The sequence below is a fragment of the Myotis daubentonii genome, chromosome 1, assembly GCF_963259705.1.
Source record: "Myotis daubentonii chromosome 1, mMyoDau2.1, whole genome shotgun sequence".
Taxonomy (NCBI): Eukaryota; Metazoa; Chordata; class Mammalia; order Chiroptera; family Vespertilionidae; genus Myotis; species Myotis daubentonii.
This window is the reverse complement of record NC_081840.1, coordinates 149,431,871-149,545,404: the sequence shown is the minus strand read 5'-3', so window position 1 is coordinate 149,545,404 and position 113,534 is coordinate 149,431,871. Positions and strand designations below refer to the sequence as shown.

The window sequence follows — 113,534 nt, the reverse complement described above, 5'->3', positions numbered from 1 at the left end:
CCATGAGATTATGAATGACAGGATCTAAGGCTATTCAGTCTGGAAAAAATGCAAATCAAATATCTTAGATGAAAATGTTCTTTCCAAAACTAAATGGTAAAAGGAGGATATTTCTTTAAACACAAGAAGGAAGCTACAACTCCATGGTGATTAGTCGACTAAAGAATAGAAAACCGTTTGTTTACTCTGATCCGGGATAGAGCTGGGGTTCGAACCTGGTCAAGGATTTGCCAGGACCCCGGTGTATGAAGTATCACATTCATTGAAAAGCTCAAAAGAAACAGGGATTTTCTGGTTCAAATATAACACTATGTTATGAGCGATTGTGGTCGTATATCATCTCTTTAGTTATCTTTGAAATCCCAAAAGAATGAGGTACTAAAATTTAAAAAAAAGTAATCTAAACCCTTAAAGCTCCAAAAATGCTCATTTTTGAAAGAAAAAATATTCACACTTAGGAATATAATTTTCCCATAACTGGGGAAATTATGACTATTGTTCTTCTGAGGTCAGTTTACTCAGAAATAAGACAGGTTTTCTCATCCAAACTACCAACTAAAGCAAAACTGAATAGAGAAAAATCTAAATTAAGTGGGGAAAGGGTCATACTGAATATGTAGCTAACATAAGTTATCCTCCCCACCACCAATCTTTAGCAAAGTTTCTAAGGGCTATACACTTGAAAAGATGTACATAAATTCATTTTTATGCTGACTTCTTGTACAACCAAAGTCCAAGGAATTGAAGAAAAAAAAAGAAACAAAGAAAGAAAGAAACAAGGAGAACAAAGACTAGTTAATGTAGGAACTAAACAATCCAAAGCCCTGAACAACATCCATTTCCTGTGTTAGGTTGTGTCAATTGTACTAACGATGCCTGGACTGCAAGAATGGTACTTATTTAGAACACCTTGTGAAAATTTACTTTATAAAGTTAAAGAAATTTTAGTTTTTCTAAAGGCGTAACAATAGCAAGCTTAGCGAATCACTTTGATTCAACTCTAACATGCCCACAGACTGTAACTTATTTAACCAGGCATACAATACAGTGTTTATGTTTTACAGTGATTTTATTTAAATAATTAGAAGAAATCAATTGCTGTTCATAATGAAAATAAATCTGGCAATTTGCTTACAATCTCACATTTGAAAATAAGTAAAATTATGTGCAAACACATACAGGGCAAATTTATCATTTTCATTAGAAAAAACTTGTGAGGGGGAGAGGACAGCAATGCCTAAGAAACACTGAGGTCTGTTGGGTAACATTTTCATTTGAAGATTTTTAGATAGAAAAATAAGTCATCTAATTCTGAGGAAATCAGATTCTAAATGAGCACACCTTTCATTAATTTATCATAATTCGTTCTCAAAATTACCAGCATGGGTAAGTTAAATAGTGATAAATTAAATGCCTGCAGTGTATCATAACAGTAATTTTAATATTCTAACCATTTCATGAGATTGCGCTGAATGTTCTGTCCAATTACATTATAACTGGCCAAACCTGTGTGATTGCCTGCTTCAACCCCAGATTTCTTCTGGGGCTGCAGGGGGAAAAAGAATGTATCTGTATTGATTATTGAAGACCACACAATTTATAAAGCAACACTGTCCCCGTTTGGTTTCTAATGAGTTATCTAGTGGTTCTCCCAGTTACTCTGATGTGAAAATCCGGAGCAGGGCTACTTGAAGGAAGAAGCAAAAACACAATTCATATTTGCTTCCAGGATGCGGAGCCGGTGATTAGTTGTAGAGATTGAGGAGTCAGACGTGTATTTTCTTTCCCTCTTCTTTTGAAACGAAGTATTACCGTCCACACATACAGTGTTCTTCTTCAACTTCCAGTTTTCACTGAGTCAGCTCCACTTGGTTTGGTGGGTCCGGGGCCCTTTGTTGCCAGGATGGGTTAGCCGACCAGAGAGAACGGGGCTTCTGCACCCCCACAGCCTTGGGCTGCGCCCCGGAGGAGGGGAGAGGAAAGCTTCCCTCCATCCTCTGGGGGCCAGAGCCATTATCACTGGGTGGTGGAACGCAGCCGCCGTACCCTGTGCCCACACACATCTGGGGCTCCTTCCTCCACAATATCGGCTGCACTGACCCTATACAATAAAAAAAGAAAGAAATTTTAGAATTCACATCATGCACAATCTCCAGCAAGAGATATCTTAATAGCACTGGCTGGAGAACAGACCTGAAATGTGGCACAAAATGAGCCCATTCCTGAACCATTCAAGACCCAATGCTTTAAACATGAAAATACTTTTGGTTGGTTGAGATGATTCAAAGGACTATGCTACCCGACATTGCTCTTTCACTTTCCCTGTGTATTTCCTCTCTCCCCATCTGGACCATAAGTGACTTGAGGCCGGAGCTCAGGCTGTGAATGCACTTGCATTCCTATCCCCTCGCATGGTGCTCTGACCTTCTCGTGGTGCTTCCCACTGGGCCTGCACCCGCTGATGTTGGCTGAGGTCAATGAATATGGTTCTGTGGGTCCGCCCCTGGCACAGCCTGTGTTTTTAATAGGTTTTCCAGGAGCAGAGGAGGGATTAGCAAATGATTTATGAGACAGCTGGACATGATATTAGGAGGCGGTTGTGTGAGTGGCATGTAGAGAATGGCTCAAGCTGTTTGCAATAGAGCAGTGATGGCGAACCTTTTGAGCTCGGTGTGTCAGCATTTTGAAAAACCCTAACTTAACTCTGGTGCCATGTCACATATAGAAATTTTTTGATCTTTGCAACCATAGTAAGACAAAGATTTATATTTTTGATATTTATTTTGTATATTTAAATGCCATTTAACAAAGAAAAATCAACCAAAAAAATGAGTTCGCGTGTCACCTCTGACATGCATGTCATAGGTTCGCCATCACTGCAATCGAGTGACCCAAAAGAGAAATATTCTAACCTATTCCTGAGTACTCAGCCGAGTCCTTAGCTCTTTCCTGAGTTTAACCATGTTATGGTCAAATCGTTGTGCTATTGGTTAACTTACAAAATCATAATATATGTGCCTCTAGAGTGGATTACCTTTGTAACAAAGAATTATGTATTTTTAGCTCTTCAAGAAAAAGTAGAATGTAACTATAAGATATTCTATTACTTTCTACTAATGCTACGAATAACAACAAAATCAAAGCAACTTTTGAAAATGGTGAATGTTTTCATTATCCAGGCAACAACACTGGGAACAGTACATACAGCACGATCATATTTACCATAATTTTAATTGTCACTTCCTAAGTGTACCTTAATATCCAGGGTGTTCCTCTGGATATTATGAAGTAAAGTTCAACTGAATTGGGTTCCATGGCAACATATGTATGAGAGGTAAGTTTAGAGTAAGTTTTTAAAAATAAGAAGCCTATGTACTCTCTACAAAGAAATCTGAGGAGGAGAGTATGGTAATAAGCATATTTGTGAAGGGCAAATATCAGAAAATGTAAGTGCAGCTGAAACGCTAGCAGAGGAACTGTTTTTGTTCGCTCAAAGTTTCTCTGAACCTTTCTCAAAGCTTATGATACAAAGTATATTCAGCCTTGTTCTCTGAGATACGAAACAGAACTTTGATATCTGAGACTGAAACCCCAGAAGTTGATCAAAATACAACTCTTGTCAAAGGCATTATGTCAACGTGTATCTAACTCCATCTCTACCTGAGGCGGGTTGAGTTCCAGAGCAGCCTGAGGACCTGGATTGATCTGTGGCCCCTCTCCCAGTGGCTTGGATGAACTTCCTAGACGTCCAGGCTTGCAGCTGAAGGCTAGCCCTGATAAGACTTGAATACTCCCCGTTCCCTGGGAGAACCCCCTCATCAACCTAACTATACAGGAACCTTTCCCATGGAACGCATTTTCTTAGATCCATTGGCAATGTCCCTGGAACTATGCCGACAACTACCACTATACACCCAAACCCCAAGAATGACCACAAAACCCAACCTAACTCAAAATGAGTCAACTCATCGTGCGCTCGCTCAACGTGACCTAGCAGACTGCTATGTGACCAGGGATTTGAGACCATGGTAACCTCACATCTAAGGCAGGAATCCAGTCCAAATATCTTTCTCTGAAGCTCGGGGGCATTCCAATACAGCCAGCGGCTCACATAGCTTATCCAATTTAACTCTTGCTTCTGGGCTTAAATGACACTTTTCACATTCAGAAAAACATTCAGGAGGAAGGTAAAGATAACCATTCACCAGACTCCAGGGAGGTAAACAGGCCAACACCTGCTGCCTGGCCGTCCAGGGGGGCCACAGGTCGATTCCCAGCCCCGAGATTCTGGTGTTCCTTTAGAACCACAAACTGCAGAGAATAAAAGGGAGGGAGAGAGAGGACATCGTTATAGTTCATACATTATCTCAGCGTGCATGAAATCAGAGGCTACGGCTTCTCATGTTCATACTATGGAAGTGGAAAGCTGAAGGAAAGGTCCTGTCAAATTTATTTCCCTGGCTAATGAATGAGAAGTTTAGTTCAATTTGAAACTTGATGTTACTCTCTATTAAAGCAACCAGGCCCTATCAATATCTTTACTGAACGATCTATCCTAATTCCAGAATCCCAAGTTTTGGGTCATGCTTTACTTTAATCAACCCAAGAATCCCTAAGTGTTCTAAGCATTGCCAATAGGCCAGAAAAAATAATATCTCCTATAAGATGTGCTCCAACTTTTCAAACGTGTTGTGTGCATAATAAAATTCATTTAACTATGCTACCAAGTTCTGAGTAATTGGAGTCATGCATGGGTAGTAATAACTAAGAGTGCAAATACTATTTGCAGGAATCCACCAAATGCTTTTTCATGGTTGAACAGTGTGGGAACCAGAATTCTAAAAGGCAGGCACAGAAAGTAACATTTCTTTTTGGGCAACAAAATTATTATCTCTGTTATTATTTGTATTATCCACAATTGGTGTGGCACTTGCAATGGGGGCTGATCAGAGGTCACTGGCTCACATTCACACCTCATATATTGAATATTAAAATAGATCAATGATAAAAGGAAAGAAAAGAAGTGACTTTAGGCCCCAGAATAAAGGATGCAGTTTGGCAAAGTCCTTCCTTATGGATCAGTGATTCAAAGGAGGGACTGCCCAAGGTTTTGGCTAATCAAGCTCCATTGGTTCAGAAATGAGCCCTACACAAGAAGAAGCCCATAACTCGGAAATACAAGGAGGAAAAGGGAATGGAAAAACCTTGCTCAGGTTTTGAGAAAAGTATAGAAAGGAATGATGAGTGGAGTTGATTCGGGAGAGAAATGTTGATCATGGAAGAGTATATCCCCTGAACACGTGTTTCTATTCTATTACTAGAAGCCTGGCTTGCACCCTCTCCAATCTGGAACCCCACAGGGATCAGCCCTAAACCGGCAGTCGGACATCCCTCTCACAATCCAGGACCGCTGGCTCCTAACTGCTCGCCTGCCGGCCTGATCACCCCCAACTGCCCTCCCCTGCCAGCCTGATCTCGCCCCTAACCGCCTCTGCCTCGGCCCCCGCCACCTTGGCTTTTCCGGAAGGAAGTCGGACATCTGGAAGATGTCTGGTCGATCTGGTCTAATAGCATATTACCTTTTTATTAGTATAGATTTCCCACAACACTAATCCCTCTCCTTGTCATGAATGGACTCCCTGAAACAACATTTTGCAAAATCAATCTGTGACCCACTGTTATGGGGGTATGCCCATTATTTCCAGCTCCAGTCAAAACTCAGCCTTCTGCACTGCAAAATTTCCAACCACATGTCTCCCTGTGAGCAGAACACAGGTCTCTGAATCCTGGGCTGAGACATGGATGGCAGCTGACAGAACCAGATTTGTTTCTGCAGCTGCTCCTCCTCGTTTGTGTGCTCAGCTCTGTCCCGCTCTCACTGACATCTGGTGATGGCGACTGAGTTTGGGAGCCCCCGTCCCCCACCCCCACACCCCCGTCCACCAACCAACAAGCTGCTCATGACAACAGGCTGCTCCTGGCAACGGCAAGTGTTTTTGATTTCTTAAAAAGATACGATTGTGTCTCCTCTCCCTGAGTTAAGTCAGGTGAATTAAACTTGCTACTCAAAACCTGAATGAAAAACCATATAGACTGACAAGCGCAACCTGTGGACTTAGAAGTCACAAGGCCTCGAAGAACTGAGGACATTCTATAGCGAAGTGCACCCAGAATCACACACTTACGGAATCTCTAGAGACAGGAATCTTAGAGCTCGTCGAACCCAAACCCCTTGGAGTCCTGAAGAGGAGGCAGGGGGTACGTGACCTGCTGAAAGTTAGACCTCCATTTGCTGTGAGGGTCAGTCAGGCTAGAACCCACATTTCTAATTGTATTTCTATACTCCGGTTCAACCACAAAATCAGTATACGCTGGATGATAGTATAGTCAGGGCAGATGACCACTTAGCGGTGAAAAGTGTAACTGCAGGAAAGCTATCCTCCGGGAACGCACATGAGGTGGAGGCAGGGAAACAGGCAAAGTGATATGGGAAGGGCTCCAAAATGTGCCTTTGCCTCTCATAAGCTCTCCCAATTAACGTTTCCCTGTTTGCCCACAGGTTTCAATCCCCCATGGACTGCCATATATTCCAGCCTCTTCCACAATCTATCCCACCAATAATACCAACAGCACACAGTGAACCAGTCAAGTCATCTCTGAGGTTTCTGGGAACAAAAATACCAAGTTTCAAACGTTTAGCTTGTCTCAAGGCTGCCCTCTAGTGTTCGAAGATCAATTACTGAAGTGGGTCATCCGGGAAGCATTTTGAACTTGAATCCATAGGGTTGCCAGATAAAAAATAGGACAACCGGTTAAATTTGAATTTAAATTTGAACTTTCAGTATTAGTATGAATGGAACTAGGTGGACCGTATTTTTTATTTGCTAAGCCTGGCAACTATTTTGCTGCTGCAGTTCAGGGATTTAAAATGTTTGTGAGGAAAGAAATAGGCAGAAAATTAGGAGAATACCCTTGGGTTTTTAAGACATCCATCTGAAGAGGATCACCTACAATTGGGAAAGACTTTTCATACACACATCAAAATCCAGGTTATAGGAAAAAACTGCATGATCAAAAGAAACGTTCTGTAAGTTTCTTGTGCAATTAAAGTATGGCACTACTGTAGCCTGTTGGATTACTTTACTTTAGGGCAGAATCCCCCCAGCCCAACCAGGACCCCCCCAACCCCCCCCTCCCCCCCCCCCCGCCCAGGTATTGTGGTGTCGGCTATCACATTAACACCCGCTGGAAGCTAGATCAGAAGAATTAGAAAGACTGAGCTGGGATTAGTATAAAGCCAATTTCTTGCTTCATGCACTTTGGTCACATTACCCAAGGTTGGGGGCCAGAGGACATCCCAGCCTCTCCATCTGCAGGCCTGGCGCTCACATCTCTGTTCGAGTCTTCATAAGGGTTTTTTGGATTTTTCGATAGCAGCTTCTGAGTCCTGCAATCAAACCAAAATGTGAGACCATCTCAATACAACACAAAACAGTAGCCCACTCAGGGACGGTCAGGGATGACTACGTTTGCTACTGCAATTTAGGTACTTAAAATGCATGGGGGAGATGAAACATTAAAAAACTAGAAAGACAACTTGGGGTTTTTAAGCCCTTACTTTCTGCAGAACTTTCCAGATGATGTTTCACTTTTTCCAAGGTGCTGTGAGATGGGGGTGGGGGTGGGGTGTGGGGGGGGAGGCGTAAAATGGAAATGGGGAGGGAGCCATGAATTTATTGAATACTAACTACATCCTAGGCACCGTCCTAGGACTGGAGATATAGCAACCCCCCAAAACAACAACAAAACATCTCTACCTTAACGGATCTACACCTTGGTGGGGAGGAGGGCAATCTATGGAAATAGTTTCACAGCAATCGCGTGACACACTATATCAGCTCCATTTCATAAGTGAAGCCAGTGGGGCCGGAAGACAGCGTGACCACCCAAGGCACCCCGCTAACTAGGGCAGCCCAGGGGCTGGTCACAGTCACACGACGCCTGGCTCCCTCCACTGGCTCACTGCAGCCTTCTGCTCACAGGCATTACAGGCAAGAACACGGGGAGTGGAGGCCCAAGAGCACATCGTATCATAGTTGCCAAGCCAGGAACTAGACTAGGCCTCCTACCTCCAAATTCAGTTTTATAAATATGTATTTGGCTGAAAAAAATTTAGCGCTGAGTCTATACAGTGCATGGTGTCATGCTCTAGTGCAGTGGTTCTCCACCTTCTGGCCCTTTAAATACAGTTCCTCATGTTGTGACCCAACCATAAAATTGTTTTCGTTGCTACTTCATAACTGTAATGCTGATGCTGTTATGAATCGTAATGTAAATATCTGATATGCAGGATGGTCTTAGGCGACCCCTATGAAAGGGTCGTTTGACCGCCCAAGGGGTCGCGACCCACAGGTTGAGAACCGCTGCTCTAGGGGGAAAGGGAGTCTGTACAATGCATGGTGTCATGCACTAGGGGGAAAGAAAGTCTCTATAATGCATGATGCCATGCACTGGAGGGAGGGGGAGGAAGGGAGATCTAGAACTAAGGTGAGATCCCTGTCCTCAAAGCAGTGCCTCCCAAGGGGGAGAGAGGGGTGTATGATATACGGAGCAGCCGTAGAGTGAAGGGGGAGGGGGCGGTGCGGGTGAGGAAATGCAGTGGTGCAGACCACCAGCCAGCCCCGGGAGTCCAAAGCAGCACGCCGTCTTGGGCCTGCCGCAGCCTAATTCCGTGTAGTAGGGCACCCTGTGCCCGATAGGTCTGCCTGGGCGTCTGAGCAAGGGCAGCAGGAAGGTAGGCGCTGCTGTGAAAGCCCCGTCTCAGGAGCTGCGAATTCGCTGTAACCGAGGCTTCCATCCAGGAAAGGGTGTGGGCTTATTATTTTTAATCAAAGGCATTAAGCAAAGGCATGAAGCAAGTGGCTAATGTAATCAATTCCAACGTGACAGAGCTACAGTTTGTCACAGAATACTTCCTGTTGTTATAAAGTAATAATCCAATACTTCAGAAACTAGTTAGTTTCACAAACCATCTTTTGAGAGATATACAAGACCAATAGTATCAAACAATCTAGACAAGACAGGCAAGGACTGGTACAAAGTAAGGAATAACTGAATCTTTAAAGAAAGGCACTTAGTGTGTCTATTGTAAAATCTCAAAGCTAAGAGCCCTGGCTGGGTAGCTTGGTTGGTTCAGTTAGTTAGAGCATCATCCCAATACACCAAGGTTATGGGTTTGATCCCTGGTCAGGGCACATACAAGAATCAACCACCGAATGCATAAATAAGTGGAACAACAAATCTCTCTCTTTCTCTCTTTCTAAATAAATAAGTAAATAACTCAAAGCCAGAGCTGTATTTATTGGCATATTTTAGTGACATGGCAATATTTAGACTGACAGTTCTAATTTGATCTTCTCAGAATCGATATAGCTGCTATACAAATGCAGTCAAGAACATAGCTGAAAATTTGTGGTGCGGTAAGCAGTTCCACAGGCCAGAACTGCTCGGTAAGTAACCATACCTTTGTTCAGGAAAAAACTTCACAACTTCGGATGCATTTCAGCAATAAGGAAAGAAAAAAAAAAAAAGACTTCTGATAAGTTTTCTTTTTGAAGGAGTAGTCCTTATCCGTTTTTTGGTTTTAGGTACACAGGGGTCAGAGGCCAAAGACATTCTTAAAGTCTCCAGTCATCTTTCAGCTGAGCTGGTCTTTGAATCCTAAGTAAGAAAAGCCAGCCATCTGCCCCTGGCTTTCAATCCAGAGCTCTGAAGCACATCAGTGGGACATAAAACATATTACTATGCCATAGCGCATAGAATAAGAAAAATTATTTGATAATCATGGCTCACATAACCTTAAGTTTCTCGCTCCCAATTTTGTCTACACTATTATTTGCCAAGCATCTATCTTTCTTCTGGCATTCTGTCCAATGGGGCGAAGCACTGCTTATTCAATATTCTTCCCACAGACATCTGGAATCATGTTTGAATACCGGAAAACAGTGGTTACTGATGGGCCACTGGTTAAAAATTCAAGTCGTGCCTGAGAATCTTGTGTCTTGCAATAGAAAAGGGTTTGGAACATGTGACCCTCTGGGGGAAGATTACAGTTCATGGAAAAACGTAATAATAACAACAGATAGGTCCTAAATGCCAGACCTACACTAAATGCTTTACTTAGATTAACTCAATCCCACAGTAACTCTCACGTACTATTCTTGTTCCCATGTATAGCAAAGGAAATTAATGAATATAAAGATTAGATAACATGTCTGGTGTTAGTTAAAGATTTTTGAAATTGATTTTTAGAGAGAGAGGAAAGGAGAGAGAGAGAAAGAGAGACAAACATTGATGTGAGAGTGAAACATCAATTGGCTGCCTCCAAAACCCAGGCACATGGCCCAACAAAGAATCGAACTGGCAGCCCTTCGGTGCATGGGACGACGGCCACCCAACTGAGCCACACCGGCTCCCAATGTTAATTAAACGTGAACTAGGAATTGAACCCGTGCAGTATGATTCTAGAGCCCATGCCCTTAACCTCTACACTGGGATATAGCAGGATCTCAGACAAGCATCTCTTGAATATGTTGAGTTCTCCATAATACAAGACAGTTGATACCCGAGGGGTTGTAGTACCAGTGAGTGTGGTTGGAGTTTTATTGGCAGAGGGTGGTAGGTATTCCATGTGTTCCCAGAAGCTGGGACCTATTAGTTAAGTGGGTGTTAGGTTTTGGGCCATAAAAAGATGCGATCGAATTCGATGACTCAGTAACGTTCCCTTCAGCCCAAAGTGTTACAGCTCAGTGACCGGGTGCAGCACAAACTATAACAGAACGTAAAACGTTTCTCAGTGTTGACGGTCATGGAGGATGACGTCCTACTTTTTAAGAAAATGGAACATCAGCAGTGTGATGCCGACACCTTCATCCCAATGTAGTGTCGATTTTTAAAAATAAAATGTACAAACATTGTTTCACCGTTTTTAACTTTTAACTTGACGTGACTGGAAACACAACACCCAAGGACCAACATCTCCCTTCCGACTTGGGGAGGATACTGACCTGCTGGAACAAGAGTGAGTGCTTCGTGGGACATCAGCTCAAGGGAAGACAGGCATGAAAGTACAGCTGTGCGGGCAGAGGGGAAAGCAGGTACCGGGGGAAAATAGAGGATAGGAAACTGCCTCATTAAACACTAGCAGCAGCCCCATGCACCACCCCGGCGTGTGGACAAGGGCTGCAGTGGAGGCAGGAAAAGGGAAACGGCTGCCGTCTCGGAGCTGGGATCCTGCACCCCGTGTCACTGTCCTTCGCTGTGACCCCCGCTGGAAGTGCAGAGGGGTGCAGACGCCCCTCTCGGGGAGGCAGGTGTTCCCCTGGGAGGGGCTGGGGGCTGAAAGTGAGGCTGGACGGAAGGCCTCACCTGTAGTAGTGGGCGCCCCACAGCCCCAGCAGCAGCAGCAGGACCAGCACCACCACGCAGACGGCCACCACCGTGATGCTCCGCTGCCGCCCGCGGCCCGCGTGGCGCAGCTCCCACCATTTCAGGTCCCGGTGCTGACAGCGCTCCCCGACGTAGCCCACGACGCAGCTGTGACAACACACACACACACACAGAGCGGTCAGCCGGAGCCCCGGGCAGAACCGCTTCTCTTCTTCAGGCCCGATATCCAGGATATCCAGCTGCCTCTGCATTTCCAGGCTCAGCTTTTCGGACGCACGTGGGAAATCCATGGGGGTCAGCCTCCGCTCCACACGTCCATGCCGCGTGGCCTTCCCCTTTCGTCCCTTTGCCCTGGGGTCGATGGGGGATTTCGCACACGGCCTCTCCCAGGCGCCGCAGGGCATTGATTAAAGGTCAGTTACTCTTAGGCGGAAATTCTGAGGCGCTGCCTTTAAGGCCAACACAAAGCACCTTTGCCCCAAGAGCCAAGCGAGTTTTCGAGCAAATGTTTGGCCAGATCGCAATGCAATCTACATTCGGAGGCGGTGGCATGGGAAAGCAGAGCCCTTCGTTGGAGCCCAGGCCACACAAGAATGGGAGCCAGCAAGCACAGCCCCGTCTGTGGAGGAAACACCTTCCTTTTCCATCACCACAGGCCCAGAAGGAGCGCTCTCGGGGGCGTTTGCCCACTGTCTTCAAAGGGGAGAAACTAAATGGAGGGGCTGAATCAAACATTCAACCCTTCCCTGCCAGTTCGCCAGTGAAACTTACTAGAATTAACCACCAGCGACTGGCTCGCTGAACCTCCGGAGGGAAGTACGTGAAACAATGCTGCCATCTACTGGGACTGAGCGCTTCCACAAACTGTGCGGATCCTGCGAAGAATGGCAGTTCTATTTTTTGTTTTGCTTTGTTTTATTATTCTTCACGGGGGGGGGGGGGGGGGGGGGGCGAAAACTTAAAAAATAAACTTAAAAAATATTTTGTGATGCTCACTTGGTAGGAATGTCCTCCCTTGAGCCTGGGCCCGCTATCTATCTATTCATGCAGCCGCCTTATTCCAAAAGGACTCCACGGAATGAAAACAGAGAGAACTGATACCAGACCCCATGGTAGAAAGGGGCCGCATGGAAGAAACATTAGACAAAGCCCCAGAATATCTTGATGCTGCCCTAGTTCTACCTGGAGTTGGTCACTTTCAGAGATGGGAGGGAAAGGATCTAACATTTGTTAAGCGCCTTATGTGTTTGACACTGTGCTGGACACTGTTGCTTATTTTTGATGGCCTGTTCCCATTTTACAGATGAGGAAAGTGAGGCTCAAAATGGGGTTAAGTAATTTGGGCCAGGTCACTCAGCTAGTGAATGGCAGGTTCCATGCAAATGATGGATTTCAAAGCCTACGTTCTTCCTACTATACAAGCCACATGCACCTCTGAAAGCTACTCTAGAACTGGCCAGGCAAGAGACAGCAGGGCTATGAAGTGATTCCAGGCTGTCCTGGCATCTGTTTTCGTTCTAGCTATCTTTGGTTATAGACATTAACTATCAAAGCCTAGCACACACTTTTAAACTGTTGGATATTAATGGGCCACAGCTCAAGTTCTCTCAGAGATTTTTTTAAAAAAATATTTGTATTGATTTTTTACAGAGAGGAAGGGAGAGGGATAGAGAGTTAGAAACGTCGATGAGAGAGAAACATCGATCAGCTGCCTCCTGCACACCCCCTATTGGGGATGTGCCCGCAACCAAGGTACATGCCCTTGACCGGAATCGAACCTGGGACCCTTCAGTCCACAGGCCGTCGCTCCATCCACTGAGCCAAACCAGTCAGGGCCTCTCAGAGATTTTAAGGTCTCAAGGAATATACCAAGGATTATACATTTCACCATATGGAGGCCATGACGGGCTGCAATATCCGAGCCTCTATGAGCCTAATAGCAACCAGAGCAGTGAGTCAGCATTTCACAAGTTCACCAGCGTGGGCTGCACACGGCTGGTTCTTTGGGTTATTGAATTCTTCTCTTAAACCAAACAAAAGAGTCCCTGGCCAACTAAGTTTCCATTTCTATGGTCAAATAATGTCAAGAAATTCTAGACTAAGTAAAGGCCAACCAAGCTTTTTCACACGTTGTGCGGGTGGATCTCGGTCTGAAGAAGACCTTCCTGGAAGGGTGTGGGTTGGTTCAAAGCCTAACCAGAATAAGGGAGGACCGTTTCTGAGCTCAGGAAGTTTGGAGTCTTCTGAGGATCTCCAGTCCCGGGATCCTATGGGGAAGCTCCTGGCATGGAGACTTCAGTCCTCACATCCCTGCACCCTGGGCAGTCGGGGGTCCCTGTCGTCCACGCAAGGAAAGAGCACCCTTTATAAACCTGCTCCCAGCGCTGGGAACACTGTGTGGAATGCTGCCCATGAAGTGTATCTAATAAAAGTTGGACTAGAGCCCTAAGCGGTTTGGCTCAGTGGATAGAGCGTCAGCCTACGGACTGAGGGTCCCAGGTTCGATTCCGGTCAAGGGCATGTACCTTGGTTGTGGGCACATCCCCAGTGGGGGGTATGCAGGAGGCAGTGCATCGATGTTTCTCTCTCATTGATGTTTCTAACTCTCTATCCCTCTCCCTTCTTCTCTGTAAAAAAAAAAATCAATAAAATATATTAAAAAAAAGTTGGACTAGAGGGCTCTCAAGAGATGTGTATTATGGAATTTAAAACCTACAAGGTGATGTCACCAGGCAGGAAGAGGGAAGGGTTGAATGTTTGATTAAACCACAGTTTAATTAAATATAGAATTCAAAAACAAAGTTATGATCCAAATTAATGGGAACTCTTGTCATAGTTTCAATATTGATTTTGATGAAAGGCCCTCAAATATGAGTCTGATCTCCAGTTGGTCCTTTTGTAACAGCACATTTTAAAACATTATCAGAGGAATGTGATATTTTCATCAAGATTTAATGGTAGGAAGAAAAGCAATGTGTTAGAGTTTATAAGCCATTTAATTAATTGACACTACCAGGTCCAGATGAACATAACATATTAATTGCAATGCCTAACTCTTTAGTACAGTTCGTATTATCATAAAGTCTTTTATAAAAACAAAAAAAAAAGGACCTAATAAACTAGAACATTTGTTTTCATAATTTCATTATTTGGGATGATAAGAAACCACGAACAAGTAAAACAACTTGATTTTATTGTCAAAATCAAGAATAACTAACACTAGATTTATCTTAGGTTAGAAAATTATAGCATGCAAATATGAATATGGAAACAGATTTTTATTAGAATTGAGCCATTTTTGCTAATATTCATGAGCATTCTTATTATTTTTGTCAGGCTGAAATGACTTATAATGCAAGGCATCCACTTTGTCACAGAATGAATATAACTTAATCCTTCTAATAATTTAGACTATGTTTCTGCTGATTACCACTGATAAATAATAAAAGCCTTGCCTGGCCAGTGTTGCTCAGTGGTTGAGCATTGACCTATAAACCAGGAGGTCATGGTTCAATTCCCAGTCAGGGCACATGCCCGGGGTTTCGGGTTCGATCCCCAGAAGGGGGCGTGCAGGAAGCAGCCTATCAATAATTCTCTCTCATTGATGTTTCTATCTCTATCTCTCTCTCCCTCTCCCTTCCTCTCTGAAATCAATTTAAAAAAATTGTAAATAATAAAAGCCTTTAAACTTACAGCATCTATTCATGAGAATCAGAATATTTTATCACTCCTTCCTCAGGCACAGAGAAAATTATCAGTGAGTCAAAAGTCTAGCATTAGGAGGCCTACTTATTTTTCAGAATCCATGGATTCCCTCATATTGCCTTCAAAACATGGAAATAACAAAGAGTAAAACTGAGGTGGAACTAGTCATTGTGAGTGTTGCTTTATGAAAGGCCCCACGGGAAGGTGTTCTGGGTGAGTGGGCAGGAGGGCCGCAGGGTTACAGGGCTGCAGGTGACACTGCCCACTGCGAAACCATCCTGGGGACAGAGAGGCAAGCAGCCATCGTGACTCCATCCAGCAGTTGCCATGAAGCAACAACAGCGCAAACATCAACTATTAGGAAATTAAGTAGAAAAATGCATATATTTCAGTTTTGAGAATGGAAGGCAAGAAGTCCAGCGTGAATATATACAACACTTGTGTAACTTCAAAAACACACCATGGACGCTCTCCATATATGTGGCCGAAAAGAAATCAACGCTGTAAGCCATTCTCTCACAAACCTAAGCTTTTCAACCAAAACGAGAAGTTTAATTCCCAGACTGTCCCCGTAGTAATATCAAGTTATTTAAGGAAAAGGGAAAATCACCCAATTCCTTAAATGTATATTTAGCACAGGCAGCTGTGGGGGTGGACGGGGTGATATGCAGGGAGAATGCAACACACACACGATGTATAGAGGCAGGTTTATCTATGTTTCCCTGCGGAAAACCTAATTATAGAAAATGCTCCTCACTACAAAGGTTGTAAGTCAGCTGGAAGCTATGGGTTGCAGGGGCACCTCTCTGGGCCACCAGAAAGGCAGCTGCACTTACTTGCATGCATAGCGGTCCACGGCTTCAATGTACATACACAGGCCGCCGTGGAGGCAGTACCCGGCGTGGGACGGGGGGCATTCCGAGTAACCATTTCTCACAGAATGGCGCCCATCCTCCTTGAGATGAGAGGGTGGAGTTGAGTCTAGAAGAATCAAAGATTCTACTTTTATTTTCTGAAGCTAGCAGCATCCTTCAGGTACAAGTATCCACTTCCCATTATGAAAGACCTACATCCATCAGTGCCCGCTTTCGCTAACCAACAGAAACCCAAAGAGGATTTTCACTTTGAGGAAGAAAAGATGAAAAGCAAAAATAGCGCTCAGTGTTTTGCACGAGCCCTTAGCGAGCCAGAGGCACCCCAGCAGCGAGAGTGGCCACGCTCCTTCCCCAGGAACCACACTGAGCACCTCAGCATCAAGCTCCATAGCCTTGAACTGTCTGTGAGCATCAGTGCTTCGTCTCCCTTTATTCTGTGCACCTGTTAGCAAGGTGTGTTCTAAGGTATCAGAAAAGCCTACAAGCTCCTGAGGATGTGACTGGATATAATTAAGTGCAGTAGGTATGATTTGGTAGGTTGTTGTTGTTACTATTATTTTTTTTCAAATATATTTTATTGATATTTTACAGAGAAGAAGGGAGAGGAATAGAGAGTCAGAAACATTGATGAGAGAGAAACATCGATCAGCTGCCTCCTGCACACTCCCCACTAGGGATGTGCCCGCAACCGAGGTACATGCCCTTGACCGGAATTGAACCTGGGACCCCTCAGTCCGTAGGCCAACGCTCTATCCACTGAACGAAACTGGTTAGGGCTATTATTATTATTATTAATATTATTATTATTGGTCTTGGAATGCTCAAAACGTTTTCTATATAAAATGAATGGTAGCAATTGCTCTTTCACTTTGCTTCACTTTAGCATTTGAATGTCAGGGGAAACCTGGATCAGTGTCAGGAACTAGTTTCTGTGAACAATTTGTGAAACAGTGCCTTTTAGTGCCAGTGGAACTACCAAAGCAACAACAGTTTCACTTTCCTAACGAGACTTTCTGCTGTTCGCCACGAAGAGGCCCATTCTTTCTTTAGGTGCAGTATTTTTTGACATAAAGCATATTGGAGGCAAATAAGAGAATGGTCTATCCTAAGACACCGAATGAATGCAGAGTCACTGATCTCATTATAAAAGCGCATCTGTCATCCACAAACACACACATGTGAAATGACGACTAGCTCTAAGAGGGTCTCGCTGAACCACAGTATCTATTTATGGCTTATAAACCACCCACCCATACACAGTCCATTACCCCTGCTGTCCTGGGAGTCTCAAAAATTTCTCCCATGCAATGATTTCTTCTAAAAACTATTTCACTTTTGGGGGGAACCTCAGAGACAAGACTAGTCCCGTTGAGAGGAGAGAAATGCTACCACACATAGGAAATGCCAACGTGGTAAAGTCCTTTCCCTGAATGGTTCACTGCTCTTCAAAAGGAAGACATGAGGGTGTGCAGCTGACTCTGTAACTATTAGCAATCTTCCAATACCTTTAAGGAGAGCAAACTATTTGAGAAAATAGTTTGTTAGAAAAAACAGACACCCAAGCAAGCCAGGACTTTCCTTTCTTAGGATGCATTCTGCTTGCAGCATGGAGCTGGATAAATAGCTGTCGGGGTAACTAGTAAAGGGGACGAGTCTGATCTCGCCTCCCCCCCGCCCCCAGCTCTGAGGCCAGCCCTGTGCTGGAGTGTGAAGGTGAGAAGAGGCTGGGTTATGGGGAGAGGGTTCAGGAAGCAGGAGTTGACTATTATGAACGTTTTTTTAAAAAAAAATGAGAAAAAAAGAGCTGAAATTCTAATCAGATCAAGAAATACTAACTTTTTAAAGTAAAAATTTAAAATCCTTGAAAGTGACTCAAAATGCGAAAGGTCCAGACATCCTCCACAACCTGCCCAGCCCTGCGGTTCCCCAGCAGCCCGAGGAACTGACACCACAAACCGGGGCATTCACTGCAGTTAAAGAGAGCCACCTGTGTTGCCTCCTTCACTGAACTGTGAGTAATGAAGATGGATTTATCCCCGATGCTATCAAAATTCAAAAACAGACCATTGCACATTCTCAAGGCCAGCGTCAACCTAATCGGGAAAGCAAACCGGACAGCCTGGTGGGACCAAATGCTTTCTGGAATCTCAAATGCAAACACACTGGGGTACGGAATTTTCCTAATCGAGCTCCTCCCCTTGGATCTAGATAACCCACCAACCTACCGGGGCAAATCCGCTGGGGTTCAGACAGGCTGCTGGCACACAGGCAGGTGTAGTTTCCCTCTGTGTTTGTACAGGTGGAATTTTCCCCACAGGTGTGCACGCCCAGTTCGCACTCGTCAATATCTGCCGGGAAAGGGGGAGTAGGGATAATGGGGTGTGGAGGAGAAAAGCAGGTCAGACAATGAGAAAACCCAACATTCAAGAGAGTATCTTCGAGTTTGATCGTGCGGCACGATCTCAGAGCTCTGCACGTTGTTAGATCCAAAATGTTTCATCATGAACGCTGGCGAGAGAGATGAGCAGGGTCGCTGGGCTGCAAGCGGTTCAGGGGAACTTCTACACAAGGCCGGCGTTTTCCTACTGCTTGGAGGGAAAGGGAACTTCCCAACACAGGTAGCTCAGTGGGAAAGCTGCAGGTTGGGAAGTGATCCCTAGACAAGCATTTAGAAGGTCAGCTCACACCAAAGAAAACATTGCTGCCTTTTTAACATAAACGTAAACTAAGTCATCACTTTCTGTGCCAGCTACCCACCTTCTTTCTCGGTTACCACCCTATCACGCAGGTCCCTCCTCTCTATAAGAGCCAACTACATCCCCTGCATCCTGCCCTCTCTGCTCCACCCGCAAGCACCAGTGCCAGGCTAATCTTCCCGAACCACGTCTCCCATCCCTGCACCACGTGATTCCAGTGCTGCCCGGGACCCTGCTGCCTAGAGCTGTGCTGCCCAATATGGTAGCCATTGCCGTAGGGGAGTGCTGGGCACCCGGACCACAGCCAGTCCATGTGCATGTAAAACACACGCCATGTTCTGAAGACTTAATACCCAAATGAGAAAGAATGTAAAATTACCTTAATAATTTTTGTATTGATTATATATTAAAATGTTAATATAATTGCTTCTCAGCCTTTTGGCTAAGGTCAAGTGTAGCATCTGTTCTTATCAGTTTAAAATGTTAATATTTTGGGTATGTTGGAATAAATAAAATATATTTTAAATTAATCTCACCTGTTTATTTTTACTTTTCCTAATGTGGCTACTAGAAAAAAATTTTTTTAAAATATATTTTACAGAGAGGAAGGGAGCGAGATAGTTAGAAACATCGATGACAGAGAAACATCGATCAGCTGCCCCCTGCACATCTCCTACTGGGGAATGTGCCCGCAACCAAGGCACATGCCCCCGACCGGAATCGAACCCGGGACCCCTCAGTCTGCAGGCCAACGCTCTATCCACTGAGCCAAACCGGTTTTGGCAAGAAAATTTTAAATTATATATGTAACTGACATTATATTTCTATTGACAGTGCTGGTCTAGAGAAATAAAACCCCAATGACTAACCCTCAGATTCTCATCTTCCACAAATGTAACCCAATGCACCAGTTATCAACTGAATTGTATCCCCCAAAATTCACATGTTGAATCCCTAACTCCCATGGTGACTTTATTTGGAAAAAGGGCCTAAGGGAAGTAATTAAGGTTAAATGAGGTCGTAAGAATGGGGCCCTGATCCAGTAGGATTGGTGTCATTATAAGAGGAAGAGACATCAGCTCTCTCTCTCTCTCTCTCTCTCTCTCCCCCTCCTCCCTTGCTCCCCCTCTCTCTGCATGAGCCACAGAGAAGTGTGTGTGTGTGTGTGTGTGTGTGTGTGTGTGTGTGTGTGTGCGTGCTGCAAGAAGGCAGCTTCTGTAAGCCAGGGAGAGTCCTCACCAAGAACCGAATGGGCTGGCACCTTGATCTGGGACATCTAGCCTCCAGAACTGTGAGAAAATAAATGTCTTGTTTAGGCCACCCATTCTGCACAGCAGACAAGGACACTACCTTAACCAGCCTCGATTTCTGCTTTCTTTCACATACAACCTATAGGCAATGCTCAATGAGGCTACCTTCTACCCCTTCACGTTTCTGCCTAGTAAAAATTCACGCCTGCAAAATAATTCTTCCTCTATGAAGTCTTCCCCCAAACCTGCAACAGGTATTTCTCCCAGTTCTGAGCTTCCACTGCAGTTTTCACTTCTCTTATGATGCTTGCCTTTCTTCACCACTCATCACAGCTGTGTTTCTCTTAGATCATTCTCCTTGCAAGCAAGGACTGCCTTTATCACCTTGGTATTCCCTCCAGTTCCTAGTGCTGTGCCGCTGTACTAATAGAGGCCCATTAAATATCTGTCCCATAGAATCACGATCCTGAATGGCTCAAATTGAGCCTATATATATATATATATATATATATATATATATATATATATATATATATTGTATTGATTTTTTACAGAGAGGAAGGGAGAAGGATAGAGAGTTAAGAAATATCCATGAGAGAGAAACATCGATCAGCTGCCTCCTGCACAGCCCCTACTGGGGATGTGCCCACAACCAAGGTACATGCCCTTGACCAGAATTGAACTTGGGACCCTTCAGTCTGCAGGCCGACACTCTATCCACTGAGCCAAACCAGTTAGGGCTCAAATTGAATCTTTTTAAAAACTGACTTCCTGTTACTATTTCTATGAGCTATCACCCTGAGATTGAAAGAGCTTTGGCAAGAAGCAAAGACAAAGATAGACTTTTGGCCAAGAAGCACAGCTACTCTTTACAATAAGAATAACAACTCTTGAAAAAAAACCAAGATGGCGGCATAGGTAAACACCGGAGTTTGCTGCCTCAAACAACCACTTCAAAAATACAACTAAAAGACGGAACGGACATCATCCAGAACCACAGGAAGGCTGGCTGAGTGGAAATTCTACAACTATAAGGAAAGAGAAAAGCATACTGAGACTCAGAGGAGGTGCAGTGCGGAAGTAAAATACTAAGGTACAGAGGCGCTCACAGAGCGGGCTGGCGGCTGAGGGTGCGGTTGTTGTTTTCAATCAGGAGGGAGTCTCAGGCTCTGAGCTCCAGTTCCAGGTGAGTCTCTGGGGACCCACACTCATACGGGAGAAGCGGGACTGTCTGGCATCGGTCGGAACTCGAGGGCAGCTTTCTCTCGGAGGGGCTTGCAGCGATTGCCGAGACACTGAGAACCTGGGCCTCTGAGAGCAGCCATAACTGCTTGCTCTGCCCTGTTGATCCCGTGGGACCCGACCCGCCCACCCCCTGCAGGGAGGCTTTTGCTGGATAGCCTCAGGCAGAGGCTAGATTAGCACCTCCCTAGAGATCCAGGAGCCAGTGTACCCAGAGGTCAGAGTGGAACCATCCAGTTTACAGCTCCATGGAAACATAAAGGACACACTCAGGGGGCAGACTCAGTGAGCACCAAAGCCCCATTGAAGCAAGTCTTGCCCCGGAGGGGTGTCTCCAGCACAGAAGTTCTCCCACTGCAGACACAGCTGATTCTCACAGCCAATTGGCCTGGAGGTCAATTCCTCCCAGTGATACCTACAATAATCAAGGCTTAACTACAACAAGACTGTGCACAAAGACCACAAGGGGGTGCACCAAGAGTGTCCTCCTCAGGTAATTGGGGAGGCTGAACCACTGGGCCCTAGAGGACACTTAGCACAGAAAACCACTTTATCAACACAGGGAAGCATAAAAAGTGCGGAGACAAAGAAAAAAAACACAAATGACAAAAATGGAGGAAAGCAAACTGCTGGATAGAGAGTTCAAAACCACACTTTTAAGGTTTTTCAAGAATTTTCTAGAAACTGCCGATAAACTTAATGAGACCTACAAGAAATCTAATGGGACCCTCGAGGTTGTGCTAAAGGACCAACTAGAAATTAAGCATACACTGGCTGAAATAAAGAATATTATACAGACTCCCAACAGCAGACTAGAGGATCGCAAGAATCAAGTCAACAATTTGAAATACGAAGAAGCAAAAAACACCCAACCGGAAAAGCAAAATGAAAAAAGAATCCAAAAATACGAAGATAGTGTAAGGAGCCTCTGGGACAGCTTCAAGCGTACCAACATCAGAATTATACGGGTGCCAGAAGAAGAGAGAGAGCAAGATATTGAAAACCTATTTGAAGAAATAATGACAGAAAACTTCCCCTACCTGGTGAAAGAAATAGACTTACAAGTCCAGTAAGCGCAGAGAACCCCAAACAAAAGGAATCCAAAAAGGACCACACCAAGACACATCATAATTAAAATGCCAAGAGCAAAAGACAAAGAGAGAATCTTAAAAGCAGCAAGAGAAAGAAAGTCAGTTACCTACAAGGGAGTACCCATACGACTGTCAGCTGACTTCTCAATAGAAACTTTGCAGGCCAGAAGGGAGTGGCAAGAAATATTCAAAGTGATGAATGCCAAGAACTTACAACCAAGATTACTTTATCCAGCAAAGCTATCATTCAGAATTGAAGGTCAGATAAAGAGCTTCACAGATAAAATAAAAAAAAAAAAAAGCTAAAGGAGTTCATCACCACCAAACCAGTATTATATGAAATGCTGAAAGGTATCCTTTAAGAAGAGGAAGAAGAAGAAAAAGGTAAAGATACAAATTATGAACAACAAATACACATCTATCAACAAGTGAATCTGAAAATCAAGTGAATAATCTGATGAACAGAATGAACTGGTGATTATAATAGAATCAGGGGCATAGAAAGGGAGTGAACTGACTATTCTTGGGGGGGGGAGAGGTGAGGGGGATGAGGGAAGAGACTGGACAAAAATCGTGCACCTATGGATGAGTACAGTGGGTGGGGAGTGAGGGAGGAGGATCAGGTGGGAACTGGGTGGAGGGGAGTTACGGGGGAAAAAAGAGGAACAAATGTAATAATCTGAACAATAAGATTTAATTAATAAAAAAGAATAACAACTTTTATATAGCACTGTATCTATATCTATATCTATATCTATATCTATATCTATATCTATATCTATATCTATATCTATATCTCTCTATATCTGGAGAGGAAGGGAAGGAGGAGATGGAAGATGAGAGGGAGAGGGAAAGGGTAGGAGCCAGCTCACTGCTTCTATGGGGCAGGCTGAGCCCTTCCTTTCTCTTCAAAGTAAATTAAATATACAGCCTGTTTGTCTAAATTATCTATGAGCCAGCTTAATTAGAGCAGTGACATTTTCCTGACTGACAGCCAAATATGTGCTCAAAATAGCACTTACAGATGTCTGTGAACTCCACAAAACTAATCTGCTAAAGGCCTGATTTAAATCAGCCAGATCCTGGAAGCTGAATGATATTTCATCTTTAATCTCAACATATAGGAGAAAGCAGGACCATTTTAGTTTCTTACCAGGTATCTGCCCCTCGCTGTAAAAGATTTTTATGTTTTCAGCAGGAAAATAAAACACTCAGAGACATTTTGAAGCCCTGTACAACCTTAGACACCCATTTCACTGGGTGCGAGGGCTGCAGGCAGGCCTTCACTTGCACGGTGATGCTTCGCTTCTGACACTTGGCATGGGACAAGGCAGCCACTGTGTGAACTCCCCTCCAACAAGCCACACCCAGATGTTGGCAGAGGATGGTGGTTATGAAAGAGGTTTAATCGTTCATTATTTGTGTCTAAATGCCAGTGGCTTGAGTCTTTCATCTATTATCAAGAGCCACCGAAGAGCCCTTTTCACAGAACCACACCTCTTTTCCTACACACACACACACACACACACACACACACACACACACACACACACACGAAAACCTATATCTGCAGTTTACAGCTGTTCCATTGCCAAATTTGGTGACAACGAAAATGTTCAATTCCACCCAGGATGGCTCAAGGAATGGAGTATTATTATTTTTTTTATAATATTTTGATTGCTTTTTTTTTCTTTAGAGAGAGAGAGGAAGGGAGAGGGAGAGAGAAAGAAAAACATTGATGTGAGAATGGAACATCGATCATCTGCCTCCTGCATGCCCCATACTGAGATTGAACCCACAATCTGAGCACATGCACCCTCTACCAGAATTGAACCAGCAACCCCTCAGGGCACTGGATGACACCGGACCAAGCCACACTGGCCAGGGATCAAGGTATGCAGTATTGAAGAGGCCCTGTCGTCACTCAAAACCAGACAAAAGAACTAGAAAGGCAGAGGGGTAAATTCCTCTGCCGGGTGCTGTCGCTGACTAGTGCAAGAACAGTACACGGGCACAAGCTTGACTATGCACCAAGAACTGAAAGATGTCCGTTTGAACAGGCCACACAACTCCTTTTAGTCTTAACATGTACATCACCCAGTTATATCCTGCCTTTTCTTGGCCCACCACACCCAGAGCATTCCATGATTCTCCAAGGCCTGCCTCCGCCCACCCACCTGAGCACACAAACTCTTACCAAGACAGTGAGTCCCATTTCCTCGGTAGCCTTCTGAGCACGTGCAAACATAGCTGCCTTCTGTGTTGATGCACTTGGAGGAAGGATGCGGGCAAGCCGTGATACCCATCTCACATTCATCCAGATCTGTGGGCAAATGATGAACTAATGAAACAAATAGGCCTTTCTAGGTTAAATGAGGATACGAGGAAAGAGTAAGTATAATCTTAAATATGATCATTCAGCTGTTTACAGAGACTGCAAATGCAATGCAAACCCAGAAAGCTCATGTCTCAGTCGATTTTTACAGATCCCTCACATGTCTGATTAGCTACATATGTGTAAGTAAGTCACTTTGTGCCAGAGTTTCAGGCCATAAGGACTGAAACTTTTTACAGTAATCGCTAACTTAATAATTTTGAGGCAATCAATGTAAAATAGAAGCCGATTCATCACAGTCTATTTATTAAATTAAAACGTATGACCTAAGCTTTTGGAGGAAAAAAGGCTGTGTTTTTATTGCAATTGTTGGTTTTATAAATTTGACTTGAACTCAAATTCATACTTCTGAGCTAATTATAAATTCTTCTCCTTAATGTCAACTCCATATATAATGTAATTTTAACATAAACTCAATGTAATATAACATACTATGTTTCATAATACTATACATGCCACCCATTATCTTTTTTGTTGTTGTTGTTGGTTAAACTATTACATATGTCTCCCCCCCCCACTCCCACCCCCGAGGGCAAGCCCATTATCTTTTTAGCTAATACCAAATAATTTATTCAATCCTGCTGATTACATAAGTCCTTCAGGAGATTTTTGAACCCGTTTGATCTGAAAGAATGTTTCTGGTTCACTATTTTCCGCAGGTATGTACATTGACCTTCACTCTTACCAGAACATACTTTTCCATCCCCAGCAAATCCTCTCAGACACTGGCACGTGGCAACCTCTCCCTCTGAGACGCACCGAGAGTGTGGACCACATCTCACGGGACTACAGTCATCTTCATCTGCAAAGAGCAAGAACCTCATCAGATTATTTCCATACCTCAGAGGTGACAATGGGCTTTTGTGTTCTGGGTTCTACTGAACACTCCAGTGTGTCCTTTTCCAAGTTCTGGGACAGGTTATTCTCCAAATAGAAACACTGCTGACCTGGAAGTTATATCCATCTTAAAGGGCTCACACGCCATATGTTCTCATTTACATGCTCTCAACAAATCTTAAGTCCTAAAGAACTGTTTGGTGTTCAAGCAGCCCTGCATGAACTTATTTACAGTTTTTAAAAGCATTTAAAATTTGAATTATAACATTTCTAGGAGTAAATGGACTCAAGTTTCAGAAGGTTTATAGCTTATTTGAGAATTCCCAACCATAATGACATACAAAAGAGGTCAATATGTTCTTATCCCTCAAAGACACACAGTGTAATATATAGCAAGTAGCTCTGTGTACTAACATGGCAAAGAGATTCAATCATAAAGATTTAGTGTTGATTTACTAAAATTACATTTCATATATAATAGAATATGTATGTTTATTATCAAGATTTATGCAGAGACTTGCAAACCTCAAGGCACTTTTACAAAGTCATGAACCATATAAACTAAATGCTGTAAATGGATCATTTCATTTCATACTCCATTAAATGTAAACGCCCCAGGGGACAGAGTTGCATGCTGAGCCATAAACATGAGCAAGTCCCCCCCGACCCCCCTGCCCTTTAACTCCCATATAATCACTCTCCAAATGCCTCCTCCCTTTATGAGTTGGGGGGATCTGACATACCACAGTAGGATATAAATTGTCATCTGTCTATTCACTAGTAAGTTTGCTCATCTGAGTATAGAAGAGGTCAAACATGCCCATAAATTTAAAGAAAGTTAAATGATCAAAGTAGGATTTGACGCCATGTGAACGCAGACTTGGGTAATTGTGTTTGATTTGCTTAGCTATTTCAGTAAGATTTCTCTTGTGGGAAAACATACCTTTCAGGCTTGCCTGGTAATGTGTCACTTCTGACTCTTAAAGATGGATAACTTCAGACTAAATCAATTACCCATTTGATTTGGCATTTATCTGGAGGACTAGCTTCCAAATCACAAGGCTGTTCAGAGTGTGTGGTGGACAGTATTCAATTACTCAAGACATTTTAAATCACTTGCACAATTATCTTAAATTAGAATCTGATTCAGGATTTATTTCGTAACTTGCAAACCCTAAGGTTGCTTTGCAAAATAAAAAGCAATGGATGTGCAATTGTGGGAGGGATGGGCTATAGCCAAAGTTCTTTCTACCATAAACTAGCTCTGGAAAGAAGGAATGCCTGGGCTTTGAAATCCTCTTCTCTAAAATACAAGTGACAATTTCTGTCCAGTCTACTTTACATGATTGTTGAATGTACTTGGAGAAAAAGTGATCTTTAAAACTCCTTTGAAAATTATAAAATATTATGCATATCTAAATAAGGATAAGGAAGAAGCATGCTGTGACAGCCTGAATCACAATTTGCCTTATCACACTAGAGAAGATTCTGGGGCCTGTTGGTAAAATTAATAATTTCATTCAAAAGTACCTAATGCACACCGGATCCTAATGAGAGCCAAAAATACAGTGGTGGGGAATATAGACAAGGACTCTGCTTTCTTATATAATTAACTAGAGGCCCAGTGCACAAAATCGCAATCCAGAACCACTGGCTCCTAACCACGTACCTGCCTGCCTGCCTGAGGCCCCTAACTGCTCTCCCCTGCCAGCCTGATCCCCCTAACTGCTCTCCCCTCTGGCCTATTCTCCCTAGCTGCCTAACTGCTCTCCCCTGCCAACTTGATTCCCCTAACTGCTCTCCCCCGCTGCCCTGATTACCCTAACTGCCTATCTTCTCTCCTCTCCTAGCCTGATCCCCCTAATGCCGATCTGCACTCCCTTCCTCTCCACACCCTGCAGACCCCAGCGCAGGCGTGCGAAGAGGTCTCCGCCGCAGCCCTGACCCTGCCCTGATTGGTCGTTATGTGATGGCATCCCAACCAATTTGCATATTCCTCTATTATTAGTATAGATTATTTAAGTACAGGTATGGTAAGCACTCTTCATAAAATAATCCCTAGAACTGAAGTGGCTCACCTGGATCAGGAGACTAGGAAAGACTTCCTGAGCAAGGGCATATAAAGCTGAGGTCTGGCTGGGCCAGCATGACTCAGTGGTTGAGCCAAGAGGTCCCAGTTCAACTCCCAGTTAGGGCACATGCCTGGGTTTGCAGGCTTGATTACCAGTGTGGGGCATGCAGGAGGCAGCCAATCAATGATTCTCTCTCATCACTGATGTTTCTATCTCTCTCTCCCTCTCCTTTCCTCTCTGAAATCAATTAAAAAATTAAAAATTCATACATTTTTTAAAAAAGCTGAGGTCTGAAGGATTTGCCGGACTTGGAAGGATTAGAAAGAGCACTGTGGGCCAAGAACACAGCACCTGCATGCTACCCGTAAGACCAGGGTAACTGAAGCAGGTCACAGAAAGCGGAGGACAGAAGGGCACACATCTTGGTTGGTGAAGCATGTAAGGATTAGTTTATCTAAGGGCCCAACAGGCCACATTATGAATTTTAAATTTTATTCACGAACTAGAATCATTCATAATTTTAGTAGATTTGACAATGAAATTTTTATGATTGAGTTTCTTTGTCATATTATACACAGATCAACTGGCTACAAATCAATGCATGTCTTTGGGGAATAAAAATATATTGACCTAAAATCCAACATAGAGTTTTCAAGCTCTTTTTAGTAGAGACACTTTTTCAAAATGAAATCTCACTCATAAATAAGACCCCTTAGCCTAACATAGGTAGAACTACAATTTTATAAGCAAAGACAAAATAGAACACAATCCAAGTATGAAAAGATTAGGTCATTTTAACCAAGACAATCAATTCCATCTATTCTACACAAGGCACAGTATGTCTCCAGATGAGAGCCAAACACAGCCTATGATATATACATTCCAAATATTTGGCCATTTCATCACTCTTCCATTTCAACCCATGTGCCTAAATTACTGTCATTTATCTTGATCTTTAAGTCCCCCAAGCATTAGTCTTTCAAAATATACCCTATGAACCTCTAGGGATCCCAAGTGACTTTGAAAGTTTCTCTATACTGTTCATAGTTATATTGTTTTATTCCATCACATTGTTTGTCTCCACATCAGACCATGATCTTGGAGACTGGGGCTATATTTATCTCATCATGGCAACCAGCACTTAGCATGATGTGTGACAAATAAATAGTTATTAAATGAATAATATTCCTAATGCGACAATGTTTTCCAGTTCTCACTTTCTTGACATGAATTAATTATTTGGTCATAATTTTTTAAAATCTTTGGTCAAGTCACTAACTTCGTATTTCTTAGTCTCAGTTTTTATATCTGTAAGATGATGTGCTGTGGTAAGTATCAAATTGGAGGATAAAGTGCCTGGTAAACTCTAAAGCTCCATATAAATTATCATTGCTAAAAATATCCCCCTCTTTGTATTCTATTAAAAAATCACACTGATAAGTTCTTAGGAGGAGGGATAAGACTTATACATTAACAAATTAGTCTGTATATCATAAAAGTTGGACGAGCACTTTGTTAAGTGTAATGTCCTACTGTGGAGTTCCCAAACAGATTTTAAGTCACAGACACTGTTAAAATCTTACTCAGCTGCACTGATTGAAGGGCAGAGACCTAGACTGAGAAGGTGTGGGGTTTGCAGAAGACCTAGGGCTGAGCTAAATCCAATTTGAAAACCACCGGTCTCATGAGTGAATACAGAATATAAAAGAATTATGTTCCCTAAAGTTGTTAAATACTGAACAAATAACTTAGCAATTTGGTGATAAATGTGCCATATGGAAGGAAAATTCTAACAGTTGCTATTTGTGGACTTCCTGGAGCAGCTGAAGCAAATGACCTATATTTTCTTATCAATTACTATCTACTTTCACACTAATGGAAGTACGGATAGATGGGCCAAATATCAAAAATACAAGGTGTGGGGGATACACTCAAATCTGTTCTGTCTTATTTTTCACCCTTGTTTCCAAGTTAGGTTTCTTCCAAGAAGGTTCAGTGCAGAGTCTCAATGAATAAAGTTCATGTCCAGTCTAATACGGGACCATCTTCCTCCAGCACATGGTTCAGAAGAGAAGTTCCAAAGCTGGAGTCCAAAGTTGGGCTTCACTAGTTTTGTGTAGATTTAGCCAACATTAAGTTAGAGGATAATTCAGAATTTTAATTGGTAGGATAGAAATTGTTGGGACCAAAGCTGTACTGGAGGATTTATTATTCATACCTGACACCATGATTTCAGCCACCAGCATATGCTGAGTTTCTGTAATGTTATCTTCAAATCCTCGACTGCTGGATAAGATGCCCGATGGCATTACTTGATTACTTAGATCTGCGTTGCTACCTATTGAAAGTCAACAGATATAATTAATTTATCTTTTATGATTCAAAAAATGTTGTATTTAATTTATATTTATGGCTCTTTTTTGGGTGTGAATTCAGATTTATTCTTACAGTAAGAGCATTCAAGGAAACTATCAGGGTCTTGGTGACTTAGAAAACCTCATCTGCTATACCACACCATCCCAGCTTTCATGCAACTGATGGTTGAGGAAAAGGAGGCAGTGGGGGTGAAAGACAGGACATTTTTAGGTATTGGCAAAAAAACAATAAGAGTGAAATACTACAATCCTTATAAATATACTCAGCCCATAATCATAGACTGTCATTACAAGGGAAAATTAGCTGTCTGATCTCCCCAACCTGACTTCCATATGCACTCCTCCTTTAGGCTGTTTCAAGACTTATTTTTGCCTGATTTTTTATTTAAAAATGTGGAGGAGCATAAATAAGCCATAATTTAATATACGCATAGGACCTATACAACCTCTAAGACATGGAAAAATTGGATTCCCTAAAATACCAAATACTCTCTCTAAGTATGGTGCATGGATCCCTGAGGTTCCATTGCATGGAGTCTATAAGGTCAAGCTATTTTTATAAAAGGCAAATAACATTGATTTTTTTTGTCTTTTTTCACTGCATCTACATTGATACTGATGGGCAAAAGTAATGATGGGTGGAATTCAGTACCTTAGCATGAATCAAGGCCATGGCATCAAACTCTACTAGTGCTCATGTTCTTCACTGCCACATACACTCACACACACACACACACACACATGCGCGCGCGTGTGCACATACATTTCACTTTCACTTAAGAAGATCCATGATAAAGAGTAAGAATGATTAATTTTTAAACATCTCGACCATGGAATATTTGGCTCTTTGATATTCTGTATAATAATATGGAAAGTACACATAAAACACTCTGTTATCTGTGAAAATACTGAATTATGATGGTTGTCTGAAGGAAAATCACTTGTATGTTCTTTGAGTTGCAAGTTGAAACTAGCCTCTTTTTTCACTGAGCATAACTTTCACTCAAAAGAATGACTGATAAACTATGTTATTAACACTTAAAGGTTTGGCAAGCGTTTTTTGAGAAATGAATGAAGTGAGCCTGCCACTTCAAGGGAAACAACTCACAGTACTTGTTGCCAATAATAAAATTTGAGCTTTCAAGTGAAAAGTAGAATTATAGAAAATGTTTTCATCTACCATGAGCTTGACAAAAATCTCGATACTCAAAGACTTTTCTGATGAGTTTGAAGATAATAATAAATTAATGTGATTTCTGTATATTAATGTGACAATTGGAAGACCTGCATAACTCAACCATATTTTCAAATGACCAAAACATGATGCTAATAAACCATGCAAGGTAAAATAGAGCCACTCAAAGCACAAAATAAACCCCTGGATTTTAATGTGTCAGAAGGCAAAAAAGTTCATTGATATGGTTTCAGATTCCACATTGCAACTAAACTCTAAGAAACTACCAACTGTATAGTTCTGACATAGTATCAAATAAAAAATACAAAAAAGGGCATCTGAGAAAGCTAAGTATTCCCCCTTTTCTAACTCTATGTCTCTGTAAGACCAAATTTTCTTCATGTGCTTTAACCAAAACAACACAGTAACAAATTTAACCTACAAGCAGATATGAGAATCCAGCTGCCCTCCACTAAATTAGATATTAAAGATATAAAGGAAAACCAATGCCATTCTTTTTACTGCATATTTTTGTTTGGAAAAATATAATTATTTCAGCTCAGCTGGTGTGGATCAGTGGTTGAGTGCTGACTTATGAACCAGGAAGTCACAGTTTGATTCCCGATCAGGGCACATGCCTGGATTGCAGGCTCAATCTCCAGTTGGGGGCATGCAGGAGGTAGCCAATCAATGATTCTCTCTCATCATTGATATCTCTATCTCTCTCTCCCTCTCCCTTCCTCTATATATTAATTTTATATAATTATAAAAAGTATATAATTATTTCATTTATTTCCTTAAATTATGTTATGTTCATATATAATGGAGTATTAGCATAATTTTAATATAAATATTTTTAGAATATTTTAGTTTTAATTTCTAATATAAATATGGATAGATAGAACTTACATAAACAAAAACTCTTTGCAGTTCTCAGTTATTTTTAAGAATGTAAAGGACACTTGAAACTAAAAATATTGAGAACTGTTGTCCTAAGACAACAATGAATAGAAAGTTCTGAAAATCCAAAATATCTAATTCTAGTTCATGGATAGATTGATCCATTTATTTGCTGTCAATCTGTCATCTACCTTACACCATGCCCATTAGATGAATACAAATTTTTTAAAAAAATATTTTAAATAAAAGGTAAATTCTCTTTGGTACAAAGATATCAAGAGATATATCCAAATATACCAAAATTGCTTAGATGTACAGTCAAGAAAAGGAAGTCAGGACTACTGACACATCACACTGGGCCTGCTTTTCCTCTTCCTCACAGTCATAGTTAGTTTTTAAAAACGTGATCACAGCTTTCTCAAGTTGGATTCCTCATACTTGCTTGAGGAAATATTATTTATTAGAAAAGACTTTGACTTCTATCTTAACACCAATCACGTGGCAGGGGGGTTGTATATGACCACCTCCAACAGTGAGGCCATAAAACTTCTAAACAAAATATCTCTGAACATTAATTGAGGTGGTAAAATACTGGCATTTATTTCTAAACTTGGGCTACTCCACCATAAAGAGGGGGTTGGAGGATTGGGCTTTGAATATTTTCTTTTGTTCACTAAGTTTACAACAAGAGGAGATCAATTCAATTTAGTCTTTAATAAGAAGCCCAGACTCATCAGAGGAAGAAAAACAAAAAAACACGTGGCCTCCCTGAAAGCAGAGGGGCTTTTAATTATACAACATATTAAACCTCAGCAAAAGCATAGGGTTTTCTTCATGTGCTGTATGAAGAAACTGTATAGAACTGTATCCCTGAGCCACGGGAGGATGATTTAGCACATAATTTATTACATTACCTGCCGATATCTGATGCACATTTAGAGCCAGACACTTCTTCCCACCTGGGGCTTTCACAAAACCTTCACGACATGAACACTGAGCAATTCCAAACTTCGCTTTGCAAATATGTTCACAGCCTCCATTTTGGAATAAGCAGGGATCCGCTCCTAGCGGGGGAAAGAGCTGCATTCACAGATGGGCTTGGGGATCAAAAGGGCACATTGACACAAATCACAGTGTACAGTTCAGCGGGAGAGAAACTCGGTGTCTCTAAATGGAGCCTGTAGCAAGGGCTATTTCAGAAGCGCTCCTATAAGCAGCTCAGTTTAGCTCAACATGTTATTACCTTCTGAGTTACTTATGGAGGATAACCAGTACCGTTGTCTGAGAAGCTCTTTAGAAAGAGGATATTCCTATTTCCTACCCCATGACCCAGGCAAACGGACACAGGGCAGCTCAGAAAGAAGAGCTGCTGTAGGACACTAGGTGCCTTTTCTACCTGCTCACTCCCTGGCACGCTCAGGGCGTGGGGAAAGGCCCCAATGTAGACAGAAGCTTCCCCTGCAGGTGGTTGAACTGTCCCTCTCCCACCCTCATCCTCAGTGCCTTTAACCCAAGAATCTTTTAAAAAGACGGGATAGATAAAAGCTGTCTAGTAGGGGGGGAAATGGGATTGAAAGAATAAAGCCCAAGTTCACTACCAGGCTGTCTTAGTTTAAACAAAATCCAAATCTCGGGAAATCTTAACCTCAACCTGGACTAGTGAGAATTGCAACATCCCCCCTCCTCCCCTGCCATCGAACAATTAAAATAGTTGCAGATTCCAGCCAAAGAAAGACTGTGTAACATGTCCAGTGTACCTGGTTTTGCCAATGGATGAACTACAACCAGTGATGAGGGCTTCAGCATGCTGCCTCGGAGACGTACCCTGTTTTTGCCAGTCCTCTTGTGCACCCTTATTACCGATGGCATGGTCCAGTCAGAGAGCCACACGTGATCCTCAAACACAGCCACAGCAAACGGGTGACCTGGAAGCAGTCCCAGTGCATTACATACGTCTTGTCTGTGCCATGAATATTTTTAAAAGAATAAGGCTTGAAACACACACACGATCCCTACACTTATCCCTACCTCGTCTTCGAATGGGAGCCTGGCGGTAGGAAGTCCTAGCAAAGCCCGTGTCACCCAGCATTGGGAGGACTGGAGCATGAGGGCTCATTGGCATGCAGGATGGCGCAAACGTAGGTTTACAGGTATGAGTATGCAAAACACAGAGTTCATTCTTGTATTATCATTTACTAACTAGAGGCCCGATGCACAAAATTCGTGCAAGGGGCTCGCCCTCACAGCCCCTGCTGCTTCAGCCCTCGCAGCCCCAGCTTTGTCCAGAAGGTCGTCATGACGGTCGTTCTGCTGTTCGGTCTAATTAGCTTATTAGCTCTTTATTATATAGGATTGTTGTATTATTTTCCGTATGAACAACTTTAGGCCTACTTTTGCCCCACCCTGTAATTTCACCAAGAGGAAGGAGGCCAGGTGGGAACTTTGTGTTCAGTGAACTGTCAGTAATTAGAAAACCGAATAAGTTATCTTACCCTTCTTTGCCGTCAGTCCCTTGTCTTTTGAATGACAGTAATAAGTAGTACACTGATTCACAGGTTGTTGTAAGGATATTTAAAAATTTAAGGTAACTGAATAACAGGCTCTTCAAATTTCCTTCTCCGTCAACACATTTCCCTGCCTTGGACTCCCACCTCCTTTCCTATCTCACCTCTTATCTAATACTAGAGGCCCGGTGCACAAAAATTTGTGCACTCGGGGTTGGGAGAGGAGGTCCCTCAGCCTGGCCTGTGCCCTCTCACAGTCTGGGACCCATCAGGAGATAAGGACCTGCTGGTTTAGGCCTGCTCCCGGGTGGCAGAGGGCAAGCCTAATCCTAGGTGTAACCCCTGGTGGGGCTCAGAGCAGGGCCCATTGGGGAGTTGGGGCCCCGCCTCCTGTCATGCACAGAGCAGGGCGGATTGGGAGGTTGCCATGCCACCCTCAGTCATGCTCAGGGTAGGGCCGATTGGGGGGTTGGGGCACCACCCCCTGGCACACTCAAGGCAGGGTCCATAGGGAGGTTGCAGCGCCACTCCTGTCATGCACAGAGCAGGGCCGATCAGAGGGTTGGAGCTCTGCACCCTGTCACACTGATCCCGGTGCTGGGAAGCCTCCCTGCTCTGCTGATCCCAGGGCCAGGACGCCTCTCGGCTCCCCTGATCCCTGGCCCGGAGGCCTCTCGGCTCCGCTGATCACCGGGGCCGGGAGGCCTCTCGACTCTGCTGATCCCAGGCCCTGAGGCCTCTCTGCCCTGCTGCTTCAGGGCTGTTTGGCTTCGCTCTGCTTGGAGCCTGAGTATGCAAATTAACCGCCATCTTTTAGCTTCTATAATTGAAACATTGTATCTTTTGGAGTTGTTGCTTCAGGAGCTCAGAGCCCCGCAGCTGCGGGGATCCTTGACTTTCTCCATCGCTGGGGCAACCAAGCCTCCTATTCTCAGCTGCCTGGCTGCCAGCCGCCATCTTGGCTGACAGTTAATTTGCATATCTCGCTGATTAGCCAATGAAAAAGGTATGGGTTGTACGCCAATTACCATTTTTCTCTTTTATTAGTATAGGATTAATCCACTGCCCTGTGCCCTTGGTGTCATCCTCTGTTAAGCTGTCTCTAGAGCAGCGGTTCTCAACCTGTGGGTCGCCAACCCCTTTGGGGGTCGAACGACCCTTTCACAGGGGTCGCCTAAGACCATCGGAAAACACATATATAATTACATATTGTTTTTGTGATTAATCACTATGTTTTAATTATGTTCAATTTGGAACAATGAAAACACATCCTGCATATCAGATATTTACATTACAATTCATAACAGTAGCAAAATTACAGTTATGAAGTAGCAACGAAAATAATTTTATGGTTGGGTCACAACATGAGGAACTGCATTAAAGGGTCGCGGCATTAGGAAGGTGGAGAACCACTGCTCTAGGTCCTTGTTTAGTCAATTACCCATGTTGTTTACATCTTTTATTTATTATTTATTTATTTTTGTTTACATCTTCATTCTCTTCACTCTACTAGCTTCTTTCCTGTAACTAATGAATATCTTCAGGTCTCTTCCATTTTAATTTCTTCGTCCCCTAGACCTCGCCCCCCCCCCCAGCTTCTTTTTGTCTCTTTCCCTCCATTTTTAGTTAAGTTTTTTTTAAAGTCATTTATTGTCTGCTGCCTTGATTTTCATGGCTATCAACCCTAGGGGAGCCCTTCCAACACCATCTCAACTAAACCCATCTCTCTCTGCTGCTGAAATTGCTCTGATGAGATTTTCCAGGATTGAGGAAGGGGGAAATGTTGCAATAAGCCCTCTCAAGTAATCAGAGAGTGAAGCCAAGGAGCCCAAGTTTGGAAGCTTTATCACATCCACGCACATTCCCCAGCCCAGTCTTTGCAGACGGGCGGTGGACTTGGTGGTTAGAATGAATGTCTCCCTCTTCTGGCAGCAAATGCAAATGACTTGTCCTGGTGGCAATGAGTCTTTAAGATTCATTTTAGTCTTTAGCCCATTGTCCTACATTAAAGCCATATATGCAGCAAGGGAGTTTTTTATATAGCTGTCAGGTTTCTTATTTGGGTAAAAGAACACATGACACGCTATTTACCATCCTAACCTGTGCATAGTTCAGTAGTGTTAAATGCAGTATATTCACATTGTTGGGCAACCAAATTCCAGAAACTTTTTACCTTGTGAAACTAAAACTCTATATCTATTAATCAACAACTTCTCATTTTTCCCTCCCTCTAGTCCCTGACAAAGACCATTCTACCTTCTGTTTCTATGAATATTCTAGATACTTCAAATAAGTGGAATCATACAATATTGATCTTTTATGACTGGCTTATTTCACTTAGCTTAATGACCTCTGGGTTGTTCTATGTTGTAGCATGTGTCAGAATTAACTATAGTTTTTCAACAAATACCCCATACCAGACAAAACACTTTTTTTATTTTTTGGTTATGGGAGAGCCACTGTTGCATTTAAAATTAAGAATAAATTCTTTCAATCTTTACATGAAAAATCCAGTGTGGTGTTAGCCAGAGGGAAGGAGGCTGGGGTGGAGGGTAGGTGGAACTGGGCCAAGGTGGGGCATGATGACTGGAAGAGACTTCGCTTGTGGCGATGGGCGCACAATGCATCGTGCTGAGGATGTTTTGTTGAGTTGTACACCTGAAATCTGTATGGTTTTGTGAATCAATGTCACCCCAATAAATTCAATTAAAGAAAAAAAAATCCTGAACTGACCGTTGAGAAGCCACGACTTACATACCTGTAGATGGCACTGTAGTGATGGGAACAGTTACTTAGACATTTAATGTCCAGTTATTTGATAATGGCCTTTACTAGGAAGTGGCATTAGTCACAGATTAAAAATACAAATTATTTTTTAAAAATTTCTGCTATGATTTTTGGTTTAGAACCTTGATTCTTTATAGTCTGGTTAGAAATTTTCAAATCCCTTAATACCCTCATATATCAAAGCTAAAATTTCACATTCATTTGGGAGATGCATTTTTTAAATAAGTCTTCACCTCTAGACCCATGACTTCACAGGAACAATGTTTGTTTAAATCTCCACTGTATATCTGTTTCAATAAATATCTGTTAAGTGCATGGATGAATAAAGTCTATAATTGTGCACAAGCTTATCATTTATGTGAAGCATCTCTAATTTTTAAAGAAACATAGAAGGATGTAACATTTACAGTTTTATTTATCTTGATCTATGTAACATATAATACTAATCTAGAAATTCATGACCTCTAAAACTAAAGAGAATGGGCAAAATAAATAACTTATACAGATTATTAGTTTGTTAGCTTATTCCTAAAAAATAAACCATGTGTTTTCATCTTCCAACCAACCATTTTGTAAACCTCTGAAGCATCTTTAATATCCCTCTGACCCTCATTTCTATATCCAATCTGTTAGTAAATCTCAATTTTTTTCTTTACAGTGATTTTTCAATGGTCCTCCATTTTCCTGTTATTATGGCAATACTCTAGCTCAGGGCTTCCTTAGCTGTTTTTTGGACAACTTTTGTAGTCTCCTGACTGATTTCCTTCTCTCCAAATTTCCAACTCTTATTCTGTTACTTAAGTGGTTATCCTGAAATACCAATCTCATATTCAAATACCAATGCTCAAGAACATGCAATGGCTCCCTAGTACATTCAGAATTAAGTTCATCAACATATCTTGGCAATACTGACATACAAAAAACAATTCTGCCGCTTTATTTCAAATGATCAAGTTTTATCATCATCTATTTCCCACATGGCCTGCTTCAAATGCTGTCTCCCTGAGTCTACTAGTAAATGAATCTCTCTAGGAAACTCATAGCCATTTGTACTTCTCCTCTAACAGTTATCATACCTACAATGTTTTAAGGATGTTTAAGAAAATACATGATAACCCATGTAAGGTCTGAAACTATAATAAGGGGCAAAGCTATATTAGCCTTTGCACAGGTTATCAATAGATATTCATTAATCTCTGAAGAGGATATTATCTCGGTGCTGAAAATGACATTTTCTAAAACAAAAGAAATGATAACAGCTGAATCAAGTTCTTATTCTTAAAAATGTTTTAAATTTTTTAAAGTTTTCCTTCTGACTTTTGGAAATCTTGGCAAAGAGAAATGACTGCACATCACTTTTTATTCAATATTCCAATGTTCAGGTAATCCCCAGAGAAGTCTGTCAGCCTGTCTCTTATTTCTTTCTCATCAGATGGTTTAAAATGTGGTGTATGCACGTGCATGTTAAATACAAAATACACATTTTGTATTTAACACTCATCAGTTCTCAGTCAAGATGAAGAAATCACCCATCCCAAAGCCTCACCTACATTGTTCTGGGCAAGTCTTTGGCGGTTTGAACCATCCAGATTGGCCATTTCAATCACAGACCGCTTGGCATCGCACCAATACAACGTGTCAGTTAAGAAATCAATCGTTATTCCACTGGGCCAGACCAGCTCAGAGCTAGCAATAACCAGCCGGCCGTTGCCTTGAAGGGAAGAACTCTCAATTCGTGGATTAATCCCCATATCAGTCCAGAATAATCTCCTTTAATCAAGAAAGCATACAATAAATAAAATTTGCACAAAAAATTCTCCTATTCTTTCATCATTGGGAACATCAAGTAAATTTCTTTAGAATAAACTAAGGACTATAGAAGAAGCAAGTACAGCACTATGTTGGATGAATCATTTTTTCGAAAGCAAAAACTTATCTTTTCTATGTAGAGCATCTTGGACAGGAAAGGCTGAATTAAGGCTCAGGCCATTAGATAAAAAAGGAATTATTAATTTTAAACAATTGCAGAATATTACTAATTGAAAGTGTGCTCAAGTGCATATTTTTAAATTAGCATTTCATGCTACAAATGGCACTGAAATCTTGCTAGCCTGTCCTTCTGCTATGCAGATACAAACTCACTGTACATGTAAAATTACAGCATGAAGAGAAGAGCATATTTATCTACTATCCAGTTTTACACAGTGTACTCAGTTAACCTTGGTAATTTAAGTTCTGTATATCACAGTCTATAACTGCTGAGGGACATTTTTTGAGGTCCATATCTTTTCTCTGGCCTGTTTAGAGATGGATATATTGTCACTCTTTTATTCATGTGGCTGGCTCCAAATCAATGATCAATTAGTACCATTATTATCTTTCCCATAGACCATCATAAATAAAAGAGCTGTTTTTTATCCTTGTTTTTGAAAATCTAGGGAGGAATTGGTGATTCTCCTTATTTCTCTGAACCGAAACCAATATTTGTCACTAATTCATAATTAACAACATAGAATCTTCTAATCTTTCATGATTTCTATTTCCTTTTGTCTAAATCTAGGAATGACCCATCATTTGAACTCTTATGATTTTTCTAAATAGAATTAGTAAGTCATACAATCTAAATATCACCCTCTGTTCAAGAAAACAATAATGTAACCTTTTAAAGAAAGCAGTTTAATGGGCTTATCTCTGATTGATTACTAAATTACAGCCCATTTCTTTTAAAAAGAAATTGAATTTCATTAAAATGAAAGGATATCTAGAGAATAAAATATTTATATAAAAATAGAAAATGAAAAGACTTAAAAATGAGGATATCATGGTAGCCACATCATATCTGAAGATGTGGCCAAATCTAGAGGATTTTCTTGGTTTTCAATTCCCCTGACCCACTGAGGTTTGAAGAAAGATTTTGGACCTTAGCATTTCATTTCAAACATGACCTCTCAGAAAGGCACCCGAATTTCACAAGGACTTACTTGGCCATGGGATGAACAGCGATTCCTCGAGGCTGAGAGACGTCCTCCTTAATGAGTATTTCACGATGTTTTCCACTTAAATCACTGCCTTCAATGACAGCTTTCCTAAAATGCATGTCACATTAAGGGGCTGTTACATTACATTTACTTTTTCAACAAAAATGCTCCTTTTCACTGTTGCTTACTAAATGCAAAGACCGACATTCTAAGCTACTCCCACTGAGCATGTGCTCACATGCACACACACGTACACACACACACACACACACACACACACATCAGGACCAAATGCCCACAAATTCTATTTTTGAAGTCTTTTCATTAGCATGCCAATATTTATCCCAGGCAGTTAAATTGCACAGTGAAAGGATAAGGTAAGAGGGAATCGTGTCAGTGGCCTGGCAGGGACACAGCCTGTAGTGCAAATCCCACTGTCCCTTTCTCTTCACAGCCTCCCCTCACCCCAGGAACCAAGGGAAGCCAGTAGAAGGGGTAGCTCGTGGTCACAGGTCCCGGGAAGGAGGAGAGGAAAGCTCCGAGGGCCCTGAGACAGCCGCACAAGACAGCAAGGGAGATTTATGTTGACTTTTATTTTCTTCCACATGATATTTAGACAAATGAGAGCATTAAACGACTATTATTTGCTAAACTTTATACTTAATAAATAGCTCTCTGGAATCTGGCAGAGAAGAAATTGTTTGTTTCCTAGTGTTTCCATTTATTTGTCAAACAAACCTTGGTTATCAAACAGACAGTTACTGAGCAAGCACCTACTGTACATGTCAGGAATTGGCGTAAACACTGGAGACACAACAGCCTGTCTCTGTCCTAACAGAGTGTAGAGTTCAGCGGGAGAGCCAGGGCTGGGAGGGAGAGGGGAGGGGAGTGGACAGGCAAACAACACCCTGCCCTGGCAGGCGTGGCTCAGTGGTTGAGCCATGACCTATGGAACCAGGAGGTCATAGTTCAATTCCCGGTCAGGGCATCCTGGATTCTGGGCTCCATCCCGGTAGTGGGGGTGTAGGAGGCAGCCGATCAGTGGTTCTCTCTCATCATGGATGTTTCCAACTCTCTCTCCCTCTCCCTTCCTCTCTGAAATCAATTAAAAAAATTTTTTTAAAAGATCACCCTAAGCAGAAGCGAGTGCCAAGTCTGGGAGGCCTGATGAGCAGGAAACAGTCCTCATGCTGTGGCTTTAGTATGGAGAGGACAAGGTGGACAAGAGGGAATGGTGACGGAGCTGGGGCAGTGGCAGCAGGATGGAGAAAGGGGGATGGAATCAAATGCTAAAACCTACTCAGTAAAACCCCCCACCCTGTCACTGGCCGGGGGTAACCTGGGCTTCTGAGCAGCTTCTGGAGCTGACAGACCACAGGCAGAGGGGGGAAGAGGAGCACCCCTTTCCCATCAGGGGCACCTGTCCTGTTTCCCTACCAAAACCGGGGAGTATATCTTCTTTTTTTTAATTGATTTTTTACAGAGAGGAAGGGAGAGGGATAGAGAGTTAGAAACATCGATGAGAGAGAAACATCGATCAGCTGCCTCCTGCACACTCCCCACTGGGTATGTGCCTGCAACCAGGTACATGCCCTTGACCAGAATCGAACCTGGGACCCTTGAGTCCACAGGCCGACGCTGTATCCATTGAGCCAAACCAGTCAGGGCAGAATAACTATCTTTTAACACACTCAGCAAACATCTGTAAGGACCTACCACCTTATTCAGGTGTGTTGCCTGCCGGCCCTGTTTCCCTACTGTAAATCAGAAAGTATGTTTGATAATCTATAGCTGTTGCCGGGGATCGAGCCCACATGTGCCGGTTGTGGGCTTGATCCCCAGTGTAGGGTGTGCAGGAGGCAGCTGATCAATGATTCTCTCTCATCGTTGATGTTTCTATCCCTCTCTCTTCCTCCCCCTTCCTCTCTGAAATCAGTTTTTTAAAAGATAATTTTACTCCCAGATGAAGGGGACTGCAGGGCGGCAGGTATTTTCTAACTCCATGTGTCCAAGTCACTCAGCCACAGTCACTGTGCTGTCCCCTGGCTGGGAAGGAAAGAATTCTAAAGACGCTGTGACTGTCAGTTCTGCTCTCATTGTTGCATCACCTCTAGATTCTGACTGTTTTGAGCAGGAGTGAGGGGAGAATCGAGACCATCAGAAACCCTGACTCCGGAGCCATCTCAGGCAGGAGAGCTGGAATTTCTCTCAAAGCTTCCTGAGGGGTGCACTCAATAATACACGACTACTTGATTAGGCCAGAAAGCCAATCCCCAACTCCAGCGTGGGCAACAAGAAAGCTGAACGAGCATGGACACTGGGCTCACCTGAGCTCAGGCATAACCCTGAATCTAGTGGAACATCTTTCCCTTTGTATCCACTACAAAACCAGTCCCATTGTCACTGGGGTCCCTTAAGATCCACACTCCTTCCACGGCAAGAGTTGTTCATCTAGAACAGTGATGGCGAAACTTCTGAGCATTTTGAAAAACCCTAACTTAACTCTGGTGCCGTGTCACATGTAGAAATTTTTTGATATTTGCAACCATAGTAAAACAGAGACTTATATTTTTGATATTTATTTTATATATTTAAGTGTCATTTAACAAAGAAAAATCAACCAAAAAAATGAGTTCACGTGTCACCTCTGACACGTGTGTCATAGGTTCGCCATCACTGGTCTAGAACGTTAGAAAAGTGAGTCTTTTTTTTTTTTTTTGCCTCATGGTAGTTTTGATCTCAAAAGAATGAGCAAAGGATGTATATTTTCACCCTCTTGATTCTTCTTTACTGGGCGATTGACTTTAGGACGCAGGGTTCCTTAGTACCAAATAACAGCACTGTTAGTGAAATTATCAATTAGCTTCCTTCCTACTGTTAGATGTTCATCTGAATTGTCTTTTCGTAAGCCAACGTAAACTAGAGGCACCCACCCTGGTTCTTTTATTGGTTCAGAGTTACCATATAATCTAATATCACAAGCGTGGAATCTCAGCTATTTAAATCCAATTTCTAGCTAATATCAAGGTTTTCAAACGATAAACCTTTCATTTCCAGACAAATTAAAGGTTTTCTTTTAGCAGCTGCCTTTAGAGGAAAGAGGGCTTAAGAAGGGCTTGTTATTACCGAAGCCAGCGAACTAGGGAATCTGAGGCCTGCGTCTCAGGCTACGGTGCCTGTCTGTGTCTGAAGGCATCGCTTCCGCCGTGGGTCTCCTGCTGCTATTAATCAAACACGGTTCAAATTAGAGGGGCCGGGCAAAGGCGGGAAAGATGAGGAGACCTGGCAGCCTCGCAGGGGTCGACAGCGCTGACATCTGCTGTCCTGATCAACGTTTACTCTTCTGAGAAGAGCCGTGTACAAGCTCTGTCATTAGGCACAGCTGACATTTTAAATGTCCTTTTAAGTAGGTTCACCACAGAGGAGGCCGTTATGATGATTTTTATCATGATGACAACTGAAGTTGATTTCCGTGTGTTCTGTGACTCTGGCTTGAGCACATTTTAATCAGCGCTGATTGGGGAAGGCAGTACATATCTGTGATCATTAAAAGCATACGCTTTGGGAGTCGCTGTCCTTGAGTTCAAATTCCAGCTCCGCTACTCACGGGCTGTTTGACTTTGGTAAAGTTATTTTACCTCGTTGATTCTCACTTTTCTCCTCTTTAAGTTGGGGATCAGAAAACCGATCTTTGGGGGATTCGATGGTATCATGGATATGAAGTTCTTAGTGCAGTATCTGGAACCTTTCAGTTAATAAATACCCCAAAGAATAAAAGAATGAAGGTCTGGTTAAATGCGCGAATGAATGAATGAAAATATGCCCACTCTGGATATGTGCCGCATCACATCAGCATCTGCCTCATTTTTAAAAATGCCTTTGTCTCCCATGGGCTACCCAGACCAAAGAGCTGTACTGGGGCATAGAAAGCCTCCCCCAAGCATACAAACCTGTTCCCTGGGACTTCACCCATTATGCCAGGACTGCTGATTTCATAGATGGGAAACCCTAATTAATTCTCCTCTCTTTTAATGTAATACGATGCATAGGTACCAGGTGTTCAGGCTGGCCACCATTTCACTCTATGGCTTTAAGTGGCTCTGGGAAAGCTTCATTCTAGCTCAGAGCATCTCTGATACCATCCTGTGAGGTGCTTCCTCCTCTCCCAAGCAGGGTAATGGGCTCTCACAGCACGAATGGGGGATGCAGGCACTTCCTCACCCTCCTCCCACCCCCACCATTCCTGGGCTCACACAGGCCACACACACACACACACACACACACACACACACACACACACACAGCAGTCCTTTCTGTAGCCCCAAGAGCAGTCGGCTAGAAACACCACAGCTTCTCTCTGGCTCTATTGCTTTCCACCAAAGGGAAAGCAGGCCATTTCTCTGATCTCACGAGGACTTTCCTCACAGCTCCTCTCTCCCTCCTTCACGTCACTTAGAGAGCCAGCATGTGGATTCTTGTCCAAGAGTTGTCACTTGTGTGCTGTGTAACCCTGAATAAATCACTTAGCCTTTCTGAGCCTTAGTGTCCCCATCTGCAAAATGAGGGGTTGGGCCAGTTGGTCCCTGAAGCCCCTCCCGGCACTCCCTCTGGGAGTGTACACCCCTCACTTGGCAATTGTTTATGCACAGCCTTAGGACATTTCCTGGGCTGAAATGTAGGCCAAGCATTTGTATTGGTTTTCCCTGTGTGCATGGGCCTTACCTCCTGGCTAAACTGTGACCTGACTGAAAAGATGAAGCACTCCTCATGCTCCTTTGTATCTCCCGTGTCGCGTGGGAGAGCGCCCCATCGACAGCGATGCTCAAGGAATGCGTGTTGACTATATTCACACAGGTTTTGCTTTTCTAGCCTGAAGTGCAAAAACACACGCTACTTTCTTTGCCCTCAAAATTCTCCTACAGGTACAGAGCCAATCTTGATGAAAAGAGGAACATTTGCCTGGGGGGGTAAGGGTGGAGGGAATATGGACAGCACTGGGGACATCTTTTCCAATCCCAGCCGTATTTTCCCATGTTCAAAGTGGAGGATGAAGCCAGCTATCCTACCTACCCCATGACTCCTACCTCGCGTGGCTAAAAGGGAACATACCCTCTGTCTGTCCAATAGAGTTTACGGTTAATCCAGTCTACAGCAAGACCTTCGGGGGCATCTATTGCTTCCTTGATGAGCCTTTCTCGCTGGGAGCCATCCATATTGGCTCTCTCTATCCACTTCAGGACTGTATGGGCAAAGTATACCTACAAAAGAGAACGCAAACAGTGTTTATTCGTTTTAAAAAATAAATGTGGAATATATACAAATGGGTTGAGTATCATACACTGGAATTGTTGAGAGCTTCTCTTTGGACATAGACACACCTGCACCTGAACTTCAACCGAGCTGTTTCCCAGGTGCTTGTAAACTTCAGCAAGTTAGTCAAGGTCACGGTCCCAGTCTCCCCATTGGTAAAATGGGGATTATAAGAGCAAGTACATTGGTTTTATATAGAAAACTCCTTAGCCCTGCACCTGGCACATAGTTCGTATTATAACTGGTAATTTATTCATCTTTGATCATTGGTCAATAACAAACTGTACTTGAACCCTAGGCTTCTACAGACTGAAAGGGAGCAACGATTTTCAGTTTAATGGGGACTGCACGCTGGGCTGTGTCTTCTGCACGGTCCACAGCCCTCCACTGACTGCAGGTCGGGAGACACAGGTTGCTCCCAGTTTTGCCACTTGTTTGTTTGATAACCTTGGCCAAGTCACTGAACCTCAGTTTTCTCAACTGTAAAAATGAGGAAGTTACACTAAATATTTGCTAAAGTTTTTTCATCTCTTACCTAATATAATTGCATTTTAATTGTCCAACAGACCATACCTTGCAGGTAAAAAGTTCTTTTTCAGTCTAGTACGTACTCTGTCAAGTAGGTACAAGTAGTTCATGAGAATGTGAAAAACTGGGATGGGTCAGCTTACAATTGAATGATAGCATTTGTGGGATTTTAACCTGAGTACACACATAGACATAAATCTATAATCAACAGTGAGAGTATTCAAAAACTGGTAATTCATTAGGTTACCATCTTTCTAGATCAGCGGTTCTCAACCTGTGGGTCGCGAACAATGAAAATACATCCTGCATATCAGATATTTACATTATGATACATAACAGTAGCAAAATTGCAGTTATGAAGTAGCAACAAAAATAACTTTATGGTTGGGGGTCACCACAACTGTATTAAAGGGTTGAGGCATTAGGAAGGTTGAGAACCACTGTTCTAGATAAGATAGAAAAGGTTCTATCCCATAATACAAAATGGGTACTTCTCATATTCAAAAACACTCTCCTAGAACTGCTTCTCAAATTCAAATTGACACACAAACCCCCTGGGTATCTTGATTAAATGCAAACTGTGATTCGGTGGTCACAGGTGGAGCCCAAGAATGTGCAGGTCTAACAAGTTCAAGGTGATGTCAATTCTGATGGTTCAAATACCACCATTTGAGAAGCAAGAAAATGAGGACATTGACCAGAAAAATAAGAGAGCCACATAACAAAATTCATCTAGTCTCCGTAATCATCTAGTTGTAAAAAAAAATACTATCTGTGCAGAAAAAAAAAAAAAAAAAGACTAGTGTGGTAATAAATGAATCTTGAACTGATTTTTTCTATTAATTTTTTTCTGTTAATATAACTTCCATGGAGTCATATAGATTCCACTCAGGGAAAAGAAAGAACTGTTTGCTAGTGTTTAATTACTAAACTTTTACTTGCAAAAGTAGTTATATTTGGCCATCAATCCATACCAATTAAACATGGAATTAATTTGCCTCTCTCTCTCTCTTTTTTGTGTGGCCATTTACCAGACTGCTTCAAATCAGGAAAAAAATAAAAGCACAAAGTTTAAAATTCTATAAATTAACATATTAATAGCTAAATAATTATGGAGGGAGAGTAATAACTATATAAACTTTTAAGTATGGGTGATAATCCCCAAAGACACTGTAACATATTTCAAGCACATTCTAACTTAGCACAAAGACAACTAACAAAGATCAAATGATCAAATGATTAGATTGATAACATAGAAATTCTAAGTTATATACAAAAACTTCATGTAAAAATTGATTATTATGTAAATCATTTCATGAGTTAGACTGCCATTCCCACATGAACCATAAACTTCCATTTCCTGATTTCCATGGTTGATAGGTCTTTAAATTCCTTCTCTCAATGACATACATTAAGTGCAAATTACTAACCCATCCCTTCTAAGTACAACCCCAACCTCTCACTTCTCCCACTACCAGCAAATGATCACAAACCTACTTATGGGTTTTTCCTATGTGTATGGCACTGTGGTAGGCTCCAGAAACAAAACTAAACTTAAGATCTTGCTCAATCATCTCTAATAAAATAGCTGAATCACATCAAGAACCAGGGTTGATAATAGAAAATCCTTAACACTTCTCAAATGATGCTTCAATGTATATATTTACATTTTTCTGTGCCTAATGATTCTAAACTTGGAAGAGGATTGTCAAGTAGCCCAGGTCATCTATTAGGATCAAATTCTCTACTCTGTCCTTAAAGCACAGCCACACCTGTTCAAGTGACAAAACATTACCTTATTTTCCACAGGGTCATGATCTAGAGCGAAAACCGCTCCCACCTGCTGGCTGAGTAGGGTTCCATAATCAGTTCCATCAAAATGCATGTGCCGAATATCTTGAGAATTGGCAAACAGCAAAAACGGTTGTGGTCCTGATAACCAAATTGAAATATGGCTCCATTTAAAATACACCTTGAAAGCCAAGAGGCACTTCTGACTCTTCCCTTTCCTTCGCCCTCTTCCTTAACTTCTGCAGTACTTGTTTTCTTAACTTCCCACCAGTGTGTGTAGGTTAAGACAGGCAAGAAGAGTTCCTTTTCCATGAGGTGACATATTGCCAGAATTTCATCACTGGATTCGTCCCTGTCTAGGGGCCTGCTTTTAAAATGCAAATTACTTAGAGAAAGAGCCAGCATTAAATAACCAACACCATAACTAAATGGTACAAGTGTTAGTGCTGTAATCTCCCTGACTCATGCATACTGAAACATATTAAAATTAGCATATTGTATTAATTCAGATCTGAATAAATACCCTCCTCTGGCCTGAGCACTTCTAGAATGGAAGCATGATTATCTGAGTTAATAACAAGACCCTTGTTAATTTTCAGAGCTCAGGTTGTGCTAGATTAACAAAGACCCTGGGAAGTTAAGAGTATTGGGCTAAGGCAATCCCAGATTGCAAGCATGATGAATCTCAGGAGAGATTAAATCAATTTAGTATAAGTCTAGGATTTCCAAGACACAAGAGATGTAACATCAGCAGATAAAATAACAGTCAAAGCATACAACTTCATATTGAATTTTGACATTAAAAAACCTGAATTTGTCAAAGTATTATTATTACATTCATTGGAGAGTTAAAAATCAAATCAATCGACAAATATTTATTCAATTCTTTTTAACTATAATGTGTTTAAATCTATTCTGGTCATGACTTTCACATATACTGGAATACCACGCTTGATGTTATAGCAAATCTTTGCTGAATACTAATTAACTTCTAAATATTCCTCAAAAACATTATTATTTATATCATTATTACTTACATTACTTACATTTATAATAATTTGTTTTCCATCTCCAAAAATAAAAAATTCAGACCTTTAATGCTCTGTCTTTATAAATGAAATGTTTTTTTTCACATACTTTTGCAGAGACACACTTTCAAACACCCACAGCACTAACCTGAAGCTACACAGCTTTTTTTGTCCAGTTGAAGGTCATACCCAGGAAGGCAGCCACATTCCCAGGACACTGGGCTGAGAGCGAGGCAGAGTTGGCTACATCCACCATTATCAGGTGATGAGCAGCCTACAAAAGACAATTGCTTGGTAATGATGCTGTCATTCAAAAATATAACAATTTTTTATCAAAATATTGAGTTAAGCCAGGTATATATAGATTTTTTAAACCATTTCCACAATCATTTATGCTGCTGCAATCAAGTTTGTTTTGCAGAGATTAGAAGCAAAATGTCACCATACTCGACTTCCTGTAACCTAACATCTTGAGTGTTTACCCTTCACATCTCAATGGCCCTTGTCCTTTGTTCTATTACTGAGTTCAAGACCATGTGCATTGGCAGTTGGTGGAATGCAAAATACATTTTTTAAAAATATGTTTTTATTGATTTCAGAGAGAGGAAGGGGGGAGGGAAAGAGTGATAGAAACATCGATGAGAGAGAAACATCGATAGGCTGCCTCCCACGCAGCCCCCACTGGGGATCAAGCCTGGGCATGTGCCCTGACTAGAAATCAAACCTGTGACTTCCTGTTGCATGGATGATGCTCAACCAACTGAACCACACTGGCCAGGGCCGAAATACATTTTGATGAGTTTGGCAACTGGTCTAACTCTTCCTAGTGATAAATATATTTTTTTCTCTCTCACATTTTTGGCCTCTTGACTGCTTTTGTTTTCTTTATTTTTTAAAAAAAGCCACACATAAGTCTTCTGCTAATTTTGAGTTTCATCCATCCCTCTATATGCTTAGGTCTATGAAATAAACATAGAGGGGTATTTATAGGTGCAAGGAACAGGCTAAGTACTTTGCATCCATCATCTGCTTAATCCTGGCTACAAATCCCGAAGGGAGGTATTGTTAACCTCTACAGATGATGAAACTGAGACCAAGAGAGAGCAAGTAACAGTCCAAAATAACACTGCTAGTAACTGGGAATGCTAACTCAGGGATATCTAATTTCAAACCCCTTCATAACCACTACACTCTGCTATCTAAAAACCAAAACCAAAACCCAAAAATATCATTTAAATCTACACTAAGCCATGGTATAAATGTTTTTCAGTGCGTAATGTTGGAAAAATCTATTCTTCTTTGCCAATAAGATGCAAATTATATATATATATATATATGTATATATATATATATATATATGTATATATAGTCTATATATATATATATATATAGTCTTTCTTCCTTTTGGTGCAGGACTCCCACCAACCAAACACACCTTGTTTGTTTCAAACAAACAAAAAGTTAATAAACTTACCACTACACGTTTTTCCATCTGGCTCAAGCACTGAGCCTTCAGGACAGAAACATATGGGACCATCCGAAGTCAGAACACAGTCATGGCTGCATTCAGATGCATTGCTTGGACAGGAAATTAATTCTAATTAATGAAGAATAAGGTCAAGATTAGTTTTAAATCACATTTGTGGAAATTCAGTAAAATTGCTTGCTAATAAAAAATGCTATCCTGAAAAGAGTAAGTTAAATAGAAATCAAACATTTATGAATTACTGTGGTAATGAAGGAACAAAAAGAAAAGAAAAATTTCAAATCCAAAGAATATATAAAGAAAAATATCTGATTTTGGAAAATGACTCCAGTTTCCTCTAACTTTCTTTTATGTCAAATGATATTTTTAAAGTTATTGGTCATCAAAATTCAAAAATATTTAAAATGGAACGTGGGCAAATGATTCTCAAGTTCATCTGGGAAACAAATTTATGTGAAGGGAAAACTAAGAACGTTGTATGACTGTGGTTAGGTGTAGGGACAGAATGAGAGGCTCTTAACAAATATCAAAATGTACCATGAAGGAACAATAATTAAGATAATGGGTAATGAGTATGGGAAAAGATGGAAAGAATAGTAGAACCAGATAGAAAGCTTGTTTTATAAAAGACTCAAGTACACATGAAGGTATTTTTTAAGATAAAGGTATTTTAAATCATTGAGCATGTGAAAGATGTTCCAATCAACATTTATCCTGTCTTAACTGTACAAATTGTATCTTAAAGTAACCAAATAATTAATGAAAGTTTTCTTCATACAGATATTCCAATTAATAATTAAAAGTAACTACTAGAACTAGATATTGCCATTTGAAACCCTTGGTGCAATAATGAATCTAGGAAGTGATTGGCAATGGTTGCTACAACCCTCCCCCGAAAGACCATTGGCCCTTTTCTAGCCCCTCAGCCGCCTTGGCCACTTCCAGGTGTGTTTGGTTGGCGGGGGTCCTGCACCAAAGGAAGAAGGACGGTGGCTGAAAAGAAGACAAAATGTCCTTGGAGTCACCTCTAGGCTCCAGCTCATTATAAACAGTGAAAAGTAAGTTCTGTGGGCACAAGCTGCTCTGAGTTATCAGGCGGGGCAAGAGGGACCTGGCCATCCTCGTCAACAGCGGCCCAGTGCTGTGGGGATCTGAGACAGAGTACTGCACCATGTTGGCCAAAACCCGGGTCCATCACGGCCGTGCCAATAATATCGAACTGGAGAATTGTACACCGGAATCCTATATACTTTTATTAACCAATATCACTCTAATAAGTTTAATTTTTTAAAAAGAGAAATGCTACTAATAATATTGAATTGGGAATGGCATGTGAAAAATACCTCAGAACATACACACTGGCTACTGTTGACCCAGGTGACTCGCTATCATTAGAAGCATGCCAGACAGACTAGTGAACAGTGCATCATGCAAAATTGTTCTTTAGTAAAACAGGCCAGAGCTTGTTTCTAAAAAAGAATGAAAGAAAGACAAAGAGAAAGAAAGACTATAGGGGACATTTATAATGTGTCTCCTGATGGAAATATAACCACACCTATGAAGTATTCTTGCCAAAAATGTCAAAGCCGAGTCTGATCAAGCCTTTACATCTATCTATAAGTTTGTAGAAGAAAAGGGACATCACAGAAGTGCCATCAGTAAAATCCAAAATGTGAGAGACTCTGAAGGGGAAAAAATGGTTCTTTAATAAATATTTGTAAGGGGAAAAAAGAGGAAAGAGAATCTGTAGGGTAAAATAGAGTTGTATCAACCTAACACAACAGTATTACTACCCTTGTCTGGATACTTCTTCAAACCAAACAACTGTATAAAAATTTTTTTAAGATAATTTGAAAACTGACTAGATATTTGATATTATTATGGAATTATTAATTTTTAGGTGTAGTAATGATATTGTGGTTATACCTGAAAACTGACTGAATATTAGATGATATTAGCGATTTACAGCAAGTTTTTTAGATATAATAATATATCATGATTTTATATGCTTGTCATTTAGTAATATACATATAATGAATATCATAAAATATGGATAAATTCGGAATATATATATATATATATATATATATATATATATATATTCCACAAGTCTGGAATAGAGTCCAGTCATTTATGTTTTAAAACAAAATAAAATAGAACTCCAAGGTAATTCTGAAGCTTACAGCTGATCTAGGACCATCAACCCAGACCATAGCCACCTCCCAAACATCAGTGAATATGAAGGAAATAGCAAAGTAAGTACTTGTTGTGACTTACGGTGACACCGTTTCCCATCAGGAAGCAGAACAAATCCTACAGGGCATGTGCAATAATAGGATCCAGGGGTGTTTTCACACCCAAGAGTACAGCCATGATTCCAAAAGGCACATTCATTGACATCTACACAATGACAGCAACAAAACATAGATGGTTATTTTTGAAAATAAATTGTAGTATCCCTCACAAGTCAGCCCAAAATAGAGTATCTCACACTTGTATCTGCTGTTCCTGACCGTGGAAAGACTGCTTTTGCTACTGTAGTAAAGGGTGAAAGAAGTCAGTTCAATTATCATGAAAGTCCTTGTTATTCTGTCAGAGTTTGTACTTTCAAATACAGATGTTCATAGAATCACCCTGGGGGGAAATCATACTATTTTCTCTGAAAAGATACAGCAACTTAAAGCCACTTAAGGCGGGACTGTTGAAAGTTCTTGACAAGGACAGGACATGCCTGCTCTGCTCTGCAGCCTCCCAAAGCTGACAGGAGCCCTCCCCTGAGGGTGGGCCCACTCTCAGCGACACCCAGCCTCCAGGTTCCCCGTTCTACGAGATGCCTCCCTCTGACTAGCCCCAGGTAAGCAGGGGCGTATCCTTAACGAGTGGGTCTCACCTTTACCTAATGTCTCACCCCAGCTACCTCCACTGCGTATGCGCTGCAGCCCTCGGAGTGTTTTCAGCAGCAGCTCACTGGAGCGCCCGGTATTCCTCCTGGCTCCGTTAACCTTGGCCTGGAGTCTCATCCAGGAGGAGCCCTAGATTCCCTTTCCCACTAGACCTTCAGGGGAGGAGATGTGGGGTCACACACTCTCTGAGTGTCTTATGATAGCTATGGAACTACTTCCCTAAAATATTTGAAAATAGAGATATTTTGCACACAGCCAAACCCACGGGGTTCCATGGAGTCCACTCAGAGAATGCCTGCCTACGGTCAACCCCTGCGGAGCCTCTGAAAGCATTCGATCTAGGGACACAAGCTACAAAGAAGACCTGGAAGGCTTTTAAAACAGGGGAAAATAAAATTGTTTCTCTGGGGAAGGGAGCGGGGAGTAAAACTGATTTCACATCGAGGCTCTGCATGGCCCACTGAGAGCAGGTGCCTGTCAGAGCTGCCGACAGCCGCCGCGCATTACCTTCACAGCGCTTCCCGTCCTGGCTTAAGGCGTAGCCCTCCGCACACGTGCACAGGTAGGACTTCGGGGCTTGCCCGCACACGCTGCCTCGGCAGTTACCTTTCCTCAGTTGGCAGAGTTTCTGATCTAAAAGAGAAGATGGTTTATTTGACATAGGGGTGTGTTTTGACAGGGGGCAATGTCTGATTCCTTGATGGTTCTTAAATCTAATCTCCCTGTGGCATCAGGGGGGGTGGAGGGGTTGGGGGGGTTGTCTTCCACGGTGGTGGCACCGCTGTAGGGTGGGATGGCTTTGGCAGGATTCCGCAGCTTGCCCAAGCCCATTCAGTTTCCTAATTGTAGCCCTCCTGCAAAAGCTCTCAAGATAGGGCGTTCGAATTAGCTGGGATGTCATTCCTGGGGTGACTAACACTAAACACAACTTGGCTTTTTTCATTCTGATTTACCTTTGTAAAAAAAATAATTAAATACATAAGCAAAAATTCTGTAAATGAAATATCTCTTACAGAACAGCTGTTCTTAAGTGTAATATTTATCTGTCAGATCTATATAATTAATTATTTTTAGGATCACTGTTTCAAGAACATTTTTCAGATTTAATAAATACCCATGTAGTATGTCTAGCCCCAATTTTCTGAGTTTGTTGCATTCCATGTTTTACAAAATAACCCAGTGTAAATAGTAAAATCTGCTCAGTGAGGTAGATGCTTGGGTTGAATTAGCCAAATATAATGAACAATAAATGGCCAGCGTGGTACCTTTAATTATCAGAGCCCGAGTCAAGGGCCAAACTAGTCACATGTACATCTCTGCTCCAGTTGTGTTCCCTCTTATTCTTTGCCAATTTTTACAATGACAACACCTTTACAAAATGCTCTAGAAAATACTGAGATAAGCTGAGTGTGAAGGCTGACCCCAGGATGCAGTTAGATATGAGGCCAGAGCTCTGGTAGGAGGTGACCTCAAGGGGAGAAAATGGGGGTCATGGACCCTGAGTCATGACATGGCTGAGGTCAACGAGACCCTGTGGATCATGGGGAGAGCCAATGACCTAAGGGCAGGACTGCTGAAAACAGCCTTGCTGCGAAGGGCACAAGAAGCTGGCCAGAGAGAGCCTGAGCATAGCAGTGCAAGGGACTGCGACCATGCTCCATGTGGCTCTCTGTTTATCTACTTATAAATGTTTCTTCCCTCTGACTCTACCTGTTTCCTTCTGTTTTAAATGATGAAACACTTTTCTTGACCAACACCAGCATGACACAGTAGAGACATAGTCTTGCCCCTTGAAAATGTCCCTACCGTGCATTGTCCCACCTGAAGAGCATGTCGCACTTGGGAGATTCTGATTTGCTAAATCAAGGAAATGGCTCAGGAATCTGCGTTTTTCACAGGATCAGGGTGATTCTGAAGCCAGAGGGAGTCTCCACGCCACACTCTGAGGAACAGCAGCCTAATGATGTTCTAATGAAACGTCTCTCCTTCATCTCAGTTGCAAATACCTCCTTTTACCTTGTCTGTGTTATTTCCTTACTTATTTTAAACTCGTTTACTTGAATCTCTGTACAGAATTAAATGCACAATCAATTTTGTCAATTATTCAATACTGCTGCAATAAGACCTACTAAGTCGGTTAAGATTACACTGAATATTTTTATATTCATTCCAAAATTTTTATTTTTTGTTCACTTTTGTGCCAATTATGAATGTATAGTTACATTGTTTTTCATGTTCCTACATGTTTCACATATCAAAATTTTAACTAAGCAAACTTAAAAATAATATGACCCAAAAATGTAAAGTTAAATGACTAAAATTATACTAGTAAACTTGTAAATTTGTTGGGGACAAAATACACCCACTGCAAATTTATTTAAGGGAAAAAAGGCATGTAATTGCCCTAGCCAGTGTTGCTCACTGGTTAGAGTGTCCGCCTGCGCATCAAAGGGTCTCAGGTTCAGCTCCTACCTGGGTTGCAGGTTCAATCCCCGCCCCAGGGGTGAGTATGGGAGGCAACCAGTTGGTGTGGCTCTCTCACATTGATGTCTCTCCTCTCTCTCTCTCCCTCTCTCTCTCTCTTCCTTTCTCCCCCCCACCCCCTCTCTCACTCTCTCAGAAAAAGCAATGGGAAAGTATCCTCAGGTGAGGACTAACAACAACGAAATAGCATGTTATTTTTTTTTACTTTAATTTTCATAAAGTTTTCAAGTGAACAACAAAAATCCAGAAAGGTCTGATTTGGCCTTCTAATGGCATCAAAGTGCTATGCTTTCTTGAGGTAACAAAAAAAAAAATTTGAACAATTAAGATTCCTATAAATATTCCTTATAAAAATCTTTCCAAACCCCATATGATAGATGACCAATGGATTAAGAATTAGGAAGACAGAGTTCTATCTTGGTTCTGCCTTTTACATTGAATCACTTTTTTGTTGCCGTTTACCTCAGTTTCCTAAGCCATGAAATTAAAGTGTTGAGATAGATATTCTCTGAGATCTCGCACTTAAAAAAATATTTTTATGCATCTATACAGAATCAGACGTTTGTGGTACATTCCTCTAAATTTATACCTCTAAAGATTCTCAAACCTTGATTACTGCTGAAAATATGTTAATGCAGATTCAAATTGACTAATAAAAATAATTAGTGTCTAGGGTAAAGGAAATGCTCTTTCCTTCATCTAGATTTTTATTGTTGTTGCTAATTTTCTACCACCTCTCACCTGTTCTTATCACCATCATCACCACCGTCATATATATATATATATATATATATATATATATATATATATATTCCATTCACATTTATAGTCCCACTTCGCATAGTATCTTTTACAACATAGATGTACTACAGACCCTAAAACACAAGCACAAAAACCTGTGATTGTATCGTCTGCAACTTAATTCCTTCACATGTGATTTCTCCTTCAACTTCCAGTCAGCCTTAGAGTGTGAACTCAAAACAGATGGTCAGGCTCTGCTAGCCCAGTCCCCTTTCCACAAGACCATGCCCTGATGGTTTTAATAATCTTACTAATAATATACATTACTCTTCAAAGATGACCATAGGCAAAAAAGCAATCATTATTTTCCTCTGAGTGTGCTGATGGTGTAACCTGAATTCAGACACTAAACACCTTAAAAGGTCATTTTAAGAAGTAGCAAAACATAGAGGATTGAAGGCTATATATTTGTTTAATCACCTTAATCTTCTGCTGTTCTTTAGCTTCAAATTAGGCCAAAGCTAGCACTCAGAATGCTGCTGATGACCTCAGATAATACTCCTTCCCAGGGCCCAGCATTGAGGCTTAATTACCTTTGAGATCGAATTAAAGTTCCTAATCATGGAGTTTAATGTCCACCACCAACTGTTCCTTCGGCATCTACCTGGCTAACACGCAGGCTCTCAGAAGCTTTGCTACAGCCAAGTAAATCTGCAGATTTTACTCTGGCCCTGTTCTGAGTAAGGGACATGGGATTCCTTATCTTGCTTTTTTCCCACTGTCACACCTTTTTTCTACCTCAGGTTCATCATAATATATTTTTATTCATTTCAGAAAGGAGTGGAGAGGGAGAGAGAGAGAGAAACATCAATGATGAAAGAGAATCATTGATTGGCTGCCTCCTGCGTGTCCCCCCACTCAGCCAGAATTCATCTACTTGGTATCTTTCATCATCTAAACTCCTCTAAACATCAGAAAGTAAACAAATCAACAGACTCCAAGCAGTTAAAAACACCTGCTTTTTACTCTTAGAAGAGCCCCTCAGGCTCACTCAGTCATTTATATTTTAGACCCATTTCTGACAAGTTTGGCCAGCCCATAGCATGGAAATAAAAGTACAAGGTGTGCGCCCTTCACTCCCATTGTTACAACCCCAACAATCACTACATTCCCTGGCAGCAGAAGTGGCTACATGATTCCAGCGGTCTTTCTCGCTGAGCCCAGACATAGCCTCAGCCCAGCTTTCAGACCTCGCGGGGCAGTTACTGGGAGAGAGCAGGTTCGAGATGAACCTATTGGTCATCTCGCCCATGAAGATTAGAAGCCTCAAATCAGGGCTCCTCCTAGAGAAAGATGACACAGTTTGAGTGCCCGAATGATAATAACTGCAATAAATAAAAACACGTCAAATATTTTTTAAATCCATGAGTTTATAAAGATGCTTTTAAAAAGATCACTTTGGGAGGCTAGCCTACTAACCCTTATTCTGAAAACAGATACATTAGGGAAATAATCAAGCATTTAATTTTCCTTTCCTATAAAAGATCCTCCTCAGAGAAGTCATGCTGCCGATGTGAATAAACGCATAAACGATGATAGACTTGAATGCCCTCACTTTGAACCACCAACCAAAAAATGGCTCTAGGCAATGATAAACAATAGCTTCTGAAGCCTGATTGCTCAAAAGGCTGATGGGAAACTTGATAATGGATGGACCAGGTTGGCAACACCAGAACTGCTGATGAATCTTAAACATCACAAAAGAGCAAGAACCAGCCAATGCATGCCCGCTGCTGTGGTCGGTAGGAGGCATACAGCACTGCCTGCAGCACCACCGATTAGGTATTCTTGCAAGAAACCTGAATCTGAACAAGCTTCTAAGCCTGAACTATCTGTTCAAAGAAATACAAAATCATGTTAAATGACACCATAGGGGTACAATCTGCAAAATCCAGAATGAGAACAATTCTGCAAAACAAATGACCTGGTTTCCTCAATAAACAAAAGGTAAGAAAAAGCCCCGGATTAGAAGATAAAGTGAGGTCACAGCCAGGCATGTGAGGACCTGCAAGCAGTGAGAGCCGACAGCGAGAAAGAAGACAGGAAAATGATAAAGAGCCATTCCAACCACTGTGTTTCAAGTGGTAGCCATTTGGTGTCAGGGCAAACCTGTATTAAAAAACCCAGCTTGGCTCTGGCTGGTTTGGCTCAGCGGATAGAGCGTCAGCCTGCAGACTGAAGGGTCCCAGGTTCGATTCCTGTCAGGTGCACATGCCCGGGTTGCGGGCTTGATCCCCAGTAGGGGGCGTGCAGGAGGCAGCCAATCAATGATTCTCTCTCATCATTCATGTTTCTATCTCTACCTCTCCCTTCCTCTTTGAAATCAATAAAGATATATTTTTTAAAAAAACACCCAGCTTTACCTCAAACCAGTCCTCTGCTTGCCCCAGTGGTGTCTCTTTGTAAACATTGAAGACAATGCCAATCACTACCTATAACTATGTTGGAAGGATATGGCAATTCATATTTTACTAAGATTTCTATGAAAAATAAAAGAGCTTTGGATGTTTGGAGTGATCATTTAGAATTAACAGAAGAAACTGGAATCCTGTGCACTGCTGGTGGGGATGTAAAATGGCTCAACCACTGTGGGAAACAGCATAGAAACTTATTTTAAAATTAAAAACAGAATTGTCATCTGATCCAAAAATTCACTGGATCAAAAGAATTAAAAGCAGGGTCTTACATGGATGGACCAGGCTGGCAACACCTGAACTGCTGATGAATCTGGAACATCACCAACAGAACAAGAACCAGCCGCTGCATGCCCGTGTTCACAGGAACATTATTCGCAATAGCTAAACATGGAAACAACCCAAGTGTTCATCAACAGATACATGAATAAGCGAACTGTGGAACATGCTTAAAATGGGATATCATTCAGCCTTGAAGTGGAAGAAACTTCTGACATAGGCTATCACATAGTTGAACCTTGAGGACGTCAGGCTAAACAAATAAGCCAGTTACAAAAGATAAATACTGCATAATTCCACTAGATGAGGCAGTTAGAGTAGTCAAAATCATAGAGACAGACAGTAGAACAGTGGTTGCCAGGAGCTGGAAGATGTTATAGTCTAATGGATATAGAGTTTCAGTTTTACAAGATGAGAAGTTATGGGGATGGGTGGTAGTGATGGTTGTATAACAATGTGAGTGTACTTGATGCCACTGAACTGTACACTTAAAATAGCTAAGATGGTAAATTTTATGTTATATGTATTCTACCAAAAGAAAAATATTTAAAAAATATGTGGAAAAAATACTCACTTATCTAGAATGATTCTTTTCTAAAGGTTTCCAAATAACCCAGGGTTTACAGTAGACACTCCAGCAATGACATAATCAAGAGGCATCAGCGTCTCACAGGGGCGGTTTTAGCTACACTAATCCCTTCCCTAAGCAGGTACACTTCCAGGTGGAGGAAATTCTCCTTCATGAACTCTCAGAATTAAGGAAATTCAGCGATACTTTGTGCATGAAATGAATGTGAAGTAATTTGCACTCTGTTGATGATAGATACCCTTCATTTTCCAAAGGATTTGTTTTTGAAACTCTCTCAAGGACTTAAAACTGGAATCTACATTTAAAGGAATACAGGAGAAAGCAAAAGTATTAGCACCTTTTAAAGAAATTATGTCTGTGAGCAGTAAAACTAGCTACAACATCCCCAGAAGTTCAGTTTAAAATAATGTACTGTATTCAGAGTGTATACAAAAAAGTTTTCACACTGTCTATGAGGTTCATACATCAACTAGTATGGGTGTTGGTCGAGGCAGCCAGGAGAGCACTGTTGCCTAATCAATTTAATCCTGACAACAAAAGTGTGGTTCAATTCTGTGTCTGTTTTCCAACAACCAGGGGAGAAGTGTGTGTGTGTGTGTGTGTGTGTGTGTGTGTGTGTGTGTGTGTGTGTGTGTGTTGTGTGTGTAAGAGAGAGATAGAGTTAGAGTCAGAGATTTTTCTGAGTTCCTGAAATGGGAAAAAAAAAATTTTTAGAAAGAAATGAGATTTGGTCCTGCCTTCCATGCAAACTGAAACATTTAACCACAAAAAAGACCATTGACAATATGTCAAATTACAAGCTTTCCCAAAATAAATAAGGCAAAATCTATAAAATGGTAGATAATATCAGAGGGAGTTGGGGAGGTGTCACTCCACATGGGTTCAAATCCCAATCCCACCAGAGTGTGACCTTGAACAAGCTATAGTAACGTCACGGAACCTCAGTTTTTAATCTATAAAATGATACTAATAATCACACCTAATTCATAAAGTTTTCGTGAAGATTAGATGAGAGAATATAGGGAAAGCCCAGAGTGGATAATTCTGTGTATACTCAATGATTATGGCTATTTCTATTATCTAAGGGTGATAGAACCTGGGGTGCTTTTCTGTTTCATTTTCTATGCATCATGTGACTCCCATTATCTACCACTTCTAGTCCAGATCTCTTTCTTGAGATCTAGACCAGTGATGGTGAACCTATGACACGCGTGTCAGAGGTGACACACGAACTCATTTTTTGGTTGATTTTTCTTTGTTAAATGGCATTTAAATATATAAAATAAATACCAAATATATAAGTCTTTGTTTTACTATGGTTGCAAATATCAAAAAATTTCTATGTGTGACATGGCACCCGAGTTAAGTTAGGGTTTTTCAAAATGCTGACCCGCCGAGCTCAAAAGGTTTGCCATCACTGATCTAGACCAATTTAAAAAAAAAAGAAGACGAAGAAAGAAAAATACTCTGAGACATAATGAGAATGAAGCTGCAAAGATCTGCTACAGAGTTAAGCCGCTGCAGAGAAAACCGATGAAAACATCGGGGATTTATTTTGAATGTACCAAAGGGAGCAGCCCCAGGGAGCACTGTCTGACCAAGTCAGAGGTGGAGCTTACAGCATGAAGGAAGGCAACACGTGCTTAGATAGTAAATATCTTTAGAACTTCTTCCTTTTGATATTGTTTAGGGGCGAGAGCCAAATGGTGTTTTTACATTTAGTTTTATTCCAACTATTATTAAATGTCCTCCGGGCACTGGGAGTACCTGGGGCATTGTAGTCCCTGTCCTCATAGGACTGAAGGGGTTTAGGAAGGGAGACAGCTATGGCAAAGCATGATCGAATGCCGTGTGCCGGCAAAGGTGTTCTCTGAGAGCGTTCCTGAGCCGGCACAAAGGCTGGGAGGACAGAGAAGGCCTGCCCGTGGGAGGACATGAAATCTGGGAGGACAGAGCAGGCCTGCCCGTGGGAGGACATGAAATCTGGGAGGACAGAGCAGGCCTGCCCGTGGGAGGACATGAAATCTGGGAGGACAGAGCAGGCCTGCCCGTGGGAGGACATGAAATCTGGGAGGACAGAGCAGGCCTGCCCGTGGGAGGACATGAAATCTGGGAGGACAGAGCAGGCCTGCCCGTGGGAGGACATGAAATCTGGGAGGACAGAGCAGGCCTGCCCGTGGGAGGACATGAAATCTGGGAGGACAGAGCAGGCCTGCCCGTGGGAGGACATGAAATCTGGGAGGATGGTGTAGCGCAGAGCAGGGCAGACAATGTGAGAAGGGAAGCTGAAAAACGAGCAGAGGACCCTGCGAGCAAGCCAAATAGAGACTGGACTTTCACTGTTGGCATTTGAGGGTTGTCAACTGGTTTCAATCAAGGGATGACATAACTGGGTTCTCTTTCTTAAAGGGTTACGCTCCCTGCAGGATAGAAAAGGGAGGCGGGGTACAAGTTTAGGGGACACTGAGATGGCTGCCCAAAGAGGACCAGTGCTTGGGTTGTAAATGGTAGAATTCTTAGATTGATTTCATGGGTGGGAGTGGGAAAGAGGGAGGAAAGGGAGCTTCTACATGTCTGCCTTGAGAGAAGGAGGTGAGATGGCCCTCACTGAGTCTGGGCACTGGACGGAGAGGAGCTGGGGAGAAGGGACGTGAGAGCCAGTAGGTCAGTTATTTCCTTTGCACCTGAAGCACTTGCAAGAAATTCAAGTAGAAATGCTCAGAAGGCAGCCTGACATCTGGGCCTCGATGTTCGCTGAGCCTGAATGTGTACAAATGACGTGTCCACTGCAGGACCTGAGCTCGGAGGGGACAGTGGGCCAGCAGACAAGGTCCCGAGGAGGGACCTGAGTGACCACGCTCAGGAAACTGGTCAGAATCCTTAGAAAACCAGCCTGACAGTGAAACTGTGGCTGGACCATGGAGACTTGGCTCAGCAGTCGGCTACGTGGAGCTTTTTGCTAACAAGCCAATACACATCCACAAGCCCAGGCCTTGTTTAAACCCACAAATGAGGCTTCCTTGAGACACCCGTGACTTTGGCTTTGGGAGCCGCACCCTTGTCCGAGTCAGACAACAGTCCTCACCGGGCTGCTCTCTTTTGAATATTCTGACTAAATCCCCGATGTTTTTCATCACATTTCTCTACAGCTTAGCTCTGCTGTGGACCTTTGCAGCTGGACTTTCGCCATGCCTTGGTCTTTTAAAAAATAAAAAGGTTTAGATCTTAAGAAAGAGGTCTGAGCTAGGAATATGGTAGTCAAGTGCTGCTGCACAGGAAATAAAGTAGGAAAATGACAGTATGTATCACCCTTAGAGATGAACAATGCGCCTAACCACGTGAGTGGTGCTGAGAAACCACTTGAGAAAATACCAACCCGTTTAACTTTCTTTAACCCAGTCTGTCTAAATTATTTGACCCTGAAATGTTTTCTCCCCAAATACCTTCATTAAATCCCATAGAGCTAGTGTTTTGTAGAAGGTTTTGATAAGTGGTAGTTTAGGCATTTTGCATGAAATTTATTGATATTCTGAAGCGTATACTATAAATACTTACATTTTGTAACAAAAATAATATCAACCAGGGGACATGATTTTTATCGGTTACCTCCTTGTTGAAGTAGCCTCACTACAAAGTGCCTTGCAACCCAAGTACTACCACGGCCCCCTCGGCAGAGGAGCTGCAGTTGTAAGACTGTTATCGAGGCGGAACTAGCCATCCTCTAGGGCAGTGTTTGTAAACGTGAAGGATATCGGGCGCTTTGAGAATCTGACGAAACTTATCTACCATATCCCTAGGGGACAATTGCATATTTCATCGAACACATACAATCAAGAGATTCAGAGACTCTCAATCCCAGGTGAAGCATTCCTGCTCTACAAGACACAAGAACAATTAATGAGCCTGTTTCGTCACGGCCCGCGTCACAGTGCTCTTGAAATCAAAAGTCCTCAGCACTTGGAGCACATGTGGTTACATCCTTTGGTCAGGGCTGGAGCCAGTTTCGCCGCTGCCCACTGCGTTCTAGATTGCAGGTTTGCCGGTAACTCTGCAGCTGACAGTGGCCTCCCAATCAAATTCTATTATTTGCCACATTGTTGAAAGCCATTGTAATGAATCATTATAGATTTTCTTTTTAAATTCATGCTTTCAATTATCCTAGTTAAACTCCTTATCAAGGAAGCTGCGCAATCGTGAAGAACTCTGAAGGGCCCAAGTGTTCGTTGACGGGAGAAAAAACACTAACCTCACGGACTGATCACATTTCACTGAAGAGAATTCTAGGCGGAGAGCAGATTGACTGCAAACTGTAAAGCCATGAAGGAGCCGGGCATTCTGAGAAACTGGAAAGACCTGTGTTGGATCCCAGCCAGGGGAGGAGGAAAGACCGTGCTAGATCAGGGTGGTCAAACAGTGACAGGCCTGTTAAATCGTTACATTTCGATCTAAATGAAAAGGGAAGCTTTTGAAGGATTTTAAGCAAATGGATCAGATGAACTATTTAAAGACAAGAGAGAAAAATAGAAAGATTAGCTGAGTGGCTACGACTGTGGGCCAGAAGTGCTGGTTGTCTGGACCATGACGATGGCAGTGGAGGAGAGAAGGGGTGGGAAGGTCTTGGGAGGTAGATGGGAAATTGGGGGTGAAGCAGTGGGAGAAATCAAGGATAAACCCTTAGTGTCTGGATAGGGAGTAACTAAGCACCAGCCCTTGTTGAAGATCAGAGCTGACTCACCAGACATCCCAGCATCAGGCTCTGCCTTGGGCTGTACAAGCGGGTGTACTACTTTAATTCCACCAGGTGGTGCAAGTGATGAGTTGAGGTTAATCCTAACCATATCCCTCCCAGTGTGTTTGTTGGCTATCCAAATCGTCTTCTTTCTCCATGTTGAGTAGAAGATACGGTCTCCAAAAAGGGACATTGCAAACAAATTGTGCCTAAAACACAACAGAAAAAACATTTGTTCTTGGTCTTATTAAAGTTTCACTTCATTTCAACTTATTGTCTGAATCTTAATCACCTACCTTTTTGATTTTTTCTTTTTTAGATTTAGAAACAGGTATTGAGCTTAAAATTTTATATATGTAGTCATACTCTGAATTAATGGGGTATAATTTCTAGCTCCAGATTCATTGTCTCATTCTTTTGCAAATCAGCACGGAAGCGTGATGGATAGAAAATAGGGAAGAAAATAGGAACAGGGTAGGATTGGACTTCTGGTTTTGTCCATTTCACATATGATTCATTTCTGCCTCTTTCCAAAAGCTGGGAAGTCAGTTACTGGCAAGATTACAAATCAAACGTGTATAACTTTATAACTGCATGCCATAAAAATTCCAAAAAGAATAACTGTAACCAACATGTGAAAACTTATTATGTGCCAAATACTCTGTTATTTATTTTTATTTCTTTACTTAACTTTCACAATATCCCCAAGAAACAAGTACTATTATTATCCCCATATTAAAGGAGACTGAGGGTGAGAGAAGTCACATACCTGCCCAGAGTGACTTGTCTAGTAAATGGTAAACCTGAAACTTGAATTCAAGACTCCAAAATCTGTGCTAACCCACCATAGTATCGGCTTAACTGGCAAAAGTAAAATTAATATCACACAGATTTCAAATGGCAGTTGTTCCATTTCACACCAGAAGCAAAACTTACTGTGCAAGATGTTTGCTGAAATGGACAGAACCTCCATCATAATCACAGGAACAAACGCGAGAATTGCTCCCTTCTCTGTTGTACTGAATCCAAAAGAGCCGTTTATCAAGCACATCCAGTGACATAGCTGTTATTTTCTCTGATGTCTCGAACAGAATCTTCACTTCCACACCTTTGAGATCTGCTCTGTGAAGGCTGCCGGCCACCTCTGAAGACCAAAATACAAACCTGGGGGCGAACACATGAATTAGACACATAACTGAATGTAAGGTCAACTCTCTCAGTGTGTGCACGGTCCTCAGGTGTCTGCACAGGACAAACTTGACTATTTTGAATGAAAATTTAATTCAACAGCAGTCCTTGAACTTCCCGTGGGATTTTAGCTGGAGGAGATTTATGCTTCTGCATCAGGAAGCCATGGTCGTCCGGAGTGCTGTTTATAGAGGGAGTCGCTGTGGTTCAAATCCAGCAAGCGGCCTATTGGAAAGGGTGATTCTGTATCACAAAAGAGGGCCATAGTTCCAAGGAGAAGGTCCCTTTGAGTCCAAAGACTGTGATTCTATGAATTTTCACCAGACTTTGAAATATATCTCAGTGTCTGAAAAACAGCAGAATTTACCTTTCTACTGGATCGACGGCTACGTTTGCAGGATAGTTTAAGGTGCTTAAGAGAACACGGGGGTTGTTTCCTTTCATATCTGTGACTGTAATGATTCCTTCCTGTTCATTTGACCAAATAAGTTCTTCCTTTATCCAATTTATTGCCATTCCTGAGACATTTTTCTCTATAGTGCATACTCTCTGTAAAAATCAAATTTCAAAATTGTTATGAATAATCCTCCATTCTCAACAAAATTGGTTTTATTTTACGTAGAAGAGCCTGTTCTTTTGAGTACTTGTCATTTTTGTGCATTCCCACATTACTTTAATGATGAAATAATCACAGCCATACTGCCGTTGTTTTGATGCAGCAGTTAACCCACCATCTGCATACTTCTGGGCATAGTTTCTATAACTGCAGTAACAGTAGAATTTCGATGCTACCTGAAGGACAGTTTACTCGATTCCACTTGCTAACGGAATTTTCCAGATTCTCATTTGAATTCAAGTCCAAGCTTTACCAAACTCTGGCAGGATTCCCTTGGAATCTGTACACAGAGCTCTAAAATAAAGGAATTTCTCATTAGGGCCCCACTTTTCATCTGGCCCCTCCTCCTCCATCAGGCCCCTCCCTTTCTACAATCCCCAGTGCCCTTGCCCTCTGACCCCATGAACTAAAGAGCAAGGCTTCTCTTCTTGTCTCCTGGGCAGCGTTCTCTGCTCTGTTATTTAAAAAACAGCCCCCCAAAAACCCCTCTATTATCTCCCCATTCCAGCGTGCGGGGGGGTAAACTGGTCTTCTTGGGGGGTAGTGGGTGGGAGGTGGGGAGAAGGTTGCAGATTTCCATGGTGTAAATATTCCCACCATTGCTCATTTCCAGCTACTGACCTGACCTCACTGATCACATGTGGGCAAGGATCTAACATTCTCATGAGCCTGCCTTATTCCTATATCTCAAACAGAGTAATTTGGTCCAACCATTGAACCAATTGCTAATAGATTAATATATAGCTCATCCAGGTAAATTGTTTACATTTTAACAGATGTCCTTTATAAACAATGTTTTAAACCAAAGGAGGGAATATAATAGTGGATTTTAGGCATCAAAGCCAATTCGTTCCTAACGACTTGACAAAAATTCACAACTGTTTAACTTCTTTCCTATTCTGTGACAGGAAATTCTCCAGATTCTTAGATTTAAGATTTTGAAACAATTCTACAGATGGCTGGAGAATGAGTAGCCATCCTTGTTAAAAGTGAGATTAGCAAGTATTAAAGATGTGATAAAACAGATTAGCAACTAATTGAAGCTTTTAAGAATAATTGGAGAGAGAAGGTTTGGTTTAAAAAAAAAAAAAACAGAAAACAGTAGGCACTTTGTGCTGGGAATAAATGCTTAAGGTTTCTCTAGTCACGCGCTCTCTGTAATCTATCTCCCAGGAAGAGAGAGGACATTCCTCCTGGGACTCAAGTAAGGGTTCTACCAGTTAAAAGGAAAGATTAAAGATCTTTATTGAGTACTTGAAGCAAAATACTTTATATCTATCTGCTTTATTTTTTTCAGCGTGCAAACACCTTGAGAATTAAAAAAAAAAAAGTTTTTCTTCCTAGATATCAGGTGCCAAAACCCTCAACAAAGATTTTAGACAATGAAACAGGGTTTCTCAACCTCAACACGATCGATGTTTGGGGCTGGATAGTTCTTGGTCGTGGAGACTGTCCTGCATGTTGTAGGATGTTTAGCAACATCCCTGGCCTCTGCCCACTAGATGCCAGTAGCACATCCTCCCTCCTCCCCAATCCAGTTGTGACACCAGAAATGTTTCCAGACATTGGCAAATATCCCCTGAGGGGCAAAACTGTCCCCAGTTGAGAACCATGGGAGTAAAAAATAGTCATGTAAATAATATGTTTTAACCATAAGATGGTGTTCTGACTTAATCAACTGACATTTTCAAAATTACATTGGCATCCTTGCTTTCTACTTTGGGGAGCTTCTGAATTTCATGGGCTTGTTCAATAACATGCCACAGATGCATAGTAAATAAATACCTACAAATGTCAGGCACACATATGAACTGTAATGTGAATTTCATTATCTATATGTTACCAATTAACTGTATCATGTTTGCCAGGCTATACAGAAGCCCCTCGGTACCTTAGGAATTGGTACTTTACCTCTTGCCTTGTCCCATTCAGAAAAACTCTTTGCAAAAGTTGTCTTTCTGGATCTAGCCAATAGATTCTTTCTTTATTGTAATGAAAGTCCATGATCACTGATACACCAGCATCTGTCGCCAATTTCTCATGATTGGTTCCTTCCAGGTCAATCCTAAAGATGCTATTTCCATGAGAGAAAATTAAGAAGGGTGCAGGACCTGAGTGAGAAGAAAGAAACCAAACTGTGTATTTTCAGTAATATTTTATTGATGTAGACAAAATACTTCCCCATGAACTAACACAAGTGTTATTAATTTTTTAATCCAGGTTCTATATTTTAAATAAGAATATATGAAGTAATATATATATATATATAGAGAGAGAGAGAGAGAGAGAGAGAGAGAGAGATTCACAATTAATTTTGCAAGTTATCTTCTCCACAAATTGATTCTAAATAATAAACATTGCCAAATTATGAAAAAAGTAGCTATTTGAAGAGAAAAGCACTTTCTTCTCTTATATATAAAATGACATTTTATGTTAAAAAAGAAACAACCTACTGTTTTGCCTCTGCTGGGCAAAAGGTCTATATGAATGTAAATTTTAATTCTATAACTTGGAAATAGTATTATAGGTATTATCATTTTCTAAATGCCTCCCACCCCAGTCTTACATGTGAACAGAGCTTCAGGGTAATGACATGGAAGAAGGTGGTGAAAACTAGAGGTGTTAAGTGGAAGCAGGAAAAAACTGAAATGCTGTCCTGTGAAAGCGCTGGCATATTTGTTTCTGTTGGCATCGCCACATAAAACCCAGGATGCTCAGTTAAATTTGAATTGCATATACACTGAGTGGGACAGACACTAAATACTTATTCACTATTTACCTGGAATTCAAATTTAACTGGGTGTTCTATGTTTTTATTTGCTAAATCTGGGTGGTGCACCTCACTGGATCTCTTGATCCCTGCAGGGCCTTGCACCTTCCCTAATCCTATACCCGGGGCCCTGTAATATTTCAGGTGATGGCCACCTACCCACTCTGACTCCCAAGTACGTAACACCTGCTTGAGAACCTGATACCTCTCTTTGGAAACCTCAGCCTAAATTACTGGCTGACTCCAAGGAAGGCTTGCCTTTGATGGTCAAGACGCTGCCGGGGGACCATTTCCTCCCCTGCAGCCAGGTCAGTCTCCTTGGTCTCTTCCGTCTGAGGGTAGGGAGGCTCCTGCCACTCTAGGCCTTTAGGTAACTACGCAACCACTGGGATGAGTGGAGATTGGAGACGATGCTAACATATTCTTGCTTCCCTGCTGGGCTTACTCCATTCTGTTTTCACATTAGACTGTAATACAGGCACATGACACGATGTATGTACTTCTTGTTCCAAAGATTAAACAAGATGATGAATTAATGACATTTTACTCAGAAAACATTCATTCTGCTTTAGAGGATATGTCAGAATAGAGACACAAGAAGAAGGAAGAAGTGTAAGATCATTAGAGTTTGAAATAGTGCCGGCAAAGTGTCTTAAGAGAATTAGCTCAAATCACTCTTCCTGTATCTTTTCCACAACACAAGCCTCTCCACACAGATGCGTAGGGGAGCCCAGGCATCATGGCCACTCCAGCTGTAGAATCAAAGGAATCATAGAAGAAATGCAAAGGGCATTGGATCGAGAGCCAGCAGGCCTGGTTTCCAGTCCTGGCTCCATCAGCTTCTCTGGACATCTCACGGGAGCTCACCGCCTGTATCAGAGGGTTATTGGGGAAAGAAGTAACATTATGATGTGGAAATATTTCATTAATTGTGGAGCACTACACAAGTGTGATTCATCATTGCTTATTCCCACGGTTCAGCTTTGAACCTGGGGACTAGAATGTTGGCATAGCTCATCTCTCCTATGGCGATGCGTCATGGAGAAAGGAAGACAACAGGAAAAGGCACGCTAAACCAAGAGTTCATCTGTGGGCAGCAGACTGCCGTGGAGTCCTCTCTTTGAAATGTGCATCATGTATTCTCTATAAACTAAATAAATGTCCCCAATGTGTTAATTTCCTAATACGTTGTTACATTGATGAGATCAAGAAAACATTTTATTCATTTAAAAGTATAACTAAATGGGAGATTTCCAGGTTAAAAATAAAAGAGAAAGAAAAGGTACTTTAAACATTTTAGTAAGAACTTGGCATAATGCTTTCTTTGAACATAATAGGCACTTATATTTTTTAATTAATTAATTAAGGAATATGTGTGTTTTATTAATTTGTCTGGGCTTTTACCACAGACACTAGCGGATCTATCAAATTCATAAAAGCACAATCTAGCCTATGGTAGTTTTGTTACTAACAGCAATAATAATAATAACAACAGGCTTTCACCTCCTGATATCATTTATCCTATCTAATAAAAGAGAAACATGGTAATTGGCGTACGACCGCTACCCTTCCCAATTGGCTAATCAGGGCGATATGCAAATTAACTGCCAGCCAAGATGGCGGCCGGCAGCCAGGAAGCTTAAACTGAACACGAGGCTTGCTTGCTTCAGTGACGCAGGACTGCAACGTTCCCCACCTGCCTTGCCAGCCTCTGAGCCTGCAGTTTAAGAAACATTGTAACAAATATAGAAGCTAAACAAAACCCCAGAAACCAGCTTTCAGCGAGCCAGGATCTCAGAGCTGGAGTTGATACAGAGTTTCAATTATAGAACCGAAACAAACCAGATACCTGCTTTCAGGAGCGGAGGCCTAAGAGCTGGAGCCTCAGAGCTAAAGCTGGCCCAGAATAAAAAAAGAAAAGAAAAGAGCAGTTGGGAGCTTCAGTCCCAGCCTGAAAACAGCCCTCAGCCCCTCACCCAGACTGGCCAGGCACCCCAGTGGGGACCCCCACCCTGAAGGGTGTGTGACCAGCTGCAAACAGCCATCATCCCCTCATCCAGGCTGGCCAGGCACCCCAGTGGGGACCCCCACCCTGATCCAGGACACCCTTAAGGGCAAACCAGCCGGCCCCCACCCATGCACCAGGCCTCTATTCTATATAGTAAAAGGGTAATATGCCTCCCAGCACCGGGATCAGCGGAGCTGAGAGGCCTCCCAGCACCAGGATCAGCGTGACAGGGGGCAGCGCCCAAACTCCCTGATCGCCCTGTGGCTCTGTGTGTGACATGGGGTGGGGCCACAACCTCCCTATCCACCCTGCGGCTCTGTTCGTGACAGGGGAAGGCGCCCCAACCCCCTGATCGGCCCTGCTCTGTGCCTGATAGGGGGGAGCTCCCCAACCTCCTGATCACCCTGCAGCTCTGTGTGTGACAGGGTGTGGCACCCCAACCCCCCCACCCCACGGGCCCTGCTCTGTGTGTGATGGGGTAGAGCCATAACCTCCCCATCGGCCCTGCCCTGAGTGTGAGAGTGGCGGTGCCCCAACCCCCTGATCGGCCCTGCTCTGTGGGTGATAGAGGGTGGCGCTCCAACCCCCTGATCCGCCCTGCTCTGTGTGTGACAGGGGGCGGTGCGCCAACTCCCCTATCGGCCCTACTCTGTGAGTGACAGGGGGGAGCTCCTCAACCCCCTGATGGGCCCTGCTCTGTGCGTGACAGGGGGGAGCTCCCCAACCCCCTGATCAGCCCTGCTCTGTGCGTGACAGGGGGTGGCGCCGCAACCTCTCCATCGACCCTGCCTTGAGTGTGACAGGAGGCAGTGCCCCAACCCCCAAATCGGCCCTACCCTGAGTGTGACTGAGGGTGGCATCGCAACCTCCCAATCCACCCTGCTCTGTGCATGACAGGGGGCGGTGCCCCAACTCCCCAATCGGCACTGCTCTGAGCCTGACCAGGGGCTGCACCTAGGGATTGGGCCTGCCCTCTGCCACCCGGGAGCAGGCCTAAGCCAGCAGGTTGTTATCTCCCGAGGGGTCCCAGACTGCGAGAGGGCACAGGCCGGGCTGAGGGAACCCCCGCCCCCGAGTGCACAAATTTTTGTGCACTGGGCCTCTAGTCTTTAATAAAACACCATGAGCTAGACAGGCAAGATTTGACTGCCAATAATCAAAAGAGAAACGAGAAATCTGAAGAATACTTACATCCATAAGGCACAAACCACACCATTAACATCAGTAAGATTTCAAAAAACAAAGAATATTTATAAAATACTAAGTATGAATTGACAAATTTTACCCTCAGATTTTTCCTATTCACTGTGAATTATGGCAACCAGGCTGTATCATAGTCTCTTAGAACTGGAAGATCTTAGTTATTACCTAGTCTAGTGTTTCCCCAAATTGTTTCTTTAGGAGTCCCACAGGGTACTGTGTGTGCGTGTGTGTGTGTGTGTGTGTGTGTGTGTGTGGTGTGTGTGTATGTGTGTATGCGTGTGTGGTGTGTGTGTGTGTGTGTATGCGTGTGGTATGTGTGTGTGGTGTGTGTGTGTGTGGTGTGTGTATGTGTGTATGTGTGTGTGTGTGGTGTGTGTATGTGTGTATGTGTGTGTGGTGTGTATGTGTGTGTGGTGTGTGTGGTGTGTATGTGTGTGTGTGGTGTGTGTGTGGTGTGGTGTGTGTGTGTGTGTGTATGTGTGTAGTGTGTGTGTGTATGTGGTGTGTGTGTGTGTGTGTGTGTGTGTGTGTGTGTGTGTGTCTTTTGAAGATCCCCTTCCCTTGAGTCTAGTTCAGTGGGGCTGGGCTGAGGGCTAAGAATCTATTTTGTGAGTAGACACTCCAGGTGATTCTTACATCTTGGTGAATTTGGAAATCATCGATCTAGTTCAGATGAGGAAATTTAATGTTTCCCCAAATCCCATTGCTAGTTGGTGGAGCTGGAATTAGGACCCAGATACCACCGTCCCAATCCAGTGTTCTTGCCTGCCTTGTCCTGGGTTGTCCTATGTCAAGACGTTACAATCTTCATTCTATGTATGTAACTGATTCTAATTCCACTTCCCTCAAAACACCGTTCATTTTCCCTACACTGTCAACATCATTTTTTATGTAAACCAGAGCCTGGGCTGAGTATTTGTTGACATGAAATGTATTGTGATCTAAAAGAAAATGAAAGACAGGAATTAGGCTGGTAAAATAGTCATTATTCTCTACCACCGCTGGAAACGATAAGTAAGTCGTGTTTCTTCAAGCCTGTCAAAGACTATCGTGTGGTACGTATGGGGATTTGAATGTCGGCAGGGCGTGCATGTTTGAACAGCTAAACTTTCGCATGTCAAAACCTACGGCATTTATTTTGGGTGCAGTTCGGCAAGAGGAAAGTGTGTAAGAAATCAAACACCATTTCTAAGGAATACAACCCCCAAGACAGCAAACAGGTCACAGGCAACCCAGGGGAACCTCTGACTTCTCCACCGGGGATTGGGAGGGGATCTCCAGGAAAGACAAAGGAGCCCAGGATGTTTGGAGCATAGTGAGGAGTTTCATTAGTGACTCCAGGAACGCGGGCTTTCGTGGCTTAGAGGTCAGTTACACAAAAGCAGGCTGCGATCGAAGTGGTGGCGGACACAGCTAGTTCACAACAGGCCCTTCATCTCTCTGGGTCTAGGGGAGTGGCCCCACATAGGTCAGTGAGCAAAGAAATGGACTGCCTCCTGCAGGCCTTGGGGCAAAGGCTCCTCAGACCTAGTTAACACGTTAATGACGCTGGCACCCAGATGAACAAGAAATCCTAGTCCTCTCTCAGGCCAGCACTGCCCGCTGCCCTCACCAGCACGGGTTCCTGCTCTGAATTTGGACACAGACTGAAGGCTCATGGGACAAAGACGGTGGAAAGAGAGCTCTGGACCTTCAGGAGTCAATGACCCCATGGGGGGAAAAACAAATAGATCTAAATGGATGGGCCTGATGGAAAAAAGCCAGATGCTTCCTCACCTGCTCCTCCAAGGCCCTGAGGGAGTCAGGAATTACTACCTCCCAAGGGGCTGACCTGAATGGTGTCTTGGGTTTTATGAAGTACAGACAGTTTTAGTTCACTCTAAAAGACCATCCCCATTTCTTTTTTTCAATTGTGATATTTAAAAGGGCGCACATTTACTTCTTGAGCAACCGTTCCTTTCTTCTCAGCTTATTCACGAGTGTCACAATCGCAGCAGGCGAGACAGAAGCCAGGTGACTCAGGAATAATACATTCAGACGGGGAGCCAGGAAATGTAAGTTTAAATCTTACTGCTGGAAGGCAAGCTCTGGGGCTCAATTTTGCTTCCTGAAAATTGTGAATGAGGATTGCCGCCCTGGTCCCTGCGTGGTAGAAATGTGCCATCCAAGCAGAAATAGCCCTTTCCTGCCCCTCATTATCAACTGCATTCTCACCAGCCAGCCTAGGAAGAGGCCTGCCCCCAGGTCCTCGGGACAGTACCTGAGACGAGCAGGTTCTGCACAATTGTGTTTTTCAACAGGGCTTCTCAGAGGCTTTAAGTGCTCTTACACGTTTTGATTCTCTTAGAAGGTAGGTAGTGAACAGGACCAGAAGAAGAATAGCCAACATCTGTGTGTTATCTCTGGGGTCACACATTGAAAGCATTATTTCATTTCATTGGGTAACACTATAGGCATAGGAGCCCTCGGCATCTTCATTTTACAGGAGAAGAAACTGAAGTTTAGAGCAGTTAATGTCACGGTCTCATGGCCAATAAATAACAGATTGGGAGTGTGAAGTCCTGTCTTTCTGATCACAGATTCTAGCCTTTAAACACCTCGCTGCTTTTCACACACCGAATTCATCTGGAATTCTTACTGTTCCGTGTCTTGTTCAATTGTACCAAGGAACTCACTTCAGGAAACACTATTCTAGGGATGTTCACCCTAAGGCCGATCCTCTGCACCCATGTTTTAAGAACGGATTAGAAAGTGGGCCTCTCTAAATGGATTCCTATTATTATATCACCTAGACCAGTGGTCGGCAAACTGCGGCTAGGCAAACCTCGGCTCGCTGACCACGGACCTAGACCATTTCATATCTAAGTCCATGATATGTTGCATCCCAAATAAAATGTATTCCATGCATCTCTTGACTCATGGCCCCTTTCTCTATCTTCAAAGCCAGCAGCTTATCATCTTCAAATCTCTCTCTGCTTCCCTCGCCTTCTTCCTCCTTTGATCTTATTGCCTTCCTCTTACTACTGTAGGGGCATTTAGGATCCACCTGGATAATCCAGATTAATCATGCCATCTCAGATCACATTTGGGAAGTCCCTTTAGTTGTGTAAGGTAACATTGATAGGTTCCAGGAACAAAGACTTAAACATATTTGGGGGCCATATCCAACCTCCAACAGTTAATAATGCTCAGCATCTTCCCATAGACTCATTCACCACCCTTCTATCCTCTTTGGTGGATTATGCATTAAAATCCTTTCCCCACTTTTACCTAGGTTATTCATTTTCTGGTTGTTGCATTTGAAAGGATTTTTAAAAAATATATTTTGGATACAAGTCCTTTGTCAGATATGCCATTTGCAAATGTTTAATGTTTTCTTCCAACATGCAGTACAGCACAGCTTTTCATCCTCTCAACATTGCCTTTGGCGGAGCAAAAGTTTTCATTTTGATGAGGTACAATTTATCAATTTTTCTGCATATCATGTTTTTGGTGTCATTCCTAAGAACTCTTTCCTTAACTCTAGGACACAAATATTCCTTTTGTGTTTTCTTCTAAAAGTTTTACATTTTCACATGTTCGATTTAGATCTATGACCCATTTTGAGTTTGTCTTTGTATAAGGTGTGCAGTTTAGGTTGAAGTTCATTATTTTGCTCACGGACGTCTAATTGATTCAACATCATTTATTGAAAAGACTATCCTTTCTCCATTGAATTGCTTTTGCAACTTCATCAAAGATCAAATGACCATATTTTTATAAGTTCATTTCTGGACTTTTTAGTCCTTTCCATTAATTTATGTGTCTATCTCTTAGCTAATACCACAGTTCAGTATAACTTTTTTAAATAACTCATAATAATGCAGTTTTGCAGAACAGTCAGCCATGTTTTAAGGTACCTGTGCTAAAGGTCATTTTTCACCTTAAGTAAACATGTTTAAATATCCCTCTCTGTGTCAGTATAAATTATGCTCAATTGTATGTAAAGAGTATTGCCACCAGACAAAAGTACGTTTGCCAACCTTAAAGTATTAGAAAAGTTTTTCCAGATCACTCACACACACACACATACACACACACACACACACACACACACACACGGCAAGACTCAGAAATCTGTCTTCTGAGTTTGGCCATTATATTTTCTACTCTCTGCTGGATATCTCCAGCTGGCCATGTCCCATAGCCCCAAAAGTCTCTCTGCATGTCAAAAATTGAGATTGTGCACTACCTTCAGGTTAGTTGCCATTTATTGAAAAGATTGAAGTTGACATAGGAATTTAAAAATTTGGTTGAAAGTTCCATATGTTTTGATATTTAGTCATTGATGGATGTCATAGACCAAAAAAAAAAGATATTTCACAATTGTATCTGCATCAAATGAAAGAAATTCTTCACCGGCTGTATGTACAAAAATCACAGAATATAATTTTTAATTACACCCATCAATTATTCACAAATTTTGTTGGATTAAACTAGCAAATTTCCATCTTCCTAAATTTTAATCAGCAAATGCAAACCAACCAGTATTGTGAGATTATATATATATATATATATATATATATATATATATATATCCTATCTAATAAAAGAGAAAAATGGTAATTGGCGTACGACGATACCCTTTTCATTGGCTAATCAGGGCTATATGCAAATTAACTGCCAACTAAGATTGGCAGTTAACTACCAACAAGATGGCGGTTAATTTGCATATGTAGGCACAATGCAGGGAGGCGAAAGGGAAAGCAGGAAGAAGCCCCCTGCCACTGACAGTGATCGGAAACCCAGGGGGGAGGTAAGAGCTGGGGGGCAGGGCAAAGGCGGCCCTGGGGCCGCCTTTGCCCTGCCCCCCAGCCATGATTGGAGAATCAGGCGCCTTTGCCGCCCTGGCCAGTGATAGCAGGAAGTAGGGGTGGAGCCAGCGATGGGAGCTGGGCATGGTCGAAGCTGGCAGTCCCAGGAGCTAGGGGTCCCTTGCCTGGGCCTAAAGCGGAGCCCACGATCGCGGGGCCGCTGCAGCTGCGAGTCCCAGCTGCCCGGGCCGGACACCTAGGCCAGAGGCGTTAGGCCTGGGCAGGGGCAGAGCCTGCAACCACGGGGAGCTGGGGGTCCCCTGCCCAGGCCTGACACCTCTGCCAGAGGCCTCAGGCCTGGTCAAGGAGCCGATCCGGTGATTGGTGATCGGAGGGTGATGAGGGTCAACTCCTCTGGCCGAGGCATCAGGCCTGGGCGGGGGCTGAGCCGGGGATTGGGGGGATATGATGGTCCCCTTGCCCAGGCCTGAAGCCTGGGTCAGAGACGTCAGGCTTGGGCGGGGGGTGGAGCAAGCGATCAGAGGGAGATGGGGGTCCCCTGCCCAGGCATGATTCCTGGGCCAGAGGCCTCAGGCCTGGGCGGGGGCCAGAGCCAGTGATCGGGGGGGAGATGGGGGTCCCCTGTCCAAGCCTGACACCTTTGGCGGAGGCGTCAGGCCTGGGCAAGGGGCCGATCCTGCGATTGGAGGGTGATGGGGGTCAACGCCTGAGGGCTCCCAGTATGTGAGAGGGGGCAGGCTGGGCTGAGGGACACTCCTCCCCCACACACACACCCACCCAGTGCACGAATTTCGTGCACCGGGCCCCTAGTATATATATATTTAAATAGATTAAAGGGGACAAAAATTCTTTACTTGGAAGTTTTTAAAAAATGGTTTGGAAAATTTTGCTGACGGGTTTTTTTTAAAAAAAACTGCAGACTTGAGAGTTTTTAATAGGTGACATGTTGACTTTGTTCAACAACCTAATCTAACAATGGACACATTTCCAACATCTGTTTTCCAACTGTTCTCTTCACACACAAATCTTACAGTCAGCAGCCACTTTCTCACTCGTTAGAATGTCACCTTTAAGTTGGAGAAAGTTCTATTGCTCTAGTTATTTTTCGAATTGCATACTAGTGACACCTATTTGTTATCACAGAAAAGGTCCAAACACTTGAATCACTTCTTTTTTAAGAAGGAAACTTTGTGACATTTGATTCAAGATACTCTGTGGGAAGCACGTAGGACAAATATTTTCATGACTATTCCCCATCCAACATAAAGTATTATAAAGAACCTAATCTATTCTTGTTTTTATAGAAGTAATGACATCAATACATCCCATTGCACTTGGTGCAACCCCAGCTTCAACTTGTTTCCTACACTGCCTGCCTGCAAGACTCTGAGAACTGCAGTCCAGGGCCCATTGTGAACTCATCTGTTGATGTGTCAGTAAATGCAGTGGCTCCACCACCACTGGCACTGTTTTTGCTTCATAATACATATGTTAATATGTAAAGAAGTCAGTGACCACAGAGAAAATTTCCTCTCTTATGCGTTTGTTTGTTTGGCTAATGAACATTATCACAGGCAAATACAAGAGTGGCTAAGATCACAGGCACCGGACACACAATACCATGTTGATTCTTTACTGGCGTTACTACTTATTAGCTGATGACTGGGGGGGTTCAGAGCGAGTCACCCCAAGTTGGGTCTCCGTGGTGTGCACATCATGTCTGAGCTAAAGGCAACTAAAACCCTGCAGCTCAGGTGAAACTGCTTCTTCTTAACTTTCTAGAAGAATTTGAATCCGGAGCCTTGCCCATAGTAAGGGACGATCATAAATAACTTTTTTGACCCCTCTGTATGGCAGGGCAAACTCCTAATTCCTGAACATCTGCACAATTTATCATCTTGCAATTACCCTCTGAGCCCCAAGGTGACTTACCTCATCCCTAGCTCAGAACGTCACACATATCTCATTTTAACCTTCTGTCTCTAAACCTCTCATGTGCACGGGGCTCCTGTGCAAGGACAATTACACATTATTTTCTCCTGTAAATCTGTCTCACATCAAATTGGTTATAAACCAGCCAAAGGAACCAGAGGAGGGAAAGGGTTTTTTTTCTCTTTCCCTACAGACCCTCAACTCATTACTTAACTCTCTGTGCATCAGTTTCTTCATCTTTAAAATGGAGATGATATAGTACTTACCTCATAGGATTGTTATGTAGATTAAATAAATCAATTTATGCCAAGTGCTTAGAATTTTCCCTCACATATAGTGAGCTCTCATTAATGTTAACTATTAGTTTCTAGAAAATACCATAAACTGAGATATATTAGAAACACCTTTACTTTCACTCATCTATGTAATTCTTCTAATACTTATTTCTTCAAAATGTCAGTAATGCATTCTGTGACATTTTCAATAGTATTTGCTAACAAAAGAACACATTTTAATCTACTGCCATGTGGTTTTCCATATATTCTCTTAGTTATGCTTTACCCCAGCAGGAAGCATGAGGAACACATATTTTGCCAATAGTATAAGGCTTTTCCATTTTTGCTTCAGAAACTTAAAGAGAGCGTTCTAACTTTTTATCATAGTAAACATAGTCTTAAATGTGTTAACTTTGAACACAACTGTAAAAATCATAAAAGTTGTTTTCACATTCTAGATACTTATTTTTAAACAACTTATTTGTCCTAATGGCTTTAATTAGCACTAGAGGCCTGATACACGAAATTCATGCGAGAGTAGGCCTTCCTTTCCCCAGCTGCCAGCACCAGCTTCCCTCTGGCACCTGGGAACCGGGCTTCCCTCACAGCCCCAGCTTCATCCGGAAGGTCATCTGGAAGGATGTCCAGAAGGACATCCGGTCTAATTAGCATATTATGCTTTTATTATAATAGATTAACTAACATATAAGGCAAATTTTACACTTGTTGTGAGGTTCATTATTACTACTAATAAACATAAATGCATTTTTAAAGCTGTCTTCTTAATTTCTGATATTTATTTATTTATTTGGTCAACTCTAAAGAGTTGGAATTGTTTTGTTTTTAAATCTTTTTTGTTGAAAGTATACATATGTCTCCTTATGAGATTGACATTGTTTTTACCTCCTATGCAGAGTCAGTGCCTTCTATTCCTCATTAGTCTCTTGGGTTTGCATTACAGTATTAGCTGCAATCTTTGGTGCCTTTGCAAGAAGGCTTTTAAGCCACATTTTGGGTTTTGTAAGAGTTAGTTTTGATAAATCCAACTAGCACAGTTCATAAGTCAGCAGGTAAACTGCAGCACACCCCACACCTGGGCCTCTGGGCTGGGAACCTGCCTGTCCCCTCAGGATACCATGGGCATCTGGGTCAGTAATGTCACCACTGCCAGCCCAAACACATAACTGATGTTGAATAAAACTTGTTTAATTTATTTGAATTAATTTATCGGTATAATTTCTAGAAAAGAAAGTCTCAGTCCTTCTTACAAGGTCCTTTCAACATAAGGAACTCGATATAGTAAGAGACTTTTCCAATGTGTAACATCATTAATACTTTTCGGTAGAAAGGACTAATCATTACATTGGTGGGCTCTCCACAGTCAGTCGTGGGAGGTGGAATGTGTGCGTCCAGGGTCCCGAGTTCTAGGCCCCATAGGATCCTGATGACTTATTTCTTCTCCCTGGATCTCAGCCCGTCATCTGTGACATGAGGCAGTGGGTTAGATGACCTTGAAAGTCCTTTCAATCTAACACTTACCCATTCAATTCCTATCCTGCCTGACTTACAGAATTCAACAGTTTCCTGGTTTGCAGCATTTTGTAAAGAAGCCCAGGCTTATGGTAAATTCGTAAGTAGATGTTATTTACCCTAACTCCCATTGTCTGTGAAATGTTTCCTTCTCTCTGCTTTTCTAAACTTCAAATAACAAATCTATATGGTCAATATGAGCTCTGCTACAGGAAATAAAACAATAATGTTGCTGAAACCGGTTTGGCTCAGTGGATAGAGCGTCGGCCTGCGGACTGAGGGGTCCCGGGTTCGATTCCGGTCAAGGGCATGTACCTGGGTTGCGGGCACATCCCCAGTGGGGAGTGTGCAGGAGGCAGCTGGTCGATGTTTCTCTCTCATCGATGTTTCTAGCTCTCTATCTTTCTCCCTTCCTCTCTGTAAAAAAATCAATAAAATATATTTTAAAAAAAAAAACAATAATGTAAAACAAACAACCCCCTCCACGTGACACTAAAAGCTCGGCTCTTTGAAGGAAGTCTAAAAAATTAATAAATTGATTAAATCTGTAAAAAAATTTAGAGGTTCAAAATTTGATCTGAGTCTGCTTTATAACTAACACAATCATCTCCTCCTTTTACTAACTTTACAATAATGTTGATCAAATTGAAAGGCTTAACAAATAAATATTTGCCTATAAATGCCAGATTCTGAGTGTTCCTAGACAAACAGACAGAAAAATTAAGAATTGTGGAGTCTAGATGTATTCTGAATCCAAATCCATTGTTCTCATTAATCCCACCCTGACCAGCACAGAATTCTGTGCCCCAGCTGTATGTATAGCTATCTAAATATCAAGAAAAACCACTTCCCAAAATTTTCTTGAAATGTTGAGAGCAAATGTGACAAATAGTAAAAATAATTACTTAGAAAAAATAATTAAGTGAAGCTGTCATGCCATAGTTTATCATCAAGGATAATAAGTCACAGAGAACGCCCTGAATAAGATGATTGTTAACACTTGACTTATTCCAAGAAACCCACCTTAATTTCTCTAAGCATCACTGAAAATTTGAAAAATAAGCTTAGAAAAATTATACAAAGCAAAGGTGTCACTAATGTCTCAGCTTATGGAATTTGGTAGAGAGTAACAGCTCATATGTACCGGGAACTCACTATGTCAGGTACGATTCTAAGCCCCTTATATGAATTAATTTATGTAGTCTTCATAACATTCCTCTGAGGCAAGTACTAGCAGCTCATATCAGCTATCTAATTGGACCTTATTAATTTAAAAGCTGAGACCTACCACAACCTGCTGGGCATAGTGCATCGGCTAAGGGTGAGAGAACTCTTTCATTTAAAGTTAAGGTGACAAGTAAGTGTGACACTAGAACCACTTACCCAAAACTGCTCCACTTTTTCCTGTGACAAGATCAATCAACTTATGTCAAGCGCAAACCACTATTTATTCTGTTTAAAATTTACTCTTTGTTTCCAAAATGGCAAACTTATCCTTTGCTTCAAAAATGACATTTCATCCTGATGGAAATAATAGAACCTGGTCATTGCATATGCATCAACACAGCTTATGTTAAAGGGAGACCTCCATTCACAATGTGCTTCTGTGTAGCTTTTTGTTCCAGAAGATAATACAGGGATTGGCAAAAGTAGGTTTACAGTTGTGAGTACGCAAAACATAGTTTATTCTTGTTTTATTATTTATTTAATCAATATTATATTATTTATTAACTTACTTTTGCCCACCCCTGTATATCAATATTGAAAGATAGTCACCTATCATTCTCTGTTGGACATTGTTGGGTGCACTTTAAATGGATTGAGATTTTAGATGGAAAATTTTTGTCATATATCTTTTCCCCCTCTTATATGTAACCTTTACCATGATTCATTAAACTACTCAAGAAATATAAAAGTTTCAGTCAATTTTTAAGATCTATTTTCAAACCTAAGCTTTTTCACCCACTTGGAGTTTTTAAAATTCTCAACAATGTTGCTTGAATCTAAAAATTCTACATCTCCACCTACTGGGTAAATTAACATCAGTGACAATAACCTTTGCAATTTCCCTGCACAACAAGAGAGTGTAAATTCTCTTGTATTGAAAATTCTACAATAAGCAGAATACTTGTATGCTCCAGAGGGAGGCAGAAGATCCCTGGCAGCTCCTGTTTCTGGGCCTGTTTTTAAGTCTCATAAGGGAAGGACCCAAAATTCACAGGATTGGTGTCAGCAGCCGTATATTATGACAGTGTTGAGTTTGACTGATCTTCCATCTTTGAACTGTTGGAGCCTATGAAAGAAGAAAGATCCTTCTTCAAGCTTTAGAAATGTTAACCACAACAGTGTTGAAGTGAATGAAATAAAACACTATTGCTCCACTGATGCACCACGGGATGAAGAACAAGGCAGCTGCCATGATGTTATTAGAACTGTCTGTATCCTAGCAACCATCTACCCACAAAAAGAACCACCTCAGGATGAAATCCACATACTACACACAGAGCTGGTCTGCAGCACCATGACAGGCTGATCTGAATGGAAGAAGAAGGTAGGCCTTTCAGAGAAAAGGCCTTTTCTCTCCCGCCACTGACAGGGGGCTTTGCAAATAAATCAGTGCATTCCATGAATCACTGTCAGAGAAGTCTGCTGGGTCTCAAACGCCTTCACACGCACACAATTGCAGTGCACAAGTAACCGAGAGCCACTTGGAAAACCTGGACACTGAGAGACATTAGTAAGGTTGGCTAAGTTTGGGAGATTCAGAAAATCAAGGGCATAAGTGAAAACAGACACACACACCAATTGAAGCTCCAGGCTCAGAAAGAAGGTCAAGAGGTGATGAGAGCAGAAGAGTCTGCTGTGGATTTGGCTACAATGACTGAAGTTTCTATACATTAACTAGCTTCTAGCATCAAAGGCAAGCTTTGAACGATGATGTGAAGAAAAAAAACCTACTAAAGAAAACCATTTACATGCATTATCCCAAAATTGCTTTCAAAGGTTAGAAACATTGGCCATCATCTATCTAAATAAAAGCCCAAGCGAATGTCGCAACAGAAACAACTGAACGGACGACTGAACAGGCTGCGTGGGGCTACCAGGCCACCAGGGAGGTTATTGAGGGATGACCAAATGACTGAGCAGTGGGCTGCATGGGGCAACCAGGCTGGCGGGGCGGGGGGGAGGGGGGCAATGAGGGGTGACCAAATGACTGAAAAGCAGGCTGCATGGGATGACCAGGCCGGCAGGGGGGACAGTTGGAGGTGACCAGGCTGGCTTGGGGGGGGGCAGTTAGGGGCAATCAGGCAGGCAGGCAGGTGAGCAGTTAGGAGCCAGTGGTCCTGGATTGTGAGGGGAATGTCTGACTGCCGGTTTAGGCCCAATCCTAAGGGGTCCTGATTGGAGAGGGTGCAGGCTGGGCTGAGGGGACCCCCTGTGCACAAATTTCGTGCACTGGGCCTCTAGTATATAATAAAGAGCTAATATGCTAATTAGACCGGATGGCGGAATGACCTTCTGGAATGACTAGTGGATGGGGGGTAGAACCTTGAGGCAGCTGGGGCTGCTGCGAGGGCCAAGCCCCTTGCATGAATTTCATGCATTGGGCCTCTAGTATAAAATAAAATAGAAATGTCTTTTCAGCTATAGTGAGATCTTTCAAGAAGTGTAAAGGTCCCTTCTATTTAATGAATTTTTTTCTTTTTCTACAATTGACAAAAACATTATTTCACAACTCAGAAATCAGTCATTATCTTGTTGTGGTCCCCAGCAAATCCAACAGTTGGGGATGGGACTGGAATGGTCATGTGCAAAGCCATTATTTATTAACATTATTGTCTCACTTCTGACTTGTGTCCACAAGGTCAAGGAAAGCCACCCCCAACCATGAAATTCCTTCCTAGCCTGAGTGTTAATATATAATCTCTACAAGATAAACTGTATTCTTGGTTCACCTAATGTCCAGGTAATACTTCCTTCATGAGTAGAATTATCATTCTGGATAAAAGTACTAACCTGAAGTCAAGAAAGATAATGGGGACGATTTCATTCCACTGGCCAAGGCTTTTTTTTGTTATTTTTTTATTGTTCCTGGTTCCTTCTTAAAGTTAATTCTAACATTCGGAAATATAACATATAATAAAAATCACATTTTGTTCCCTAGCTCTAGGATTTCTCAAATTCAGAGTAATAACAAAGACTAAACTGAACATTAAGCTGCTTCATAGAATTTGAGAATTTCTTTTTTTTTTCTTTTTAAATATGTTATTGATTTTTTTACAGAGAGGAAGGGAGAGGGATAGAAAGTTAGAAACATCAATCAGCTGCCTCATGCATACCCCCTACTGGGGATGTGCCCGCAACCAAGGTATATGCCTTTGACCGGAATTGAACTTGGGACCCTTCAGTCCGCAGGCCAATGCTTTATCCACTGAGCCAAACTGGTTAGGGCTGAGAATTTCTTGAAAAATATTTAGAAATTCCTTGAAAGAAAGTGCATTCTTTAAAACTGACCTGGACATTCTGAAAAAACTCTCCAATGCAGTAGTTCCCAGCTGTTGGGGTTATTTACTGAGTCTCTAATTTTTTTTGCTCATAACAAGTTTTCAAAAACTACCTCATTAAAATAATTGCTGAAATATCTTAGATCAGGCAACTTACACATATTGGAAAGTTACTAGTTTCTTCTCCTAGCTTTCTCCACTATAATCAAAGTGATAAAAAGTTAAGAATGTTGAACAGATTGTAGAAGGCTTATTTTCTAGGTAAAAAATTTTAATTGCCTTTTGTCTGAAGGTTAATGTTGGATTTTTTTAATTATCTGGATTAAAAGACAACATATAAATCAATCTAAATCAGCGGTTCTCAACCTGTGGGTCAAGACGCCTTTGGGGTCGAACTACCCTTTCACAGGGGTCACGTAGGACCATCAGAAAACACATATATAATTACATGTATTGTTTTTGTGATTAATCACTATGCTTTAATTATGTTCAATTTGTAACAATGAAAATACATCCTGTATATCTGATATTTACATTATGATTCATAACAGTAGCAAAATTACAGTTATGAAGTAGCAACGAAAATAATTTTATGGTTGGGGGTCACCACAACATGAGGAACTATATTAAAGGGTCATGGCACTAGGAAGGTTGAGAACCACTGATCTAAATAAAGTAGTACAATGAACTCTATAAGTTAATAACAAAAAATAAGAGAGGAGATATGGTAAGTGATTCAGAGTCCAAACTATTAATACTCCTAATAGTTGGCCACTGATTGGGGCACATTCTGCTTCCCTCATCCTCGCCCATTGGTGCCTCTCATCTGACCTCTGGCCACCCCACTGTGAGACCACCGTGCTTCAGTCCCTCCTACCTGCTACTCATTGTACCATTTCACCTGAAACATGGGACTAGCCTCCTCACTTTCCTCAGCACAAGTAAATCAACCTCTAACTTTCAGTAATACCCTCATTAAGGAATGGTTATAATAGGAAGACCTTACAGTAACTGGCCAACACCAAACGTACAACGGCCTATTTTGATATCAGTGTCCTGCCTCACTTCTGACTTGTGTTTATGAGGCCAAAGAAAGCCACTCCCCAACCATGGAATTCCTTCCTAGCCTGAGCACACAGGAAAAGTCTCCTCTCCAGGTAGTATTCCCACCACCTGGAACCTGCCTTCAAAAAGCTTTGCTTCTGTCTCAAAATTAACATCCCCCCCCCCCCATTATGGAGAGAGAAAAGAAAAAATGGGTTTAAAACCTGTGGCCAGAATTTTTCTTTTGAGAAACAGCTGTTTTGCTTATTAAAACACTTCAGTATGCTACTTAGTAATATCTTAGTTTTTTGTTTGTTTGTTTGTTTTTAATTTTAAAAAAGGAGGCCCAAGATCTTATCAGGAAAACAGAATTGGAGGAGGAGGAGGAGAAAAGCTAAAATGTTCTGTGTGGGAATGTAGGCCATCTGAAACAGACCAAGGGGCCCAAGAAAGAGGGCTGGGCGTGGGTCAGCCTCGCCGAGGCCAGCCAACATGGCAGGGGCTGGCACCCAAGAGAGAGATGGCTGGTAAGTTTCCCACAAAGGACAATCACTTAACTTTTAAGAACAAGAATGGAAAATAGTTTTTGCTGTTTGATGTGCTGGATCAGGATGTGGCTAGGACCCACCCCCTCCCAAACTTTCAGTTAAAGTCTGTCTGCTCACAGTCATAGCACCGGGTCTTTCGAGAAGTAAAACAGGGTGGCGTCGGGCGTGAGGTTATGAGGTGTGGGAAAGGGACAGCCCGTGAGAGAGGTGAGCACAGTGATCAATAATTCAGCGGAAGGGCCAGCAGGAACACAAGAGCCTTCCTTCCTTCCACATCACCACTCCCACTGTCTTAGGAGAGACACGCTGTGTTTCCCCAGAACACGGGGTGAAGGCACAGACCACCTTTTATTTTAAAATCCTAAGATACAGACACTCCAGCAGGCCATGGAGTTTTGGAATTCCTGACACTCCCGCCCATCTTTAGGCGTGGTCTCTCTTTCTAGTCCATATGGAGGAATCTCAGTGCATTTTTATGCCTTCCATTATCCACCCTGAGAAAAGTCATTTTTATTTCTTCCATTATACACTCTGAGAGAAGTCTTTCACTATAAAGGACTCCCCTTTACTTGAAAAAAGAAAAAAAAATAAACCTTTGCTTATCTCTTCATGCCTAAGTGAAGGGAGCTAAGGGCTAAGAAAGATGAAGCATGTATTCCATCATTTTATTACTTCTCTACAACCGTCTCATCCAAGTAGGATGTGTACCGCTTACAGACTGGAAGAAGGTCACTATTGTTTGGAAAGACAATATTAGAAATATGTGTAGTATAATGTTCATAGTAGTAGTATACATATGACACGTAACTAACTGATAAACACACAAATTGAGAGCATATGCCCACATTTTAATTTTTTTACAGATGGAATAGAGTGTGGAGACTACTGATGTCAAAAAACAGAAAACATTCAGACTAAACAAGAAATTATTTCAAAAGGATTTTCATGAAGGCAAATTGTAAACCAAATGACTAGTACATTTACTTTTGATGGGAAACAATCATTTGCTCTCCCCTGAGCACAGAGAATTCTCACCTTCCGACTACCAAATTGAATGTCATATATTTGAACAACTCCCAACTAGCCCCAAAATATAAATCCATTTAAAGACTTATTTTATCGTTCCTTTAAATGCCAGCAGCTTTAAAAAATCTTAAAGAAATTGGTTCCAGGCCTGGCCGGCGTGGCTCAGTGGTTGAGCATTGACCTCTGAACCAAGAGGTCAAGGTTTGATTCCCGGTCAGGGCACATGCCTGGGTTGTGGGCTCCATCTCCAGTGTGGGGCATGCAGGAGGCAGCCTATCAATAATTCTCTCTCATCATTGATGTTTCTATTTCTCTCTTTCCCTTTCTCTTTGAAATCAATAAAAATATAAGGAAAAATATATATGAAATTTAAATTATCACTTTTGAGTCCCTTGTTTTGTTGTTGTTGTCAAATAAAATTGTTCCTGGTAGGAAATCTAACAAGCATATTTAATTTTCAGTCAGTGAGTTTTTTATCAGGTGGTGTCACAGAAATAAACACTGGAGCACAAGGGCACTTGCTCAAAGCAGTTTGATATGTTTTTGTATTTTTAATAAATGTTACTTCTAGCTACAAAAGTAAAAGCTATGAATGTTGAAATTATCTTGACTATAATTTTTCATGTAAAACCATCTCAGATTTTTCACTATGATGCTTTCCAGGGGTAAAAAAATAATTCAATTATTATAGAAGAAACAGAGCCACATTTAGAAAATACTGGTACAGTTACCACCGATAAAAATAATTTTAACAATGATAAAAATACCAACAGGAGCTAAGACTAACTGAGTGCCTATTACATACCAGGCTCTGTTTTATGCCCCCTACACGTATTAACTTAGTGGCTTAAACCCAGGCTGCCCATCATGCCCATTAGAATCACCAAGGGAGAGTTTCAGAGAAAAGGATACCTGGATTCCACCCCAGAAGAGACTCTGGCCCCGATGGACTGGACGGTAACCTGGATATTGGTGACTCTAATGTGTGGCCAACATCGAAAGCAAATACATTAACACAATCCCGACAACAATCCTAGGAGAAGGGGGTAATTATCTTCATTTTGCAGTGAGGAAAATGAGACACCTGGTTCGCAAGCAGCAAAACTGGGATTTGAACCCAGGTCTGACTCCAAAGTTTAAGCTCTTTACCACTAAACTCTATTATCCCTCAAAGACCATAAACCACTGGGTACCTTGGGGACAGCTTCATTTCTAGAGTTTCTTTGCAGTTAGATTAAAAAGAAAAACAAAAAACTTTTGCATAACCCTGGCTGAAAAAACAAAGATCCTGATCATGAAATTATTCGGGTTTGCACATGACTGGGAAGCGGACCAAGCCTTAGGCAGTGCTGAAATCAGTGATTTCACTGTTTACTGCTAACAGGGATCTCCCAGTGGGCTGAGTGCCCCAGATCCCTCCTGCAGCCAGCCCTCTGAGGCTCCTTCGTACTTCACCCTTTATTTTACCAGGAAAGTTCATTCAATAATGCCGGTACAGACAGCAAACCGGAACAGTTCCTTTTTTCAACGGATATTTCTCCTGGAGGGCAAATAAGCCTGAAAGTTCAGAAGCCGCTTGCCAGCAGTTTTCCTTATTGCTATCCTCACCTACTGTTGCTCCAATAGAAGCTAACAGAATCCTCGGTCAATTAAAAACAAAAAAAAAGGAGCGGGGGAGGGGAGGAATGAAAAGTATCCAATTCAGTGTTATCACTTGGTTTATGTGGCTAGCAGTCACATGAGTGACAGTCTTGCCTAAAGTTACCTGAACCTTGTCAAACCACAAAGCATTCTTTCTGCTGGGTCAGGCTGGCCAGGGGTGGTCTGTCTGAATGCCAAGGACAACAAATAAGACAAGTAGAATTCGGGGCGGGGGGAGGGAGAGGAGGGAGATGATGGCACGATATCTATTTAGAAAGGAGAAACACTAGCCTCTGAAATGCAGGGGACACAGGGTGTGATCCAGGCAGTTATCAGCTAACATGAGACATGAAGTGTAAAGTAGGGGGTTTAAACTAGTGACATGAGGGATCAAGGGAGCAAAGAGGCAGAGTCACAGAATGGCGTCCACACCATGTGAGGTCCGTGCCACGTCCCTGCACTGCCCACACGAGGCATCTCAGGGCGTGACCTGATCAAAGAGACTTCGCCAAGACAGGGAGCCAAGAGGACATTTATTGAGCACAGTCTGCTGGCCTCTGTGTTAGGTGTGTTTCACGTGGTATCTCATGTGATCCGCACAATGATCCTGAAAAGGGGTGGGGTATTTCCTGCAATATTCCAATATAACTCAAGTATTAACTAGGTGGCATGGATTTGAAGTGAGGTGTATTTGCTTCTAAAACCTGTGTTCCCTCCACCCCGACACAGTCCCTTGAACTCCTTGCCTCTGTCCTGGTCTTCAAGTCGATTTGGTGCATCCAGACCCGAGAGGGCACTTCTGAGCCGCTGTCAGGGGTGGTGAGGAGCACAAGTTCACTTGCTAGCTGGAATCGGTGGCTCCCTGAGACTCTACAGCTATGTGTAAAAGTTCATGTCTGTGGGATTCCCCCCCCCCCTCAAGTTCTGCTTCTTGACCGGCTCCCACCATCTCCCCACATGCCCCATGCAAATGGCAGTGCCTAATTCTGGTCACTTGCCAACTACTCTGGGGACAATTCACCCACCCCAGGGAGGCTCCAGTTTTTTCAACACAACTCTGTCCAAAAGCTTTCACTTCTGCCTCCAACAACCGAGCAACACGCTTGTGAGGTCATTTTTGTCTTAGACACCCCCCTTTTGCTGTTATTCTCTGGGACTCTGTGATCAGCAGGTCAAGGAAAGACTCCTCATTCCTTCAGCAAGACTTGACTGAATACATAACATGAAAGCAGAAATGTTCTAGGTGCTGGAGTCACAAAGATGGTGAGAATTTCTTCCTTCCTTCCAACACCCTAAGGTTCTGCTCCCCTGTTAAAATGAGTGTGGCCTGGAGTCAGTCCTGAGGGCCAGAGCAGGAGCACCTGATCTCCTGGTAACTTCCTTCATGAGGCAGCCAGGGCAGGAGCCCCGCCAGCGGCAGCACTGGCTCCGCACTGTGCTCTCAATTCCCACTGCTCCATGCTGTCTCCCGGAGACCTCGCTCCCGGAGTCTGTACTATGTTTTCCTCAGTTTATCTCTTTTTGAGAGCCAGATCCCTTCTCTAAAGGGCAAAATGACAAGAAAGGAACGTCAGGGTAGTTCATGTTCTATAATGGATGGAAGTGGCTGCCTTGTTTGAACAGCAGGTTGGAGACCCAACCAAGAGCAAAATAAAATGGGGAGAGAGAGAGAGAGAGAGAGAGAGAGAGAGAGAGAGAGAGAGAGAGATTTTTCAGGCAATGTCCTTAAGCAGGATTGCTATTTTGCATTCAGTAAAACCCCACTTCTCTGAGATTAAAAACCCATTTATTATGGAAGGGGTATGCGGCATATTGTCATTTCTTAGCAGTTCACAGAGTTACAAAGCACCTGTTACTAAAAACCTGGAGCCAGTCAGATTCAGAAACGGAAGGAGTGGGGAGGGAGGGGAGGGAGGGGAGGGAGGAGGTGTAAGGTGAAACTTAGCTTGGCTTTCATAATAGAACCACGTTTGTTCCCAATCCTCATCCATTTTTTTCCACTGGATTTTAAGCAACTTCTGAGTTCGTACACAAAGTTATTAGAGAATATCTTATGCCTTAGAGTCAATTTCAAAAAAGTGCTGTCTTTTCCCCCAGTTTCTAATAAAAAGCTGATCAACTCAGTGTTTAGTTATTTCTCATGTCAGAATAAAGACGTGAAAAGAAACGCTCAGCTAGTGTACAATGACACACATGGAAGAACAGTTTGAGAACCAGGAGTTTGTACAGCCGGTAGCAGATTAGCTCTAACAGCCAGTAAGAGACTATGCAAGTGTTAAAAAACAAAAATTAAACAAATGTACACACGCAAAGACAAATCAGGAAAAAAAAGCCCCACTTTACAAGACGAAATGAATAGGTAGCTGAGGGCCGTTGCCAGGAAGAAGCGAATCCCTTTGAGTGGAATTACTTACCCGCACACGTGGAGCTCCCACTGCCCGAGGGGGAGCCTTCAGGACAGTTCCAGGGTCGGAGTGCTGGGAGACTACAAACTACCGGCAACAGAGTGACAAGGAAGAGCAGCATGGTCTTCATGGGCTTGGACTGTCAATAGAGACTAACTTGACTTTGGCTGAGCATAGCGAGGCAGGTACGTCTGCCGCAGGAGTGCTCACCCGCCGGCCGGCAGCCCCGGGGCATCTTCTCCCCGGCTCTTTTGCTGTCGCCCTTCACCTCCTTCTGCTTCAACTCAAGACAGTGCCCAAAAGCAGCCTGAAAGGGGCACCCCGGGAAAGACTTCTTTATCTCCGTTTTTGGGAAGCAAGCAAGAAATACCTGACACCCTTCTGACACATTTCACAATGTCCCAGCCACACGGTGCAGGCCTGCAGCTGACTTGACTGTGACAGGCAGAGAGAGCAACGGGCAAAGGCTACAGAGAGAGAGAAAAAAAAAAGAAAAAGAAAAGAATTGATGGAAGGTTCCAACCACGACCCTTGATGAAGCTGAAAGAAGAAATATGGAGATCGGATTCCTCCCCAAGTACAGTTTCTCTTGTTGAGAAGTAGAATGACTCCTCTTTCCTTTTTAAAGCCCTTTTGGCTCCACCTCCTCTTCCTTTAGTGACACTTGAGTGAGCCTCTGTTTGCAAATGCGAATGCAGGCAATTCCACACGACAGGAAAGCAGGGCCGGCTGCCAAAGAAGAGATAACTGGCTACTCACCATAAATATTCTGGGCAGAAGCAGGGAGAGCAATTAGGGAGCGGTGGGGCTGCTGCTGGGTCTCGGAGGTACCTGCTGACTCTTAGCTGTGTTTTACTATCTTGAAGGATGAAGACAAAGCTAAGCCACGCCGTATAAATCAGCGGTGAGCAACGCCGCTGATAATTCAGTCTCACAGCAATCGATCATTCACTCGGGCACCACGAACGAAAAGTGACCTTCAGCTCATTCTTTGAACAAAATGTCAACACCGGTGCTCTTTCCTGGAGCCTCATCTTTTTTCTCTCTCTCTCTCCCGTATATTTTATAGCGGAATTTGAAAGATCATTCTTTCCAAATCAAAGGGAAATCCCGGGAGCCAAATGAAGAGAGACAGTGTGCACAGGCACCTTTCCTTTCAGCAGGAGCATAACAAATAGCGCGCGGGGCCAGGAGTGCAGGGAAAGGAGTGGGCTGTTATTACAGAGCCGCGTTGGAAAAAAATGAGCGAACTGTGCAAAAGCTGGGAAGCAGAGCTGACTGCTGTTCCTTCCGAAACAGCGGGGCTACCTTTTCACACAGTGTTAGAGGGTAAGAGCTCGAAGTCTCCACGCACTCCCTCCTTGACCACTTTCTACTTGGAGCGGCAGCACTTCTTTCTTCCTTTTTAAAATACTTTTATTGATTTCAGGGAGGCAGAGAGAGAGAGAAACATCAACGATGAGACAGAATCATTGATCGGCTGTCTCCTGCACGTCTGATATTGAGGATCGAGCCCACAACCCAGGCATGTGCCCTGGCGGGGAATTGAACCGTGACCTCCTGGTTCATAAGTCAATGCTCAACCACTGAGCTACTGTAGGGAGCGGCTATAGGGTTAAGCCTGGTATTGACCTGTTGGCAAAACCACAAACAAGTTCCAGCTTAGAAGGCACAGCCCTCTTAGCATAATTAGACTTGACCTTATGACTCTGCCTAGATCCTATCTGGGTAGCTAATGGACTGCGGGAGGTGCAGCAAGTGCTGCCAAAATAAGTGAAACTCACAAGAACATTGTAACTATGGTGACCACTACCTTGTTTACCTCTGGCTATAAAATAAAGGCTCAGCTTTCCATCTGGATCTCTCTCTATGGCCTCAGCCAGGCTCAGGAGATCCACCTAGACCCAGCTTATTCTCTTTGTCTATCTTTTCTTCACCAAACCCTTGGCTGTGCTGGCCCTGCACAAGCCACAACGGCAGGGCAACAGCATGTATTTCAAAAGCACACCCAAACATCTAGCTCAGGCAAACCATTTGCACCCGATTTGATGAGCAATGGAAACTTCTGCCAGTTTACTTCATCCTGGAAAACAATCTTTCATTTAAGTTGCCCAGAGTTAGTGTTCCAAAAGCTGGCCAGAGTGTAGATAAAGTGATAGTCACAAAAATAACAGTCACACCAGTGGACACCCGCTATGGAGGAAAACGGGAACCACTCCAAGCCTTTTACTCATGTTTAATTCCGTCCTCATCATTCCTCAAACACTGGGGTCACTTTACTGAAACAGCTAAAGGCAGGATTCCTCCCATCTCAGCCGGCCTCTGCCAGGCAGCTCCTGAGCCCTAACAGGAGAAACAGACCCCAGGGGCAGCAGAAGTCATGTGGGGTGGGGACACATGGAATATTCCACTGCTTCCTGGACTCAGGCTCAAGACTCAGAATGGGTGTCCTACAAATAACCTGCACTAAGTTACTGACCTTTTAGCAAAATGCATTGCCAGTGTCACAGGTGACAGCAACAGATGTGGCTTAGCGGGCAACCAAGCATCAAGCTTTTTCTTGGAGACAAAAGAGGAGAAGGTCAGGAACACAGATATGAAATAATCCACAACTATATTCTATTTGGATCTGGAATGTCTCCTATTACTTTGGGTTGTAAAAAGACACGCTTTCCTAATTACATGTCACCTGGGCCAATGGCGTCACACATGCCCCTTAAAGGCGTGATGGACTCAACATGGCTGTGGTAGAAACTGAGACTGGTGACTGAGATCAAGATCAATCCCAACTAACACACAGACAATTCAGGATTGCCCACCCAGCAAATCACAGGACACAGCCACACTTAGAAAGGACTTCCAGAGATATCTACTAAGTCCATATACTCTCACTTCCAGGTAAAGCTGAGCCTGTCCTGGGCAAACTAGCATCCTTCTTATTTTAAGGTTGCTCAGAAATCTATTAAAGCTTTATGAGTTTTCGCCCAGCCAGTGTTGCTCAGTGGTTGAGCATCAACCTATGAGCCAGGAGGTCACAGTTCGATTCCTGGTCAGGGCACATGCCTGGGTTGTGGGCTTGATCCCCAGTGTGGGACATGCAGGGGGCAGCCGAACAATGATTCTCTCTCATCATTGATGTTTCTATTTTGCTCTCCCTCTCTGAAATCAATAAAAAAAAAAATTATTTAAAAAAAAAAAAAAGCTTTACTGGTTTGAGCTGCCAAATAGCTTTTAGTTTCTGGGATTGAATCAAATTAACTAACTGATCCATTAAACAGCTCTATGTGATAGGACACTGTATGGAGTACAAGAAATAGAAGTCATAGTCCCCTAAGTTCAAGAGCTTGAAAAACGAACTAACAACAACAGCAAAGAGTTTATGAGTATCAGCTAATGAATGGCCAGGCACTAAGTATCCTGGGGTTGTCAGGAAAGAAGGGGGGATTTCCACAGACTCTGTGGACTGGAGCATGCAGTTAGAGCTTCATGTAGTAACTAGTTGCCTGGTGCATGTAATTTGTGCACCAAAGGGGGGGGGTGTCCTTCAGCCCAGCCTGCACCTGCTCAAATCTGGGACCCCTCGGGGGATGGGATCGGGCCTAAACCGGCAGTCGGACATCCCTCTAGCATTCCAGGACTGCTGGCTCCTAAACACTCGCCCCTAACTGCCTCCCCTGCCGACCTTCTCACCCCCAACTGCCCCTCTCCTCGCCGGCCTGATTGCTTCCAACTGTCCCCTCACCGGCCTGCTTGCCCCCAACTGCCCCCCTGCTGGCCTTCTTGCCCCCAGCTGCCCCTCCCTGCCTGATCACTCCCACTGCCCCCCTGCCAACCTGCTCACCCCCAACTGCCCCTCCTGCCTGCCTGGTCACCCCCTGCTGGCCTGATCACCCCCAACTGCCTTCCCCTCCTGGCCTGATCGCCCCTAACCACCTCTGCCTTGGCCCTGCCACCATGGCTTTGTCTGGAAAGACTTCCGGAAGGTCTCTCAGTCTAATTAGCATTTTACCCTTTTATTAGTATAGATAGAGGCCTAGTGCACAGGTGTGGGCTGACTGGCTGGTCTGCTTTGAAGGGGGTCCGGGATCAGGGCGGGGCTGGCCTAGGCAAGGGGCCTGGGGTGGTTTACAGGCTTGCCACACCCCCATCGGGTGAGGGTCCCTGCTGGGGGGTGTGGCCGGCCTGGACGAGGGGCTGAGGGTTGTTTGGGGGCAGTTTGTCCGGAAGGATGTCCGGAAGGTCTCCAGAAGGTCTCCTGGTCTAATTAGCATATTACTCTTTATTAATATAAATTAGGACACCTCACATCGGCATGGAGAAGCAGGAAGGCCATGCTGACAATAGGATGTGGAACAGGAATGGACAAAGAAATCAGATGCTTATTTATTAGATCCTTCGATCCTGAGGGGCACAGCTGGGTGGGGGGAAATCCTTCTGGCAGGTCAGGAAGAGAGTTAGGCAGCTCTGGATGCTCTTAAGTGTGAGTGGACATCAATAGAAAGGAAGCTATTGGAAGGCCTCCTGATCATCGTTCTTACTATTCAGGTAAAATTTCCCTATTGAAACACAAAGCACCCCATTCTCCTAGGTTATATGCTCGCTGTACAAACATCACGACCACCACACCATTCACAGATTGCCCCCAATGGGCCAGGCTTTATTCACGTTACTTCCAATCCTCAGCACCACTGTGAAAGGTGGATATTATTGCTTATTTCACAGGCCACTGAAGATCAGGAAGGCTAAGAAAAGTTCCCAATATCAAACATATTTATGCAGAATATGGAATTTGAAGTCATTATTCTTTCATTGTTAGACCGTGTTTTTGTTCAAAATAGACTTTTTTTTTTAAAGCAGAACTTATACTATGCATGTGGCTATGACTACAGAAACCAGAAGTGACAAGGCAGTACATTTTGGTAGAAATAACTATTAGCATTAACATCCACTGGCAGAAACAGTACACATGTGTCTAGGAATATCAAGTGTGCCAGGACAGCCCCTATAAGATTTTAAAACATTTTTTTTGTTTTCTAGAGATAAAGTTGTTGACATGTGTCCGGCATTTCTGTGATTCACATGTGGCAGAAACTGCAATGATGCTAAGGGAAAGAAATTGGGAGGGCATAGGAATCAGCTACAGAAGGGAAATTATAATTGATCAAGATAGGAATACCAAAAAAAAAAAAAAAAAGCAAGAAAAAGAAAAAGATAGGAATGCCAGATGTAAAAGTTTTATTGAAAAAGAAGGACTGTTTTTCCCCCTTGGTATTTGCTCAAATGAGTTGAAAACTTATGTCCACAGAAAACCTGCACACGGCCAAAACCAGTTTGGCTCAGTGGATAGAGCGTCGGCCTGTGGACTGAAAGGTCCCAGGTTCGATTCCGGTCAAGGGCATATACCTGGGTTGCAGACACATCCCCAGTAGGGGATGTGCAGGAGGCAGCTGATCGATGTTTCTCTCTCATCGATGTTTCTAATTCTCTATCTCTCTCCCTTCCTCTCTGTAAAAAATCAATAAAATATATTTTTTTAAAAAAAAGAAAACCTGCACCCGAATATTTATAGCAGCTTTATCCTTAATTGCAAAAACTGGATGCAGCCAAGATGTCCTTCAACAGGTGAAAGGGTAAGCAAATCTTGGTACATTTATACAATGGCATATCATTCAGGAATGAAATTAAATGAACCAGCAAGACACTAAAGACATGAAAGAGTCATAAATGCATATTACCAAGTGAAAAACAGCCAATTTGAAAGGCTACTTACTGTATGATGACAACCATTGACATTCTACAAAAGACAAAACTATGGACACAGTGGAAAGATCCGTGGTTGCCAGGGGTTGAGGTGGAAGAGATGAGCAGGCAGAGCACAGAGGAGGTTTAGGGCAGTGAAACTATCCTGTGTGACACATACAAGTGGACATGTGCCATGTTAAGTTTGTCAAACCCACAGAATGTGCCACTAGTGAATCCTAATGTAAGTATGGACTTGAAAATAGCAATGCATTAATATTGGCTTATCAGTTGTAACAAATACACTACACTAAAGCAAGGTGTTGATACCAGGGCGCGTTGGGGGGGAGGAGGACAGAAGCAATATTTGAGGACTTTGTACTTTTTGCAAAATATTTCTGTAAACCTAAAACTGCTTTTACAAAAAAAATAGTCTATTACTTTTTTTGAAAGGAGAGTTGTTATCCAATTAAGTAATGCACAGATTAAGTGATGCCAAGCTTCTACCAAATGAAAGAAGATGTTTAAAAGCACTTGGTAAACAAGACATAAAAGAAGAATCTCCCATGCTCCATTTTTCAGCTCAGCCCACTCCAGGACCCAGAAAATTTTCTCTGACCAAGAGGAAGAAACAAGCCTTCAGAAGCTGGATATATAAAAAGGAGACATAATTTATAACGTAATTTATATTTCTTTAAAGCATCAACTGAATCTAAAATTTTTTTAAAAGGCTCATTTTAGACTACATTGCATTTATCTTCATAATCTCAGCACTCCTGTTGGTTTGCAATCTTGGGAGTTCCCAGCAGCTGACATCTGAAACTGCCCCATACTTTGTCCAAAGAGACCAAAGAAAGAGGCAGACCAGATTGGTAGGTGGCCGTTTGATTCTTGTGTGTGTTTTTTTATTTTTTACTCAAGAAATATGGAATTTTCTTTAGTAACTGTTTAAAGTAGAAAAAAAAAACCTGTCAAGAAAGACCAGGTAAAAAATGGGTTCCCAATAAAATGAAATTTTAGGGCAACAGAAGTCTAAAGACCACAAGAGAGAAAAAGCCATAATCTTGTTCAAACAATGGCTAGTAGCTTGCATTTTTTGGACCAGTGTTAATCACTGAATATGGGTTGTCCTCTTAATTCCACACAAAGCACGCACTACACAACAATTTTATCATAGAATACCTGGTTTCTAGACACATTTTAGGACAAGCTGGGTAGGTGGCAGGCTAAATAATCAAAGCACCTTATATAGGAGGGTTGGGCGTTGAAAGAAGAGTTGATCTTTACACCCACCCACTAGAATCTTAAAGGTTTATAACCTTGGCCGGTGTTGCTCAGTGGATACAGCATTGGCCCATGCACAGAAGGGTTGCAGGTTCGATTCCTGGTCAAGGGTGCATACCTGGGTTCCAGTTCCCATCCCCAGCCACATTCGGGGCTCCTGCAGGAGGCAACCAATCCGTGTGTCTCTCTCGCATTGATGTTTCTCTCTCTCCCTTCCTTCCACTCTCTGTAAAAATCAATGGGGAAAAACATCCTCTGCTGAGAATTAACAAAAGTTTATATAAAGGTGTTAACGGGGTTCAGTCGCTTTTACTGTCCAGATGGTCTCAACAACACATTACTTTCTCAAGGCTGTGTCCTTGCAACAGCTTTTAGTGTGGAAATGGCGGGTGGAATGTACATTTTAAGGGCAGAGGAAGGGGGTGAAGGGCCTCAGATTGCAGGGGCCTAGATCACAGGTCAGTGGGTGGTTCTCCAAAAATGCCTCAATCATTGTTCACCCAGGTATTGTAACTTCTAAAATTGTCAAAGTTTAGGGGAATAACTCTTGCTTTTCTGTCATCTGCAATCCGACCTTCCCCCTGACCTTCGATTCTGCTGAGTCTATAAGAAATATAATTCCATAGGTATAGAGCATTTGAGGGCGTGACACGAATACTAGAGGTAAACTTCACATAATTAAAACTACTTTCTGGAAATTAGTGAAAACACAAACCATAGTTTGCTGCTCTTCCTTTGCTCTTATTATGTTTATAGAACTGTGAAATAGTATCATTTTCCCCTTTTTTACATTTCAAGGACTGAAATTATTTGAGTAAAAATAATCCTGGTCTACCACTTGAAACTGCAAAGATGTATAAACAGATGGTGGAGAGAAAATATTTGAGTCAATAATATATTTTTTGAATTTCAAATACTAGAGAAATAAAATAAATGAAGCTGCTTTCATTTAGTTTTCCCAGCCTGACTTCAAACTCAGATGCATTAATTTATGCTTATTAAAGTAAAATTTATAGAAAGGGACCAGATATGAAGTGTAAAATCTGATGAGTTTTGGTAAATGCATATACACATTAAACCAATACCTCAACCAAGACATAAAATGTTTCCATTACCACTGAAATTTCCCTTGTGCTTTCTCCCCCAGTCAATCCCATCCATGTCCATGGGCAACCATTGTTTTGATTTCTATCATCATAGGTTAGTTTTGTTTCTTCTTGAACTTTATATAAATGCAATTATACAATAGGTTCACTTTTGTATCTGACTTTTTTTCTTTTTTACAAAAATATATTTTCGTTGATTTCAGAGAGGAAGGGAGAGGGAGAGATAGAAACATCATTGATGAGAATCATTGATTGGCTGCCTCCTGCATGCCCCCCACTGGGGATGGAGCCCGCAACCCAGGCATGTGCCCTTGACTGGAATTGAACCTGGGACCCGTCAGTCTGCAGGCTGATGCTCTATCCACTGAGCCAAACCAGCTAGGGCTTGTATCTGACTTTTGTTCAACATAATGTTTTTGATAGTCATCTATATTGTTGTCTGTATCATTACCTCATTCTTACTTATTGTTGAGAAGTATTCTTTTTTCTGATTATATCACAATTTGTTTATCCCTTCTGTTGATGGACATTTGTATTGCTTCCAGGTTTGGTTCAATGAATGTTTTCATTTCTCTTCGGTTAATGCCTACTTGCTGGCTCATTGTGTGGGTATAAGTTTAACTTCATAAAAAGCTCAAAACATTTTCCCGTGTCTGCTCCATTTTATACTCACCAGCAATGCATGCGAGTTCCAATTGTTCCACACCCTCATCCACATTTGGTATTGTCAGCCTTTTTTAAATTTGTATTTTATTACTTATTCTTAGAGAGAAAGAGAAAGGGAGAGGGAAGGAGGGAGAGAGAGAGAAACATCAATGTGAGAGCACAACATCTATCGGCTGCCTCCTGCACAACCCCCACTGGGGATCCAGCCGAAACCCCGGGCATGTGCCGTGACAGGGAATCCAACCCGCAACCCCCAGGTGAATCAGAAAACACCCAACCCAACTGAGCCGCATCAGCTAGGACCGGTATTGTCAGTATCTTTAATTTTAAACATTTTAGTAGTTGTGTCTTAATACCACATTGCAATTTTAATTTGCCTTTCCCTGATGAATAATGGTATTTGACCAACTTTTCATGTGTTAACTGGTCAGTCACTTATCTTCTTTTATGAGATGTCAATTCAAATCTTTTGCCCATTTATTTATTGGGTTTCATATTTTTTATTGATTTGTAGAAGTTTTTTATATATGTTCTAGATATAAATCCAGATTGGTGTATTAAAAATATATAAATATGTATGTCAGATCTATGTATTAAAAATGTTTTCTCCCAATCCTTGGCTTGTCTATTCATTTTCTTAAGAGAGTCTTTTGATGAGCAGATTATAATTTTGATGAAATCCAACTTATCAATTTTTTTCTTTATGGTTACATTTTGTGTAATCTAATAAATTGTTGCCTACTCTAATCTCTCAATATCTTTCTCCATTTTTAAGGTAATTTTATAGTTTTAGCTTTTATGTGATTCATCTTTATTAATGTTTGTATATTATGTGAGATTGGAGTTGCAGTTTATTTTTCTTCACATATATATTCACTAAACATATAGTTCAATTTGGGAAGAACTGACATCTTAACAATAACAAGTCTCCCAATCTATAAACATCTACACTAATAAAAGAGAAAAATGGTACTTGGCGTACGACGATACCCTTTTCATTGGCTAATCAGGGCTATATGCAAATTAACTGCCAACTAAGATTGGCAGTTAACTGCCAACAAGATGGCGGTTAATTTGCATATGTAGGCACAATGCAGGGAGGCGAAAGGGAAAGCAGGAAGAAGCCCCCTGCCACTGACAGTGATCAGAAACCCAGGGGGGAGCTAAGAGCTGGGGGGCAGGGCAAAGGTGGCCCTGGGGCCGCCTTTGCCCTGCCCCCCAGCCATGATCGGAGAATCAGGTGCCTTTTCCGCCCTGGCCAGTGATAGCATGAAGTAGGGGTGGAGCCAGCGATGGGAGCTGGGCACGGTCGAAGCTGGCAGTCCCAGGAGCTAGGGGTCCCTTGCCTGGGCCTAAAGCGGAGCCCACGATTGCGGGGCCGCTGCAGCTGTGGGTCCCCGCTGCCCGGGCTGAACTCCTCAGCCAGAGGCATCCTGCAGGGGCAGGGGCGGAGCCTGCGCGATCGCGGCGCCCCCCGTTGCCACTGCAGGTCCCCGCTGCCCGGGCCAGATGCCTAGGCCAGAGGCATCAGGCCTGGGCTGGGGGCAGAACCAGTGATGGGGGGAAATGAGGGTCCCCTGCCCAGGCCTGACGCCTCTGTCAGAGGTGTCAGGCCTGGGCAAGGGGCTGATCCTGCGATTGGAGGGTGATGGGGGTCAACGCCTGAGGGTTCCCAATATGTGAGAGGGGGCAGGCTGGGCTGAGGGACACTCCCCCCGGCCCCACACCCAGTGCACGAATTTCGTGCACCGGGCCCCTAGTAAAATATATTTCCATATTTGCAGGTCTTCTTTAATTTATCTCATCAACGTTTTTAACTTTTCAGTGTACAGGTCTACACATCTTTTGTTACATTTATTTGTATTTTGTTTTTAAATGCTCTTATAAATAAATAGTTCTTCGATTTTATTTTCTAGTTGTTTGTTGCTCTTTTGTAGAAATAAAATTAAGTTTTACCTTTGGCCTTTGTAACCTACAAACTTGCTAAGCATTTCATGATATAAGGATTTTTTTTTTTTCATTTAGTCCACAATGCCAGAGGTAAAATGGCAAGATAATACAAAGTCATGCTATCAGTCAGGAGCCACCATATGGAGGAAGGTGGAAAGAAAAGCTTTCTCTAGTTCCTATAAAAAGTAGGCATGAGCTCCATTTTATGGAAAGTAAACCTAAGGTTAGAGACGTTAATGATCTTGCCCAGAGTCTCAGAGCTGTTAAGTGATGGAGATGGTCACACACTCCACATCTTTCGGACTCTAGAGCGCATGCCTGAACCACTGCTCTCTGGAGCTCCTTTTATTTCACTAATAATGCCAAGGGGAGCGCCCATTCCCACCCGCTGGCCCTGCAGACCAGGGCACCAACAGGAAAATATGGGTTATCATTTCCTTCCTCCTGTTCTCTTTTGCCAACTTCTTTGATATCTCCCACATTTAAAATCCCACCTGGTCAGGTCTCTCTGGCTGCTGGTGAATGCTATAATTTGTGTCATTTGAGAAGTGAAGTAGTCTTTTTAATGATCTATAAAGCTGTGCCTGGAGATGATAAGAAGAGGCAGCCATTACTTTCAAAAAATCGGTGTCCTGATCGTCAAGGAAGCTTAAGTCAGTACTCAAAACAGGGAAGTTAAGTACATGAAAACAACCCCCAAATGAATGCAGGTGAGTGTTCTGTTTGTGGGATAACTAATAAATGGTGTTATTCCAAATTCTACACAAAGACTTTAAAGAGAGAAAGAAGAGAGGAAGGGATTTGGTCACTTTTGCTGAGACTAAGACATCCTGGAACAATTTTTAGAACACTGACTCTCAGATCCTGTGGTAGCTCAGCTGAATTAAATCTATGTCATGGACAGTTTCCCTGGGTACACTCATGTATTCACTTTAGTCCTTTCATGAAATGTAACTGCTAAACCAAGAATAACAAAATTACGCAACTCTGACATTTTTCAGAAGAAACCTTGTGTGTGCAGTATTTTAAAACTGTACATCAGAATCTGACTGCCTTATTTATCCAAAGGAAAACTACATTGTTTCCAGGGAGTTTGGAAACCAGCTGTAATCTTCATTTTTAATCCCCTCAAACAAAAGAGATTATAAAATCAAATCAAACTCACCATGTGTGTATGTATATTATGTTACCTTACATTATAACTAGAGGCCCAGTGCATGAAATTAGTGCATGGGGGGCGGGATCCCTCAGTCCAGCCTGTGCCCTCTCGCAGTCCAGGAGCCCCCAGGGGATGCCCATGGGGAGCAGGCCTAAGCCATCAGTCGGACATCCTTAGCGCTGCTGCAGAGGCGGGAGAGGCGCCCGCCACTGCCACTGCGCTCACCACCTGTGAGTCCAGCTTCTGGTTGGGCCGAAACCAGCTCTTTGATATCCCCTGAGGGGTCCTGGATTGCGAGAGGGCACAGGCCAGGCCAAGAGACCCCACCGCTACACTATTTGGGCCAGGGAAGGATGTGGAGGTTAGCCAGCTGGGGAGGGACCGTGGGAGGGCTCCAGGGTATGTCCAGCCCATCTCACTCAGTCCCAATCGGCTGGACCCCAGCAGTAAGCTAACCTACCGATCAGAGCATCTTCCCCCTGGTGGTCAGTGCACGTCATAGTGAGCAGTTGGGTGGACTTAGCATATCATTAGCATATTATGCTTTGATTGGTTGAACGGCCAACCAGACGACCCGACGCTTAGCATATTAGCGTATATCTCTATATATTAAAACCTAAGTGACCCGACAACCGGCCATGACACACTGACCACCAGGGGCCAGACACTCAGCGCAGGAGCTGCCCCCTGGTGGTCAGTGTGCTCCCACAGTGGGAGCACAGCTCAGCTGACAGACAGGCACCAGAATCGGGCTGACGGCTGGCGAGTGCAGCTGCCACAGTGTGAGCCTCTCCTAGGGACGCTCCCCCTGTGCGCCCGAGTGGTGGTGGTGGTGGTGGTGGCAGGTGCAGGGGGCTGGATGAGCGGGAGTGGCATGGTGCCCAGCCAGGGCTCAGGGTCCTCCCAGGTTGCCTGCTGCTTTGCACACTACTTCATGCTTTGCAGGATCCACTAGGACAGCGGGCTGGAGCCCAACAAGCTGGCGGGTAATGCCAGGCTGCGGCGGTGCAGAGTCCACTGACCCCCACAGGCCAGGCCGACGGACCCCACTGGTGCACAAATACATTATGGCCTCAATCCTTCCATGTGGACTGGGACAAAAAGGAGAATTGACATTTTCATATCTGTGTCTTAGACCATAACTTGTCCAAAATGTAGCTTCCAGAAGAAGGAATCTACTTTGCAATTATAACCAAAATGAACTCAAGTGAGATTTGTGATTGCCTGGCCCATTCACAGTATGACAGACTAAGGCACTATTCCTGGATGATATTCTTATTTTATATGTTAAAAAGTGATAGGTTTTATTTCTCACCAGTTGATAACTGGTTAGTTTAATGTAACACATATGTTGATCTTGTATCAAAATAAATCTGACCTTTAATTAAGAGCCAACTTGTATTTGATACAACCCTTTTAGCAAGCAATTTGGCAACACATTTCAGAGGCATAAAAATATTCATAGGCGTTGACCATGTAATCTCACTCCTGGCACTTTCTCCCTAAAGGAATAATCTCTCCACTAAAAAAAGAAGTTATAATCATACAAATAGGTATTGTGATGTTATTCCTGGTAGCAAAAAATTAAAAACAGTTTTTATATCCAGGGACAGAAAGTTAAGAAATTATGAGAATATAATATAATCATTAAAAAGAACGTGTTTATCACAATATTAATAGGAAAATACAAACTCTTATCTAACCTGTAGTTATATTTATTATTTTAAGTGTAAAGGATAAACCCAGAACATTGAAAATAGTTTATTTTAACAGACAGTGAGATTATGGGTTGTACTTCCTTGTTAATTTAATATTTTATTGTTTAAGGTTGTAATTTTATAGAAAACTTAGTAAGATATCCACCGGCCTTCTGAGGAAGAGCATGATGTTCGGTTCTCTTATAACCTGAAACCCCTGCCCTTGGTCTGTGCCTCTGATCGCACTCACCTCATTCATTAAAGGAAAATTACTTCCAGAATGTAATTCCTTTAGCATGTTTGCCTGCCTGCTGCAGAGCCACACTTACACGACTCAAAATTCCACTTGAAATTCAAGACCTCGTAGATAAGGGCTCTCTATCCTAGTCCAGTAGTGTATATCAAGAACACTGGGGAGTCCAAAATATACACTCTGTTTAAAAGTTGAGACAAGCCCTGGCTGATGTTGCTCAGTGGTTGCAGCATTTGCCCATACACCAAAGGGTCATGAGTTTGATTACCGGACAAGGGTATGCATGTAGGTTGCAGGTTCGGTTCCATCCCCAGCCCAGGTTGATGTTTCTCTCTCTCTCTCTCTCTCTCTCTCTCTCTCTCTCTCTGTCTCTATCCCCCTCCTTTCCTCCCTCCCATTCTCTTTAAAAATCAATGGGGAAAAAATCCTCTGGTGAGGATTAACAATGAATGAATGAATGAATGAATGAATGAATAAATAAATAAATAAATAAATAAATAAATAAATAGAGACAAAATGATTCTCCAAAGGCTACTGGTTTAGAATTTCAAATCTCTATCTTACCCACTGTTAGCAAATTAATTTTCATCCAACATATCAAATAAGTGTTAAAGTAATAATGTAATGTGATTATGACTTTTTAAAACAAATTTCCCTGTGAAATGTTCATGTGTAGCAAGTATTAGATATATAATAATCTTGATCCACATCTGAGTCTTCATGGTCTCATGATTCACCATTCTCTGAGGAAAAAGTAAGAACCTAGAGTAGCCGAAACCAGTTTGGCTCGGTGGATGGAGCGTCGGCCTGCGGACCGAGGGGTCCCAGGTTCGATTCCGGTCAAGGGCATGTGCCTGGGTTGTGGGCACATCCCCAGTAGGAGGTGTGCAGGAGGCAGCTGATCGATGTTTCTCTCTCATTGATGTTTCTAACTCTCTGTCTCTCTCCCTTCCTCTCTGTAAAAATCAATAAAATAAAATAAAATAAAATAAAATAAAATAAAATAAAAAAAGAACCTAGAGTAGAAAACATAGCCCCCGGAGGGTAATCAAATCTGGAGTATATTGACCTAGGGATTAAAAGACAAAGGCAGGGTTTGGGGCTGCAAATGGAATATTTTTGCATCTATGGGGAAAAACATACTTTTGTTTTTCTCTCCTACATTTACTGAGAGGAGTACCAGAAGTATAGAATCAAATTATTGTTAATCTATCAATGGTCATTCATGTATAAAAGTTATAGGGTCTTCTGGATTTGAAAAATATTCATAACAGGCTGCACTTATCTGAAGGGGTTGGTGCAGTTGGAGTGTTCTTGCAGCACTAAGGAATCAGGTTCTTCTTCGTAAGCTGAAGAATTCCTCTCCTCCGAGGAAAAATCAGCTACATTAATTAACTCGTGATCACATAACTAAGAAAGCTTGTGCTGGGAATAGTATCTGGATGTTATAAATTTCTCATTTCCTTTCATGACTCTCTAAAATTATGACTGCTTGATTACTGGCTTATTTTTATTTAAAGTTAATTATCTCAGAGGGAGCTACTCCAAAGTGCTGCTACCAGATTCCTGAGTCACGTGACCAACCTCACATCTTGTCAATATAGAGATAGTGCATGGCACAGAGCAGGCACTTAGTATCTTTGTTGAGTGAAGAAATGAATGACTAGCAGGCTACAAGTAAAAAGCAGCAGAGGAAAACATCTTGCAGTGTGTGTGTGTGTGTGTGTGTGTGTGTGTGTGTGTGTGTGTGTCTGTAAGAGAGAGAGAGAGAGAGAGAGAGAGAGAGAGAGAGAGAGAGAGAGAGAGAAAGAGTGTTTAGACATAGACAAATATAGAGACTCAAAAATCTACCCACAGGCAAATAGTTTCCAAACAACCAATATCAGAAAAATCTTCCATGAAGCTGATGGTGGGCTTTGCCCCACAGAAGTCATCCCCAAAATGCAGTATCAGTCCAAGGGAAAACTCCACCTGCTCACTTGCAAAATTCTAAGACATCCCCAGGGGGAAGGGAGACGCAGCACGTCTACCCTGAAAGGAAATGAGACCCCTGGGAAGGAGAAGCCAGGCACCCAGCCGAGAAGCCCTGTGACCCCAGACAACCTCCCAGCTGCCCAGGAGCAAAGCCAGCGTGTGAATCTCAACCTCAAATGCCACGATGAGAGAGAAAATCTAGTGCGTGGCATCTGAGCCCCGTAGCCAGAGTCACACCCTGTTTACTACCACAGCTGTCCATGCTGTTCTTGGATGGGGACGAGGAGGAGGCCAACCAAGAACAAAGTCGGAGGGGACACGAATGAATTTGGTGCCTGGACTCGCTTAATATTCAAACAGGTTGTTCTTTGCTAGAATTAATCCATTTTAAACTAGAATTCCATTTGATGGCTCTGCTGCTATTTTTTTTCCAGCATGCCACACAGCTTGGAGCAATTCACACTCACTAACCCTGTGCTTAGCTTTCACCTGCAAGTTACTGATAAAATCGAGAAACAAGTCAAGAGTTAGAGAACACCAAGCTCAAATAATATCAATAGCATGCTATTTGTTTTGAAATAAATAAAGGAAAATGTTCAGCCCCTAGCTGTCTATTTCACATCATTTTTAATGTTTCTGAACACCTGGTTAATTGCATTCCTGAGAAAGGTGACATTTCTGGGGCACAGAAAGAATGGTATTCACAGCTATTTCCCCAATCACATTTCCGACTTGGTGCCAAGAATGTCCAGTTGATTGCCCAAGGGAATGAATCTCACCTGAGATCCCCTTGGACTGCCTGCATTTGGTTTATGCTGATTATGTTGTGTCAAATCCTATTGGGCATTTAATCCAGCAACTCTTAGCCAAAATCTATCGTCCTGGTCCCAACACCTGGCGTCAAGCAATTCACCTCCATAAAAGTGTGGAAACCTGGGTACCAATAATGGCCCTGACCTTGGGTAAGACATTTGTCCTTCTGGGTGCTGGGTTCCTTCTCTGTAAATTAAAAGGGTTGTACAAGTGACTTCTAAGGTGTCTTTTGGTTCAAAGATAGTATGTGCTGTGACTGGTAACACAAGGGACCGCCGGTTACAGTTCACTGACCTACTGGAGGGGAGAAATCACAGCCTTTCATGTGCAACCACGGAGAGCTGATTCCAACACCCTCTGTTACAAAAAAAAAAAAAAAAAAAAAAAAAAGGGAAAATGAGTCCCATAGAAAAAATGGTGTCCCAGCTAGTTAGTGGCAGAACAGGCTGAGACCCAAATCTCTCGACATGTTGTCAGGTACCTCAACAACAAGCTCCTGAGCGCAGTTGTCAGATCCCCTACTGAACGGGGCCGTCTGACACCAGCCAAGGAGCGGAGAGGTCCAGTGCTCCTTCTCTCCACTCTCCTTGCTCTTTGCTAAGATCCCTTCTAGCACTTAACGCACGGCATTGTAATTAGTTGGGTGCAGACTTAAACAACACACATGCACAGACACGCACACACGCTCACCCCCACAGGCACTTATCCCACTTTAGACAGTGAACTCTTTGAGCACTTCATCCACTCCAAAGTGTTTTACACACAGTAGACACCCCATAAAGGTTTGCCGCATGCCACCGCATGCAGTGCTTCTATTGTAGGAGGTGGGGGTCAACCAGCAAGGGACCCCTCCGCTGCTCCATGTTCCAGATTTTACTCCAACGGCCCATGAGCACAAACCACGGATAACCTACACGGTTAACCTACACGGATATCACAGGGACAGCCCGCTGCTGGAGGTGCAGTGAATCTCCGCACAAAGGAAGCCCTGTGAAGGCGGATTAGCAAATATGGTTTGAAATCGGGCCAAAATGAAGCTTAAGCCTTTGAAGCCACTGAGACAGAAATGGGTCAACAAAGAGACTAAGCATAGGAAGGACCAGGCGCTGCCTCGGCAGCCTCCCAGGCACCCACAGAGCAGACAAGTGGGCCTGTCCCCCACCCCAGCTTACTTGTGCAGCTCACAGGACAGGACACCACCGCAGACCTCTCGTCCCAATCTAGCCAGGAGGCAGCAGTGGGCGGTGGGGGTGGTAGGGGGACACTTCAGGTTTGTGAGGCCGCTGCCTGAGACCAGGATCCACTTAATGCCTGGCTTTCACCAATCACTAAGCAGCTCCTCTTCCTTAGAAGAAGGGGAGAGGGGGGAAAAATAGAAAGAAAGAAACAAACAAACAAGAGAGCTCATCATAAGACTTCCTTGCAAGAAAATATCAAGATTAAAAAAAAACACAACAACACACATTATGCTCCCCCTTGAGAATGAAACAATTATTTCAATTGTGATAAATTTAAATCAAATAAAATTGATACACATGGTCCCCTTCTTCTGAGTTTGGCCTCTAAAACATGACCACAGCCAATAAACTTGTAGCCATACATCAAGAACTCTATTGGAATTCCAAGAGAGTGCGAGAGGGCCAGTTTTTCAAGGAGCAGACTGCTGTGCGTGCCCATAAATACCCACGCACAGATGCACACGCGTATTTGAAGAAGCCAAGAAGCCAGGACGCAGCCCCTAAGTAATGTCAGTGCTTTGAAAATTAAAACCCTAGGTGTCCAATTTTATAAATGCGCAAATTGCTGAAGTGACATAAGATTCTGCTAAGGGTAAAAGCATATCAGGATCAGCAGGAGTGTGTGGGGAGGCTGCAGGGGTGGGGTGGGGTGGGGAGGTGGGGAAGGAGGCCTAAGGAAAGAGAATGTGCTGAATGTTGAGTTTGTAAGTATTTCCCTGGGCAAGGAAACTACTCCATTTGTCCAGAAGAGAATCAGCTGCTGTGTTTGGGCATTGGCTATATATATATGGTGTGTTTGGACATAAGGGATAGATCATGTTTAAACAAATACCAAAAATGCCTGCCTAAATTAGCAGGCATATTCTACTAGTATATATGCACCACTGAATTTTGTCTAAAGATACACCTTAATTACATTAATATCAATTTTCAACTTTTTAATTTTCACTACTTCCCAATTTTTTAATTTTCACAACCTGATCTCGTCACTTATGTTCAACTGGTGTCCTGTCCACTGCATGTTGAACATATGAAAAATAATTATAATCATAAGCTCTGCCAACATGAACAAAAACAGTTTCATTACAGATTTCTAGCTATAATTCAGAGATGGGGCTTTCGCAGGGTTTCCATTTCGTGCCTTCATTCTAATTTTTTATCTACTAACCTGTATTTATTTCACTTGGAAACAAAATCAAACCCACAAAAAATGTGGCCAGTGAACTCCAAAATAACCTTTATCCAGATTGCCAGTTGTTAATATTTTGCCACACTTGCATTATCAGTTTCTTGCTCTCTCCAAAAATATATTGAAGTATACTTTGAATACATCATATATATCACATCCCTTCACTCCTCAGTATTACATGTGCAACTCCTAAGAAGACAATTGTTGAATTTCTCTTTTTTTAATATATTTTTATTGGTTTCAGAGAGAAAGAGAGAGGGAGAGAGAGACAGAAACATCAATAATGAGATTCACTAATGGGCTGCCTCCTGCATGCCCCGTACTGGGCATGTGTCCAGACCAGGAATCGAATCTACCCCCTGGTTCATAGGTGGACACTCAACCACTGAGCCACACCCGCTGGGCTGAATTTATCTTCTTACATAAACTTAGTACAGTTATTAAATTCAAGAAATTAAACAGTGATATACTTATCCCAATTTTGTCAATTCTCTCAATAATGTCTTTTATACTTTTTCTTTCTTCAGTCTCCAAGATCTAGTTAAGAATAGCATCGCATTTAACCATCATTTAGTTTTTAGTCTTCTTTAATCTGTAGTAATTTTCCAACCTTTCTTTATCTTTAATGACATACTTATATTTTAAAAATTTTTGTTGAATTTGTTGGAATGCATTGGTTGATAAAATTATACAGGTTTCAGGTATACAGTTCTATAATACATCATCTGTATACTGTATTGTTCACCACCCAAAGTCGATGCTCCTTTCCTCATCCTTTATTACCCGTTTACCCTCTTCCACCTCCCCTCTTTCCACACTGGTCTGTGTCTGAGGGTTTTATTCTTAATCCCTTCACCTTTTTCAGCCAGGTCCCCAGCCCCGCTCCCCTATTACAGCTGTCAATCTGTTCTCTATATTTGAGTCTGTTTCTATTTTGTTTATTTTGTACATTGTATTCCACATATAAAGGGAAATCATATGGTATTTGTCTTTCTCTGATTGGGTCATTTCACCTAAATAATAATACTCTCCAGGTCCATCATGCAGTCACAAATGGTTTCTCTTCTTTTTTAGGGCTGAATAGTATTCCATTGTATGAAAGTGCCACAGCTTCTTTATCCACTCATCTACTGATGGACACTCGGGCTGCTTTCAAATATTTGGTTTTTTTTTTTCAGATATATTCCCAGAAGTGGAATTGCTGGGTCATAAAGCAGTTCTATTTTTAATTTTTTGAGGAAACTCTATATGTTTTTCCACAGTGGCTGCACCAGACTGCATTTCCACCAACAGTGCATGAGGGTTCGCTTTTCTCCACATCCTTGCCAACACTTGTTGCTTGTTGATTTATTGATAATATCCATTCAGATAGGTGTGAGGTGATATCACAATGTGGTTTTAATTTGCATTTATCTGATGATTAGCAATATTGATCATCTTTTCATATGTCTATTGGCCATCTGTATGTCTTCTTTGGCGAAGTGTCTATTCAGGCTCTTTGCCCATTTTTTAAATTGGATTGCTTGCATGTTTTTAGCAGTGAGTTTTCTAAGTTCTTTATAAATTTTGGATACTAACTCCTTATCAGAGGTATCATTGGCAAATATGTTTTGCCATCCAGTGGGTTGTCCTTTCATTTTGTCTAATGTAGTCCCATTTGTTTACTTTTTCTTTTGTTTCCCTTGCCAGAGAATATCTATAATAATAAAAACAGAATATGCTAATTAGACCAGACAGCCAATGATCTTCTGGACGTCATTCTGGACTTCCTTCCCAACAAAGCCACAGTGGCGGGGGCCAAGGCAGAGGCGGTTAGGGGCAATCGGGCAGGCAGTCGAGAAGTTAGGGGTGATCAGGCAGACAGGCAGAGTGGTTAGGGGTGATCAAGCAGGCAGGCAAGTGGTTAGGAGCGATCAGGCAGCTAGGCGAGAAGTTAGAGGTGATCAGGCAGGCAGGCAGAGTGGTTAGGGGCAATGAGGCAGGCAGGCAAATGGTAAGAAATGATCATTGTGTAATTAATTATATTAATTAATTACAGGCAGGCAGGCCAGCAGTGAGAAGCCAGTGGTCCTGGATTATGAGAGGGTGCAGGCCGGGCTGATGGACCCCCCCCCCCAAATCAGGCCTCTAGTATACAATAAAATACAACTCAGCCATAATAAAAAAGAATGAAATCTTGCCATCTGCAAAAACATGCATGGACCTAGAAGGTATTGCGTTGAGTGAAATCGGTTGGACAGAGAAAGACAAATGCCATATGATTTAACGTATATGTGGAATCTAAAAAACA

At 42.5% G+C, this 113,534-nt stretch overlaps 1 protein-coding gene and 1 pseudogene across 5 annotated transcripts; one reads left to right on the top strand and one right to left on the bottom strand.

Moving 5' to 3' along the window:
• Positions 1-1,050: 1,050 nt before the first annotated feature.
• On the bottom strand, positions 1,051-92,793 carry EGF (epidermal growth factor). Of its 5 annotated transcripts, none has more exons than XM_059662423.1 (24): positions 92,186-92,792; positions 68,387-68,610; positions 66,227-66,408; positions 65,608-65,835; positions 64,678-64,880; positions 53,883-54,008; positions 52,750-52,872; positions 50,461-50,583; positions 49,135-49,260; positions 47,963-48,099; positions 45,439-45,587; positions 40,333-40,437; positions 38,898-39,121; positions 33,818-33,985; positions 32,975-33,124; positions 29,830-29,949; positions 25,388-25,504; positions 24,506-24,630; positions 18,254-18,380; positions 15,990-16,134; positions 11,428-11,595; positions 7,333-7,447; positions 4,206-4,311; positions 1,051-2,101 (listed from the first exon to the last, which is right to left on the bottom strand). In XM_059662423.1, exons 1-24 carry the CDS (start codon positions 92,304-92,306, stop codon positions 1,851-1,853), a joined length of 3,663 nt encoding a protein of 1,220 aa, XP_059518406.1. In that variant the 5' UTR covers positions 92,307-92,792; the 3' UTR covers positions 1,051-1,850. The 5 variants fall into 5 exon arrangements, with proteins under 5 accessions (XP_059518406.1, XP_059518413.1, XP_059518423.1 ...); XM_059662430.1 differs by having other exon boundaries at positions 18,254-18,376; positions 24,505-24,630; positions 92,186-92,791; XM_059662440.1 differs by having other exon boundaries at positions 68,387-68,586; positions 92,186-92,791.
• LOC132223028 (U2 spliceosomal RNA) lies at positions 19,147-19,265 on the top strand (annotated as a pseudogene).
• Positions 92,794-113,534: the final 20,741 nt, after the last annotated feature.

Coding starts and splice junctions, on each gene's coding strand:
- EGF (XM_059662423.1), bottom strand. CDS start 92,306: ATGAAGACCATGCTGCTCTTCCTTGTCACTCTGTTGCCGGTAGTTTGT. Junction 49,261..50,460: donor AGATGGAAAAACGTGTAGTG/GTAAGTTTATTA, acceptor TGTCTTTTGTAG/GCTGCTCATCACCTGATAAT. Junction 40,438..45,438: donor CTCTATTGGACAGACAGAGG/GTATGTTCCCTT, acceptor CATGCATTTTAG/GAAAGCTGTCATTGAAGGCA.